The sequence below is a fragment of the Rutidosis leptorrhynchoides genome, chromosome 1 (genome assembly GCF_046630445.1).
Source record: "Rutidosis leptorrhynchoides isolate AG116_Rl617_1_P2 chromosome 1, CSIRO_AGI_Rlap_v1, whole genome shotgun sequence".
In the NCBI taxonomy this organism is placed as follows: domain Eukaryota; kingdom Viridiplantae; phylum Streptophyta; class Magnoliopsida; order Asterales; family Asteraceae; genus Rutidosis; species Rutidosis leptorrhynchoides.
In genome coordinates this window covers 289,338,024-289,482,202 of record NC_092333.1, presented here as the reverse complement: position 1 = coordinate 289,482,202, position 144,179 = coordinate 289,338,024, and the positions used below count along the sequence as shown (strand labels likewise).

At 32.6% G+C, this 144,179-nt stretch overlaps 1 protein-coding gene across 1 annotated transcript; it reads right to left on the bottom strand.

The window, feature by feature from the left end:
* Positions 1-23,327: 23,327 nt before the first annotated feature.
* Positions 23,328-24,011, bottom strand: LOC139898423 (uncharacterized). Its single transcript, XM_071881157.1, has one exon. It carries the CDS (start codon positions 24,009-24,011, stop codon positions 23,328-23,330), a length of 684 nt encoding a protein of 227 aa, XP_071737258.1.
* Positions 24,012-144,179: the final 120,168 nt, after the last annotated feature.

Here is a 144,179-nt window from a genome sequence, read left to right as displayed (position 1 = left end):
GTTAGGCCCAATAGATCTATCTTTAGGATTCGCGTCAATTAGGGTGTCTGTTCCCTAATTCTTAGATTACCAGACTTAATAAAAAAGGGCATATTCGATTTCGATAATTCAACCATAGAATGTAGTTTCACGTACTTGTGTCTATTTTGTAAATCATTTATAAAACCTGCATGTATTCTCATCCCAAAAATATTAGATTTTAAAAGTGGGACTATAACTCACTTTCACAGATTTTTACTTCGTCGGGAAGTAAGACTTGGCCACTGTTGATTCACGAACCTATAACAATATATACATATATATTAAAGTATGTTCAAAATATATTTACAACACTTTTAATATATTTTGATGTTTTAAGTTTATTAAGTCAGCTGTCCTCGTTAGTAACCTATAACTAGTTGTCCACAGTTAGATGTACAGAAATAAATCGATAAATATTATCTTAAATCAATCCACGACCCAGTGTATACGTATCTCAGTATTGATCACAACTCAAACTATATATATTTTGGAATCAACCTCAACCCTGTATAGCTAACTCCAACATTCACATATAGAGTGTCTATGGTTGTTCCGAAATATATATAGATGTGTCGACATGATAGGTCGAAACATTGTATACGTGTCTATGGTATCTCAAGATTACATAATATACAATACAAGTTGATTAAGTTATGGTTGGAATAGATTTGTTACCAATTTTCACGTAGCTAAAATGAGAAAAATTATCCAATCTTGTTTTACCCATAACTTCTTCATTTTAAATCCGTTTTGAGTGAATCAAATTGCTATGATTTCATATTGAACTATATTTTATGAATCTAAACAGAAAAAGTATAGGTTTATAGTCGGAAAAATAAGTTTCAAGTCGTTTTTGTAAAGGTAGTCATTTCAGTCGAAAGAACGACGTCTAGATGACCATTTTAGAAAACATACTTCCACTTTGAGTTTAACCATAATTTTTGGATATAGTTTCATGTTCATAATAAAAATCATTTTCTCAGAATAACAACTTTTAAATCAAAGTTTATCATAGTTTTTAATTAACTAACCCAAAACAGCCCGCGGTGTTACTACGACGGCGTAAATCCGGTTTTACGGTGTTTTTCGTGTTTCCAGGTTTTAAATCATTAAGTTAGCATATCATATAGATATAGAACATGTGTTTAGTTGATTTTAAAAGTCAAGTTAGAAGGATTAACTTTTGTTTGCGAACAAGTTTAGAATTAACTAAACTATGTTCTAGTGATTACAAGTTTAAACCTTCGAATAAGATAGCTTTATATGTATGAATCGAATGATGTTATGAACATCATTACTACCTTAATTTCCTTGGATAAACCTACTGGAAAAGATAAAAATGGATCTAGCTTCAATGGATCCTTGGATCGCTCGAAGTTCTTGAAGCAGAATCATGACACGAAAACAAGTTCAAGTAAGATCATCACTTGAAATAAGATTGTTATAGTTATAGAAATTGAACCAAAGTTTGAATATGATTATTACCTTGTATTAGAATGATAACCTACTGTAAGAAACAAAGATTTCTTGAGGTTGGATGATCACCTTACAAGATTGGAAGTGAGTTAGCAAACTTGAAAGTATTCTTGATTTTATGAAACTAGAACTTTTGGAATTTATGAAGAACACTTAGAACTTGAAGATAGAACTTGAGAGAGATCAATTAGATGAAGAAAATTGAAGAATGAAAGTGTTTGTAGGTGTTTTTGGTTGTTGGTGTATGGATTAGATATAAAGGATATGTAATTTTGTTTTCATGTAAATAAGTCATGAATGATTACTCATATTTTTGTAATTTTATGAGATATTTCATGCTAGTTGCCAAATGATGGTTCCCACATGTGTTAGGTGACTCACATGGGCTGCTAAGAGCTGATCATTGGAGTGTATATACCAATAGTACATACATCTAAAAGCTGTGTATTGTACGAGTACGAATACGGGTGCATACGAGTAGAATTGTTGTTGAAACTGAACGAGGATGTAATTGTAAGCATTTTTGTTAAGTAGAAGTATTTTGATAAGTGTATTGAAGTCTTTCAAAAGTGTATAAATACATATTAAAACACTACATGTATATACATTTTAACTGAGTCGTTAAGTCATCGTTAGTCGTTACATGTAAGTGTTGTTTTGAAACCTTTAGGTTAACGATCTTGTTAAATGTTGTTAACCCAATGTTTATAATATCAAATGAGATTTTAAATTATTATATTATCATGATATTATCATGTATGAATATCTCTTAATATGATATATATACATTAAATGTCTTTACAACGATAATCGTTACATATATGTCTCGTTTAAAAATCATTAAGTTAGTAGTCTTGTTTTTACATATGTAGTTCATTGTTAATATACTTTATGATATGTTTTCTTATCATAGTATTGTTAACTATATATATATATCCATATATATGTCATCATATAGTTTTTACAAGTTTTAACGTTCGTGAATCACCGATCAACTTGGGTGGTCAATTGTCTATATGAAACATATTTCAATTAATCAAGTCTTAACAAGTTTGATTGCTTAACATGTTGGAAACATTTAATCATGTAAATATCAATCTCAATTAATATATATAAACATGGAAAAGTTCGGGTCACTACAGTACCTACCCGTTAAATAAATTTCGTCCCAAAATTTTAAGCTGTTGAAGGTGTTGACGAATCTTCTGGAAATAGATGCGGGTATTTCTTCTTCATCTAATCTTCACGCTCCCAGGTGAACTCGGGTCCTCTACGAGCATTCCATCGAACCTTAACAATTGGTATCTTGTTTTGCTTAAGTCTTTTAACATCACGATCCATTATTTCGACGGGTTCTTCGATGAATTGAAGTTTTTCGTTGATTTGGATTTCATCTAACGGAATAGTGAGATCTTTTTTAGCAAAACATTTCTTTAAATTCGAGACGTGGAAAGTGTTATGTACAGCCGCGAGTTGTTGAGGTAACTCTAGTCGGTAAGCTACTGGTCCGACACGATCAATAATCTTGAATGGTCCAATATACCTTGGATTTAATTTCCCTCGTTTACCAAATCGAACAACGCCTTTCCAAGGTGCAACTTTAAGCATGACCATCTCTCCAATTTCAAATTCTATATCTTTTCTTTTAATGTCAGCGTAGCTCTTTTGTCGACTTTGGGCGGTTTTCAACCGTTGTTGAATTTGGATGATCTTCTCGGTAGTTTCTTGTATAATCTCCGGACCCGTAATCTGTCTATCCCCCACTTCACTCCAAAAAATTGGAGACCTGCACTTTCTACCATAAAGTGCTTCAAACGGTGCCATCTCAATGCTTGAATGGTAGCTGTTGTTGTAGGAAAATTCTGCTAACGGTAGATGTCGATCCCAACTGTTTCCGAAATCAATAACACATGCTCGTAGCATGTCTTCAAGCGTTTGTATCGTCCTTTCGCTCTGCCCATCAGTTTGTGGATGATAGGCAGTACTCATGTCTAGACGAGTTCCTAATGCTTGCTGTAATGTCTGCCAAAATCTTGAAATAAATCTGCCATCCCTATCAGAGATAATAGAGATTGGTATTCCATGTCTGGAGACGACTTCCTTCAAATACAGTCGTGCTAACTTTTCCATCTTGTCATCTTCTCTTATTGGTAGGAAGTGTGCTGATTTGGTGAGACGATCAACTATTACCCAAATAGTATCAAAACCACTTGCAGTCCTTGGCAATTTAGTGATAAAATCCATGGTAATGTTTTCCCATTTCCATTCTGGGATTTCGGGTTGTTGAAGTAGACCTGATGGTTTCTGATGCTCAGCTTTGACCTTAGAACACGTCAAACATTCTCCTACGTATTTAGCAACATTGGCTTTCATACCCGGCCACCAAAAATGTTTCTTGAGATCCTTGTACATCTTCCCCGTTCCAGGATGTATTGAGTATCTGGTTTTATGAGCTTCTCTAAGTACCATTTCTCTCATATCTCCAAATTTTGGTACCCAAATCCTTTCAGCCCTATACCGGGTTCCGTCTTCCCGAATATTAAGATGCTTCTCCGATCCTTTGGGTATTTCATCCTTTAAATTTCCCTCTTTTAAAACTCCTTGTTGCGCCTCCTTTATTTGAGTAGTAAGGTTATTATGAATCATTATATTCATAGATTTTACTCGAATGGGTTCTCTGTCCTTCCTGCTCAAGGCATCGGCTACCACATTTGCCTTCCCTGGGTGGTAACGAATCTCAAAGTCGTAATCATTCAATAATTCAATCCACCTACGCTGCCTCATATTCAGTTGTTTCTGATTAAATATGTGTTGAAGACTTTTGTGGTCGGTATATATAATACTTTTGACCCCATATAAGTAGTGCCTCCAAGTCTTTAATGCAAAAACAACCGCGCCTAATTCCAAATCATGCGTCGTATAATTTTGTTCGTGAATCTTCAATTGTCTAGACACATAAGCAATCACCTTCGTTCGTTGCATTAATACACAACCGAGACCTTGCTTTGATGCGTCACAATAAATCACAAAATCATCATTCCCTTCAGGCAATGACAATATAGGTGCCGTAGTTAGCTTTTTCTTCAATAACTGAAACGCTTTCTCTTGTTCATCATTCCATTCAAATTTCTTTCCTTTATGCGTTAATGCAGTCAAGGGGTTTGCTATTCTGGAAAAGTCTTGGATGAATCTTCTGTAGTAACCAGCTAGTCCTAAAAACTGGCGTATGTGTTTCGGAGTTTTCGGGGTTTCCCACTTTTCAACAGTTTCTATATTTGCCGGATCCACCTTAATACCTTCTTTGTTCACTATGTGACCGAGGAATTGAACTTCTTCCAACCAAAATGCACACTTTGAAAACTTAGCGTACAATTCTTCCTTCCTCAATACTTCTAACACCTTTCTCAAATGTTCACCGTGTTCTTGGTCATTCTTTGAGTAAATAAGTATGTCATCAATGAAAACAATGACAAACTTGTCAATGTATGGTCCACACACTCGGTTCATAAGGTCCATGAACACAGCTGGTGCATTAGTTAAACCAAACGGCATGACCATAAACTCGTAATGACCGTAACGTGTTCTGAAAGCAGTCTTTGGAATATCATCTTCTTTCACCCGCATTTGATGATACCCGGAACGTAAGTCAATCTTTGAATAAACAGACGAGCCTTGTAGTTGATCAAATAAGTCGTCAATTCTCGGTATTGGGTAGCGGTTCTTGATGGTAAGTTTGTTCAACTCTCGGTAGTCGATACACAACCTGAATGTACCATCTTTCTTCTTGACAAACAAAACAGGAGCTCCCCACGGTGATGTGCTTGGTCGAATGAAACCACGCTCTAAAAGTTCTTGTAATTGGCTTTGCAGTTCTTTCATCTCGCTGGGTGTGAGTCTGTAAGGAGCATGAGCTATTGGTGCAGCTCCTGGTACAAGATCTATTTGAAATTCAACGGATCGATGTGGGGGTAATCCCGGTAATTCTTTCGGAAATACATCGGGAAATTCTTTTGCAATGGGAACATCATTGATGCTCTTTTCTTCAGTTTGTACTTTCTCGACGTGTGCTAGAACAGCATAGCAACCTTTTCTTATTAGTTTTTGTGCCTTCAAATTACTAATAAGATGTAGCTTCGTGTTGCCCTTTTCTCCGTACACCATTAAGGGTTTTCCTTTTTCTCGTATAATGCGAATTGCATTTTTGTAACAAACGATCTCCGCTTTCACTTCTTTCAACCAGTCCATACCGATTATCACATCAAAACTCCCTAACTCTACTGGTATCAAATCAATCTTAAATGTTTCGCTAACCAGTTTAATTTCTCGATTCCGACATATATTATCTGCTGAAATTAATTTACCATTTGCTAATTCGAGTAAAAATTTACTATCCAAAGGCGTCAATGGACAACTTAATTTAGCACAAAAATCTCTACTCATATAGCTTCTATCCGCACCCGAATCAAATAAAACGTAAGCAGATTTATTGTCAATAAGAAACGTACCCGTAACAAGCTCCGGGTCTTCCTGTGCCTCTACCGCATTAATATTGAAAACTCTTCCACGGCCTTGTCCATTCGTGTTCTCCTGGTTCGGGCAATTTCTAATAATGTGGCCTGGTTTTCCACATTTATAACAAACTACATTGGCATAACTTGCTCCGACACTACTTGCTCCGCCATTACTCGTTCCGACACCATTTGTTCCTTTCGTTCTATTAACCCCTGGTCCGTAGACCTCACACTTCGCCGCGCTATGACCATTTCTTTTACACTTGTTGCAAAATTTGGTGCAGAACCCCGAGTGATTCTTTTCACACCTTTGGCATAGCTGCTTCTGATTGTTGTTGTTGTTGCAGTTATTATTGTTGTTGGGATGATTGTTGTAGTTGCTGTTGTTGTTGTTGTTGTTGTTGTTGTTGTTGGGCCGTTTGTTGTAGTTGCGATTGATGTTGCGATTGTTGGGATAATTGTTGCGATTATTGTTGTAATTGCTGTTGTTGTTGTATTGGTGATTCTTATCACCGTTTTCCTCCCACTTTCTTTTGACTTGCTTCACATTGGCCTCTTCAGCAGTCTGTTCTTTAATTCTTTCTTCAATCTGGTTCACTAGTTTGTGAGCCATTCTACATGCCTGTTGTATGGAGGCGGGCTCGTGTGAACTTATATCTTCTTGGATTCTTTCCGGTAATCCTTTCACAAACGCGTCGATCTTCTCTTCCTCATCTTCGAATGCTCCCGGACACAATAGGCACAATTCTGTGAATCGTCTTTCGTATGTGGTAATATCAAATCCTTGGGTTCGTAACCCTCTAAGTTCTGTCTTGAGCTTATTGACCTCGGTTCTGGGACGGTACTTCTCGTTCATCAAGTGCTTGAATGCTGACCACGGTAGTGCGTACGCATCATCTTGTCCCACTTGCTCTAGATAGGTATTCCACCATGTTAACGCAGAACCTGTGAAGGTATGCATAGCGTACTTCACTTTGTCCTCTTCAGTACACTTACTTATGGCAAACACCGATTCAACCTTCTCGGTCCACCGTTTCAATCCGATCGGTCCTTCGGTTCCATCAAATTCCAAAGGTTTGCAGGCAGTGAATTCTTTGTAGGTGCATCCTACATGATTTCCTGTACTGCTAGATCCAAGGTTATTGTTGGTATGTAGCGCAGCCTGTACTGCAGCTATGTTTGAAGCTAGAAAAGTACGGAATTCCTCTTCATTCATATTCACGGTGTGTCGAGTAGTCGGTGCCATTTCCTTCAAAATAGTTAAATGGAACAAGTTAATCATACAGAATATTAAGAGTAGTTAATAGTATTTCGTAGCATAATATGAACTCATTTATAAAAGCTTTTTCTTCATATTAGCGTTTTATAAGTTTAAATTCGGGTAGTACCTACCCGTTAAGTTCATACTTAGTAGCTAATATACAATTCAACTACTACAATTCTATATGAAAAACTGATTGTAATAATATTTCGCGTTCAAACTTTTATACAATATTTTACAAACTTACAATACCGCTTATTTTACATAAAGCATGAAATATAGCACACAATAACTTTGATACAAGATAGTTGTGAAGACAATTCTAGCTAGTACACAAGTCGTTCGGCAAAGGCAATAAAGACACGTAATTCATACGTCCAGAAACAAATCATGCATTCTGGTTTTACTAGGACTACTTCCCATCCTTGGTCTTGTGCAACATAACCGTTATGGCCGTTGATAAGACAGCGTGTTGTAACGTCATCAAAGGGACGAGGGTTACGTAATGTCCAACAGTCCCGTAATAATCTAAAAACCTCATTTCTTACCCCAATTACCGACTCCGTCACTTGTGGAAATGTTTTGTTTAATAGTTGTAGCCCGATGTTCTTGTTCTCACTTTGGTAAGAAGCGAACATTACCAATCCGTAAGCATAACATGCTTCTTTATGTTGCATGTTAGCCGCTTTTTCTAAATCACGAAGTCCAATATTCGGATATATTGAGTCAAAATAATTTCTTAACCCGTTGCGTAAAATAGCATTTGGGTTCCCCGCAATATATGCGTCAAAGTAAACACATCGTAACTTATGGGTTTCCCAATGTGATATCCCCCATCTTTCAAACGAAAGTCTCTTATAAACCAAGAAATTCTTGGAACGTTCTTCGAATGTCTTACAAACTGATCTCGCTTTAAATAGTTGTGCCGAAGAATTCTGGCCGACTCTAGACAAGATTTCATCAATCATGTCTCCGGGTAGGTCTCTTAAAATATTGGGTTGTCTATCCATTTTGTGTTTTTAAACTGTAAAATAGACAAGAGTTAGTTTCATAAAAAAATACTTATTAATACAAGCAATTTTTACATATATCATAAAGCATAAGAACACTATATTACATATATTACACCACACGAATACAACTATCTTATTCCGACTCGCTCGTTTCTTCTTCTTCAGTTTTGGTTCGTTTTGCCAAGTTTCTAGGGATATATGATGTTCCCCTAATACGAGCCGTCGTTGTCCACATTGGTTTAGAAAAACCTGGTGGTTTAGAGGTTCCCGGGTCATTGTTACAACTTAAGGACTTCGGGGGTTGACGATACATATAAAGTTCATCGGGGTTGGAATTAGATTTCTCTATTTTTATGCCCTTTCCCTTATTATTTTCTTTTGCCTTTTTAAATTCAGTTGGGGTAATTTCTATAACATCATCGGAATTCTCGTCGGAATCCGATTCATCGGAGAATTGGTAATCCTCCCAATATTTTGCTTCCTTGGCGGAAACACCATTGACCATAATTAACTTTGGTCGGTTGGTTGAGGATTTTCTTTTACTTAACCGTTTTATTATTTCCCCCACCGGTTCTATTTCTTCATCCGGTTCCGATTCTTCTTCCGGTTCCGATTCTTCTTCCGGTTCCGACTCTTCTTCCGGTTCCTCTTCGGGAACTTGTGAATCAGTCCACAAATCATTCCAATTTACATTTGACTCTTCATTATTATTAGGTGAGTCAATGGGACTTGTTCTAGAGGTAGACATCTATCACATAATATCAAACACGTTAAGAGATTAATATATCACATAATATTCATATGTTAAAAATATATAGTTTCCAACAAAAATGTTAAGCAATCATTTTTAAAGAAAACACGGTCGAAGTCCAGACTCACTAATGCATCCTAAAAAACTCGATAAGACACACTAATGCAAATTTTCTGGTTCTCTAAGACCAACGCTCTGATACCAACTGAAATGTCCCGTTCTTATTGATTAAAAACGTTCCATATTAATTGATTTCGTTGCGAGGTTTTGACCTCTATATGAGACGTTTTTCAAAGACTGCATTCATTTTTAAAACAAACCATAACCTTTATTTCATAAATAAAGGTTTAAAAAGCTTTACGTAGATTATCAAATAATGATAATCTAAAATATCCTGTTTACACACGACCATTACATAATGGTTTACAATACAAATATGTTACATCGAAATCAGTTTCTTGAATGCAGTTTTTACACAATATCATACAAACATGGACTCCAAATCTTGTCCTTATTTTAGTATGCAACAGCGGAAGCTCTTAATATTCACCTGAGAATAAACATGCTTTAAACGTCAACAAAAATGTTGGTGAGTTATAGGTTTAACCTATATATATCAAATCGTAACAATAGACCACAAGATTTCATATTTCAATACACATCCCATACATAGAGATAAAAATCATTCATATGGTGAACACCTGGTAACCGACAATAACAAGATGCATATATAAGAATATCCCCATCATTCCGGGACACCCTTCGGATATGATATAAATTTCGAAGTACTAAAGCATCCGGTACTTTGGATGGGGTTTGTTAGGCCCAATAGATCTATCTTTAGGATTCGCGTCAATTAGGGTGTCTGTTCCCTAATTCTTAGATTACCAGACTTAATAAAAAAGGGCATATTCGATTTCGATAATTCAACCATAGAATGTAGTTTCACGTACTTGTGTCTATTTTGTAAATCATTTATAAAACCTGCATGTATTCTCATCCCAAAAATATTAGATTTTAAAAGTGGGACTATAACTCACTTTCACATATTTTTACTTCGTCGGGAAGTAAGACTTGGCCACTGTTGATTCACGAACCTATAACAATATATACATATATATTAAAGTATGTTCAAAATATATTTACAACACTTTTAATATATTTTGATGTTTTAAGTTTATTAAATCAGATGTCCTCGTTAGTAACCTATAACTAGTTGTCCACAGTTAGATGTACAGAAATAAATCGATAAATATTATCTTGAATCAATCCACGACCCAGTGTATACGTATCTCAGTATTTATCACAACTCAAACTATATATATTTTGGAATCAACCTCAACCCTGTATAGCTAACTCCAACATTCACATATAGAGTGTCTATGGTTGTTCCGAAATATATATAGATGTGTCGACATGATAGGTCGAAACATTGTATACGTGTCTATGGTATCTCAAGATTACATAATATACAATACAAGTTGATTAAGTTATGGTTGGAATAGATTTGTTACCAATTTTCACGTAGCAAAAATGAGAAAAATTATCCAATCTTGTTTTACCCAAAACTTCTTCATTTTAAATCCGTTTTGAGTGAATCAAATTGCTATGATTTCATATTGAACTCTATTTTATGAATCTAAACAGAAAAAGTATAGGTTTATAGTCGGAAAAATAAGTTACAAGTCGTTTTTGTAAAGGTAGTCATTTCAGTCGAAAGAACGACGTCTAGATGACCATTTTAGAAAACATACTTCCACTTTGAGTTTAACCATAATTTTTGGATATAGTTTCATGTTCATAATAAAAATCATTTTCTCAGAATAACAACTTTTAAATCAAAGTTTATCATAGTTTTTAATTAACTAACCCAAAACAGCCCGCGGTGTTACTACGACGGTGTAAATCCGGTTTTACGGTGTTTTTCGTGTTTCCAGGTTTTAAATCATTAAGTTAGCATATCATATAGATATAGAACATGTGTTTAGTTGATTTTAAAAGTCAAGTTAGAAGGATTAACTTTTGTTTGCGAACAAGTTTAGAATTAACTAAACTATGTTCTAGTGATTACAAGTTTAAACCTTCGAATAAGATAGCTTTATATGTATGAATCGAATGATGTTATGAACATCATTACTACCTTAATTTCCTTGGATAAACCTACTGGAAAAGAGAAAAATGGATCTAGCTTCAATGGATCCTTGGATGGCTCGAAGTTCTTGAAGCAGAATCATGACACGAAAACAAGTTCAAGTAAGATCATCACTTGAAATAAGATTGTTATAGTTATAGAAATTGAACCAAAGTTTGAATATGATTATTACCTTGTATTAGAAGGATAACCTACTGTAAGAAACAAAGATTTCTTGAGGTTGGATGATCACCTTACAAGATTGGAAGTGAGCTAGCAAACTTGAAAGTATTCTTGATTTTATGAAACTAGAACTTTTGGAATTTATGAAGAACACTTAGAACTTGAAGATAGAACTTGAGAGAGATCAATTAGATGAAGAAAATTGAAGAATGAAAGTGTTTGTAGGTGTTTTTGGTCGTTGGTGTATGGATTAGATATAAAGGATATGTAATTTTGTTTTCATGTAAATAAGTCATGAATGATTACTCATATTTTTGTAATTTTATGAGATATTTCATGCTAGTTGCCAAATGATGGTTCCCACATGTGTTAGGTGACTCACATGGGCTGCTAAGAGCTGATTATTGGAGTGTATATACCAATAGTACATACATCTAAAAGCTGTGTATTGTACGAGTACGAATACGGGTGCATACGAGTAGAATTGTTGATGAAACTGAACGAGGATGTAATTGTAAGCATTTTTGTTAAGTAGAAGTATTTTGATAAGTGTATTGAAGTCTTTCAAAAGTGTATAAATACATATTAAAACACTACATGTATATACATTTTAACTGAGTCGTTAAGTCATCGTTAGTCGTTACATGTAAGTGTTGTTTTGAAAACTTTAGGTTAACGATCTTGTTAAATGTTGTTAACCCAATGTTTATAATATCAAATGAGATTTTAAATTATTATATTATCATGATATTATCATGTATGAATATCTCTTAATATGATATATATACATTAAATGTCTTTACAACGATAATCGTTACATATATGTCTCGTTTAAAAATCATTAAGTTAGTAGTCTTGTTTTTACATATGTAGTTCATTGTTAATATACTTTATGATATGTTTTCTTATCATAGTATCATGTTAACTATATATATATATCCATATATATGTCATCATATAGTTTTTACAAGTTTTAACGTTCGTGAATCACCGATCAACTTGGGTGGTCAATTGTCTATATGAAACATATTTCAATTAATCAAGTCTTAACAAGTTTGATTGCTTAACATGTTGGAAACATTTAATCATGTAAATATCAATCTCAATTAATATATATAAACATGGAAAAGTTCGGGTCACTACATCTGTTCCCTAATTCTTAGATTACCAGACTAAAAAGGGGCATATTCAGTTTCGATCATTCAACCATAGAACGTAATTTCGATTACTTGTGTCTATTTCGTAAAACAGTTATAAAAAAAACGCATGTATTCTCAGTCCCAAAAATATATATTACAAAAAGCATTTAAAAAGGGATTAATGAAACTCACCTAATGTATTTTGTAGTAAAAATACATATGACTATATTGAACAACTGAACAATGCAGGGTTGGCCTCGGATTCACGAACCTATATCATTTGTATTTATATTAATATACATAATTGTAATCGAAAAAAATATATATATGTAATTATTATTATTATTAATATAGTTCTTGTTAGAAGTCTATATGTATCATTTTATATATATATATATATATATATATATATATATATATATATATATATATATATATATATATATATATATATATATATATATATATATATATATATATATATATATATATAAAGTAAATAACCACATCTGTATAGTTAAGTTTTGTATTAAATATGTACGTGTATATATATTTATTTATTTTATAAATATCTTTTGTTTGTTAACTTAATGATAATACTAATAACAATAATACTAATAATAATAATGATAACATTGATAATAATTTTTAATTATATAAAAAAAATGATACTTCTGCAGCTATTAATAGTTAGATTAATAGTTTTAATAGTTATGTAGTATCTCGGTTAACATAATAATCACGATAATAATAATAGTAATACTAATATTAATCATATTTGTAACTAAGGTTATGATAATAATAAATAATAATGGGTAACTAATACTCATGTTAGTAATAATAATAATAATAATAATAATAATAATAATAATAATAATAATAATAATAATAATAATAATAATAATAATAATAATAATAATAATAATAATAATAATAATAATATTAATACTAATAACTAATGTTCGTAATACGTAATATTAACACTAATAATAATTATAATTCTAATACTTAATGATAATAATAATCATAATCATAATATTCATAACTTTTAATGATAATAATAATAACATTTGTAATGCTTGTAATGCTAACAATAATTATAAATAAAAATAATTAATAATAACAATATTAATAATAATAATGCTAATAAAGTTAATAATAATAATAATGAAAGGATTTACTACCTCAATTTATTTGATAAAAAGAAAAGCCCCCATTCAGACTCGAACCCATGACCCCCTCTTTCCCACACAAACACACCAACCAACTGATCCGTCCAACATTTCTGTAATTAAGCTTAGTTCAATTTTTATAAACCGTATTTTATAACAGTTTCCATCTTCTTCTTGCTTCATAGCTTAATCGACCAATACGTTCCAATCATCAAAAATAATAATTTGTATATTTCCAGATAATAATAACTAATTAATATCAAGAGTTTATATTGAATGGAAACACAAAAAAAAAAAAAAATTAAAACAGCTCTTTTGTTGTTCCTCCTGTTCGCCGCAGAATTTAAAAAAAAAATTTGATTTTCGCTTTTGATTACATATTAGGCTATGGTTATAACATGGAACAAGTTTTAAATTGTTTATGTAAACTATACGAATCATTAATTTTACTTGAAATATCAAAACAATTTCGAATTTTCACCAAGAACAAAAGGTTTGACTTTTACAAATTAAAGTTTGACTCCAAAATTCGAGTTTGATAATAAGAATTGAAATACGAAATTGTGCAGAAAGATTAACTAACTAAATCCTAACCTTACTGCATTGTTAGATTTTTAAAATGGATTCGATTTCGAGTTATGAGCAAAAGAGTTATACGACAGAGGAAAAAAAATAAATAAATAAATAAAAATTTATCAATCGCCTGTACCAAAAAGGAGTAGCGGTATTTGATTTGTGATGAAGAATGATTTTTTTATAGATCGATTGTTAAGGAAAAGGAAAAAAAAAATAGATTGATTTACTGACTCCCTTGGTCGACCATATATCACAAGCATACAGCAAATTGAGAAAAAAAAACAAACAGATTAGGACAAAAGAATATATTACGCATAACAAGCTGTATATATGCTTAACTTAATTTAATTAATAAGTGTATTTATAATTATAATACTAATTAATAATTATGTTAATAAAATCTGTTAGTAAAATATTAATAATAATAATAATAGGATTAATAATAATATTAATAATAGCAATATCAAATAATATTAATAATAATCCTTCTATTAATAATACAAGATGGTAATACTGAATTTTATTATCACTAAAAATATAATAATATTATAATTAATAATCATTATCCTGATAATAATAATATTTATCATAATATATAATAATGACAAAACTTAATAGTATTACTAGTAATAACAAGTTACATATTTAAATTTATATAATGCTTTTTTTTATTATTAATAATGCAAATATTAATACTAACAATAACAATGAGAGTAATACTTATAATATTGATATAATAATTTATGCTTATCAAATCTCATATTTATATATTATATATTAAATAATAATAATAACTATTAATAATACAACAATCAACATTAATAATGAAAGTTATTATTTTAACTATATTCTTAACTTGTATTTACATTTAATATATACAACTTATTTACTTTATATCTTATTGTACTTATTTAATTTTTAATGTTTAAATGTATCATATTTCATATCTATATATTATTTAAATTTATATTTCAAATTATTATATATATATATTTATATATAATTAATTTTTTATATTTAAATATATATGTACCTATTTACAAATAGTCGTTCGTGAATCATCGGGAACAATTAAAGGTTAAATGAATTTATGAAACAGTTCAAAAAATTTTTGAGACTCAACTTTACATACTTTTCTTATCGTGTCGGAATCATATAAAGATTAAAGTTTAAATTTGATCGGAAATTTCCGGGTCATCACAGTAGGTCCACCTGGTTTAGACACAGATGGAACAGAGTGTTCCATCTCATCATCAGAGAACCCAGCAACATGGATTGGTGAGGGATTTGCTGCTGGTTCTTCTTCATCATCTAGAGCTTGCTGAGTTGGCTCTTCAAACCCTATATGCCTTTGACATGTTGGAATATCTAAGAAATGTACCTTCATCAGCCTTAGCATCAAATTTTCCTAGCTGATCCCTATTGTTTAGAATGAAACAAGGAGTGTCAAATACATAAAGAAATGAAATTGAGGGTCTTCTGCCTTTGAGAACCTCATAAGCAGTTTTTTGATGTCTTTTCACTATTAAAGATCTATTCTGGGTAAAACAAGCAGTGTTCACAGCTTCTGTCCAGTATGAATTTTTCAGCCCAGACTCAGCTAATATAGATCTTGCTGCTTCAATGAGAGTTCTGTTTCTTCTTTCTGCAACACCATTCTGTTGAGGTGTTCTCACAGCAAAAAAGTTCTGTAAAATACCTTTGTCAGCACAAAATTCTTCCAATGTAGCATTTCTGAACTATGTACCATGATCACTTCTAAGCTGCTTCACCAGTTGCCCATTCAGTAGTTCCATTCTTTTGATAAAACTGAAAAAATTTCATCAGCAGCTTCACTCTTTTACTCCAAGAAGAATACCCAAGTGTATCTGGAATATTCATCAACAATCACCAGTGTATACTTCTTCCCACTACAGCTGGCTATATTAACAGGACCAAAAAGATCCATATGAAGTAGGTGAAATGGTTTCTCAACAGATGAAATCTGCTTTGACTTGAATGAGGCATGGTGATGCTTCCCTTTTTCACATCCAGGACACAATCTGTCCTTCACATAAGACATTGTGGGTAGCCTAGACACCAAACTTTTACTAGATAATTTGTGAATATCTTTAAAGTTGAGATGTCAGAGTCTCTTATGCCATAACCACTTGAGGTTATCTGTTGCCTTTGAATAAAAACAAGTATCAGTTGTTGTGACTGCTGTGTTCATGTCAATTTGATACAGGTTCTCATGTCCTTTAGCTGTCAGCAGTGGCTTCCCTGTCTTATCAAAAATAGTGCCAATTTTCCTTCTGAATTGAACTATCTTACTTTTGCTTGTTAGTTGGCTTATGCTGAGTAAATTGTGTTTAAGCCCAATGACATATGCTACATTTGAAATGTAACATTCCCATTTGTTAAAGTACCAAAACCCTTTGTGTAACCCAATGAATTATCTCCATATGAAACAACTGGACCATCCTTTTCTTGATAGTCCATTAGCAGGGACTTACTTTCGGTCATATGTCTTGAACATCCACTATCGAGATACCAGATTTGCTTGTTTTGAATGCCCTACACAGTAGCTAAGAGATTAGTTCTTTTTGGGAACCCATCCAAGGATGGGTTCTGGAAGGGTCATCTTTGATGATCTCTTCCTGTCTGCTGGGTTGCTTGAAGAGGCAGCAGCAGATAGGTTAGGGTTAGAGTACACCGGTTAGCTAAGTGAAACTTGCTGCCACACTTGTAGCATTTTCTCACATTTGGTATCGGTGACTGGTCATACACTGAGTAAATGGGGGCAGTAAGATCAGGTCTGCTTTCAGATATGGCAGCTATGAGCTGGTCAAGCTTGACAGTCATTATCTCAGTGATAGATGACCCAACACATGATTCCACAATTTGGTCCACTTTAGCTTTTCCCTTAAGGGCAGCTTTCTTCTTAGAACCAGTACCATAATCATGATATACTACTTTGCCTTTGTTATTCGACAAGCCAGTGTGGGAAGTTATTGACCCATCAGCTGATACCGGTCGACTAGTATGAATCTTGATTGCTGCCTTTGAATTGCCATTATTGTGTTTTGCTGGCTTGTCAGCAGCTACTGGTTGACCAGTACAATTTTCATTAGCTGGCTCAGCATTGGTGGAATTTGAACATGAAGGGGAATCAATTGATTTCGACTTTCTTTGATTTGTTTTAGTGATTTCCCTTTTAATGCGTCTTTCGTTTGGAGTCATATAGTAAATGCTTGAGGGATCAGTAGTTTCATCAATTGAAATACTGGTTTCCTTGACTTTTACTTCACTCTCCAAAATTTCTTTCATGGAAGGTGGTGGGGTCTCTGTAGGTCTGACAAATTTATTTGTTAAGACCTTTTTATCCTTAACTATCTTAGCAAAAGTATTTGGCAAGACAGCTTCAGGATCAGTTTTAAGAATGGGGTCCATAAAAGTAACTTCTGCAAGAGCAGCAGCAGCATAGTCACCAGCAAAGAAGGCTTCAACTTGGGCAGACACCTGCTCATTTACACATTTAGCTGTGTGTTGAGCGGATGTACACCATGAAGCAACAACCTTTTTGAGGTCGTTTAGCTGTTTCTTAACATCTGCTGCCTCAACGTGAAGGGACTTTATAGCAAAATTTTGTTTTTCAAGTTTTGAAATTTCATCCTTCAAGATTTTAATTTCATCAGTTTTTCTTTTAAGTTTTTCATTTAAATATTTGTTATCATTTTTCAAAACTTCTTCACGTTTACTGCCTCTACATAGATCAACTCTTAGGTAGTCAAACATTTCAACTTTTTCATCATCAGTATAAGTTCGAAAATTATCAACCTTATACAGCATTTCATTTTTTTATTCACGTGAATCCTTTTTCAGGTCAGCTTCCCTCATGTCAGATATAAATGTACTACCATTATCATCCTCATCAGACTCCTCGACCTCCTTGACCATCAAACACAGCTTTTTACCAGAAGCATAACCAGCATCATCTTCATCAGTATCACTGTCAGAAGATGAAGAAGAGCTGGTTTCATCCCAGTCATGATGCTCACTAACTAGAACCTTTTCTGGTTTCTTTCAATTCTTATCAGTCTTTGCACTCTCCTTCATCTGAGATTTCATAGCTTTGTACTTGTTCTTTTACTTATCAGCTTTTGAGAAAGAGTTAGCATGTGAGATTGAAGGTTTCCTGGACATGCATTCAGCAGCAAAATGTCCAACCTTCCCACAATTGTAACACTCAGATTTAGGACCTTTGACTGATTTGCTATTATACCTAGCACTCGGCTTCTTCCTCCCTTTGTATGACTTACTGGTTCTAGTACGATTGAACCTTTTAAACTGCCTAGCCAGTAATGCCATACCTTCAGCAAACCCTTCCACATTATTTTCATCATCACTGCTCTCTTCAGACCCAGTACCACTCTCCACATCATCTTCAGCTGACTATTCTTCTGCTGTCAACTTTTAAACCAGTAAAGCCTTTTGTGCTTTCTTTTTAGTAGTAGCAATAAGGGCAGTATTATCAGTTTTAGAAGATTTTGAAGTGGTGGGGGCAGACTTAAAGTTTTCTTTCAAGTTCAGTTCAAGTTTAGATTCTGTCTTCTCAAGGTTCCAAAGTGTACCATAGAGAGAACACATGTTAAAGTTCTTTAAAGTCTGGGTGGTTCTTAGAGGGTCAGTCACAGGTTTCCATTTAGTAGACAGTGAGTCAATGAATTTGTTTACTTGTTCAAAATCAGTATATGTGATTTTCAAAGTAAGCAGGTCAGCAACTAAGGAGTTAAACCTAATGAAGATTTGCTTAAGGGTCTCGTTCTTATAGGCAAAGATCATTTCATACTTTCTTTTTAAAGCAATAATCTTGTTCTGCCTAACCTCATCCATGCCTTCATAAGTTACATCTAGATAGTCTAACATAAGCTTAGCATCCAGTTTTCCCTTAATCAGTTTGAATAGGTGGTTAGGTAACGTTATAGCTAACAGAGTTCTGATCTTAGGGTCAAGTCCAACACGACGTTTGTCCTCTGCATCCCATTTTGCTGGAGTGAGAACAACCTCTCTGCCAGGAATGGCAGGAGTGTCAATAGTAGCTGGAATACTATCAATAGTTTCAGTTGAGATAAATGGACCATCTGTGACAATACCAGGCATGAGTGGGTCAATAGACTCCAGGTGAAGCATGAACCTTGCCTTCCAAGTTTCATACTCATCTTCATCAAATTTGGGTGATCTATTGAATGAGTCATTTTCAAGGTAAGCTGTATTTGAATATGCAGTCATGAGAGAATTCAGATCCAAGATATTAAATTATCAAGACTGATGCTCTGATACCAGTTGTTGGTCCCTTGATAAACAACAGGAGTATTGTAGAGGGGGTGAATACAATTCTTTTAATTAACTTAATAGTTAAGACACAGTTTAGTATTCAAGCAACTAAATTAAATAGAGTCAAAGGTAATTTTTCAACGGTTTATTCTTTATTGATTAAATCACAAAGAATTACAACTATCCTCGGCGGAATGATAGTTGGTTGATACAGATTTACTAAGTATAGCTACAGAGGGTGTTCTAAGCTATTACACGTTTTGGACTCTAAATAAACAAAACCCACACCACTAGTTGTTACAATAGTGGATACATTAATTTATAGTAGTCCTATTGACCGTGTAATTGTTCTATTATCCACTAGTACATAGGATATCTGTACTTGTGGAGATAACTACATTAGAGAGCGTGCTCTCCTCTTTCCTCTTTAATAGCTATTTGCAGGAACACCACAATTCAGTTTGGCACCGCTATTTGATTAAACAAATAGAATGTTGTGTTCCCTAGGTGTTGACAAAGGATAACACATATCTGCAAATGCGTTAAATTCTGCATTCCCACGTGGTCTTGTAAGGTCATTTGTCAGCCGCTGACACGTGCCCTTTTTTGTTCAACTTTGTTTTTGACTTCTGTTGAATAGTACAATTGATGTAGACCACTCAGGAAACCGCTATGCTTATAATGGAGCATAGCTGTCTTGTGTAGTAAGCTGCATTCCAGCTATGCTAGTTCTTCATTGCTGAGTCACTTGATATTCTTGAATTGCTGGGTACACATCATGTGCTAATTGAAGAATACTGTATACCTTGTGCTGGTATACTAGGCAGCATACTAAACACTTGACACAGCAAAATCTGCTGTCTATACATAAACAAACTTGTACTGGCTGCACATAACATTTTAGTGCAAATAAATTCTATTTTGTCATAATTAAATCCTTAATTATTTTGGGGACTCAACAATTTTTAAAAAACATTTAATAGTATCAATTGGGATTTCTTGATGGAAATTATGGAATTAATGGGTTTCGGGGTAAGGTGGAGAACTTGGATTAAAGCATGTCTTTCCTCGGCTTCTATCTCAATTTTAAATAATAGGTCTCCTACCAAGGAATTTCATCTATAAAGGGGTGTGAGACAAGGAGACCCGCTTTCGCCATATCTTTTTATAATGGTGGCTGAGGGCCTTAACCACCTCACTAAAGCTGCGGTCTCCTCCAATCGCTTTCCTGGCTTATCAATCGGGGGGGGGGGGGGGATAATGTTCGTCTTACTCACCTCCAATATGCGGATGACACGTTATTCTTTTGTACATGGAATGGGAGGAATGCGAGGAACTTGATGAAAATCCTTAAATGCTTTGAGGCAACTTCGGGTCTAAAAATTAATTTTCACAAAAGTTGTCTGTATTGGCTTGGTGTCTCGAAAGATGACACGGTATCTATGGCCGAATGCATTGGGTGTACTATGGGCACATTAGCTATTTCTTACCTTAGGTTACCAATTGGTTCTTCTATGAATAATGAAAAAGCTTGGGAACCGGTGTTCGAAAAATTCGGGAAGAGGCTTGCGGATTGAAAGGCCAAATTGCTATCATACGGCAAAAGACTCACTCTAATTAAATCGGTATTATCTAGTATACCCCTTAACTTCTTTTCACTTTATAGGGCCCTATCGTGTGTAATTAATAAATTAGAGGGTTTGAGACGTCGCTTCTTTTTTGGGGGGGCGGGGGGGCTCACGTGATGTCTCAAAAATGGCCTGGATTAAATGGGACTTATGTTCACTACCTTATGAAAACGGGGGGCTTAATATTGGTTCGTTAGCAATTAAAAATCGAGCACTACTCGGTAAATGGTGGTATCATTTTAAAACTGATAATAACTCCATTTGGGTGCAAATAATCAAAAGCATTTATGGGGTTGACGGGGGCATTACCGAGGCATACTCCCCCCCCCCCCCCGGCAGGCCGTACATCCTCCACATGGTCGAACATTCTAAGGGTTGGTAATAGCTATTCGAACCTTGATTCTTTGTTTTTATTCTCTTTTAAAAAAAAGAGTAGTGGATGGAAGCCACACTAGATTTTGGGATGAACTTTGGCTTGGGGACTTTTTTGCTTAAAAATAAATTCAACATGTTATATCGTCTCGAGTCAAATCAAAATACCTCCATTTCTGCCCGAGTGCGTTGGGTTGATAATTGCGCTATCACTAATTTTCTTTGGTCCCGTAGTATCTCGGGAGATTACTAGGGGACACCGCTAATCTTACTAACATTTTCTAGTTTTGTACCTTGCAGCTCTGGACGCGAAGGTTGGATTTGGACCTTAAGCCCTAACGGATCATTCTTGGTTAATCTGCTCTCGCGTCTACTACGCCGTGTAAGCTCGGGCAACCTTAACCTTATTATTCGAACCATCCATAACAACCTTGTTCCATTAAAGGTTGAGATCTTCATTTGGCGGGCAAGGCGTAATCGCCTCCCCACTAGGGTCGAACTTAATAAGCGTGGACTTGACTTAGGGACGATCCGTTGCCCGATCTGTGACGAGGATCTAGAAACGGTTGAGCACTCAATTATTCTCTGTAAAGTGGCAAAATAAATATGGATGAAGGTTTTCGACTGGTGGAACATTTCCCCCCATCGTACGCTTGGCTTAAATGCTTCGTTTCTCGGAAACGGACATTCGTTCGATTCGTCTTTTGGTAGGAACCTTTGGCAAGCAATTGAATGGGTCACCGAGTATTTGATTTGGAAGAACTGGAATAACATCACTTTCTCCAACAAGAAATCATCATGTGAATGGATTTTCAAAGAAATTCAACTTAAATCCTTCGAATGGTGCTCAAATAGGTATTAAACGGCTGTATTTGATTGTAACCAATGGATCTCGACCCCGTTATTCTTCGATTCAAATGTTTTCAGGAAATCCGGGATAGGCTAGTGGTTTCAGGAAATCTGTGAATTCCAATCCGCGGGGTTATGACTCGATTGTTTTTCCATCTAGGAGTTCCGATATTGGCTAATAGATATACCTTCCTTGTAGGTTTTTTGCCTCACTCCCGGAGTAGTCGTTTTGGAGGGGAGAAATTGGGGTGGTTCGCGGTACTTTGTCGTTGAATTGCCAACACCGTGCTTCGTTCCATCTAAGCTTGTTTTCTCACGTAAAATCTTCTTCTTAATGATAATGAACGGATCACGGCGTTTTCCTACGACAACGGGGGCTTATTTCTTTCGTTAGATAGTTGTAACTTTCTCGTTTCATCGTTTTCCTAGATGTAATTTTCTCGTTTTGATAGAACATTGTGATTGTAAATGTTATTCTTTTCATAAATAATAAAGTTTACTTTGCTGTTAAAAAAATAAAAGGTTAAGAAAAAACAAAAATTAATAACAAGCAAAAGATGCAAAAGAGGCAAGGATAAAAGGAAGGATATGGTTGGCTGATTCAATAAACGGTGGTTATATATTGCCGTCGGCTGGGAGGTTAGTAGGGTAGGATGATTTGAAAAGGATTTTAGGTTTTGACTTTAATACCATGTTAAATATGAATGTAAAATTAAACGATAATTGCATTGATATGATTATTTGATGATGAGTACAATACCATCTACCACATATATATAGCTAAACAATATAACATAATGGACAATAGATAAATATAAGCCCTTATATGATGGGCTACAATCCAATGACTAAATCCGTCTAACAATTAGCATCTCAACAACCACTTAGACTAAGTAATATATATTAATGGATTATGTAACCAATTATATCACTCGATATTCTTCAATTTGCATCTTTTCGCGATCCACTCGAAGCTTTTAACTCGGATCTCACTAATTGCAACTGGAATGTTCCAACACTTGTTTTTTAAAACATTGTCATTACGATTTTTCCACATTAGATATCCACTCGTCCATAAAACCCCTTTCCAAATACTCTTTCCCAAGTCCGATAGATATTTCCCTGTACTTGAAACATTACCCATGTGCCACCACTCAAAGGTTTTTTCCCATATATCCTTTGATAGCTTGCATGAGAGTAAGGAATGGTCCAAAGTTTCGATATCGTCATCACATATTGGACAACGTACCGAGTTCAAATCAATCCCTTTTTTATCAAGCTCGGGTAGCATTGGAATTCTACCTTTTCTTGCTCTCCATACAAATAATTCTACCTTTTTGGGGACATAATTATTCCGTAACGTACCTGCTATTGAGTCGTTAGTTTGCAAAACCTTTGCGTTTATTAAGTAAGTCAGCATCTTTGTTTTGAATATGCCTTGGCTCCCCGGAATCCAAGCCCAATAATCAGCAGATTGTGAGCTGATAGAAACCGAAACCAGCAACCCATTTAACTCTTGCAGCTCGCCTCTAACAAGTCCAGTAACATCTCGAATCCAATTCCAATTCCCAACCCAATTTGACCTGTCCCATATAATTTTGTCGCGCACCATCACATAAGTATCTGTTTCCAAATGAAATATGCCCCTTGAACCTGTTTTTCAAAGACATAGAACCAAGTCAAACATCATTCCAAAAAAATGTAGAGGCTCCATCACCAATATGCTTGACAAAGGAGCTTCTAAATTCCACACCAAGTTAGTCGATATGATTTCATGCTTTAAAAATATTGGACCACACTGAATTATATGAAAAGTTTCAAATGGACTCTTCAACACACAGACCACCCGAATGACCATATATACTCGAAATGACCTTGACCCACAAGGAGACGGTTTCGATTTTGAATTTCCACCACCACTTGCCAATCAAAGCCAAATTTTTACTATAATGAACCAAGATTTAACCCTCCTTTCTCGAAAGAAAGAAGGGTCCCATTTTACCCATGCAATTTTATGTTTATTTCTCTACCCACAAAAAAAAAAAAAAAAATTTAACGTCTTACACACTCAAACTATTTAAGTTTATCGTTGTTAGTAGTTATAAATTTTAATTTGATTATGCATAAACCACAAGGACTAAATAAAAAGAATTCAATTTGTTCAATAGAAAGATTCAGACTGAATTAATATGAAGGATTTCCGTGATTGAATAGGGAAATGGATCTTCATCACTTTCAATCGCTGGATTGTTAATTCGTAAATGATTAAAGTTTTTTTTGTTTCACGGTAATGGATTAAATACTGGATGCAATTTAGGGTTTCCTTATGTAATCTCGAAATTTGAAACGCGTAGAAGATGCGTTCCCTATGAGGGCATTAAGGGAATAAGAAAATTGAAGGATTAGTTATTGTTCTATCAGTATTTAGTCTTAGTATTTTGTCTGTCTTAGATCTAAACCATTGAATTTATGGGTGATGTATGTAATTTTTTTAATCTAATAATTATTGCTATATTAAGATTCTTTTAATATATGCTATAGGATAGGAATAGGGATAGGGATTGTAAATAATAATATACGTAAATTAGAACAGGTATTTACATCCCTTACGCCAACATTTGTTTGGGGATGATTCTAACACACCATTTTTTGATCCTCACACACCTATTTTAACCTTTTACTCTTATAATAATACTCCATTTCTTTAAATTGGTGTGTGAGGATCAAAAAAGTGAGTGTGAGAATCATCCCCTTATTTAAGATGTTAAACGCTTTAAACTTGAAAAAAAATGTCACGTGACTTGATCAAATAAAAAGTTAATGTCACTATAATAATAGTACTCCGTAATAGATAGATAATTGAAATTGAATAAAAGATAATATATGATAGTCAGCTAAACCTATTTGACTGATAGAAGTATAAAACAACAATATGAAGTTGATTAAATTAAATTGGAAACAATGTTACTAGTTATCGCTATCACTCTATCAGTATCATTCAATAACGAACAAATGTATCAATTGGATCGATATTTCCTCAAGTAAACAACTAAATATGTTTTTTTTTTTTTTTTTTTCTTTTCCCTATTTGACTTTAGTTGCTTCACGTTTGCAATGTCGGCAAACGGCAGGTGGCAAAAGTACCGCATTTTTCGTTCTCCCGGTAGCTATGGGCGGCGACTAACTTTTGTAGTCTCACTCCACCACTAGGTTACTACCATATCACTAATCTTTTTGATTTATTCATTTTTCACCTTCTAACATATTTGAACAACTTAATATGTACCACTTGCATCGCTAACTACCATTATATATTATAGTATGAGTTTTTAGCGGCGGAACTTAATTTTTTATCTTGGGAGGAGGGATGAGGATATATGAATATATGATCTAACAAAAATAACTCATTATATATTTTTGTAACTTAACAAATCATAAATAAGAAGAATTAAAAAAAAATTCGACCGCGCGTTGTTGCGGTTCTATTCTTACGAACACAACGGAACTAACTACGCGTAAAACGGACATTATTAAAAAAACACTAAATATTTCGGGCTATATTTCATATCGCTCGGTGGGAGTTAAATTTTTTCGAAATCATCGTTCAACTCGAAAAAATCTAACGAACACAACGGGACTAACAACGCGCGAAACAGACATCGTTAAAAAAACACTAAACATTTCGGGTTGTATTTCATACATATACATACACGTTCAACAAACAACTCAACTTATTAGATATATTAGGTACCAAACAACATATATCCAAATTCGACCGCGCGTTGCTGCGGTTGTATTCAACGCACGGTCGAATTTGAATATATGTTGTTTGGTACCTAATATATATCTAATGGATTGAGTTGTTTGTTGAACGTGTAGTATATGTATGAAATACAACCCGAAATGTTTAGTGTTTTTTTAACGATGTCTGTTTCGCGCGTAGTTAGTCCCGTTGTGTTCGTTAGATTTTTTCGAGTTGAACGATGATTTCGAAAAAATTTAACTCGCACCGAGCGATATGAAATATAGCCCGAAATATTTAGTGTTTTTTTAACGATGTCCATTTCGCGCGTAGTTAGTCTCGTTGTGTTCGTGAGTTTTTTTCGAGTTGAATGGTGGTCTCGAAAAAATTTAACTCGAACCGAGCGAGAAGATAAGGCCCGTTAAAAATTCGGGTGAAATTAGTTTCTTTTACTTTAATAAAATTATATATTTACGCTTTTTACCCCTGAAAAAGTGTAAACTCGAGGGGTCTTTGTGTAAATTAAGTCGAAGTTGAGGGACCAGTTGTAGTGTGAACGCAAACTCAAAACGACAATCCGATATAACTGAAACGACGGAATCCGCCATGCCACTTAGTGGTTTAGTATATAGGTATAATATAATATAATATAATTAGGTCGGATGCGCTACACCGTGTCACAATTGTAGAGCCAAACCTCCAACTGGGCTTACGTCTTCTTGTGGGCCTAACCTTAGCGATGGACCTAATTCTTTACAACATAAGGTTAAGGATTTGGGCCATGAATCTCGTAGCAAACCTAAATCTTGTAACAACCCAACCCAATATCCAAACGAAATACGCGAAAAGTTTTTTTTTTTTTTTTTATATACAGAACAGTGCGCGGCGCGCACAGGCCATTCCAGCTTCTGTCCGGTTAGGTCATTTTTCAAATAAAGAACTCTCACTTCCCGACGTATTTAGACGAAACGCTTTTCACAACATGTTCAAATATGTAAAACTAACACATTTCAATGATAAAACAAGTTTTACGAACCTGGGCCCACATATGGCCGAAATACGAGTTTCGTACAAAATATATAAGTTTCAACCGAATTAGTTTAAATTCGAAACGACACTATGAGCATGGTATTTGGGGGTTAAACTACCCAAATCTCGGTCAAACTCCAAAAGCTATATGTCCAAAAGCGTCCCCTATCAAAACAAAACGGGATCACTAATCCAAACGAACGCCCTTACCCTTGTCCACGCCGGAGCCTATAAAAAGATAAACAACGAGAGGGTAAGCTATGAAAGCTTAGTGAGTATAAACATACTATATACATACATATGCATAAAATGAATACGCATCGCCAACACACAAATAGTAAACACATACCGCAATCCGAGCATAACTAAGCAGAGTTATACCTAACGTGTCACCAAGCCAAATCCGCAATATTAGCTACAACATACAATAAGTATATATGTACGCCTACATAAATTATAACCGAAACAACAAGGTTAACTCTTTAACCTTATACATATGAAGGTTGGTCGTACTACACAACCCTAAGTAAATCTGTACTCCACGAGATCTACTACCTTCCAACAAACTACGATCGAGGATGGCAGAACTTCACATGCCTTATGAATCTGAACTCCACGAGATGCATACCTCAACTAAAAGACTAAAGGGTTGGCGGAACTACACACGCCCGAGTGGATCTGGACTACACAAGATGCATACCCTAAGTCATAACAATACAACTAGGGATGTCGGAACTACACACGACACCGTGAATCTGTATTCCACAAGATTCATCATGTAAAAGGGAATGTCGGTACTCCACGCGACACCGTGAATCCGTACTTCACAAGATTCAATATCCTTACCCCTCACCATACATTCTCAACATCGACGGGGTTGGCCAAAAGTGCCAATGTGAATCCTTAACTCCAAGGATTCACTACCCCCAAGGGTGTACCCCAAAACGCATAAGCGTACGACATGGACCCGATCAACTCTCGGAGACCATTATCCCAAACATATGTCGAGTGAATCCGAGCACGGACCACTCTACCAACCCACACCCATCCTATTCATACATACGCATATAATATATTTACACTCACCTAGTCGTCTTGATAAATGCTTCCGAATAATCCGCAACACGTCAATGGAAAGTACCTATTCCATTATCACAAGACAAGCAACACAATTAGGGTGGATTTACAAACCAACCCAATTCGACACTTAGTGCAATTTCGACCAATTGCACTTCCAAGCACAAACCGCGCCCAAACTAACCAATAATCACTAACACAAGTGAAAATGGTCCTAATACGCCAATTAAACCCAAACACAAGTATTAAACACTTATCATTCTCAAAATCACCCATAAACCCTAATTTTGACTCATTTCAAATTAGTCTTTCAAATACACTAAAGTGGGTTCCAACACTTCCATAATCACTAAACTTAGTGATTAAACTCAATTACAAGTCTTAATCATGACCAAGTTGGTTTCCAACCCAAAACCCACCAACAACAACAATAAACCCGATTACTAGCATCAAAGAACTCATTTCAAGAGTTTAAATGGGTTTCTCAACAATTCAAGTTCAAACCCTAACTTTGAATATCAAATCAAACAATGAAATTTGGAGTTAGAACTTACCACAACAACCAAAATGTAGCTAGGAACGAGGTGAACAACTTTAACACTCGAGCTTTTGATCAATTCGAGCTTCTTCTTCTCCAAAACCCCAACTCTCTCTCTAGAACTCTCTCGCTCTAAGATAGTTGAGATTTTGTTGTGGATGTGAAAGTGATCCAAAATTGGATCCAATCCAGCTGATATGGAATGAGATCCGTCCTCAAGTGAAAAGACCAAAAAGCCCCTCATTTAATTCTAATTAAAACGAAACAGGAAAATTGTCCCAGGTGGGGTGCGCGGTTCGCACCCTTGACCTTGCGCGGCGCGCACAGAGTCAGCACAGTTTTAAAGCTTTACTTTTACACCACAGTTCACACACCTTATGTACATCATATATACACTATGTACAATAAATATTTGGGTCTTACAACTCTCCCCCACTTAGATTGGATCGCGTCCTCGTGATCCGCACTAAATGCTAGAAGTTACGCACTTCCCCCGTGAACATTTCCGCCTCCAATGTGGAGTTACACATGTAGTAATCACCCATCCAAGTTCTTGCTTCATACACTAACGCATCACATTACAATGAAAAAAGGGTAATCATCCCACGAGACAAAACAACCGCAATCGTTTGCTCCTACACCGAGTATCCAACTCGTACAATACATTTCACAATTCATTCCATGGTACAACTTGGAACTTTTTCGAAGACCAACAACGTCTTCTTGCCCAAATTAAACATCCCACGTTCGCCTGACAGGCGAATATCGACTCTTCTATCACACGCGTTGCCATTATCATCACACATGCTACTCACCAAAAATGAAATCCAACCCCCGAGTCAACGTTTTCACCATTGAGAACACTCTTAAATGGAACAAATTTTCCAACGACCCGCTCGATCACGTCTAGTAGACCGAGGCAATACCGTACCCTATGGGTACATACTCCCCCACTTAGAGCTTTAACCTCATACTTTCACCGCCAAGATGATAACATCTTGTGGAATTTCACATTCCATAACGCACATGACCTTTCTCGACGTTGGTCATACTCCACAGTCCTTCTAAGGACTTACTATACGGTGTTCGAACCTCGACAATTCAAATAAGTTAAGTGTTAATGCAGCCAAAACACCACAATATACCCTAGTTGTGTCTTCAGGATTTCTCACCGGTACCCAAATACAAAGCAATCACACCATCGGAGTGGAGCATCTCACTAGCAGGTATAAGGAGGCACCTGACGCAGTGTTATGCAACTCCCACCGCTACCACCTAGTCTCAAGGGCTCGACCCTTAAGGGGTCTACTCTCGGTGTCACACGTCTTCTGACTATTCTAAGTCATGCAATTTCGAAGAACCTTACGGACCAATGCCCACAACTTTCTAGCGACACCCGCTAGTCACAATTTATCTAGGTCGCACAGCTAGCCTATTAACCTTTCAACTAATAACTAAGGAGGTGCTTGGAAACACCAAGGTTATACTTTCCAAACACCGTCATAATCAGTAACCCGGTTACCTACATACATCAAAGATAGTCGACGACCATGACTCTACTCGTACACGAACGTGGTTAACGGAAATGCCTCCCGAACGGAATACCACCCATACACCCAATATTATAGGAGAAATGAGTTGCCGTCATGAGCGTACAACACTCGCCACCCATCACAAAGCCGACAACGAAACCGAACTAACAATTAGCATGTATACATCGTCAAACGTACAACTACACTCTGGTTACGCCCTAATCAGTTTTACCATAATGCTCAACATAACAACGGGGCTACGCCCTACCTGGTCTCACCACTATACGCTTGGTTAACCTCTCGCGGTTACACCAATCAACACTAGGCACTCTCGATAAGATGATTACACGTCCCGTACACTCACACGGTGATATAACACCCGGCACACACTAACCCAAATGACACGCGCATACTAGCAATTAATTGGTATACTCATACACGAGCAACAATGCACAACACAATAGAAACGCTAAGGGTCTCACTCGAACGAGCTTAACGACCCGATACCCACCAAAAGCCTAAGCACCCAAAGACTCGCACAATGGAGTCAAGATACATCACACGTCTTATACACTCTACCGAGTGCAACCCGAAACCATAAATGAAACATCTCAAAAACCGTTTAATTAAAATCGGAAAATTTTTATTTTTTTTATAAAGACAGGAGCGACGCACCACGCCTAGGTGCGGCGCTTTTATAGAACCAAGAGCGGCGCTTTTGAAGCCCAAAAGCGGTGCTTCTACTACCTGTTGAAAAACTACACTGAAATCTGACCAGGAGCGGCGCTTTCACTACAAGAGAGGCGCTCCTGTACCTGGGGAAAACTGTTTCAATTTTGATAAGTATCATCCCAATCCAAATGCCCAAAACGCAAGTGCAAAAGCCACCAAAATGCATTCAATTATATATTAAAAGTGTTTATACAACAAAACGGGCTCAACGACCCTCAGGACTCCATCGACATGTTAAATACATTAAAGTAGCGATTTCGACCCAAATAGTTTAATTTCCAAACATTTGACGAGCATGGTGTTTGGGACTAAACTACCCCACACTTAGGCCAAATTCCAAAAGTGTCCACTAACATAACGAAAGTGGGATATCTCTAGTCCAAACGAATACCCTTGCCTTTGTCCACGCCGGAGCCTAAAAAGGTAAACAACGAGAGGGTAAGCTAACGCTTAGTGAATGAAATAATTATATCCATATATATATATAATATACCTAATTGCAATCACTTACACATATACCACATACACGCTAGCAATACAATTAGCATACCATCACATGTACAAAGTTAATAATCTCCAATAACCGCATCTAACGTAATCAATAACATATAATCGACATAATACAATATGCTACAAAAAAAACACAACCATGGTTAACCATTCTCGCGTCATGGTGCTACCGGCTCTTTGGTTCACACCATACGCATCGGTTATGATGCTACCGGCTCTTTGGTTCACATCACAACCCAAGTCATACTCGCGTTAAAGTGCTACCGGCTCTTTGGTTCACACTCTAACAACTCGTGCCGTAGTGCTACCGGCTCTTTGGTTCACACTACAACACACGTACTATGACGCTACCGGCTCTTTGGTTCACATCATAGCACAATCGCACATACTATGGCACTACCGGCTCTTTGGTTCATACCATAACATACAAATAAATACATTATATACATACGCATATAATCATTCCACTCACCTTATCGATTTAGTAACGATTTTATACCTCCACAAGCTTCAAAGCAAGATACCTAATATAATAAGTGCTCGATTAATATAATAAGTGGTCGATTAACACACAAGCTAGTTGGACTTAATACTAACAACCCACGCATGTGCATTTAATGACTTAATGCATTAAACCACCCATTTACTCCAAAGGGTGCGATGTCCCGCTATGCCCGCCGCCGCTAGCTCGGGACACTAAAAGTACCTGAACGTCTTCCCGCTACACCCGCTGCCGCTAGCTCGGGACACTCCGCCTTAAGATGTCCTTCTTTTCGGCAATAGAAACACACGACGTCGCTGAAATGTCCCGTTCTTATTGATTAAAAACGTTCCATATTAATTGATTTCGTTGCGAGGTTTTGACCTCTATATGAGACGTTTTTCAAAGACTGCATTCATTTTAAAACAAACCATAACCTTTATTTCATCAATAAAGGTTTAAAAAGCTTTATGTAGATTATCAAATAATGATAATCTAAAATATCCCGTTTACACACGACCATTACATAATGGTTTACAATACAAATATGTTACAACAAAATAAGTTTCTTGAATGCAGTTTTTACACAATATCATACAAGCATGGACTCCAAATCTCGTCCTTATTTAAGTATGCGACAGCGGAAGCTCTTAATAATCACCTGGGAATAAACATACTTAAAACGTCAACAAAAATGTTGGTGAGTTATAGGTTTAACCTATATATATCAAATCATAATAATAGACCACAAGATTTCATATTTCAATACACATCCCATACATAGAGATAAAAATCATTCATATGGTGAACACCTGGTAACCGACATTAACAAGATGCATATATAAGAATATCCCCATCATTCCGGGACACCCTTCGGATATGATATAAATTTCGAAGTACTAAAGCATCCGGTACTTTGGATGGGGTTTGTTAGGCCCAATAGATCTATCTTTAGGATTCGCGTCAATTAGGGTGTCTGTTCCCTAATTCTTAGATTACCAGACTTAATAAAAAGGGGCATATTCGATTTCGATAATTCAACCATAGAATGTAGTTTCACGTACTTGTGTCTATTTTGTAAATCATTTATAAAACCTGCATGTATTCTCATCCCAAAAATATTAGATTTTAAAAGTGGGACTATAACTCACTTTCACAGATTTTTACTTCGTCGAGAAGTAAGACTTGGCCACTGGTTGATTCACGAACCTATAACAATATATACATATATATCAAAGTATGTTCAAAATATATTTACAACACTTTTAATATATTTTGATGTTTTAAGTTTATTAAGTCAGCTGTCCTCGTTAGTAACCTACAACTAGTTGTCCACAGTTAGATGTACAGAAATAAATCGATAAATATTATCTTGAATCAATCCACGACCCAGTGTATACGTATCTCAGTATTGATCACAACTCAAACTATATATATTTTGGAATCAACCTCAACCCTGTATAGCTAACTCCAACATTCACATATAGAGTGTCTATGGTTGTTCCGAAATATATATAGATGTGTCAACATGATAGGTCGAAACATTGTATACGTGTCTATGGTATCTCAAGATTACATAATGTACAATACAAGTTGATTAAGTTATGGTTGGAATAGATTTGTTACCAATTTTCACGTAGCTAAAATGAGAAAAATTATCCAATCTTGTTTTACCCATAACTTCTTCATTTTAAATCCGTTTTGAGTGAATCAAATTGCTATGGTTTTATATTGAACTCTATTTTATGAATCTAAACAGAAAAAGTATAGGTTTATAGTCGGAAAAATAAGTTACAAGTCGTTTTTGTAAAGGTAGTCATTTCAGTCGAAAGAACGACGTCTAGATGACCATTTTAGAAAACATACTTCCACTTTGAGTTTAACTATAATTTTTGGATATAGTTTCATGTTCATAATAAAAATCATTTTCTTAGAATAACAACTTTTAAATCAAAGTTTATCATAGTTTTTAATTAACTAACCCAAAACAGCCCGCGGTGTTACTACGACGGCGTAAATCCGGTTTTACGGTGTTTTTCGTGTCTCCAGGTTTTAAATCATTAAGTTAGCATATAATATAGATATAGAACATGTGTTTAGTTGATTTTAAAAGTCAAGTTAGAAGGATTAACTTTTGTTTGCGAACAAGTTTAGAATTAACTAAACTATGTTCTAGTGATTACAAGTTTAAACCTTCGAATAAGATAGCTTTATATGTATGAATCGAATGATGTTATGAACATCATTACTACCTTAAGTTCCTTGGATAAACCTACTGAAAAAGAGAAAAATGGATCTAGCTTCAACGGATCCTTGGATGGCTCGAAGTTCTTGAAGCAGAATCATGACACGAAAACAAGTTCAAGTAAGATCATCACTTGAAATTAGATTGTTATAGTTATAGAAATTGAACCAAAGTTTGAATATGATTATTACCTTGTATTAGAATGATAACCTACTGTAAGAAACAAAGATTTCTTGAGGTTGGATGATCACCTTACAAGATTGGAAGTGAGCTAGCAAACTTGAAAGTATTCTTGATTTTATGTAACTAGAACTTGTAGAATATATGAAGAACACTTAGAACTTGAAGATAGAACTTGAGAGAGATCAATTAGATGAAGAAAATTGAAGAATTAAAGTGTTTGTAGGTGTTTTTGGTCATTGGTGTATGGATTAGATATAAAGGATATGTAATTTTGTTTTCATGTAAATAAGTCATGAATGATTACTCATATTTTTGTAATTTTATGAGATATTTCATGCTAGTTTCCAAATGATGGTTCCCACATGTGTTAGGTGACTCACATGAGCTGCTAAGAGCTGATCATTGGAGTGTATATACCAATAGTACATACATCTAAAAGCTGTGTATTGTACGAGTACGAATACGGGTGCATACGAGTAGAATTGTTGATGAAACTGGACGAGGATGTAATTGTAAGCATTTTTGTTAAGTAGAAGTATTTTGATAAGTGTATTGAAGTCTTTCAAAAGTGTATAAATACATATTAAAACACTACATGTATATACATTTTAACTGAGTCGTTAAGTCATCGTTAGTCGTTACATGTAAGTGTTGTTTTGAAACCTTTAGGTTAACGATCTTGTTAAATATTGTTAACCCAATGTTTATAATATCAAATGAGATTTTAAATTATTATATTATCATGATATTATCATGTATGAATATCTCTTAATATGATATGTATACATTAAATGTCTTTATAACGATAATCGTTACATATATGTCTCGTTTAAAAATCATTAAGTTAGTAGTCTTGTTTTTACATATGTAGTTCATTGTTAATATACTTAATGATATGTTTACTTATCATAGTATCATGTTAACTATATATATATATCCATATATATGTCATCATATAGTTTTTACAAGTTTTAATGTTCGTGAATCACCGGTTAACTTGGGTGGTCAATTGTCTATATGAAACATATTTCAATTAATCAAGTCTTAACAAATTTGATTGCTTAACATGTTGGAAACATTTAATCATGTAAATATCAATCTCAATTAATATATATAAACATGGAAAAGTTCGGGTCACTACAATACCTACCCGTTAAATAAATTTCGTCCCGAAATTTTAAGCTGTTGAAGGTGTTGACGAATCTTCTGGAAATAGATGCGGGTATTTCTTCTTCATCTGATCTTCACGCTCCCAGGTGAACTCGGGTCCTCTACGAGCATTCCATCGAACCTTAACAATTGGTATCTTGTTTTGCTTAAGTCTTTTAACCTCACGATCCATTATTTCGACGGGTTCTTCGATGAATTGAAGTTTTTCGTTGATTTGGATTTCATCTAACGGAATAGTTAGATCTTCTTTAGCAAAACATTTCTTCAAATTCGAGACGTGGAAAGTGTTATGTACAGCCGCGAGTTGTTGAGGTAACTCAAGTCGGTAAGCTACTGGTCCGACACGATCAATAATCTTGAATGGTCCAATATACCTTGGATTTAATTTCCCTCGTTTACCAAATCGAACAACGCCTTTCCAAGGTGCAACTTTAAGCATGACCATCTCTCCAATTTCAAATTCTATATCTTTTCTTTTAATGTCAGCGTAGCTCTTTTGTTGACTTTGGGCGGTTTTCAACCGTTGTTGAATTTGGATGATCTTCTCGGTAGTTTCTTGTATAATCTCCGGACCCGTAATCTGTCTATCTCCCACTTCACTCCAACAAATTGGAGACCTGCACTTTCTACCATAAAGTGCTTCAAACGGCGCCATCTCAATGCTTGAATGGTAGCTGTTGTTGTAGGAAAATTCTGCTAACGGTAGATGTCGATCCCAACTGTTTCCGAAATCAATAACACATGCTCGTAGCATGTCTTCAAGAATTTGTATCGTCCTTTCGCTCTTCCCATCAGTTTGTGGATGATAGGCAGTACTCATGTCTAGACGAGTTCCTAATGCTTGCTGTAATGTCTTCCAGAATCTTGAAATAAATCTACCATCCCTATCAGAGATAATAGAGATTTGCATTCCATGTCTGGAGACGACTTCCTTCAAATACAGTCGTGCTAACTTCTCCATCTTGTCATCTTCTCTTATTGGTAGGAAGTGTGCTGATTTGGTGAGACGATCAACTATTACCCAAATAGTATCAAAACCACTTGCAGTCCTTGGCAATTTAGTGATGAAATCCATGGTAATGTTTTCCCATTTCCATTCCGGGATTTCAGGTTGTTGAAGTAGACCCGATGGTTTCTGATGCTCAGCTTTGACCTTAGAACATGTCAAACATTCTCCTACATATTTAGCAACATCGGCTTTCATACCCGGCCACCAAAAATGTTTCTTGAGATCCTTGTACATCTTCCCCGTTCCAGGATGTATTGAGTATCTGGTTTTATGAGCTTCTCTAAGTACCATTTCTCTCATATCTCCAAATTTTGGTACCCAAATCCTTTCAGCCCTATACCGGGTTCCGTCTTCCCGAATATTAAGATGCTTCTCCGATCCTTTGGGTATTTCATCCTTTAAATTTCCCTCTTTTAAAACTCCTTGTTGCGCCTCCTTTATTTTGAGTAGTAAGGTTATTATGAATCATTATATTCATAGATTTTACTCGAATGGGTTCTCTGTCCTTCCTGCTCAAGGCATCGGCTACCACATTTGCCTTCCCCGGGTGGTAACGAATCTCAAAGTCGTAATCATTCAATAATTCAATCCACCTACGCTGCCTCATATTCAGTTGTTTCTGATTAAATATGTGTTGAAGACTTTTGTGGTCGGTATATATAATACTTTTGACCCCATATAAGTAGTGCCTCCAAGTCTTTAATGCAAAAACAACCGCGCCTAATTCCAAATCATGCGTCGTATAATTTTGTTCGTGAATCTTCAATTATCTAGACGCATAAGCAATCACCTTCGTTCGTTGTATTAATACACAACCGAGACCTTGCTTTGATGCGTCGCAATAAATCACAAAATCATCATTTCCTTCAGGCAATGACAATATAGGTGCCGTAGTTAGCTTTTTCTTCAATAACTGAAATGCTTTCTCTTGTTCATCATTCCATTCAAATTTCTTCCCTTTATGCGTTAATGCAGTCAAGGGTTTTGCTATTCTGGAAAAGTCTTGGATGAACCTTCTGTATTAACCAGCTAGTCCTAAAAACTGGCGTATGTGTTTCGGAGTTTTCAGGGTTTCCCACTTTTCAACAGTTTCTATCTTTGCCGAATCCACCTTAATACCTTCTTTGTTCACTATGTGACCGAGGAATTGAACTTCTTCCAACCAAAATGCACACTTTGAAAACTTAGCGTACAATTCTTCCTTCCTCAATACTTTTAACACCTTTCTCAAATGTTCACCGTGTTCTTGGTCATTCTTTGAGTAAATAAGTATGTCATCAATGAAAACAATGACAAACTTATCAAGGTATGGTCCACACACTCGGTTCATAAGGTCCATGAACACAGCTGGTGCATTAGTTAAACCAAACGGCATGACCATAAACTCGTAATGACCGTAACGTGTTCTGAAAGCAGTCTTTGGAATATCATCTTCTTTCACCCGCATTTGATGATACCCGGAACGTAAGTCAATCTTTGAATAAACAGACGAGCCTTGTAGTTGATCAAATAAGTCATCGATTCTCGGTAGTGGGTAGCGGTTCTTGATGGTAAGTTTGTTCAACTCTCGGTAGTCGATACACAACCTGAATGTACCATCTTTCTTTTTGACAAACAAAACAGGAGCTCCCCACGGTGATGTGCTTGGTCGAATGAAACCACGCTCTAAAAGTTCTTGTAATTGGCTTTGCAGTTCTTTCATCTCGCTGGGTGCGAGTCTGTAAGGAGCACGAGCTATTGGTGTAGCTCCTGGTATAAGATCTATTTGAAATTCAACGGATCGATGTGGGGGTAATCCCGGTAATTCTTTCGGAAATACATCGGGAAATTCTTTTGCAATGGGAACATCATTGATGCTCTTTTCTTCACTTTGTACTTTCTCGACGTGTGCTAGAACAGCATAGCAACCTTTTCTTATTAGTTTTTGTGCCTTCAAATTACTAATAAGATGTAGCTTCGTGTTGCCCTTTTCTCCGTACACCATTAAGGGTTTTCCTTTTTCTCGTATAATGCGAATTGCATTTTTGTAACAAACGATCTCTGCTTTCACTTCTTTCAACCAGTCCATACCGATTATCACATCAAAACTCCCTAACTCTACTGGTATTAAATCAATCTTAAATGTTTTGCTAACCAGTTTAATTTCTCGATTCCGACATATATTATCTGCTGAAATTAATTTACCATTTGCTAATTCGAGTAAAAATTTACTCTCCAAAGGCGTCAATGGACAACTTAATTTAGCACAAAAATCTCTACTCATATAGCTTCTATCCGCACCCGAATCAAATAATACGTAAGCAGATTTATTGTCAATAAGAAACGTACCCGTAACAAGCTCCGGGTCTTCCTGTGCCTCTGCCGCATTAATATTGAAAACTCTTCCGCGGCCTTGTCCATTCGTGTTCTCCTGGTTCGGGAAATTTCTAATAATGTGGCCCGGTTTTCCACATTTATAACAAACTACATTGGCATAACTTGCTCCGATACTACTTGCTCCACCATTACTCGTTCCGACACCATTTGTTCCTTTCGTTCTATTAACCCCTGGTCCGTAGACCTCACACTTCGCCGCGCTATGACCATTTCTTTTACACTTGTTGCAAAATTTGGTGCAGAACCCCGAGTGATACTTTTCACACCTTTGGCATAGCTGCTTCTGATTGTTGTTGTTGTTGCAGTTATTATTGTTGTTGGGATGATTGTTGTAGTTGCTGTTGTTGTTGTTGTTGTTGTTGTTGGGCCGTTTGTTGTAGTTGCGATTGATGTTGCGATTGTTGGGATAATTGTTGCGATTATTGTTGTAATTGCTGTTGTTGTTGTATTGGTGATTCTTATCACCGTTTTCCTCCCACTTTCTTTTGACTTGCTTCACATTGGCCTCTTCAGCAGTCTGTTCTTTAATTCTTTCTTCAATCTGGTTCACTAGTTTGTGAGCCATTCTACATGCCTGTTGTATGGAGGCGGGCTCGTGTGAACTTATATCTTCTTGGATTCTTTCCGGTAATCCTTTCACAAATGCGTCGATCTTCTCTTCCTCATCTTCGAATGCTCCCGGACACAATAGGCACAATTCTGTGAATCGTCTTTCGTACGTGGTAATATCAAATCCTTGGGTTCGTAACCCTCTAAGTTCTGTCTTGAGCTTATTGACCTCTGTTCTGGGACGGTATTTCTCGTTCATCAAGTGCTTGAATGCTGACCACGGTAGTGCGTACGCATCGTCTTGTCCCACTTGCTCTAGATAGGTATTCCACCATGTTAACGCAGAACCTGTGAAGGTATGCGTAGCGTACTTCACTTTGTCCTCTTCAGTACACTTACTTATGGCAAACACCGATTCGACCTTTTCGGTCCACCGTTTCAATCCGATCGGTCCTTCGGTTCCATCAAATTCCAAAGGTTTGCAGGCAGTGAATTCTTTGTAGGTGCATCCTACACGATTTCCTGTACTGCTAGATCCAAGGTTATTGTTGGTATGTAGTGCAGCCTGTACTGCGGCTATGTTTGAAGCTAGAAAAGTACGGAATTCCTCTTCATTCATATTCACGGTGTGTCGAGTAGTCGGTGCCATTTCCTTCAAAATAGTCAAATGGAACAAGTTAATCATACATAATATTAAGAGTAGTTAATAGTATTTCGTAGCATAATATGAACTCATTTATAAAAGCTTTTTCTTCATATTAGCTTTTTATAAGTTTAAATTCGGGTAGTACCTACCCGTTAAGTTCATACTTAGTAGCTATAATACAATTCAACTACTACAATTCTATATAAAAAACTGATTATAATAATATTTCGCGTTCAAACTTTTACACAATATTTTACATACTTACAATACCGCTTATTTTACATATAGCATGAAATATAGCACACAATAAATTTGATACAAGATGGTTGTGAAGATAATTCTAGCTAGTACACAAGTCATTCAGCAAAGGAAATAAAGACACGTAATTCATACGTCCAGAAACAAGTCATGCATTCTGGTTTTACTAGGATTACTTCCCATCCTTGGTCTTGTGGAACATAACCGTTATGGCCGTTGATAAGACATCATGTTGTAACGTCGTCAAAGGGACGAGGGTTACGTAATGTCCAACAGTCCCGTAACAATCTAAAAACCTCATTTCTTACCCCAATTACCGACTCCGTCACTTGTGGGAATGTTTTGTTTAATAGTTGTAGCCTGATGTTCTTGTTCTCACTTTGGTGAGAAGCGAACATTACTAATCCGTAAGCATAACATGCTTCTTTATGTTGCATGTAAGCCGCTTTTTCTAAATCACGAAGTCCAATATTCGGATATATTGAGTCAAAATAATTTCTTAACCCATTGCGTAAAATAGCATTTGGGTTCCCCGCAATATATGCGTCAAAGTAAACACATCGTAACTTATGGATTTCCCAATGTGATATCCCCCATCTTTCGAACGAAAGCCTTTTATAAACCAAGGCATTCTTGGAACGTTCTTCAAATGTCTTACAAACTGATCTCGCCTTAAGTAGTTGTGCCGAAGAATTCTGACCGACTCTAGACAAGATTTCATCAATCATGTCTCCGGGTAGGTCGCTTAAAATATTGGGTTGTCTATCCATTTTGTGTTTTTATACTGTAAAATAGACAAGAGTTAGATTCATAAAAAAAATACTTATTAATACAAGCAATTTTTACATATATCATAAAGCATAAGCACACTATATTACATATATTACACCACACGAATACAACTATCTTATTCCGACTCGCTTGTTTCTTCTTCTTCGGTTTTGGTTCGTTTTGCCAAGTTTCTAGGGATATATGATGTTCCCCTAATACGAGCCGTCATTTTCCACATTGGTTTAGAAAAACCTGGTGGTTTAGAGGTTCCCGGGTCATTGTTACAACTTAAGGACTTCGGGGGTTGACGATACATATAAAGTTCATCGGGGTTGGAATTAGATTTCTCTATTTTTATGCCCTTTCCCTTATTATTTTCTTTTGCCTTTTTAAATTCAGTTGGGGTAATTTCTATAACATCATCGGAATTCTCGTCGGAATCCGATTCATCGGAGAATTGGTAATCCTCCCAATATTTTGATTCCTTGGCGGAAACACCATTGACCATAATTAACCTTGGTCGGTTGTTTGAGGATTTTCTTTTACTTAACCATTTTATTATTTCCCTCACCGGTTCTATTTCTTCATCCGGTTCCGATTCTTCTTCTGGTTCCGACTCTTCTTCCGGTTCCGACTCTTCTTCCGGTTCCTCTTCGGGAACTTGTGAATCAGTCCACAAATCATTCCAATTTACATTTGACTCTTCATTATTATTAGGTGAGTCAATGGGACTTGTTCTAGAGGTAGACATCTATCACATAATATCAAACGCGTTAAGAGATTAATATATCACATAATATTCACATGTTAAAAATATATAGTTTTCAACAAAATTTGTTAAGCAATCATTTTTCAAGTAAACACGGTCGAAGTCCAGACTCACAAATGCATCCTAACAAACTCGATAAGACACACTAATGCAAAATTCTGGTTCTCTAAGACCAACGCTCAGATACCAACTGAAATGTCCCGTTCTTATTGATTAAAAACGTTCCATATTAATTGATTTCGTTGCGAGGTTTTGACCTCTATATGAGACGTTTTTCAAAGACTGCATTCATTTTAAAACAAACCATAACCTTTATTTCATCAATAAAGGTTTAAAAAGCTTTACGTAGATTATCAAATAATGATAATCTAAAATATCCCGTTTACACATGACCATTACATAATGGTTTACAATACAAATATGTTACAACAAAATAAGTTTCTTGAATGCAGTTTTTACACAATATCATACAAGCATGGACTCCAAATCTCGTCCTTATTTAAGTATGCGACAGCGGAAGCTCTTAATAATCACCTGAGAATAAACATGCTTAAAACGTCAACAAAAATGTTGGTGAGTTATAGGTTTAACCTATATATATCAAATCATAATAATAGACCACAAGATTTCATATTTCAATACACATCCCATACATAGAGATAAAAATCATTCATATGGTGAACACCTGGTAACCGACATTAACAAGATGCATATATAAGAATATCCCCATCATTCCGGGACACCCTTCGGATATGATATAAATTTCGAAGTACTAAAGCATCCGGTACTTTGGATGGGGTTTGTTAGGCCCAATAGATCTATCTTTAGGATTCGCGTCAATTAGGGTGTCTGTTCCCTAATTCTTAGATTACCAGACTTAATAAAAAGGGGCATATTCGATTTCAATAATTCAACCATAGAATGTAGTTTCACGTACTTGTGTCTATTTTGTAAATCATTTATAAAACCTGCATGTATTCTCATCCCAAAAATATTAGATTTTAAAAGTGGGACTATAACTCACTTTCACAGATTTTTACTTCGTCGAGAAGTAAGACTTGGCCACTGGTTGATTCACGAACCTATAACAATATATACATATATATCAAAGTATGTTCAAAATATATTTACAACACTTTTAATATATTTTGATGTTTTAAGTTTATTAAGTCAGCTGTCCTCGTTAGTAACCTACAACTAGTTGTCCACAGTTAGATGTACAGAAATAAATCGATAAATATTATCTTGAATCAATCCACGACCCAGTGTATACGTATCTCAGTATTGATCACAACTCAAACTATATATATTTTGGAATCAACCTCAACCCTGTATAGCTAACTCCAACATTCACATATAGAGTGTCTATGGTTGTTCCGAAATATATATAGATGTGTCAACATGATAGGTCGAAACATTGTATACGTGTCTATGGTATCTCAAGATTACATAATATACAATACAAGTTGATTAAGTTATGGTTGGAATAGATTTGTTACCAATTTTCACGTAGCTAAAATGAGAAAAATTATCCAATCTTGTTTTACCCATAACTTCTTCATTTTAAATCCGTTTTGAGTGAATCAAATTGCTATGGTTTCATATTGAACTCTATTTTATGAATCTAAACAGAAAATGTATAGGTTTATAGTCGGAAAAATAAGTTACAAGTCGTTTTTGTAAAGGTAGTCATTTCAGTCGAAAGAACGACGTCTAGATGACCATTTTAGAAAACATACTTCCACTTTGAGTTTAACTATAATTTTTGGATATAGTTTCATGTTCATAATAAAAATCATTTTCTCAGAATAACAACTTTTAAATCAAAGTTTATCATAGTTTTTAATTAACTAACCCAAAACAGCCCGCGGTGTTACTACGACGGCGTAAATCCGGTTTTACGGTGTTTTTCGTGTCTCCAGGTTTTAAATCATTAAGTTAGCATATCATATAGATATAGAACATGTGTTTAGTTGATTTTAAAAGTCAAGTTAGAAGGATTAACTTTTGTTTGCGAACAAGTTTAGAATTAACTAAACTATGTTCTAGTGATTACAAGTTTAAACCTTCGAATAAGATAGCTTTATATGTATGAATCGAATGATGTTATGAACATCATTACTACCTTAAGTTCCTTGGATAAACCTACTGGAAAAGAGAAAAATGGATCTAGCTTCAACGGATCCTTGGATGGCTCGAAGTTCTTGAAGCAGAATCATGACACGAAAACAAGTTCAAGTAAGATCATCACTTGAAATAAGATTGTTATAGTTATAGAAATTGAACCAAAGTTTGAATATGATTATTACCTTGTATTAGAATGATAACCTACTGTAAGAAACAAAGATTTCTTGAGGTTGGATGATCACCTTACAAGATTGGAAGTGAGCTAGCAAACTTGAAAGTATTCTTGATTTTATGTAACTAGAACTTGTAGAATATATGAAGAACACTTAGAACTTGAAGATAGAACTTTGAGAGAGATCAATTAGATGAAGAAAATTGAAGAATGAAAGTGTTTGTAGGTGTTTTTGGTCGTTGGTGTATGGATTAGATATAAAGGATATGTAATTTTGTTTTCATGTAAATAAGTCATGAATGATTACTCATATTTTTGTAATTTTATGAGATATTTCATGCTAATTGCCAAATGATGGTTCCCACATGTGTTAGGTGACTCACATGGGCTGCTAAGAGCTGATCATTGGAGTGTATATACCAATAGTACATACATCTAAAAGCTGTGTATTGTACGAGTACGAATACGGGTGCATACGAGTAGATTTGTTGATGAAACTGAACGAGGATGTAATTGTAAGAATTTTTGTTAAGTAGAAGTATTTTGATAAGTGTATTGAAGTCTTTAAAAAGTGTATAAATACATATTAAAATACTACATGTATATACATTTTAACTGAGTCGTTAAGTCATCGTTAGTCGTTACATGTAAGTGTTGTTTTGAAACCTTTAGGTTAACGATCTTGTTAAATGTTGTTAACCCAATGTTTATAATATCAAATGAGATTTTAAATTATTATATTATCATGATATTATCATGTATGAATATCTCTTAATATGATATATATACATTAAATGTCTTTATAACGATAATCGTTACATATATGTCTCGTTTAAAAATCATTAAGTTAGTAGTCTTGTTTTTACATATGTAGTTCATTGTTAATATACTTAATGATATGTTTACTTATCATAGTATCATGTTAACTATATATATATCCATATATATGTCATCATATAGTTTTTACAAGTTTTAATGTTCGTGAATCACCGGTTAACTTGGGTGGTCAATTGTCTATATGAAACATATTTCAATTAATCAAGTCTTAACAAATTTGATTGCTTAACATGTTAGAAACATTTAATCATGTAAATATCAATCTCAATTAATATATATAAACATGGAAAAGTTCGGGTCACTACAGTCGCCACTCCTCGATACCGGGCACTCTCAAAACTTGTGTCCCCTTTCACCACAATTAAACATCTAGACGTACAAGAACCCGTTACACCCTCCCTTATGCTTCCGTCACCACGGAAGTACTCTTACTCTTCTTGTTCGAAATCATCGTAGCATCGAACTTTCGCTTACTAACATCGGAAACACTTGTCTTCGGGGCCTCCGGTTCGAAACCCCGAGCCAACTCAACTAATTCTTCAAAAGACTTAGCCATTCCCCGACTAATCTTACGTTTTAAATCATAGCTTAAAGTACGATAGAAATCTAGCATCAACATTCGGTCATCACCCACATACTCCGGACAAAAACGAGTCTTTGATAAGAAGGTCGACTTGAGAGTAACCAAGTCCATCGAACCTTGTCGCAAATCTCGCAACTCGTCCAAGATTTTATTAAGATCAGATTGAGTTCGGTATTCCTTAAAGAATTCTTTCTTAAACTCTTCCCACGTTAAGCTCATACATTGCTCTTCACCATACAAATGGATTTTATCATCCCACCACATCTTAGCCTCTTCACGTAACATCCTAGCACCGTACCTCGTTTTCTTCTCGGGAGGACATTCCGCGGTACGGAGAGCCCCCTCGATGTCGGAGATCCAACATGTACTTTTCACCGGGTCTCTCACCCCATTAAACATAGGAGGTTGAGCATCCTTGAAGTTCTTGTAATGGAAGTCTCGCCTTCCATATCCACCGTTACCATCACCTCCTTCACCACGAGGATAAATGTTTCTAGCTTCGAATGACTTTTCGATCGCGACATCCATTCGCTCGTTGATTAACACGGTTACTTTCCCATCAACCGATTCTTGGAAAACCTTTCTAAAATCCTCGAGAAACTCCTCTTTTTGACGTTTAAGGATGGCCTCAACTTTAGCCGTGAATTCGGCGTCTTCACTCGTACCTCCTTCGTTGGTATCGTGCCCATTTCTCATCTTCATTCTATAAAACGAGATAAATTAAACAACGGAACAAACGAGAATGACATACGCACACCACACCACCCCATCTTACTCAATACTCGTCGTACATTGCTTGTTTGACACGATTTGCACCCGTAACAATGGTAGCTAGTCATTGTTACGCGAGCACGTCGCATTAACTTGCTAGTACAACGCCTATCTCGCTTGATGATTGCAAACGTAACACAAAACAATTAGCGCAAGGTTAGTCCACATAATCCTATGCACTAACCAATCCCGGTCCGACCCAAAATCCTACAAATCCCGCATAAAGTTCACACACAATAAAGTCTAAGCCTAGGCACCTTTCTCAAGTCGCCTAAATCCCTTAGACCATGCTCTGATACCACTTGTAACAACCCAACCCAATATCCAAACGAAATACGCAAAAAGTTTATATATATATATATATATATATATATATATATATATATATATATATATATATATATATATATATATATATATATATATATATATATATATAGAACAGTGCGCGGCGCGCATCACCCAAGGGTGCGCTGCGCGCACAGGCCATTCCAGCTTCTGTCCGGTTTGGTCATTTTTCAAATAAAGATCTCTCACTTCCTGACGTATTTAGACGAAACGCTTTTCACAACATGTTCAAATATGTAAAACTAAACATTTCAATGATAAAATAAGTTTTACGAACCCAGGCCCACATATGGCCGAAATACGAGTTTCGTACAAAATATATAAGTTTCAACCGAATTAGTTTAAATTCCAAACGACGCTATGAGCATGGTGTTTGGGGGTTAAACTACCCAAATCTCGGTCAAACTCCAAAAGCTATATGTCCAAAAGCGTCCCCTATCAAAACAAAGCGGGATCACTAATCCAAACGAACGCCCTTACCCTTATCCATGCCGGAGCCTAAAAAAAGATAAACAATGAGAGGGTAAGCTATGAAAGCTTGGTGAGTATAAACATACTATATACATACATATGCCTAAAATGAATACGCATCGCCAACACACAAATAGTAAACACATACCGCAATCCGAGCATAATTAAACAGAGTTATACCTAACGTGTCACCAAGCCAAATCCGCAATATTAGCTACAACATACAATAAGTATATATGTACGCCTACATAAATTATAACCGAAACAACAAGGTTAACTCTTTAACCTTATACATATGAAAGTTGGTCGTACTATATAACCCTAAGTAAATCTGTACTCCACGAGATTTAATACCTTCCAACAAACTACGATCGAGGATGGCAGAACTTCACATGCCTTATGAATCTGAACTCCACGAGATTCATAACTCAACTCAAAGACTAAAGGGTTGGCGAAACTACACGCGCCCGAGTGGATCGGGACTACACAAGATGCATACCCTAAGTCATAACAATACAACTAGGGATGTCGGAACTACACATGACACCGTGGATCTGTACTCCACAAGATTCATCATTTAAAAGGGAATGTCGGTACTCCATACGACACCGTGAATCCGAACTTCACAAGATTCAATATCCCTACACCTCACCATACATTCTCAACATCGACGGGGTTGGCCAAAAGTGCCAATGTGAATCCTTAACTCCAAGGATTCACTACCCCCAAGGGTGTACCCGAAAACATATAAGCGTACGACATGGACCCGATCAACCCCCGAAGACCATTATCCCAAACATATGTAGAGTGAATCCGAGCTCGGACCACTCTACTAACCCGCACCCATCCTATGCATACATACGCATATAATATATTTACACTTACCTAGTCATCTTGATGAATGCTTCCGAATAATCCGCAACACATCAATGGAAAGTACCTATTCCATTATCACAAGACAAGCAACACAATTAGGGTGGATTTACAACCAACCCAATTCGACACTTAGTGCAATTTCGACCAATTGCACTTTCAAGCACAAACCGCGCCCAAACTAACCAATAATCACTAACACAAGTGAAAATGGTCCTAATACGCCAATTAAACCCAAACACAAGTGTTAAACACTTATCATTCTCAAAATCACCCGTAAACCCTAATTTTGACTCATTTCAAATTAGTCTTTCAAATACACTAAAGTGGGTTCCAACACTTCCATAATCACTAAACCTAGTGATTAAACTCAATTACAAGCCTTAATCACAACCAAGTCGGTTTCCAATCCAAAACCCACTAACAACAATAATAAACCCGATTACTAGCATCAAAGAACTCACTTCAAAAGTTTAAATGGGTTTCTCAATAATTCAAGTTCAAACCCTAACTTTGAATATCAAATCAAATAATGAAATTCGGAGTTAGAACTTACTACAATAACCAAAACGTAGCTAGGAATGAGGTGAACAACTTTAACACTCGAGCTTTTGATCAATTCGAGCTTCTTCTTCTCCAAAACCCCAACTCTCTCTAGAACTCTATCTAGAACTCTCTCTTTCTCTCTAAGATAGTTGAGAGTGTTTGTGGATATGAAAGTGATCCAAAATTGGATCCAATCCAGCTGATATGGAATGAGATCTGTCCTCAAGTGAAAAGACCAAAAAGCCCCTCATTTAATTCTAATTAAAACGAAACAGGAAAACTGTCCCAGGTGGGGTGTGAGGCGCACACCCTTGACCTTGCGCGGCGCGCATAGAGGTCAGCACAGTTTCCAAGCTTTACTTTTACACCACAGTTCACACACCTTACGTACATCATATATACACTATGTACAATGAATATTTGGGTCTTACAAATCTGGTGTTAGGGATAATTCATTTTCGAGAAACAGTAATAGTGTTGATATTCAGAAAAAGGGTTGATCCTCTTCTTCTCCACACAATGCTACAAGACGTTCCAGAGGATCAATTGACATCTCTAACTGTAGCGAGGGTTACTGGAAACTAATGAGCAATTTTAAGGCTTCTTCAAGAATTACTAGGTTCAAGACTATGGCCAGGTGTGTTCAGTACCTCGATAAATTTATCTCTTACTGCTGCAAGTCTTGTGGAAGGAAATCTAAAATAAAACCTAGGAATTTTGCGGATGGTGCTAAAACTTCGCAAAAAATCTATGTTAACAAAGGGGTGTCTTTTAATAGTGATGAATTGAAGGAATACGACAAAAAAATCGGTTTGAGGTGGCTTACCTCAAGCCTGATGTAAGTCTCTTTCTGTTCCTTTCTCTCGTTTAATTTTGTTTCTATATGAAGATTTTATCATTAAACATTCGTGGTTTTACGGTTGAGGAAAAATTTGGTTGGGTTAAATCCATTTGCGCTTCCAAAATACCATTTATCACAGCCTTTCAAGAAACTAATTTCCAATCGATAAGTGATTCGTGGGTGGAAAGTCTTTGGGCAAACACTAATTATGGGTATATTCAAAAAGAAGTTGTCGGGAACTCGGGTGGGTTATTACTTATATGGGATACGGGTTGTTTTGAAGCTAGTGATGCCGTGGGTAATGAATTCTTCCTGGCCATTCGGGGTAAATGGAAATCTATCGCTCAAGAATCTTTTATCGTTAATGTTTATGGGCCTCAAGATGATTGCGGGAAGAAATTATGTCGGATGCTTTAGAAAACTTATTAATTAATAATGATTCGGCTTGGTTACTTTGTGGAGATTTTAATGAAGTTCGCGAAAAAACCGATCGCTTAAATTGTCAATCCTGTCAATATTATGCAAACCGATTCAATAAATTCATTAACAATAATAAATTGATTGAGATACTAATTAGTGGCAAGAAATTTACGCGGATTAGTGATGATGGGGTCAAATTTAGTAAACTTGATAGTTTTTGGTGATGGATAAATTCTTAAATCTTTGGGATGACCTTTCAATTGTCGCCTTGGATCGGAAATTACCGGATCATTGTCCTTTAATTATCTGAGACAAAATGATTGACTATGTTCTGAAGCCTTTTAAAGTTTTTGATGAATGGTTTAATAAGGAAGATGTCGGTAGTGTTATTTTGGAAGCTTGGGTTGTTCCAGTTCGGGGGAAAAGAAAGGATTGTGTCTTTAGAGATAAACTTAAAAATGTGAAAGGGGCATTAGAATCATGGAGTATCAATTCTTTTGGGTCACTTAATTTGGAAATTAATTCTTTAAAAATAGAAGCAAGAGAATGGGAAGCAAAAGCCGAAACAAATTCTATCACCGAAAATGAGCAATCAATTTGGCTCGAGTGTCGAAGGAAATGGATTGAAAAAGAGAAAATTAAGTCGAACATGATGAGACAAAAGGCTCGAATTAAATGGGTTCTTGAGGGTGACGAAAACATAAAATATTTTCACTCTACTATCCATCGCAAGTATAACAAGAACAATATACGTGGTTTATTTTTTAATGGAGTTTGGTGCAATAATCCATCCGAAGTAATAAATATAATCTTTAATCACTTCAGAAATATTTTCAGTAAGCGCGATTCATTCAAGCCTTAATTACTGGGCCAAGCAGTCTCAATGTTGGGCCTAAACAACCATGCCCGTGGCCCACTCAGCAACTATGCTGACCCACATCTTTTTGGGCCTTCAGCTGGCTCCGATTCTGGGCTTGTTACCGAAACAGATTATGGGCCTGCTCATTTTAGGCTTAGCTTGGATGATGCATCTTCATTAGAAGCAGTTTTTACAGATTCTGAAATTTGGGATGTGGTAAGGGATTGTGCTAGTACAAAGGCACCGGGGCCCGACGGTTTTAACTTGCATTTTTATAAAAAATATTGGAGTATTATTCGGGCGGACCTTACGGATGCAATTAAATTCTTTTGGGATAAAGGAGAGATATCACACGGTTGTAACGCTTCTTTCGTAACTTTAATCCCAAAAAACCTCGACCCGACAAATCTCAACGAGTACCGCCGAATAAGCTTAATTAGGATTTTTTATAAGATTGTCTCAAAATTACTTTTAAACCGGCCTCGGAGGGTTGTACCGAATCTTGTTGGGTCAGAATAAAGTGCGTTTATAAAAGGAAGAAACATATTGGATGGGGCTTTAATTGCAAACGAGACACTTGATTACTTGAAGTGTAAAAACCTCAAAAGTCTTGTTTTCAAAGTTGACTTTGAGAAGGCTTTTGATTGCTTGAGTTGGGAATTTCATATGGAGGTAATGAAGATTATGAGATTTGGGGAAAAATGGTGGAAATGAATTCTCTCGTGTCTCAATTCGGCTTCAATTTCCATCTTGGTAAACGGTTCACTAGCTTGAAAGAGGGGTGCATCAAGGTGACCCGCTTTCGTCTTTTCTTTTCATTTTTGAGGTGGAGGGTTTAAATTGGCTCATTAAGGCGGCCGTTCGTGCAAACCTTTTTGAAGGTGTCGACATTAGAAGCGGAAATATTCTGATTTCGTACCTCCAACATGCGGATGATACTATATTTTTCGGGAAATGAAGTAGAAATTTTTTTGAAAATCTTGTATAGTTGTTGAAGTGTTTCGAGTTATCTTCGGGTTTGAAAATTAAATATCAAAAAAGCAATCTTTTTGGTGTTGGAGTTGAAGAAAGTGAAGTTGAGGAATTGGCACATTTATTTGGGTGTAATGTCAGGTCCTTCCCTTTTACCTATCTTGGTTTACCCGTTGGTGTGAATATGAAAAACTCAAAAGCTGAAAACCCGTGTTGAAGAAATTTGATAAACACTTGTTAGATTGGAAAGCTCGTTCGTTGTCATTTGGTAGACGTTTAACGCTCATAAATTCGCTTCTCAATAGTTTTCCATTGTATTACATCTCGCTCTTCAGCGCCCCGCCTTCCGTGCTAAAAAAACTTGAGTGTGTAAGACGTAAATTTTTTTAGGGCGGGTCGGGAAACTCTTCTAAAATTTCTTGGGTTAATTGGGATACCGTCCTTCTTCCTCACGAGGAAGGCGGTCTAAATGTGGGATCCTTAAAAGCAAAAAATTTAGCTTTAATTGGCAAGTGGTGGTAGAGGTTTAAAACCGAACCCACCGCGTTGGGGTTATAATCATTAAAAAGTATTCATGGGTTTTTCGGGGCTCTTGATTCCGTTGGGGTTTTATCGTCTCCTTACAATTCTATTTGGAGTTATATTGTCAATACAAGTTATTTCATTGATGAGATTGGAGTCAACTTTTCATGATCTTTCAAGAATAAAATAGGGAATGGAAGCAACACTTCCTTTTGAAATGATACTTGGCTATGTTATAAACCGCTATCTTTGAGGTTTAATCGACTTTTTCGTGCCGAATCATTTTCAAGTGTTGCTGTATTCGGTCGCATTAGCTGGAATGGGTCTGAATTGTAACATCCTCAGACAGGGCTTAGATGTAAGATGGCTATTTTGCCCTTAGACATAATTATGTGATTATTTATGCTTTTATTTTATTTAAATATGTAATTTCATTTTATTATTTGGTTAAGACCAGTTTGTGACAAGGGTACAGAACATGTTTGTTTATTTAATTTGAACTCCGTTAGGGCAGTCAAATTAAGTACGAAAGTTATCAGATAACTGGTAAATACCCGTGTGTGATGGGGTATTGTGTTTAACACTAATATATAAGCTAAGTACCAGCTTTTCCTCTTAGTTTCTTGAAACTTCCAAACACTCCGTACCTAAACTCACTCTCACACTTGAAACCCTAATTGCCTCAATCTTGTTTTTGGAATTGAAATTGTGTTACAAAGCTTGTTCTTACTGATTTTGTGATTATCTCAATGTAACAATCAATGATTTTAGATTCAAAATGATGGATTTATGTGTTTTTAAGTTAGGTTTTGTCAAAGTTGAATTTTGAGTCAAATCTAGCCAAATTGGTGTTGTTGAAGCATAAAACTAGAGGGTTTAAGTCCCTAAATGTTTTACTAACATGTTGCGTGTGGATTTTGGGTCAAAAACATGTCTGGAAGCGAGATTGAGTGATTTTAGTTCGAAAACCCGTCATTTCTGCTACTGCTGCTCGATGAACACAACCGTACGGTTGCAGCTTTCAACCGCACGGGTACACTATGCAACCGTACGGGTGCATGTGCAACCGTACGGATGCAGTGGTGTGGGTACAACCAGGTAGTGGGTGTGCAACCGTACGGGTGTACGATGCAACAGTACGGATGGACTTGCAACTGTACGGATGCATGTGCAACCGTACGGATGTAGATCAGAATAGTAGTTGTTGTTTAATTTAGCTGTTTTCTAGTCGTTATGCTGTCTGCATGACTTATGATAATCAGGATGTAAATTCTGAAAATGCAAAAGTGTTAAATAGACTTTTTAGCGGCGCTTTTTGATAGTGATTTGCTGCACTATGATGTTTTGTGTTAACAGAAAGAAACTAACTTGATTTGCCTTATGTTCAGGTGATAAGGATAAGGAAGCCGCTCAGTGATAGATTATCTGAGCTAGTTGCTGGTATTCAGTGAGTGGGTCTATCTCCGGATAGAGTATTAAGTAGCTGACACACTACTTGTTTAGACTCTTTATACTTATGTTTATATCTAGTTTGAATACCATGTGTAGTTAGATATTGCCATGCTAGTTAGGACAATTTCATGACTAATTATCTGTGATCTTATATGCGCACTGTTAGTTGGACACCAACCGAGGCGGCAAGGTTGGGAACCTATCGAGGCGGCAAGGTAGGGTTGATGTGAGGTCGACCGTGGTAGCCTGGTCGGGTCATGGTGTTACTGATTATTCAGTATAGCATAGAAGAACGCATGTGTTGCATCTGGACGGTTATGAAGTGGAGTCAGTAATGCAGACTATCGGTAGACTGTAGCCTGATAAGCTTAGTCGTGTGCTCGTACAAGCTGCCGATTCTCATATTATCAGTTGTTGTTATATGCTTGTTCAGGACGTTAGCATAGTTGTGACCCTTGCATGTTCAGTTGCTTATGCTTGGTGTGTTAGATAGTATCCATTCACTTAGCAGTTGTGCTAATTCCCCCACATTTTCACTCCTTGCAGGTTTAGGTACTGGTGATTAGGATGGGTGTTATGGACGAATTAGAAGTCATGTTTGACTATGAGTTGACTCTGATGTTTTCTGGTTTTGTAATGTTTTAATGTAACACCGATGTTTTGGAATATTGTAATAATGTTAACTAAGTTGATTTCTTAACTATGGTTTGTAAATGTTAACCAGGATTATTTTGGTAATAATATGTACTTCTGTTGTGATTAAAAAAATAATAAAAAAATTAGGGTGTTACAAGTTAGTATCAGAGCGTGGTTTAGCAGCAAGTACGTGCGCGTATTTGTTTCTAAACTCTGAGTTAAGTCAAACATGTCCGTGGGATGGGGGATAAGTGAATGTAGGATGTTTATGCATGTTAGTGTTTAGTAAACTAACAGTTATCCACTAAGCTTTTGTGCGAGTGTTTTGTAGCACAGATGTCAAATAACAGGGATGAGAACTGATCATATATATAGGCATATATATGTATATTTCAAGCGAAAAAGGCAATTTAAATGCAAGTACAAATAGAACCACGGATATGAGTTAGCAGTTACGCGGTGCGCCTAAAACATTACGGAAGCCCGCAGAAAGGAAGTGTGAGAAGATGTCCCGCACAAAAATTGTGGATATGTTGGTGCTGCGCAATCATTGGTTCCGTGGATATTCCAAACCTATAAATAGGGAGTTTGGCCTCTTATTTTAGGTTTTTGATTCTGTGCAATTGCCAAGGTTTTATGGTTCGCTTGTGAATATGCCCAAACCTCAATCATAATCAAGCCAAGGTAATGCTATTAAGACTGGGACATGGTGATTGATCACTTGAACCTAAGTGAAAGGCGATCATAAGGTCCCAAAAACATAATCAACACCACCATCCACCCCTCATTGCACTCAATTCCTAAATTAGATCTTAACATCTAATTTAGGATTGATCAATTGGCGCCATCCGTTGGACATGAGTTAAAAATTGAATTCGATAAATCTATTCTGTATAATTGAATGATTTAATTGTGAATTCAATTGTGTTCATGTTCTTGTTCGATGATTTGCAGGTTTCTACATCCAATTGAAGGCGTTAATCTAATATGACAACACACAATAAAAAAAAGAATAGTAACATGGCTGATATCTGTGATTTTCGAATTACAACGTCATTTGATTTTCAGGCAAGTCCTGAGATCAGTAAGCAAACAAAAGAGTTTCTTGCTAAAACATCAGGAAATGCTAACGCTAACGAAGGAACGCAACAAAATGTTGTAATTGAAAAGTGTGACGACCCGAAAATTTCCGACCAAATTTAAACTTAATCTTTATATGTTTTCGACACGATAAGCAAAGTCTGTATTGTTGAAATCTCAAAAACTTTGAACTGTGTTCAGGTATTCATTTACCCTTCGACTGCTCTCGACGATTCACGAACAATTATGTGTAAATAGATATATATATATATATATATATATATATATATATATATATATATATATATATATATATATATATATATATATATATATATATATATATATATATATATATATATATATATGTATGTGTGTGTATGTGTGTGTGTGTGTGTGTGAATATTAAATTGAGAAATATTAATAAAACATTTAACGGTTTGGTTGATATGAAAATAAGTTATGAAATTTATTATATGACTTGAAAACGTTAACAAAGTATTAAACGTATAACGTTATACATATTCATTTTAAATAAACATCTACGTAATAAAACGTGTTAGGTGAAACGTGTGTTTGTGTATATATATATATATATATATATATATATATATATATATATATATATATATATATATATATATATATATATATATATATAGATAAAGTATATTAACATATATATAAGCGGTTTCGAATACAATTAATAGATATAGTAACACTTGATTGTTATTAAACAAGTTAATACAAACTTATAATGATTTATAATAAACATAAGTTCTAGTAATAGATTATATGATTTGAAAATAATTAGTTCTAGGAAACTAAACTATATAATATTTATTTGATTTAGTTTCCAATGTACGAGAACGTTTTTTTTTTCAGTCTAAAAAGAACTTTGTTACTACAACGTTTTATAATGTAATTTGAATATGCGTATAAAACATAATTAAAGCTATATATTATAAATATAAAATGTACATATAATTATTGTTTCAAATATATAAAACATACTACGATATATTTCGAAAGATTTGTATATTTTACAACATGTCAAGAAGTAGATTATTAAAGTTTTTATCATTATCTTCTATTGTTATAAATTTTAGAAATTATATAAAATGATTTGAGTGTCACGTCTTCTTTAAACAGGAATATAACTTTATAAATATCCGGAACCACTTTTGACAAATTGTTACCGAGCCATTTTAATAAAGATAAAGGTTTTAACTTTATCTTAAAAGTTAGAATCTTCCTAGAAACCATTTGACAAGTTATAAATGATAACAGTCCGTGATTTAATTAAATATAAATATGTAAATAACTTGCAACGGATAATTAAAAGCGTGTTTATATATATTTTGAATTATTTAAATGATATTACTATTCAATTATTGAATCAATTGATATTTAGATAAGTTAACTTATGAGAATATGATGCATGAATAAATTATATCAATTATATGTTTTAAAATATAAACGTTATATGACATAATAATTTCTATTATTTAAACGATTCTAAAATGAACTTTGAAATATAATTAGTTTTAAAAAATTAAATATTATATTATTAAATAAATATTTTAATTACATATATATGTACAAATTATATTTTAAAATATATATATATATATATATATATATATTTTAAAATGTGATAAAATATAATATTAACTAGATACAAAACATTTTGATTTAAATTAATATTATCATATATATTTTAATAAATAACGAGGACATGATTTAAAGAAGCAAATGACCAAAACACTCGAACGGTTAGGTTACACTTCGAGTGATATTGTTTATCGTTGATTTAAGTCTAAATTTTGACAAGTGTACATGTCACGAAACATAATGTACAAGATTTTAAAGCGTACGAAAGGACGTTCGAAAAACTGGAACCGGGACATTAGTCAAGCGTCAATGTACAAGTCATCGAAACTAATGTTACAAATCACCCATGCTCGTAAATATAATATATATATATATATATATATATATATATATATATATATATATATATATATATATATATATATATATATATATAATAAAAAGTATCGGCAGAAGAAAGGATTGTGCATATGAGCTGTCAGAGGCGGCCATGCGATCGCATGGCAATTAGCCTTCCAGCCCATACGATCGCATGGGGTGTGGTTGGCCAAAACATGTATAAAGCTCGACGATTTCTGCTTCGAAACACACACATGTTTTACTTCCTCTGATATTCATATTATAATTATTTATATTATTATTATTATTATTATTATTATTATTATTATTATTATTATTATTATTAAGATTAATATTATTATTAATCTTATTATTATTAGTATTATTAGTATTATTATTATTTATACATAAAATACTACGACGAGGTTCTGCTCGCATGTATACAAAACGGGTTTCTCAAACGGGTTAGAGCTAAGAAAATTATGGGTTATAGCTATGGAGGTTATGAGTATTGTTCGGGGGTATTGCTGGTGAGGTCGAACTAGTGTTTATCATCTCCGTTGCGTCTACGTACTTTCCTGCAATATTGAATCACAATATTGATACGTGAGCATTCATGTCTTATCTTTTATATATTAATAGTGTATCCCTTACTAGTGCTCAAGTATATATGATTATGCATGCTTGTATGCTTAATTTCATTGTTAAATAGTTTATGATAAATCAAGAATTTGATACATATGCTTGAGATAAGGTATATGATATGCATGTCGTTGGAAAGCTGGCAAAAAATTAATAACTTTTCATGTAGAAATCGTGTGGTTTCGATGAACGGATTAAAAAATATAGTCAACTGAATTATCATTAATTCTAATATTATTATTATTATTATTATTATTATTATTATTATTATTATTATTATTATTATTATTATTATTATTATTATTATTATTATTATTATTATTATTATTATTATTATTATTATTACTATCGTCGTTATTGTTATCGTCATTACTATTATTATCTAATAATTATAATCATTATCGTTATAAATATAAGTATTATCATTAAAATTGTTATTTTTATTAACAGTATCATTAATATTAAAAGTATCATTTTTATTAAAATTATCATTTTTAATAGAAATATAATTGTTATTATAAAATATCATTATTATTATCATTTTATTATTATTATTATTAAAAATTATCATTTTGAATAGAATTATTATTTTTATATAAAATATTATTATTATTACAGTTAATATTAAAAGTATCGTTATCATGATTAGAATTATCATTTTATTATAATTAATATCATCATTAGTAAATATAAATATTTTTATTATTATTATTTTTAGTAGAATAATAATTATTATTATTATTACAAAATAATACAACTTTTACTCGTTATTATTATTATTATCAATATTATTTTATCAAATAAATATGTGATACAAAGATATTTTTACCACACGTAATATAATTACATTAATAATACATACCACTATATTTTTATGATTTTGAGTGAACTGTATAAATTTTATTACTTGAGATATACAAAAGTATATTTTTATCATATATAAATTTTAATATAAATTTTTATTTATTAATAAATGACTTGTATTATTTACTCTAATAAAATATGATAAATATATTTAAATATATAACGACTATATTTAAGTTATATAATAAACATGTAAAAATTTTGGAAATTATTTTGGGTCAAATTGACTTTTGTTGACTTTTGCATGTCGGTCTCGAGCATTAGGATTGTGATACACTACGACTTGACCTAAATTATTAGACAGATATTGACCAACATATAAATATATATACTTAATATAGGTTCGTGAATCCGAGGCCAACCTTGCACTTATTCAGTGCCGTCATATGCGTATTTACTACGAAATACAGTATTGTGAGTTTCATTTGCTCCCTTTTTTGTAAGACCCTGTTTCCTTTTCAGTTATATGGGACACCGTCCAATTTGGGGGACGCCGTCCAGTAGTGAAGCGTGGGACGCCGTCCAAATGGTCTGACGGGCCAGTTGTGTAGTTTTTAGATTTTAAAAGGGGTATGTTGGTCTTTTCACTTAGTGGCCGGTTTTAAGCCACAAATGGGCAAGATTGAGCTCATTCAACCTTATCTTCACTAACACAAACACTCTCAACCATATCTAGAGAGAGAGTAAGAGTTTAGAGAGAGAAAGAGAGAGCTTGATTTGGAGAAGAAGGAGACGGATTCTCACCAAAGCTCGGGTTCTAAAGTTGTTCATCTCGTTCTTGGCTACGTTGTGGTAGTATTGGTAAGTTCAAACTCCGAATTTCATTTGTTTGATTTGAGGTTGAATGTTAGGGTTTGAGCTTGATTAGTTGTGAAACCCTTTTAGATGATGAAGTGGGTTTATGGTGACTAGTTATTCTTGTCACTTGGCGGGTTTTGGGTTGGTTGATGTTTTGGCCATTTTAGGCTTTGATTTGGGTTTAATCACTAGGTTTAGTAATTATGGAAGTGTTGGAACCCTTTTGGGAGTATTTGGTTGACTAATTTTGAAATGGGTCAAAATTAGGGTTTGGTGTCAATTTGGGGAAGATAAGTGTTTGAAACTTATGGTTGGGTTTGATTGGTGTTTTAGGACCATTTTTACTTGTGTTAGTGATTATTGGTTAGTTTGGGCGCGGTTGGTGCTTGGAAGTGCATTTGGGTCGAATTTGCACTAAGTGTTAATTGGGTTGGTTTGTAAATCCACCCTAATTGTGTTGGTTGTTATGTGTTAAATGGAATAGGTACGTTCCATTGGTGAGTTACGAGATTGGACTACACTTCATGGAGGCGTTTAAGGTGAGTGTAAACTTAGTATATGTGTATGTATGCATAGGATGGGTGCGTATGTGTGGAGTGACCCTTGCTCGGGTTTGCTCTAGGTATGTGTGGGCGAATGGACTCCTCTTGTGCTTCGGGTTCATGTGATACGCTCATGCATTTTGGGTTACCACCCCTGATGTTGTGATTGGCTAGTGTATTGGATAACCCCTTTGGCGATGGGTTTTGCTAGCTTTTGTCGTGGTGAAGATTCGGGTAGTGAATCGCGCGATGTTCGGATTCACTAAGGCGCGTGAAGTTCGGCCAACCCTATTGTGACGTATGACTAAGGTATGAATCGCATGAAGTTCGGATTCATAAAGGCACGTGAAGTTCGGCCATCCTTAATAGTCAAATTGTTAAGATTCACTAAGGCGCGTGATGTTCGGCCAACCTTCATGTGGTTTAGGTTAAGGGGTTAACCTTGTCTATGTTGTTGAGTATGTTATTGTGTATGCACGTATATACTTATTGTTGTGTTGTAGCTAATCTTGTGGCGTTAGCTTAGATTTTTCGTAGCATGTAGCTACTTTGTGTATGTGCCTATTTATAGCTTGCTTGCTATGCGGTGGTGGTATGTGTTTACTCTTTGTGCTTGGTGATGTGTAGTCGTTTTATGCATATGTATGTGTATAGTATCTTTACATTCACTAAGCATTAGCTTACCCTCTCGTTGTTGATATTTTTATAGGTTCGCGTGTTGGCAACTCGGGTAAGCGTGGGGATTAGAAGATCTTGCTTTTGAATTTGATTAGGATTGGGTAGCGTATCCCCAATCACCATGCTCGGTCTTTAGTTTATGTTAAAACTCACGTGGTCGAAAACTCGTAATTTTGTACGAAAGTCGTAAAACGGCCGATGTGGGTCCGGTGTCGTAAAACTCGGTTTTATTTTGGAAAACTCTTAGTTTTAATTATTATAACATATTGTGAAAGTGTTTTCGTGTGAAAGTGTCGGGAAGCGGGTTTTCCGCTCGCGTAAAATTGTAATACAGATTAGAATCTTTTAGTTCATTTGGACACCGTCCAAAAGGCTTGGACGTCGTCCAATCATTCAGAACTGGACGCCGTCCAGATAGCTGGACGCCGTCCAGATGCACTGTCCCACAAAATTTTTTTAGGCGTATTTTCGGTTGGATAACGGGTTGGGTAGTTACATTTTTAAAGGCTTTTGCAATATATATTTTTGGGATTGACAATACATGCGATGATTTTATAAATGTTTGATGAAATGGACACAAGTACTTAAAACTTCATTCTACGGTTGGATTATTTGACCGAATATCACCCCTTTTAGCTTGGTAACCTAAGAATTAGGAAACAGATGAGAGGATTATGTTCCTAATTGACATGAATCCTAAAGGTAGATCTACGGGCACTAACTCCCCCCATACTGGAAAATGGTATGCTTTAGTACTTCGAGTTTATATTATACAGATGAGAGGATTCTGTTTTGGGGATATTCTATATGCATCTTGTTAAGGTCGGTTACCAGGTGTTCACCATATGAATGATTTTACCTTTATGCAGACGAGAGGATTCTGCTATGGGAATTATGTTTATAAATATGAAAATCTTGTGGTCTATTAAAATTATGAAAATGATTGATTATGACAAACTAATGAACTCATCAACTTTTTGATTGACACTTTTAAGCATGTTTATTCTCAGGTATTAAAGAAATCTTTCGCTGTGCATTTGCTCAATTTAAAGATAGTACTTGGAGTCATTCATGGCACATTTCAAAAGACGTTGCATTCAAATCATTTGAGTTCAAAAAGATTGTTGATAGATGAATGACAGATTAGTCCATTATATTTGGAAAACATGATAATATCCTTGGTATGCATATTTGTAAACACTCGTTGAGATGAAAGTTTGTCTTATAAAAAGAAATGCAATGTTTGTAAAATGTATCATATAGAGGTCAGAACCTCACAATGTAATCAACTATTGTGAATCGTTTATAATCGATATGAACGGGTCATTTTAGTTGGTATCAGAGCGGTGGTCTTAGTGAACCAGGTCTTGCATTAGTGTGTCTAACTGATAGTTGTTAGGATGCATTAGTGGGTCTGGACTTCGACCTTAGCTGCATGTCAAAAAGTTTTGCTTATCATTTCTTGTCTAAAATTTTCTGCTTATCATTCTTAAGTCTGGACGCGTCTTACTGCATTTATTGCGTAGATAGTGTATAGACAAATTTCGTATCTTAGCATATCTATTACTGTAGACACTGCCTAACATCTTCCGTAAAATCCTCCGTAACTAATGGGATTTTAGTATTATATATACATATGTAAATTATGTATTGAAGAATACTAATCTAAATCCTATAATCTATCGAAACTCATTTTCTTAATTGTACAAGATGGATCCCGCAACAAGTTCGAGTTCTTCGGATTCTGACAACTCTTCCGATATGGATTTCCACTCGAGCTCCGAAAGCAGTGTGACCAGAATGGATCAACCAATTAGCCATCATCTATTCTGGATGAATTAGGGATGGGTTTGTAGCTTACTTAATCATTGGAGACAAGAAGAAGGTGATTTCTTCCATACACCACATTTCCCTCTTGGCGAAGAACCTGAAGCACTTACCGGTGAACCTGTTCGAAACACCATTTTCTCTCTCATTTCCAGAGTATCTCGTCATGATTATATACTATCTCAAATTCTAAATCTTATTCATTCACTCGTCCGAACCGACAATGATCCCGGTGTAATAGAAAAAGTCAATGAGCTTCGCGCTCGGGTAGTGACTTTGGAGAATATGGTGCAAAGGTTACAAGCACCAGCAGCATCACCGACATCAACAGTACCACCATCATCAACACCAAGAGTACCATTACCACCACCAACAACAACATCCGCATCCCACACCTCGACATTACAAACTGTCCCACGGGCATCAACGGCATACGCACCATAGATACCAAGGAGTACCAACTACAATAACCAACGAACTATTAATTTATAACTTCATTAGAGAAACATTCTGTAGCGATTATGTAATCTCTAAAGTCTTAGAGATTATCTAATCTAGCCTTAATCATAAATTAGATGAGTGGACCGAAATGATAGAAGGAAAAGTAGAAACCCTGACAAGAATGGTGCATGATTTACAAGATAGACTTGTTGTACAAACGCCACCGGTGATGCCACCAGCATCACCATCAGTATCACCAACACCAGCAACACCTATAGCACTACATACTCCACCAGCTCCATAACCACCGATGTTATCGACACCACAATCACCAAGGAGTATAGAGTATATTAAAATAACGAGTTATGGGGTATTAACTCATTATTTCCAAAGAATTTATATATTATATATATAAATTTTGGAAACCCTAATATATCTTTTCGTACTAAGCTATTATGTATGAATTGAAAAAGGGTAGATACTACTCGGTTAATTCAAATTCATATTACTAATATGCTATGATGTACATCCTTCGTTAATAACTTAACCATCGTTAACTACAATCTCTGTTTCAATTCAATGAATTCCATTGTATAATAAACCAAGTGTATTATTCAATTATATGTTTGATTTTACACTTTCATCTTCGATGTACTTGAAACCTCCTAGAAAATATCATTCATATCTCGCAAAGTTCGCAAGAATTCCACGAGCACCAACATCATTCACCGAAGAAATATTAATAAAAATGAATATGTGACAACCCGGAAATTTCCGACCAAATTTAAACTTGATCTTTATATATTTCCGACACGATAAGCAAGGTTTGTTAAGTTAAATCTCAAAAATTTTAAACTGTGTTCACACATTTATTTAACCTTGACCAGATTCCAACGATTCACGAACCATTATATTGTTAGTTATGAATATGGATGTATATATATGTATATATATATATATATTATAACTCGAAAACGTTAAACTAGGTATTAAGTGTATAATACCTTACATGAATATATTTGTTTCAATATACGTTTAATATATTATGACGGAATTAGAAGATATATCAAAATGATTGAATTATCAGATGTAGGATAAGACTCCGTCGTGAGGTCCACTATGATTTAAGAAAATCTTTTCCTTTTAACGGTATTCGAAATAATTGGTGAAATAATTTACATGATTGGAATTAATGTGTCAATTAATGAGAGTTAGTCAAAAGTTAGTGAAGATTCCCGTTTAATTTTCAAAAGTATGCTTTACATTAATTGCCTCGTGTCCCTTGTTAAATTAACTATTTAGTTTTCATAATATTAAAAATATTATTTGATATAATAACTTTTATTATTTAAATGATTTTAATTTATATAAAACCGCTTTGAAATATTATTAGTTTTGAAAAAACAAATATTATATTATTACATAAATATTTCCATTACATACGATATGTACAAGTTTATATTTTTAAATGAAAATATATATATTTTACAACGTGATAAAATATAATATTAACTAGATACAAAATGTTTTGATTCAAATTAATATTATATATATATATATATATATATATATATATATATATATATATATATATATATATATATATATATATATATATATATATATATATATATATATATATATATATATATATATATATATTAATAAATGACGAGACTTTGAAATAAAGAAGCAAATGACCATAACACTTATACATTCAAGTTGCATTTTGGGTGATATAGTTTATTGATAACTTAAGTTTATATTTTGATAAAGGTACACGTCGCGAAACGTAAAACACAAGTTTTCTTAGCGTACGAAAATGCGTTCGAGAAACTGGAACTGGGACATAAGTCGAGTAACAACGTATGAGTTGGCCACAAGAGCCATGCGATCACATGGCTGTATAGCTGTGAACCCATGTGATCGCTTGGGGTTCGGATTCCACAAAAGTTGTTTAAATACTCGAGTGTTTGGACGAACTGAAAACACACACAATCCGCTCAATCTCTCTACTCCCTCTTCATATATATGTATATATATATATATGTATATATATATATGTATATATATATATATGTATATATATATATATATGTATATATATATATATATATATATATGTATATATATATATATGTATATATATCTATATGTATATATATGTATCTATATGTATATATATGTATATATATATATATATATATATATATATATATATATATATATATATATATTAGTATTATCATTATCCTTATTATTAAGATTAATATTATTATTATTAATCGTATTATCATTATTAGTAGTATTATACATAAAATACTACGACGAGGGTATGTTCGAGCTATTTCAAAACGTGTTTTGCGAGCGGGATATGGCTAAGGAAATTATGGGTTATAGCTATGGAGGTTATGGGTAATATTCGAGGGTATGCTCGTGAGGTCAAACTAGTGTTTATCATCTCCGTTGTGTCTACGTACTTTCCTGTAATATTGAATCAAAATATTGTTACGTGAGCACTCATATCCTATCTTTTGTATATTAATAGTGTATCCCTGACTAGTGCTCGAGTATATATGTTATTGCATGCTTGTATGCTTAGTTTCGTCATTAAATAGTTTATGAGAAATCACGAATATGATATATATGAGACTGAAATAAGGTATATGATATGCATGTCGTTGGAAAGCTGACGAAAAGCGTATAATTTCGATTAACGGATTAAAAGATATGACCAACTGAATTATCATTAATTTTCGTATTAGTATTAAAAATGATTATTATTATTATTATCGTCGTTATTACCGTCATTATTATTATTATCTAATTATTATTATTATTATTATTATTATTATTATTATTATTATTATTATTATTATTATTATCATTATCATTATTAGTATAAATATTATCATTAAAAATTGTTATTGTTATTATTATTACTATCGTTATTGTTAATAATATTATTATTATTATTATTATTATTATTATTATTATTATTATTATTATTATTATTATTATTATTATTATTATTATTATTATTATTATTATTATTATTATTATCGTAAGATATTGATTTAGATAAAATTATTGTTTTCGTTAATTTTATCATTCTTATTATCATTATTAAAAGTATCATTAATATTAAAACTATCATTTTTATTAAAATTATCATTTTAATAGAAATATCATTGTTATTATAAAATATCATTATTATTAACATTTTAGTATTATTAATAAAATTATTATTATTATTATTATTATCAATAATATTAAAAAGTATCGTAATTATTAAATTTTCATATTTGTTAGAAAATATATTCATTAAAATTATTATTTTATGAATATTAGTGTTATTAATAACAACAATATTATTATCACTATTATTATCATTAACATGATTATAATAATATTATTTGTTATTAAAATTATTATTATCATTAATAAACATAAATAATGTTATTATTATTATTATTATTATTATTATTATTATTGTTATTCTTATCATTATTAAAATAATTAATATTATTTTTATCAAATAAATATGTAATACAAAGATACTTTTACCACTCGTAATATAATTACATTAATAATACATACCACTATAGTTTTATGATATCAAGTGAACTTTATAAATTTTATTACCTAAGATATATAAAAGTATATTTTTATTATATATAAACTTTAATAAAAATTTTTAGTTATTAATAAATGATTTATATTATTTACTTTAATAAAAATTTGTTAAAAATATTTAAATATATAAAACGACTATATTTAAGTTATATAATAATCATGTATAGATTTTGGAAGTCATTTTGGATCAAGTTGACTTTTGTTGACTTTTACAAATTAGTCTCGAGCATTAGGATTGTGATACACTACGGTTTGACCTAAATTGTTAGACAGATATTGACCAACATATAAATATATATAATTAATATAGGTTCGTGAATCCGAGGCCAAGCTTGAAATTGTTCAATGACGTCATATGTATTTTTACTACGAAATACAGTATTGTGAGTTTCATTTGCTCCCTTTTAAATGCTTTTGCAATATATATTTTTGGGACTGAGAATACATGCGCTGCTTTTATAAATGTTTTACGAAATAGACACAAGTAATCGAAACTACATTCTATGGTTGGATTATCGAAATCGATTATGCCCCTTTTTAGCTTGATAGCCTAAGAATTAGGGAAATGACCCCTAATTGACGCGAATCCTAAAGATAGATCTATGGACCTTGACACGTCTCATTCGGGTTACGAATGCTTTATTACTTCGATTATCATATCCAATGAGAGTCCCGGAATGATGGGGATATTCTATATGCATCCTTTTAGTTTGATTATCAAGCGTTCACCATATGAATGATTTTTAATTCGCGGGTTACGCGTATTATTTTGTATTCGGGTTACGTGTACAATTAAATATCTGGAAATCTTGTGGTCTATTAAAATGATGAAAATGAATGATTATGATAAACTAATGAACTCACCAACCTTTTGGTTGACACTTGAAAGCATGTTTATTCTCAGGTATTAAAGAAATCTTCCGCTGTGCATTCACTCATTTTAAAGATATTACTTGGAGTCATTCATGGTATATTATAAAAGACGTTGCATTCAAGTCGTTGAGTTCAATAAAGATTATTATTAAGTAAATGACAGATTAGGTCATTCATAGTTTGGATATTATGAAATGGTATACATGCCTGTCAACTTTTGATGAAATGAAAGTTTGTCTTTTAAAACGAATGCAATGTTTGTAAAATGTATCATATAGAGGTCAAATTGTAGTGACCCGAACTTTTCCATGTTTATTTATATTAAATGAAATTGATATTTACATGATTAAGTGTTTCCAACATGTTAAGCAATCAAACTTGTTAAGACTTGATTAATTGAAATAGGTTTCATATAGACAATTGACCACCCAAGTTGACCGGCGATTCATGAACGTAAAACTTGTAAAAACTATATGATGACATATATATGGATATATATATATATATATATATATATATATATATATATATATATATATATATATATATATATATATATATATATATATATATATATATATATATATAGTTAACATGATATTATGATAAGTATGTATCTCATTAAGTATATTAACAATGAACTACATATGTAAAAACAAGACTACTAACTTAAGGATTTCGAAACGAGACATATATGTAACGATTATCGTTGTACGACATTTAATTGTATATATATAATATTAAGATATATTAATACATCATAATACCATGATAATGTAATAATTTAACATCTCATTAGATATAATAAACAATGGGTTAACAACATTTAACAAGATCGTTAACTTAAAGGTTTCAAAACAACACTTACATGTAACGACTAACGATGACTTAACGACTCAGTTAAAATGTATGTACATGTAGTGTTTTAATATGTATTTATACACTTTTGAAAGACTTCAAGACACTTATTAAAGTACTTCTACTTAACAAAAATTCTTACAATTACATCCTCATTCACTTTCATCAACAATTCTACTCGTATGCACTCGTATTTGTACTCGTACAATACACAGCTTTCAAAGTTCACGTGAATGAGGGTGTACACAAACACTTTCATTTTGCAACATACATGCATCAAACTACTCTCTCTCAAGTTTTGTTCCATTGTTCTAAGTGTTCTTCATCATCTTCATCAAAATCTAGCTCAAGATAGTTCATAAATCCATACATAAACCAAGTTATAAAACAACTACTCAAGAACACACCAACAACACTTCCAAGTTTGCTAGCTTACTTCCAATCTTACAAATCCACTTTGAGTGATCATCCAACCTTAAGAAATCTTTCTTATTTACAGTAAGATATCTTTCTAATATAAGGTAATACTCATATTCAAACTTTGATTCAATTTCTATAACTTTAACAATCTTATTTCGAGTGGAAATCTTACTTGAACTTGTTTTCGTGTCATGATTTTACTCAAGAACTTTCAAGCCATCCAAGGACCCTTTGAAGCTAGATCTATTTTTCTCATTTCCAGTAGGTTTATCCACAAAACCTGAGGTAGTAATGATATTCATAACATCATTCAATTCATGTATATAAAACTACCTTATTCGAAGGTTTAAACTTGTAATCAATAGAACATAGTTTAGTTAATTCCAAACTTGTTCGCAAACAAAAGTTAATCCTTCTAACTTGACTTTTAAAATCAACTAAACACATGTTCTATATTTATATGATATGCTAACTTAATGATTTAAAACCTGAAAACACAAAAAATACCGTAAAACCGGATATACGCCGTCGTAGTAACACCGCGGGCTGTTTTGGGTTAGTTAATTAAAAACTATGATAAACTTTGATTTAAAAGTTTTTCTTCTGGGAAAATGATTTTTCTTATGAACATAAAACTATATCCAAAAATCATGGTTAAACTAAAAGTGGAAGTATGTTTTCCAAAATGGTCATCTAGACGTCGTTCTTTCGACTGAAATGACTACCTTTACAAAAATGACTTGTAACCTGTATTTCAGACTATAAACTTATACTTTTTCAGTTTAGATTCATAAACTTAAGTTCAATATGAAACCATAGCAACTTGAATCACTCAAAACGGATTTAAAACGAAGAAGTTATGGGTAAAACAAGATTGTATATTTTTGCTTGTTGTAACTACGTGAAAATTGGTAACAAATCTATATTAATAATATCCTAGCTAACTCATATTGTATTATACATGTATTCTAATATATTATGTAATCTTGGGATACCATAGATACGTATGCAAATGTTTGGACATATCATATCGACCCATGTATATATATTATTTGGAACAACCATAGACACTCTATATGCAGTAATGTTGGAGTTAGCTATACAGGGTTGAGGTTGATTCCAAAAATATATATACTTTGAATTGTGATCTAGCCTAAGACTTGAATACACTGGGTCGTGGATTGATTCAAGATAATATATATATCGATTTATTTCTGTTCATCTAACTGTGGACAACTAGTTGTAGGTTACTAACGAGGACAGCTGACTTAATAAACTTAAAATAGTAAAACGTATTAAAAATGTTGTAAATATATTTTGAACATACTTTGATATATATGTACATATTTGTTATAGGTTCGTGAATCGACCAGTGGCCAAGTCTTACTTCCCGACGAAGTAAAAATCTGTGAAACTGAGTTATAGTCCCACTTTTAAAATCTAATATTTTTGGGATGAGAATACATGCAGTTTTATAAATGTTTTACGAAATAGACACAAATAATTTAAACTACATTATATGGGTGAATGATCGAAGCCGAATATGCCCCTTTTGCTTGGTAACCTAAGAATTAGTAAACCGATCTACTAATTGACGTGAATCTAATGACCCGTCCTAATCCATCTGGACGAATACATTACATTTGGTTACATCGCGAGGTACTTGACCTTTATATGATACATTTTACAAACATTGCATTCGTTCTTAAAAGACAAACTTTCTTTACATTGAAAGTTGACGACATGCATACCGTTTCATAATATGTCCCAACTATAATTGGCTTAATAATAATCTTGATGAACTCGACGACTCGAATGCAACGCCTTTTGAAATATGTCATGAATGACTCCAAGTAATTTCTCTAATATGAGCAAATGCACAGTGAAAGATTTCTTTCATACCTGAGAATAAACATGCTTTAAAGTGTCAACCAAAAGGTTGGTGAGTTCATTAGTTTAACATAAATAATCATTTTCATCATTTTAATAGACTACAAGAATTTCATTTCCAGTTCTCATAAATATACGTCCCATGCATAGAGACAAAAATATCATTCATATGGATTGAACACCTGGTAACCGAAATTAACAAGATGCATATAAGAATATCCCCTATCATTCCGGGAAATCCTTCGGACATGATAAAAATGAATTCGAAGTACTAAAGCATCCGGTACTTTGGATGGGGTTCGTTAGGCCCAATAGATCTATCTTTAGGATTCGCGTCAATTAGTAGATCGGTTTACTAATTCTTAGGTTACCAAGCAAAAGGGGCACATTCGGCTTCGATCATTCAACCATATAATGTAGTTTCGATTACTTGTGTCTATTTCGTAAAACATTTATAAAAATTGCGCATGTATTCTCAGCCCAAAAATATAAAGGGTAAAAAGGCAAATGAAACTCCCTATACTGTATTTTGTAGTAAAAATACATATGACGACATTGAAACAGCTGAACAATGCAGGGTTGGCCTCCGATTCACGAACCTATATCATTTGTTTATATATATTATATATATTTAATTTATATTTCTTATATATCTATTATTATCATTCATCATAACAAAAATTTATATCTAGATTATATATATATATATATATATATATATATATATATATATATATATATATATATATATATATATATATATATATATATATATATTAGTTTATATATTTTACGTATGACTTATTTATTATTATTTTAATAATAAAGATATAATGATATGTATTATTCATTATTTTTGTAAAAGAAATATCTATTTGTAATAATACTAATAATGATAAGAATGACATTAATAATGATAGTAATAATAGTAATAATAATAATGTTACTCTTAGTGCAAAATTTAGTTCTTAATAAAAATGTTACTTTGATAATTTTTATTATAATGATACTTTTAATAGAAGTGATAATAATAATAATATAGTTGTAAAAATAATGGTTTTAATAATAACAATTCTAATAATGATAATATCAGTAGTTTTTTTTATATAATGAATGATTTAATAATAATGATGATGATGATAAAGATAATAATTTTGATATTAATACTTACTATCTAATAATAATAATAATTATAACAACCTTATTACGAATGGTAATCTTAATAATAATACCTTTGTTAATAATAATAATAATACGTCTAAAATGATATTAATACTAATATTAATGATAATGATAATGGTTATAATGGTTATAATAATTATAATACTTATACTATATACTAATAATAACGATAATGATAATACTCTTAATGTGATCAATGAGAATGCTACTTAGATTAATAATAATAATAATCCTAATAACTAATAAATGTTACCAATAATAATCCTAGTCATGTTAAAAATAATAATACATTAATTAGTAATGGTATTAATAATAATAATCATAATACTTGTAATAACAATAATTAATAATAATAATAGTAATACTAACAATAATATAAATAAAAATAAAATATTTATACCCTTTAAAGTTTTGTGTAAAAAGAATTTCCCACAACGAGGCTCGAACCAGCGACCTCCCAAATACCCACTAACACCCCAAACCATCGAGCTGCTGCCCATTTTTCTGATTAATATCATAACCTGTTTTTATTTAACCCGACAATGTTTCTGTTTATCTTTCTCATCTTCTTTAGTTTCATAATCGACCAGGGTGTATATATATATATATCACACTCAGAATAACAAAATGCTAATTGTTTTAGAAAAAGTGAATGAATCCAGAAACGATTGGTAAAGAAAAGTTTTGATTAATCAGTCGGAAAAAGAAAGAAAAAAATAACATTTCTGTATCGTGAAAAACTCAAACAACTCCAACCTTGATTTTGATTTATAATATGTTTTAGGAAAATGTTATAACATAAATTATGTTGCAAATGACTCATATAAACTTTACGAATTACTAATTTCAACAGAAACAACAATTATAGCTTCAATTTAATCTTTGAACGTTCGTTTGACTTTTGTAAAATTACCTTTGACTTCAAAATTCGAATTGGTTATGAAAAATTGAGATTTGAAGCTTTCCAGATAGTTTAGACATATGAATTACAATAACACTGCACTTTTAACTTTTGAAATTCATTAAGTAATCGAGCTAATTGAAAAATGGAACCAAGAATAGGCTTCACGTCTGTTTCTTTGAGTTTCTCTGTAAAAAAATTAATCTATTAAAACATATAAAAATAACAATTGATAGTTGATAATGAAGATGGAAAATAGAACGGTTTTTATTCTTAACATCCAGCTTTATGCTCTGTTTAATAGCTAAATATAATTGACGGGATAAATAAATCAGAAAAAAAATAATAATTAAAATAAAAAGTGGATTGTGACCTTCAACTGATTTTGGTGGTTTCTGTGAATTGAAATCGAATTGTGATCCAGATTGGCCCCAAAAACAAAAACGAATTACAGTATCGATTGCAACTGGTAACAAATTGGTACGTACTTATTGATTTTAAATATTTAATATTAATAATTAATAATTATATAAATAATAATAATAATTATATTAATAATAATAAATAATAAAGATACTTTGAATAATAAAAATGATAATAATATTATTAAAAATGTATTATTTTCTAATATCAATAATAATGATAATAATAATTTATGATAATAATACTAATAATTGTTTATAATTATGATAATAATAATATCAAATAATAATACTAATATTATTCATAATACTAAAATTAAATTTTTTTATTATTAGTTATAATGATATTGACAATGATAATAATAATTTTAATATTATTATTAATTTTATTAATAACACTACTTATAATAATATGAATATTATTAATAAAAACTTATACATATCCTATTTCATTTATATTAAAATTAATAATACAAATAATAATACTAATGTTAATAGTAATACTAATAATGATCGTAATACTAATAATATTGATATAACAAATAATTCTTATCAAACCTCATATTTATATATTATGTATTAAATTAATAATAATATTAATAATACTGATATCGATATTAGTAATATTCATTAATATAATAACTATCTTGTATTTTATATATTTATATTACATATAATTAATTTTGTAAGATTCATATAACATAATCGAAAGTAGTACAATATACTTAGTATATTAATTGTGCACAAAAATTTTATATATATATATATATATATATATATATATATATATATATATATATATATATATATATATATATATATATATATATATATATATATATATATATATAGATTCATTCTATATACCAGTTTAATTATTTTGTATCATTCATTACGTATTTGATTCTAATGTTCCAATTATATTTTATAAATTTCAGATTTATATATATATATATATATATATATATATATATATATATATATATATATATATATATATATATATATATATATATATATATATATACAAATTTATGTACACACAATTGTTCGTGAATCGTCGGGAATAGTCAAAGGTCAAATGCATTCATGAAAAATTGTTCAAACATTTTGAGACTTGATTTAATAAACTTTGCTTATCGTGTCAGAATCATAATAAGATTTAAGTTTAAATTTGATCGGAAATTCCCGGGTCGTCACAGTACCTACCTGTTAAAGAAATTTCGTCCTGAAATTTGAGTGAGGTGGTCATGGCTAACAATAAAAAATGTTTTCATGATGAATATGAGTTGATAAATAGAGTTTTATCATCATTGAGTAATATGGATAAAACAATTTGATTATTCGAAGAGTACGAGTGAAGTTATTCACAAAAGAATGAAATGAGAAACAAAGATTTGTTTTTAACTTTTGACGCAGTCAGGTTTGAATTCCGAAATTCAAGGATTTAAAGAAAATCTATGATATCTATAAGATCTGATTCTTCGGTAAATGAGGAAATTAAGATCTCTATAATTAAATACGGTCATCTGCCTCGATTACTCTGTCTGATATTTCCATTATAAATTAAACTCCTCCGTTCCATTATTCTCACCATTCCTATACTTTCTTTCTTAGTTCATACATCCAAAAGATTGTGAAAATGCTTAGTCCAGTTCTATTCCCTAATATTTTCCTAATTATTATTTCTGTCATCCTTCTTTTCAATCTTTCACCAGAAAAAATCTATTTACTTTTAATATAACCTTAGAGTGATACTATTCTTAATTATGCCGTGTTTTTATATTGATATTCCTATTAATATTCACGATTTGTAATCTCCGTGTTGTAATTGGGCTTTATATTTTCTCTTATATTTTGGAGCTCTTTTGTCTTTTTATTCTCTTCACGACCTCTAGTAAAGCGATTAATGATCCAGAATTCGTAAGTATGGAGTTTCGAATGAATTTAATGTTCTAAACGAGAAAGAACGTAATAGCACGATTTGATTTGTCAAATTACCAGAATCACTGAGAATAGAACTATCAAGAATATATTTTTTCTTGATATGTTCAGCGGTTAATCAGAATGAAAGAGTTATGTAACATGACACATGATGACGGTATAATCTGTGAATCATCATGTTCCATTTAGAAACTCAGCATGACTTACTGTAATATAATCACGTTGATCAAGTGTCATTATATTATACTAATTCATGCATCAGTTCTCAACATTACTTCAATAACATTCATATTTTAAGCTCGAATGTTTACAGAATATAGAAACTAACAGTTTTTATATGATGTAACACTGATAATACGAAGAGATTAATGATTTCAGATAAGAATAGTTATAAAAATATCTTCAGAAATATAGAGGATATTTATAATGAAAGATACGATGATATCTTGGAATTTCTAATATCGAAGGACGGTGAAGAAAATTTGTCCGCAAGAGTTTGGAGTCAGAAGCAAGGTATTCGCTAAAGATTTCATCAGAAACAGAATCATCAGGATTCTTAATGTACAAGTTTAGTCCATGTGATTTGTTCAGAGACTCCTTTGTAGTTTGCTCAATCAGTTTTTCAGTACCAAATTTTCTATCGAGCGTTCCCAACATTCCACTCTTTATTATCAAACTTTTGGCCGTTTAGACCATCTAAGATTTTGCTGTTTCCTCTGCATTTAATGCTACCATATCTGAATCATTAGTTATCAATTCGAGGTGGTTTTAAGAGAATTGTGTTTTTTAGATGATTAAACGCCGATGGTAATATGGTGGAATATAAAAGGTTCTCCGGTAACAATAAAAGATCACATATATATCAAAGTTATAATAAGGTTGTTTCGAACGAAAAGTCGAAGTTGACTTGCTGGTGCTGTGACAAAATTGGCTATTTCGATCAGGAGTTGCAAAGTTATTTTCAGTAATAATAACACTAAAGGAATTAGCACAGCTATGTGTTAAATGTTTACTCAGATTCTGAGTATTTGCAAGTGCATAACTATATGCATCAATCTCTTTTTACGTAGATGAAGTGCGGTTGGTTCATCCTCTCGATTAAAGTGTTTTCAAGAATTATAAAAGGTTTGAACACAGATTGTAATCGGTAAGATACAAATGAGGTTTAAGATGAAATCAAGTGGCAAACTTGAAGAGATGTTTCGTTTCATATGTCATAATCAATATTTTAATTCATTTTAATTGTCTAATGTTATTAGTCCACAGTCGATAGTCCACAGTTAACAGTCCAATAATTCATATATAGTTTAATATATAATATTCGAATTAATTAATACGTATCGTGACCCGTGTACATGTCTCAGACTCGATCACAACTCAAACTATATATATTATTGTAGAATCAACCTCAACCCTGTATAGCTAACTCCAGCATTACTGCATATAGAGTGTCTATGGTTATTCCAAATAATATATATAGATGCGTCGATATGATATGTTAAAACCTTGTATACGTGTCCCGATATTTAAAGTGCGTAAAATAAATACAGAAATTAAATGACGATAAATAAAATGCGTAAAGTAAATAACAGAAATTAAATGACGATAAATAAAATTGAGATAATTAAATTGCGATAAATAAACTGCGATAAATAAAATGTAATCAGTTAGCTAGGAAGAGTTAGCTAGGATTTTGTTAGCGTGGATTCTTAACAAAAATTTTCATAGTTAATTTGTTTTTTTCTAATAAATTTTATTTTGTCCAACATTTTCTTCATTATGCCACTTGTTGGATTCTGATAAGTCAAAATCCAAATATGAAATTGAATGAAAATGGTTATGCTGTGGTGAACAGATTCGTATATCTGTGGATGTAAGTAAGATAGTAAATGGCTTTTGAATCAGATTCGAAGAATGTACAGTGTAACTTATTAATGTGAAATCTAAATATTCCTCGGGTATTACCTACCCGTTAAAATATTTTTACCATTAACAGTTTGTACGAAAGAATTTTTTAATTACAATCTTTGTGAAAATATATACTTACATATATATTTTATTCAAATGTAATTATGGATTTAATGAGTTAATATAGTATTAAACTCATTTGATTTATCGTCAAAACTAGAATACATAATCTCTATAACATTAGAGATTACATAATCGCCATGAAGTACGAAGATATTTGATGTAGAATGATACGTAGAACGATGATTATACTCGAGGTACAGAATGAGATGTTGAGGCATGGATTGTTGATGGTGCTGGTGCTGTTACTGATGATACTGTTGGTGCCGATGATGTTGCTGAAGCTGGTAAATTTTGCACCATATTCTCCGAATTTATTTCTCGAGCGCGAAGTTTGTTGACTTCTTCTACTATTCCGGGATGATTGTCGGTCGGAACGAGCGAATGAATAAGGTTTAGAATCTAAGTTATGATATATTCGTGGCGAGATATTCGGGAAATGAGGATGAAGATGGTGTTACGAACAGGTTCGCCGGTAAGTGCTTCAGGTTCTTCATCAAGAGGTGAATTCGATTAGTGGAAGGGATCACCTTCTGCGCGTCTCCATTGATTAAGTCGACTACGAACCCATCCGATGAATTGTGGATGGATGATTGGTTGATTCATTCTGGTGACACTACTTTCGGAGCTTAGGTGAAACTCCATATCGAAATAGCTGTCAAAATCCGAGGAATTCAAACTGGTTGAGGGATTCAGCTCGTACGATCAGATGAAGGATTTTCGATAAGAAATAGATTATAAGATGTAAATTAGTACCCTGCAATACATAATTTACATATGCATATATAATACTAAAATCCCATAAGTTACGGAGGAATCTACGAGAGCTGTCAGGCAAAGGTAACAATAACAGATACGCTAAGATATGAATTTATCTATACACTGTCTATGCAATAGAGGCAGTAAGACATGTCTAGACTAAGAATGATAAGCAGGTAATTTTCTAAGGATGATAAGCAGATGATTTTTGACTATAAATGATAGGCAAAACTTTTGACATGCAGACACGGTCAAAGTCCAGGCTCACTAACGCATCTAAACAACTATCAGTTAGACACACTAATGCAAGACCTGGTTCGCTAAGACCACTGCTCTGATACCAACTCTAATACAGTTGGGGACAACCACCATCCCACCCAGTGCCTTCCCAGCTAACCGCCTGGTGAACACTGAGTGTACCTCATATACTGATTTTAGGGCCTGCCAATCGGCTACTGCAAACCTTCGTAAGGGATCGCAAGGAGTAAGAGCCAATGCTTCGTCACAGGTAACACTGTGAGAACCTTCTTTAGAACTAACCCGCCACATATGGACGGCGTTATACCAGCTCTGATGCCAAATCTAATGACCCGTCCTAACCCATCTTGACGAATACATTACATTTGGTTACATCGCGAGGTACTTGACCTCTATATGATACATTTTACAAACATTGCATTCGTTCTTAAAAGACAAACTTTCTTTACATTGAAAGTTGACAACATGCATACCGTTTCATAATATGTCCCAACTATAATTGACTTAATAATAATCTTGATGAACTCGACGACTCGAATGCAACGTCTTTTGAAATATGTCATGAATGACTCCAAGTAATTTCTATAATATGAGCAAATGCACAGCGGAAGATTTCTTTCATACCTGAGAATAAACATGCTTTAAAGTGTCAACCAAAAGGTTGGTGAGTTCATTAGTTTAACATAACTAATCATTTTCATCATTTTAATAGACCACAAGAATTTCATTTCCAGTTCTCATAAATATACGTCTCATGCATGGAGACAAAAATATCATTCATATGGATTGAACACCTAGTAATCGACATTAACAAGATGCATATAAGAATATCCCCTATCATTCCGGGAAATCCTTCGGACATGATAAAAACGAATTCGAAATACTAAAGCATCCGGTACTTTGGATGGGGTTCGTTAGGCCCAATAGATCTATCTTTAGGATTCTCGTCAATTAGTAGATCGGTTTACTAATTCTTAGGTTACTAAGCAAAAGGGACATATTCGGCTTCGATCATTCAACCATATAATGTAGTTTCGATTACTTGTGTCTATTTCGTAAAACATTTATAAAAATTGCGCATGTATTCTCAGCCCAAAAATATAAAGGGTAAAAAGGCAAATGAAACTCACTATACTGTTTTTTGTAGTAAAAATATATTTGACGACATTGAAACCACTGAACAATGCAGGGTTGGCCTCCGATTCACGAACCTATATCATTTTTATATATATATATATATATTAAAACATATAATAGTAATGAACAAGATTTATTCATTATTTCCTAATTTATATATTATATATATTTAATTTATATTTCTTATATATCTATTATTATCATTCATCATAACAAAAATTTATATCTAGATTTATGTAATATATATATATATATATATGTATATATATATATATATATATATATATATATATATATATATATATATATATATATATATATATATATATATATATATATATATATATTAGTTTATATATTTTACAAATGACTTATTTATTATCATTTTAATAATAAAGATATAATGATATGTATTATTCGTTATTTTTGTAAGAGAAATATCTATTTGTAATAATACTAATAATGATAAGAATGACATTAATAATGATAGTAATAATAGTAATAATAATAATGTTACTCTTAGTGCAAAATTTAGTTCTTAATAAAAATGTTACTTTGATAATTATAGTTGTAAAAATAATGGTTTTAATAATAACAATACTAAAAATGATAATATCAGTAGTTTTTTATTAATATAATGAATGATTTAATAATAATGATGATAAATATAATAATTTTGATATTAATACTTACTATCTAATAATAATAATAATTATAACAACCTTATTACGGATGGTAATCTTAATAATAATACTTTTGTTAATAATAATAATAATAATAATACATCTAAAATGATATTAATACTAATATTAATGATAATGATAATGGTTATAATGGTTATAATAATTATAATACTTATACTAATAATAACGATAATGATAATACTCTTAATGTGATCAATGATAACGCTACTTAGATTAATAATAATAATAATCCTAATAACTAATAAATGTTACCAATAATAATCCTAGTCATGTTAAAAATAATAATACATTCATTAGTAATGGTATTAATAATAATAATAATCATAATACTTGTAATAACAATAATTAATAATAATAATAGTAATACTAACAATAATAGAAATAAAAATAAAAGATTTATACCCTTTAAAGTTTTGTGTAAAAAGAATGTCCCACAACGAGGCTCGAACCGGCGACCTCCCAAATACCCACTAACACCCCAAACCATCGAGCTGCTGCCCATTTTTCTGATTAATATCATAACCTATTTTTATTTAACCCGACAATGTTTCTATTTATCTTTCTCATCTTCTTTAGTTTCATAATCGACCAGAGTATATATATATATATATATATATATATATATATATATATATATATATATATATATATATATATATATATATATATATATATATATATATATATATATATATATATATATATATATATATATATATATATCACACTCAGAATAACAAAATGCTAATTGTTTTAGAAAAAAGTGAATGAATCCAGAAACGATTGGTAAAGAAAAGTTTTGATTAATCAGTCGGAAAAAGAAAGAAAAAAAATAACATTTCTGTATCGTGAAAAACTCAAACAACTCCAACCTTGATTTTGATTTATAATCTGTTTTAGGAAAATGTTATAACATAAATTATGTTGCAAATGACTCATATAAACTTTACGAATTACTAATTTCAACAGAAACAACAATTATAGCTTCAATTTAATCTTTGAACGTTCGTTTAACTTTTGTAAAATTACCTTTGACTTCAAAATTCGAATTGGTTATGAAAAATTGAGATTTGAAGCTTTCCAGATAGTTTAGACATATGAATTACAATAACACTGCACTTTTAACTTTTGAAATTCATTAAGTAATCGAGCTAATTGAAAAATGGAACCAAGAATAGGGTTCACGTCTGTTTCTTTGAGTTTCTCTGTAAAAAAATTAATCTATTAAAACATATAAAAATAACAATTGATAGTTGATAATGAAGATGGAAAATAGAACGGTTTTTATTCTTAACATCCAGCTTTATGCTCTGTTTAATAGCTAAATATAATTGACGGGATAAATAAATCAGAAAAAAAATAATAATTAAAATAAAAAGTGGATTGTGACCTTCAACTGATTTTGGTGGTTTCTGTGAATTGAAATCGAATTGTGATCCAGATTGGCCCCAAAAACAAAAACGAATTATAGTATCGATTGCAACTGGTAACAAATTGGTACGTACTTATTGATTTTAAATATTTAATATTAATAATTAATAATTATATAAATAATAATAATAATTATATTAATAATAATAATAAATAATAAAGATACTTTGAATAATAAAAATGATAATAATATTATTTAAAATGTATTATTTTCTAATATCAATAATAATGATAATAATAATTTATGATAATAACACTAATAATTGTTTATAATTATGATAATAATAATATCAAATAATAATACTAATATTATTCATAATACTAAAATTAAAATTTTTTATTATTAGTTATAATGATATTGACAATGATAATAATAATTTTATTATTATTATTAATTTTATTAATAACACTACTTATAATAATATGAATATTATTAATAAAAACTTATACATATCCTATTTCATTTATATTAAAATTAATAATACAAATAATAATACTAATGTTAATAGTAATACTAATAATGATCGTAATACTAATAATATTGATATAACAAATAATTCTTATCAAACCTCATATTTATATATTATGTATTAAACTAATAATAATATTAATAATACTGATATCGATATTAGTAATATTCATTAATATAATAACTATCTTGTATTTTATATATTTACATTACATATAATTAATTTTGTAAGATTCATATAACATAATCGAATAGTAGTACAATATACTTAGTATATTAATTGTGTACAAAAATTATATATATATATATATATATATATATATATTTACAAATTTATGTACACACAATTGTTCGTGAATCGTCGAGAATAGTCAAAGGTCAAATGCATTCATGAAAAATTGTTCAAACATTTTGAGACTTGATTTAATAAACTTTGCTTATTGTGTCAGAATCATAATAAGATTTATGTTTAAATTTGGTTGGAAATTCCCGGGTCATGCTTTTGAGTGAGGTGGTCATGGCTAATAATAAAAAATGTTTTCATGACGAATATGAGTTGATAAATAGAGTTTTATCATCATTGAGTAATATGGATAAAACAATTTGATTATTCGAAGAGTATGAGTGAAGTTATTCACAAAAGAATGAAATGAGAAACAAAGATTTGTTTTTAACTTTTGACGTAGTCAGGTTTGAATTCTGGAATTCAAGGGATTTAAAGAAATTCTATGAGATCTATAAGATCTGATTCTTCGGTAAATGAGAAAATTAAGATCTCTATAATTAAATACGGTCATCTGCCTCGATTACTCTGTCTGATATTTCCATTATAAATTAAACTCCTCCGTTCCATTATTCTCACCATTCCTATACTTTCTTTCTTAGTTCATACATCCAATAGATTGTGAAAATGCTTAGTCTAGTTCTAATCCCTAATATTTTCCTAATTATTATTTCTGTCATCCTTCTTTTCAATCTTTCACCAGAAAAAATCTGTTTACTTTTAATATAACCTTAGGGTGATACTATTCTTAATTATGCCGTGTTTTTATATTGCTATTCCTATTAATATTCACGGTTTGTAATCTCCGTTTTGTAATTGGGCTTTATATTTTCTCTTATATTTTGGAGCTCTTTTGTCTTTTTATTCTCTTCACGACCTCTAGTAAAGCGATTAATGATCCAGAATTCGTAAGTATGGAGTTTCGAATGAATTTAATGTTCTAAACGAGAAAGAACGTAATAGCACGATTTAATTTTTCAGATTACCAGAATCACTGAGAATAGAACTATCAAGAATATATTTTTTCTTGATATGTTCAGCAGTTAATCACGTTGATCAAGTGTCATTATATTATACTAACTCATGCATCAGTTCCCAACATTACTTCAATAACATTCATATTTTAAGCTCGAAAGTTTACAGAATATAGAAACTAACAGTTTTTATATGATGTAACACTGATAGCACGAAGAGATTAATGATTTCAGATAAGAATAGTTATAAAAATATCTTCAGAAATATGGAGGATATTTATAATGAAAGATACGATGATATCTTGGAATTTCTAATATCGAAGGACGGTGAAGAAAATTTGTCCGCAAGAGTTTGGAGTCAGAAGCAAGGTATTCGCTAAAGATTTCATCAGAAACAGAATCATCAGGATTCTTAATGTACAAGTTTAGTCCATGTGATTTGTTCAGAGACTCCTTTGTAGTTTGCTCAATCAGTTTTTCAGTACCAAATTTTCTATCGAGCGTTCCCAACATTCCACTCTTTACTATAAAACTTTTGGCCGTTCAGACCATCTAAGATTTTGCTGTTTCCTCAGCATTTAATGCTACCATATCTGAATCATTGGTTATCAATTCGAGGTGGTTTTAAGAGAATTGTGTTTTTTAGATGATTAAACGCCGATGGTAATATGGTGGAATAAAAAAGGTTCTCCGGTAACAATAAAAGAGCACATATATATCAAAGTTATAATAAGGTTGTTTCGAACGAAAAGTCGAAGTTGACTTGCTGGTGCTGTGACAAAATTGGCTATTTCGATCAGGAGTTGCAAAGTTATTTTCAGTAATAATAACACTAAAGGAATTAGCACAGCTATGTGTTAAACGTTTACTCAGATTCTGAGTATTTTCAAGTGCATAACGATATGCATCAATCTCTTCTTACGTAGATGAAGTGCGGCTGGTTCATCCTCTCGATTAAGGTGTTTTCAAGAATTATAAAAGGTTTGAACGCAGATTGTAATCGGTAAGATACAAATGAGGTTTAAGATGAAATCAAGTGGCAAACTTGAAGAGATGTTTAGTTTCATATGTCATAATCAATATTTTAATTTATTTTAATTGTCTAATGTTATTAGTCCACAGTCGATAGTCTACAGTTAAAAGTCCAATAATTCATATATAGTTTAATATATAATATTCGAATTAATTAATACGTATCGTGACCGTGTACATGTCTCAGACTCGATCACAACTCAAACTATATATATTATTGTAGAATCAACCACAACCCTGTATAGCTAAAATGACGATAATGAAATTGCGATAAATAAAAATGCGATAAATAAAATGACGATAAATAAAATTGCGATAATTAAAAAGTACGATAATTAAAAGTTCATTTAAATAAAATGACAGTAAATAAAAGTGCGATAATTAAAAGTGCAATTAAATATGAAATAAAGGAATTATGCTTATTTAAACTTTCGTAATCATGATGTTTGACGTGTTGATTTTAGTTTATTACCATGGGTTAAGTGTCCTTTGTCCTGGATTATTCAATATGTCCGTCTGGTTTTTGTCCATAACAGTCCATCAGTCATAAATATAAAGTGCGAGTGTCCTCGTCAAATTATCCTTATATCCGAAGTCAAATATTTCAACTAATTGGGGACTTAAACTATAATTACACCAAGTGTCCTTGTATATAATTCACCCCTGTTTTAATAAGTCCATTAACTATTAATCCATTCCCGTGTTCGGTTAAATGAACGATTATTAGTACTTATAAATATCCCGCCCATCGTGTCCGATCGATTGTATATGGTTATTTATAGGTACGTCCAATTGTAAATCTTTATATTAAATTAACAAACTATCATTTAATTAAACAAATATAAAGCCCATTAATAGCCCATAGTCTAATTTTCACAAGTGTCTTTCTTTTGTCTAAACCCCAATTATGGTACAAAGCCCAATTACCCAATTTTAATATTTAGCCCAACATCACGATTACTTCGGCTTAAATAAGCATAATAATAACTTAGCTACGAGACATTAATTTAAAAAGGTTGAATATAACTTACAATGATTAATAATAGCGTAGCGTTACACGGACATAATTTTGACTTACACCTTACAACATTCGCTAACATACCCTTATTATTATTAAAATTAAAATTAAAATTATTATATACATATATATATATATATATATATATATATATATATATATATATATATATATATATATATATATATATATATATATACGTTGAGAGATGGAGAAAGAAAAAGATGTGTTTTTGTTCGACCAAAACTGCGAAATTTATCAATGTGGCCAGCATATTGGGGCCATGCGAACGCATGGATTTTCTTCTTCCTGGCCATGCGATCGCATGGCCAGCTGGGAGAGCTCACATGTTGTTGTTTTCTTCTTGCCGACGGTTTTATTAAATATATATAATATATAAATAATTTTAAGAATTATTTATATATTATATTATATTTATGTGCATAGTTGACTTTTAATTTTTGCTCCGTTGCGTCGCGCGTTGAAAGTTGACTTTGGTCCCGGTTCCGGATTTTCGAACGTCCTTGCGTATAATTTAATATCTTGTATTTTGCGTTTCTCGTCTTGTACTCTTGTAATTTTGAGACGTTTCTCATCAATAATTTGAACCACTTTGATTGTACTTTGTACTTTTGAGCTTTTAGGTCGTTTGCGTCTTCAATTCATCGAAACTGTCTTTTGTCTTCACCTTTTTTTTATTTAAACGAATATCACTTGTAAATAGAACAATTGCAATTAAAAGCTTGTTTTTCTTGAGGGATAATGCTATGAAATATATGTTCATTTTTAGCATTATCAAATATTCTCACACTTAAGGGTTGCTTGTCCTCAAGCAATATAGTCTTGAAATAAAAACATACTAGAATCACTTATTTATTCTTCACACTTTGTACATCAGTGATTTCTATACGGCGGTATGAAAAATGGTAGTAACGTTGTGGTTTACATTCCCACATGACTATGAATATTTAGATCCTTTAGGAAATTGGATCTTTATGAAAATATTTGATCTTTTGAAATTTCAATCTAGCTTTTACCCTAGATAAGTTTTCCGGAATAACCCTTCACCGGTGTTTGCAAATTGTTTTTGTGGGTTTGGTGGGTTTCAGATTTGAAAATTTTAGCTCAAAACTTATGATTTTGTGTCACCCACTTGCTATCCTTGTATTGGGAAAGCAACACGTCCAGTTTACTTGCTCCGTATATTACCTTTCGGTAAACTACCGTCCGGTTGTAAAGGAAAGCGTTGAATAAGCAACTATTAAGGCAATTTCCCGTGACATGCTTTTAATTATGGTCTATAACGTGTCGAATGCAATTACTATCCTTGGTATGAGCAATAGTAAAGATCACCCTATAGTTTTTCTGTCTGGCACAAGGTCCTGTCTTTGACCATGCTATGCAACCACCGTTCTTACGGTTGACACCCGATTTGGTTCAGGTGACCTAATGAATTCCAGGTGAATTCCTAGGATTTTACGTTCAATGTTAATGAACGCATTAAAAATGGGTTTTTCAGAAAACAAATCGGTTTGTAATTTTGATCAAAATATTTTCTCGTTCAAGCTCGAGTTTAGATATCATCGAATTCCATGAGTTTGTAATTCTCAATCTTTAAGGTCAATCTCAAGGATTGAGTAATATCAGGCTTAAAAGCTGATTTTTTTATCTTTAAGGAGATTATCTTTTCTAGGGATCTGATTCATTAGTCTTATCAAGCTAATTTGCACGGCGCCCTCCCCATTTTACGAGACAGATCCTCTCATGGTTAGGATAAGTCTGACCACTTGGCGACCCTGTTTGATGCTGAGGTCCATGGATTTCCAGCTGATTTTCGTGAAAACTTTTCAAGGTTTTTCGTAGACTCTACAACTGGTCTGAACGACAACTTCCTGACCTAAATCATGAAGCGCGTGTCTTTTTCGGCAGACTTTACATCCTTTTAATGATAGAATTGATTCATCGTGTAGATCCATCTTTCTTTCAAATATATTACAATTTACCGGGTAAAACGGTTAATTTTGTCCAAAACAAAAGTATCTTCAATTATTTGTACAAAAATATGTGATATATTTTTTAAATAACTTGGTAAATTTTTCCCACACTTGGCTTTTTATTTTCCTTTCTTTGCCTTTTTATTGTCCTCTATTCCATTTTAAATGAATTTTAACATTTTAGGTTGTTTCTCAATTTATGTCCTTTCTGAGGTTACAATAATTTCAGTGTCAACACCTAGTTTTATCGTTTATAAATATGTATAAACATGATTTTGAATTCATTTACTTGAAAATTTTGAAAAATTTTACTAGAATTGGGTAGTCAGTATATAAGACTAGGGTTGTTCTTTATTATTAGAGAGCACTAGATTCTAATACAATTACTGCGTTACTAGTATTTTTAATGGTAACCAAGTGTATAAGTTAAAATTTTAAAAATCCGAAAGAATTTAACCCCTTCCCACACTTAAGATCTTGCAATGCCCTCATTTGCAAGAAATCAGTAACAATTTAAATTATTGAGGGTGATTAGCGTAGAAAATGATTAAATTTTACCAAAGTTTCCAAACATATTGGCGTTTGTTTGTTGAATGATAAATGGTGCACATCATTTGTTCATTCCGTCTTGTTGTTACATCACATTTGTTTTTCGTTTTGTCGTCAAAATTAGTAGCTTTTGCTGAACTTAATGCCAGTCTTTGAAAATGCGCTGTTTTACCCTGTTGTGTATATGAAATAAAATACATACAATACAAATATAAACATGCATGGTAATTTGAAATGGGACTTAAAATCCCACTTTCAAATTAAATATGAAATATTAGTACAATATAATAAAAATATTAAACATTACAATAAAAGTATCACAATATCATAGGTTTAAACATAAATAAATAGAAATAATAAAAAAAATAAAAATCATAGAAATCACCAACGGGAACTATATCAATCTGGATAGGGGTTCCAGTTCATGTCGTCGGTCGGGTTCCATGGTTGGTGATAGGTGTACTGGTACGCCTGGTTAGGGTCGTAGAGAGTAAATGGTGGTCTCATCTCGGGCTGGTGTAGAGGATAGTAAGCAGGTCGGGTCGGTACGTAGTGATCCTGAGGTGATAGCCGACTCATGATCTGACGCTGATGATAGTCCCATCTATCATGCCGTCATTGCCTGGAATGCTCGTACTCATTCCGGGCTTGCCACTGCTCTAACCGACTAAATCTATCCTCGTTTGTCATTTCTACCTCATCTATACGCTGGTAGACGTCAGTCATAGCCTCCCTAATGACATCCCTAATGTCATCTGCTTCCTCCATTTCCTCATCTGAACCTCTCTCTACCTGTGGATGATTACCATCATAGGGTACTGCCTGGTTGCGTCTGCTCTTTAATACCTTAGCACCCTGATAGACCCTCAATCCTAAAGGCTCAACCTATTCCCTACATACCAAAAGTGGACCCCCTTGATCCCTATCTACACCCAAATACTCTCCAATGAGAGTAACAAAAATACCTCCTCCTATTACTCCCCCTTCCTGTATTCCTTCCACCATCTTAGACAAATAAAAACCAACACAGTAGAGGATATTAACAAAGCCTCTTGGGTCTCGAATACACTTAAGGTAGAATAAATCATGTAAGGTCATTTTCTCCTTGTTGTGACCTCTCTGTGTAATCGAGTTAGCCAGAAATCTATGAATTATACGAAGCTCGGCTCTGTTAATATGTAAGTAGGAGTGTGTTCCTGCCCGCCCAAAAACATTATAATTTGACATACGCCTCTAGACGGCGTTAGCATCAAAATTCCTATCTACCCTTTCACCATGATAAATCAAATTTGTACAATCGGGTAATAGTAATTCAGCGGGCGTATATATCTGTAAAGCCCTGGCCATGTCCAGCATGGACATCCTATACATCCTACGGCCAAGTATAAATCTAAGAAAACGTCTATCATCTAACCTAACTACATCCGCATTAAGTGAAATAGTACTCATAAGCTCAACGCACCATTCCTTATATACAGGCCTACGAATGGTGAATAAACGTTCCCAATCGGGAAAAGAAGAGCTGCCATACCTTTGGATCAAATGCTGTCTAACTGAGTTAGCTAGTTGGACCCTTTCCAAAGGCTTCCAATCAATTACCCTCGGTACTTCTATATTTTTAGTTACCAATTTGAATTTGTTACTTTGATATGTCGGGTAATCTCTCCAACTTCGATCAAATCTCAAATTGGGATGCAACTGTTCTTCATGAATCGTTTTGTGTTGTACTATCAGATGCATTAGAAATACTACGTAGGCATCAACATATTCTTGTTGCGGATCATAATAAGATACGTGTTGATCAGGTTGTTGTTGTTGTTCCTGTTGTTGCTCCTGTTCAGGTTCATATTGCATTTCTGGTTCAGGTTCTGGAGCAGGTTGTCTAGATGATGATGATGCACCATCAGTATTAGTAAATATCTTCAAAACACATTAAACACAAATTTTGGGCATCCAAATATGCATTAGTGTTAGCAAAATAACAACTTGAAACAATTACAATAACATGTTTAATCAAAATTAAACTTATACACATTTTCACAATTTTAACAATTCTACACTTTTTCAAATAAGCATATATGAAAATGTTTACAAATTTCATAAGCATTCAACTCAAATAACATGTTAAAACAACCATTACTAGCAATTAAACAAGTTTCAAATGGCATTTACATCAATTTAATCAAGTTCATGAATTTTATACGTAACAAGTCCACTTTAATTCTCAAAAATCATGTTTAGGATCAAAGTTTGGATCATTTAGCTACCTAAACATGTTACACTACATAATTTAGCAATAATTCATGAAAAAAATCGGCCATAACCTGTTTATATCAAAAGCCCCAAATTGCTCAAGAATACAAACCCTAGATTCCTAAACATTTTGAAGTTTTTGGCTTCAAATCATGTTAAATAGCATCAATCTAGGTTATACATGCGTAATATACTAACAATTTAACTCTAATTACACTAGAAATTAACAAAATTAAATTAGGAAAATTATAGCTCAAGAACAAATAAAAATCAAATTTAAAGCGGTTTAGGGGTGTAATTGTTACCCTTCTTGATAAACTTCTTATCAAATTCATGATTAGAGCGGATTATAGCCAGAAATCTGGTTGATTTTGGTGAAAAATTGATGAAAATGGAGAGGATTTGGGGAGTATGTTCGTATGTATGTGTGTGTTGGAGTGTTGAAGACAGACAGCTCGATGGACTTCGTTTCTGCCCAGTTTTCTCTATCCATGCGATCGCATGGATTTTAAGGGGAACACCATGTGATCGCACTGGGTCTGTTGTTTTTTTTTTTTAAATATAAAAACCTTATACTTTTGAAACATAAATTAATAAAATTTTAAAAATTTATTTCTTTTTAGGAGTGAAGGCGTTTCGGATCGTTGTCCTAGTCCGTCTCTCAACAAAGTTTTAAAATTTGTTACTTTTTAAGCGTCGTTTTAAAAGAAAAGATTTTTTAGTTTTTTAAATGTTTTTGGATTAGTTTAATTCAATAAGATTAAAAATAATGATAATAAAAGTTCTCGTCCCGCCCTCGGGTAAAGGAATTTCGGTTCAACGACATAGTTTTCAACTTACGACGAATTTTTAGAAATCACATTTTTAACTTAATGAAATAAAGTAAATTTTTGTTTTTAAATTCACACCAAACTTAAATTTAAAATGCATAAAATTAAAAATTCATATTATTAAAATTAAAAATTCACACCAAATTTATATTATATTTTTGTTTTTATACATACAAACTTATATTAAAAATATTATTTTTTTTAAATATTTACAAACTTAATTATATTGATTTTAAAAAGTTTACAATAATAATTTAATATTTATATATTAAATTTAAAAACATGGTAAAAAATAAAATTAAAAATCTTTTTGGTCTTTTATCCCACTTTAATCAATAAAATATTATCAAAAATATACGCCACTCTTTTCGGTAAAGTAATTTTGGCTATATTACCTAGTTTTACTCCTGACGAATTTCTGAAATATTTTGGGTTGATTGATTAAAGATATTTATACCTTAAGAATAAACGGTAAATTTCGCATTGGTGTAATAAATTTTTGTATGATATCAATAATTTCGGTTATGCATACCTAATTTTATTGAATACCAATTTGATACTTTATAGCGAACGATTCAGCGTTTATTATCAAAAGGTTAAAAGCAATAAAAATAAAAATAAAAACTGTACATACTTACCTGTGAGATAGAATTCTCAGAGACCTGCTTTAGCCGACTCATAGGAGAGTCGTGTGATTTGGTTCTCCATAGCTACATAAGCATAACCTCGATTCTTCAATATCTTTTCTTCTAAACATATGAACGGTCCTTCTCTGCATAGAGTAACAAATTCGTTATTTGAATATGTTTGATTATTTGAACATTTACCTTCGTGTGACCATTTTTCGCATTTATAACATCTTTCAAGGTGTCGTGCTCTTCTCTTTGTTGCGGATTTTGATTTTCCTTTACCAAAATGTATCTTATGATGATCTTTTCTGAGTTCTTTTCTTACTTCTTCCATTTTGCCTCTTATGAATGATACCAATTCACTCGAAAGTGTGTCATTATTACGTTTAGTAATCATAGCATGTAGCATTAGACCATGTTTCAGATCAAAGGAATTCTTCATCTCGTAAAACCTAAAAAAAATAAAAATTCAGAATGGGGGGAGAAGACTAGTTCTTTAGGGTCTGCTAGGGAAAGACCATTCGGATTCCATTCTCGGAAACTACACGAAAACAGAATATCTAACTCTAACAGAAATACAAATTACCCTAAAAAGATTCGAACCTTCCCACACTTAGTTAGCTGTGGTGTCAAAATTATGATTAACTTCATCTTCAACTTCCATTAGATTATCTATGTAATGTTTAACTCTGTGACCAGTAACTTTAAATTCAATCCCATTGAATTTATTAATTCTACTGTTCCGTACGGGAAAACTCTCTTAACTATGAATGGTCCAGACCATCTTGATTTCAATTTTCCAGGAAATAACTTGAATCGTGAATTGAAAAGAAGAACTCTGTCTCCTTCTTTAAATTCTTTTGAACTTCTGATTCTTTTATCATGCCATTTATTTGTTCTTTCCTTATAGATTAACGAATTTTCTTATGCTTCATGTCTTAATTCTTCTAATTCGTTTAGTTGGCTTAACCGTAGACGTCCAGCTTCATGTAAATCAAGATTACATATCTTCAAAGTCCAAAATGCTTTGTGTTCAATTTCTACTAGAAAATGACATGCTTTTACATAAACGAGTCTGAAAAGTTTGGTTCCAATTGGAGTTTTGTAGGCTGTTCTAAAAGCCCAGAGTGCATCCTCCAATTTCATGGACCATTCCTTCAGATTTGATCCTATGGTTTTCTCTAGAATACGTTTTAAAGCTCGGTTGGTATTTTCAACTTGTCCACTTGTTTGTGGATGATAAGCGGTTGAGATTTTATGAGTTACTCCATATCTTTTGAGAACTTTCTCAAGTTGATTATTACAAAAATGAGTACCCCGATCACTTATTAAAGCTTTCGGTGTTTCAAACCTTGCAAAAAGACGTTTTAAGAAGTTGACTACAACTCGTGCATCGTTAGTTGGGAGAGCTTGTGCTTCCACCCATTTAGATACATAATCAATGGCAACGAGAATGTAGAGATTATTATGAGATTTTGGAAATGGACCCATAGAGTCAATACCCCAAATGTTAAATACTTCACATACTTGATTGACATTTTGTGGCATTTCATCATGTTGACTTATTTTTCTGGCCCTTTGACAAGCATCACAGGATTTGCAAAGAAGGTGTGCGTCTTTGAAAATTATAGGCCAATAGAATCCAGCATCGTAAACTTCTCTTGCTGTGAGTTGAGGCCCATAATGCCCTCCTGTTGGTCCTGTGTGACAATGGTTTAAGATTTGACTAGCTTCATCTCCGAATACACATCGGCGTATTATTCCATCGGGAGAACTTTTAAACAAATGTGGATCTTCCCAGAAATAGTGTTTTATATCACTAAAGAATTTCTTTCGTTTTTGGTACGACAACCCTTTTTCAAGGAATCCACATACTAAGTAGTTTGCATAGTCTGCAAACCATGGAATTTCACTATAATCTATCTTTAATAGATATTCATCAGGAAAGTTATCTTGTATGGCCGATTCATTTAGAACTTCTAATTCAGGATTTTCAAGACGAGAAAGATGATCAGCGGCGAGATTTTCTGCTCCCTTTTTGTCTCTGATTTCAATATCGAACTCTTGTAAGAGTAAGATCCAACGGATTAATCGTGGTTTAGCATCTTGTTTCGAAAATAGGTATCTAAGAGCAGAATGGTCGGTATAGACCACCGTTTTAGCTAGAACGAGATATGAACGAAATTTGTCAAAAGCAAAGACAATAGCAAGGAGTTCTTTTTCAGTAGTTGTGTAGTTTGTTTGTGCTCCTTGTAACGTCTTACTAACATAATAAATAGGTTGAAATCATTTTTCAATCCTTTGTCCTAAAACGGCTCCTATTGCAAAATCACTTGCATCGCACATTAGTTCAAACGGTAGATTCCAATTTGGAGTTATCATGATTGGCACATTAGTGAGTTTTTCTTTAAGAATATTAAAAGATTTGATGCATTCATCTGAAAAGATGAATGGAGCATCCTTTTCTAGGAGTTTATTCATAGGAGTGGCAATTTTAGAAAAATCTTTTATAAAATGTCGGTAAAAACCGGCATGCCCTAGAAAACTCCTAACTCCTCTAACATTGGCGGGATGTGGAAGTTTAGCAATTACATCTACTTTAGCTCTATCCACTTCAATTCCTTCCTTTGAAATTTTATGACCAAGAACGATGCCTTCTTTAACCATGAAATGGCATTTCTCCCAATTAAGTACTAGATTTGATTGTTCGCATCTAATAAGCATTCGTTCAAGATTAACTAGACATGATTCAAATGTATTACCAAAAACTGAAAAGTCATCCATGAAAACTTCCATGCATTCTTCTATCATGTCGTGAAAAATCGCCATCATGCACCTTTGAAAGGTTGCAAGGGCGTTGCAAAGTCCAAATGGCATGCGTTTATAAGCAAAAGTACCATAAGGGCACATGAACGTGGTTTTTTCTTGGTCCTCGGGTGCTATTGGAATTTGAAAGTATCCGAAAAAACCATCAAGAAAGCAATAGTAACTATTTCCTGCTAATCTTTCCAACATTTGATCAATGAAAGGTAAGGGAAAGTGATCTTTTCTGGTGGCGTCATTTAATTTTCTATAATCAATACAAACACGCCATCCTGTTACAGTCCTAGTAGGAATAAGCTCATTTTTCTCATTTGTGATGACAGTCATGCCACCCTTCTTAGGTACGCATTGAACTGGGCTTACCCATGGACTATCAGAGATTGGATAAATTACACATGCATCTAGCAGTTTAATAATTTCATTCTTAACAACATCTTGCATATTAGGATTTATTCTTCTTTGGCGTTGCACATACGTTTTATGACCCTCTTCCATAAGGATTTTATGTGTGCAATATGAAGGACTTATTCCTTTAATGTCATGAATCTTCCATGCAATAGCTGGTTTATGAGCTCTTAGCACAGAAATGAGTTGAGATTTTTCATTTTCAGTAAGAGAAGACGATATTATTACAGGTAATTCAGATTCACCATGTAAATAAGCATATTCCAAATGGTTTGGAAGTGGCTTTAACTCTAATGTCGGTGGTTCTTCTATCGATGATTTGTATCGATATCTGTCTTCCTCTTTTAGCATTTGAATTTCTTCTGTTGTTAGTTCATATCCATTAGCCATAAGTGTAGCTAACATTTCAGTTTCATCAATTGGTTCAGTTCCTTCTCCTAAAGAACATTCTCCTGTTCCTTGTAATTCTGGAAATTTTCTAACAATTATGCATGTGAATCTATAGTTTGAATATAATAACATGTATCATCTGCAGATTGGGGTTTTTGCATAGCTCTATCAATAGAAAAGGTAACACTCTCGTCCTCTATACTTAGGGTCAGTTTCTTACCAAACAAGTCTATTATTGCTTTAGCCGTGTTTAAGAATGGTCTTCCTAATATGAGAGGAACTCGAGAATCTTCTTCCATGTCCAGAATAACAAAATCTACTGGAAATACTAAAGTACCAACTTTAACTAGCATGTTTTCCATTATCCCTCTAGGATAATTTTTACTGATCGATCGGCTAGTTGTATACTTATTCGTGTTGGTTTCAATTCTCCATGGTCTAGTTTAGCGTATAGTGAATATGGCATTAAATTTATACTAGCACCTAAGTCTGCCAATGCTTCTATTGAACTAAGACTACTCAGAAAACATGGAATTGTGAAACTTCCTGGATCTGATAATTTTTCTGGTATCGTATTCAACAGTACTGCAGAACAATTAGCATTCATAGTAACAGCCGAGAGTTCTTCCATTTTCTTTCTATTTGTGATTAGATCTTTCAAGAATTTAGCATATCTAGGCATTCCAGAAATCACATCAATGAAAGGAAGATTTACATTTATTTGTTTAAACATATCCAAGAATTTGGATTGCTCGGCTTCAAGTCTCTCTTTTCTCATTTTACTCGGGTAAGGAAGTGGTGGTTGGTATGGTTTAACATAAGGTTTAGCCTTAACTATGTTATCTTCATTAACCTTTTCAACTACCGGTTTTGTTTCCTTATCTTTCTCAGGTTGTGGTTCTTGTGGAGTAGGAATAGAATCATCAGAAATTACAGGTATTTCAGGTGGTTTAAGTGTAATACCACTTCTTGTGGTAATGACTTTAGCTGTTTCATTCCGGGGGTTAGCATTTGTATCACTAGGTAGACTTCCCGGTTTTCTTTCACCTATCAACCTTGCTAGGTTACTTACTTCTTGTTCCAAATTTTGAATAGAAGCTTGTTGATTTCTAAATGCTTGAGCATTTTGTTCATTGGTTTGTTTCTAAGATGTGAAAAACTGCGTTTGAGATTCAACTAGCTTCGACATCATATCTTCTAAATTTGGCTTTTTATCATCGATTTGTGGTGGTTTGTTTTGAAAAATAGGTCTTTGCTGATTGTAAGTATTATTGGATACTTGTTGATTGCTAGGACCTTGTTGGTTGTTGTATGGAACATTTCGGTTATAATTCTGGTTTTGATTGTAGATTGGTCTTGGCGGTTGATAATTATTTTGATAATTATTTCCAGGCCTTTAGTTTATATATGAAACATTCTCTCTTTGTTCCATTGTTTGTTCAATACTGAGACAATCTTTTGTCAAATGTGGTCCTCCACACTGCTCACAACTAATTCGTATTGAGTGGATATCTTTAGTCATCTTTTCCATTCGTCTCTCGACAGCATCTATCTTTGCAGAAATGGAATCAAAGTCATAGCTAGAAACGGCTCTAGCTGCTTTAGATGATCTAACGATATCTTTTTCTTGATGCCACTCATGTGAGTGGTAAGCAGTGTTATCAATAATTTTGTAAGCGTCAGTTGCGGTTTTCTTCATAATGGAACCACCAGCTGCTATATCGATGTCTTTTCGTGTAGTGATGTCGCATCCTTGGTAGAATATTTGTACTATTTGATAAGTGTCTAAACCATGTTGCGGACATCCTCTCAACAACTTTCCAAATCTTGTCCACGCCTCATATAGAGTTTCATTTGGATTTTGTGTGAACGTAACAATTTCTCCTTGAAGTCTTACTGCTTTAGATGCAGGAAAGAATTGTTTAAGAAATTTTTCAACTAAAACATCCCATGTATCAATCGCCCCTTCAGGTAATGATTCTAACCAATCTTTGGCTTCTCCCTTTAAAGTCCAGGGAAATAACATGAGATATATCTGTTCATCCTCCACTTCTCTTATTTTAAATAGAGTACAGATCCTATTAAAGGTACGAAGATGTTCATTTGGATCTTCCTTTGGCGCACCACTAAATTGGCATTGATTAGTTACCATGTGTAGGATTTGTCCTTTGATTTCATAATATGGCGCATTAATGTCTGGTTGAGTAATTGCGTGACCTTGGTTGAATTTGTTGAATCTGAATCACTAGAGGATTCTGATTTAATGGGTTGTTCTTCGACAATCTCCGTTTAAATGAATGGTGGTTCCGAAGGAAAGATTAGTGGTTCAGGATCTCGGAATTGTCCCTGAATATCCTTCGGATTCTCAATTGTAAGGTCTGGTTCAAAAAATGGATTATCAAAAATTTGAATTGGAGTACTTGGTCGACTAGATGAAGATTCTAAAGAAAAATCAACGGCGACAATATTGGCTAGATGTCTTGATCGAGTTACAGGTGGTGAACGTATAAAAGGTGGTGAACGTTTTGCTCGGTGCATTCACTGAATATCCTATTAGTTATAAAAAAATAAGAATTATATAAGTTATCAAATTAATAGACTTTTCTAATTTTGCCCACGTTTCGAATAGCCAATAGATGCAGCAGGTAGCCAGAACCCTTTAAATCGGAAGCCCACAACTCGCCACTAACAAATCCAACTATTACTACGAATCAGAAAATTTTGAATGTCTATCAATTTAACCACTTAAAATAATTTTTCGTTGAAATTTAAAGAAATTTTAGAGGAGAAATATAAAATTCTATGTCCTAAAAAGAGTGCGTCGAAAAATACGTCGAAAAATAAAAGGTCGAAAAATAATAAAAAGAACGTAGCGCGTCGAAACTTTAAAAGTCTAAAAACTAAGAATTAAAAGTTGCGTCCAAAGGTATTAAAGCTTAGCGAAATTCTATATCTAAAACGGTAATAACTTAAAAAAATACTAAAATCTTAAAACGGCATCGCAAAATTCTAAAACACCTAAATCTTAGTCTAAATAAAAAGTACTTAAGGGATTTTACAGCAAAGCCTAAGAGTCTAGAAATAAAAATAACTACGACAAAAACTATGACTTAAAACTAAATACGAACGAAAAATACAAATATTACGCTAAAACAAATAAAAAGATACAAAATATAAAAATAAACTTAAAGTTGTAAAAAGTACAATTTTTATAAAAATATTATTTTTATATTATTTATTTTATAAAAGTATCAATTTTATAATTTATTAAAACTAATTAAAACTAAAAATACAAATTAAATAAATAAAACTAAAACTAAATAATTAAATAAACTAACCCTAATTAGGGTTTTAATTAATAATAATAATTAATACACCGTAATTATTGCTGTTGGAAGTCAAACCTGGCGTGTCAGAAAGGTTCATGCGATCGCATGGATTTCCCGTTAAATTTTCATGCGGTCGCATGGGCTAGGGTTCCAGGCCTGAATATGGGTTGCTACAGTACCAGGCCAAGTGATTTTACTTTTATATTTTTTTTGTTTTTTTGTTTTTAATATATGAAATATAATTTATAATACAACCTTATATTTAAAAAAAATACTTATTAGTTTTTATAACTTTTCACAATAAAAAAAATATAAACTTTTTAATTTAACTAAACTTAAAAATATAGATATATATATATATATATATATATATATATATATATATATATATATATATATATATATATATATATATATATATATATATATATATATATATATATATATATATATATATATATATTTTATATATATATAGCGTTTCACTTCCAGCGTTTAAACAGTCCCCGGCAGCGGCGCCAAACATACTTGATGTTGAAGCGAAGGGGTACAAAATAGTATTCTTTTTACTACAAAATACTATTAAATACGATACAATTTTACACAAGTTATTTATTTATTTATAGAGTGGATATACCTAAACCTTGCTACAACACTTATAGGCAGTGTACCTAATCTTACAGTAGTGTAGTTTTTAGTAAGTCCGGTTCGTTCCACAGGGATCTTAGCCAAGTTTAACGCTATATTTTTAAAAACTATATTTGTAAAAATATAAATATATATAAGTAGTATTATTATTATAAAAAGGGGGTTTTTACCGTTTAATGACCGGTTTGTCGATTTTAAAACTTAAGTCGCAGTTAAAACCTAATGTAAAATATTAAAAATAAATATAACTTAACTTTAAGCGTAAATTAAATAGCGATAATGAAATTATGATAAATAAAAATGCGATAAATAAAATGACGATAAATAAAATTGCGATAATTAAAAAGTACGATAATTAAAAGTGCATTTAAATAAAATGACAGTAAATAAAAGTGCGATAATTAAAAGTGCAATTAAATATGAAATAAAGGAATTATGCTTATTTAAACTTTCGTAATCATGATGTTTGACGTGTTGATTTTAGTTTATTACCATGGGTTAATTGTCCTTTGTCCTGGATTATTCAATATGTCCGTCTGGTTTTTGTCCATAACAGTTCATCAGTCATAAATATAAAGTGCGAGTGTCCTCGTCAAATTATCCTTATATCCGAAGTCAAATATTTCAACTAATTGGGGACTTAAACTATAATTACACCAAGTGTCCTTGTATATAATTCACCCCTGTTTTAATAAGTCCATTAACTATTAATCCATTCCCGTGTCTAGTTAAATGAACGATTATTAGTACTTATAAATATCCCGCCCATCGTGTCCGATCTAGTGTATATGGTTATTTATAGGTACGTCCAATTGTAAATCTTTATATTAAATTAACAAACTATCATTTAATTAAACAAATATAAAGCCCATTAATAGCCCATAGTCTAATTTCCACAAGTGTCGTTCTTTTGTCTAAACCCCAATTATGGTACAAAGCCCAATTACCCAATTTTAATATTTAGCCCAACATCACGATTACTTCAGCTTAAATAAGCATAATAATAACTTAGCTACGAGACATTAATTTAAAAAGGTTGAACATAACTTACAATGATTAATAATAGCGTAGCGTTACACGGACAGAATTTCGACTTACACCCTTACAACATTCGCTAACATAACCTTATTATTATTAAAATTAAAATTAAAATTAAAATTAAAATTATAATATATATATATATATATATATATATATATATATATATATATATATATATATATATATATATATATATATATATATATATATATATATATATATATATATATATATATATATATATATAAATACGTTGAGAGATGAAGAAAGAAAAAGATGTGTTTTTGTTCGACCAAAACTGCGAAATTTATAGATGTGGCCAGCATATTGGGGCCATGCGATAGCATGGATTTTCTTCTTCCTGGCCATGCAATCACATGTCCAGCTGGGAGAGCTCACATGTTGTTGTTTTCTTCTTTTCGACGGTTTTATTAAATATATATAATATATAAATAATTTTAAGAATTATTTATATATTATATTATATTTATGTGCATAGTTGACTTGTAATTTTTGCTCCGTTGCGTCGCGCGTTGAAAGTTGACTTTGGTCCCGGTTCTGGATTTTCGAACGTCCTTGCGTATAATTTAATATCTTGTATTTTGCGTTTAGCGTCTTGTACTCTTGTAATTTTGAGACGTTTCTCATCAAAAATTTGAACCACTTTGATTGTACCTTGTACTTTTGAGCTTTTTGGTCGTTTGCGTCTTTAATTCGTCGAAACTGTCTTTTTTCTTCACCTTTTTTTATTTAAACGAATATCACTTGTAAATAGAACAATTGCAACTAAAAGCTTGTTTTTCTTGAGGGATAATGCTATGAAATATATGTTCATTTTTAGCATTATCATGGCTCGAACAGGCGACCTCCTAAATACCCGCTAACACACCAAACCATCGAGCTGCTACCCATTTTTCTGATTAATATCATAACCTGTTTTTATTTAACCCGACAATGTTTCTGTTTATCTTTCTCATCTTCTTCAGTTTCATAATCGACCAGGGTATATATATATATATATCACACTCAGAATAACAAAATGCTAATTGTTTTAGAAAAAGTGAATGAATCCATAAACGATTGGTAAAGAAAAGTTTTGATTAATCAGTCAAAAAAGAAAGAAAAAAAATAACATTTCTGTATCGTGAAAAACTCAAACAACTCCAACCTTGATTTTGATTTATAATCTATTTTAGGAAAATGTTATAACATAAATTATGTTTCAAATGACTCATATAAACTTTACGAATTACTAATTTCAACAGAAACAACAATTATAGCTTCAATTTAATCTTTGAACGTTCGTTTGACTTTTGTAAAATTACCTTTGACTTCAAAATTGGAATTGGTTATGAAAAATTGAGATTTGAAGCGTTCCAGATAGTTTAGACATATGAATTACAACAACACTACACTTTTAACTTTTGAAATTCATTAAGTAATCGAGCTAATTGAAAAATGGAACCAAGAACAGGGTTCACGTCTATTTCTTTGAGTTTCACTGTAAAAAAATTAATCTATTAAAATAGATAAAAATAACAATTGATAGTTGATAATGAAGAATGAAAATAGAACGGTTTTTATTCTTAACATCCAGCTTTATGCTCTATTTAATAGCTAAATATAATTGACGGGATAAATAAATCAGAAAAAAATAATAATTAAAATAAAAAGTGGATTGTGACCTTCAACTAATTTTGGTGGTTTCTGTGAATTGAAATCAAATTGTGAACCAGATTGGGGACAAAAACAAAAACGAATTACAGAATCGATTGCAACTGGTAACAAATTGGTACGTACTTATTGATTTTAAATATTTAATATTTAATATTAATAATTAATAATTATATAAATAATAATAATTATTATATTAATAATAATAATAAATAATAAAGATACTTCTAATAATAAAAATGATAATAATATTATTAAAAATGTATTATTTTCTAATATCAATAATAATGATAATAATAATTTATGATAATAATACTAATAATTGTTTATAATTATGATAATAATAATATCTAATAATAATACTAATATTATTCATAATACTAAAATTATTTTTTTTTATTATTAGTTATACTGATATTGACAATGATAATAATAATTTTATTATTATTATTAATTTTATTAATACCATAACTTATAATAATATGAATATTATTAATAACAACTTATACATATCCTATTTCATTTATATTAAAATTAATAATACAAATAATAATACTAATGTTAATAGTAATACTAATAATGATAGTAATACTAATAATATTGATATAACAAATAATGCTTATCAAACCTCATATTTATATATTATGTATTAAATTAATAATAATATTAATAATACTGATATCGATATTAGTAATATTCATTAATATAATAACTATCTTGTATTTTATATATTTACATTACATATAATTAATTATGTAAGATTCATATAATATAATCGAATAGTAATACAATATACTTAGTATATTAATTGTGTACAAAAATTATATATATATATATATATATATATACATACATACACATAGATTCATTCTATATATCAGTTTAATTATTTTGTATCATTCATTACGTATTTGATTCTAATGTTCCAATTATATTTTATAAATTTCAGATTGTTATATATTCTTATATATATATATATATATATATATATATATATATATATATATATATATATATATATATATATATATATATATATATATATATATATATATATATATATATATATATATATACACAAATTTATGTACACACAATTGTTCGTGAATCGTCGGGAATAGTCAAAGGTCAAATGCATTCATGAAAAATTGTTCAAACATTTTGAGACTTGATTTAATAAACTTTGCTTATCGTGTCAGAATCATAATAAGATTTAAGTTTAAATTTGGTCGGAAATTCCCGGGTCGTCACAGCGAATCCTAAAGATAGATCTATTCGGCCTAACGAACCCCATCCATTGTTGCGGATGCTTTATTACTTAGATGTTGTTTTATCATGTTCGATGGATGTCCCGGAATGATAGGGGATATTATTATATGCATCTTGTTAATGTCGGTTACTAGGAGTTCACCATATGAATGATTTTTATGCATGCATGCTGTTTACAAGAAATGGAAATATGAAATCTTGTGGTCTATTAATACGAATTGATAAATATATAGGCTAAACCTATAACTCACCAACATTTTTTGTTGGCGTTTTAAGCATGTTTATTCTCAGGTAATTGTTAAGAGCTTCCGCTGTTGCATACTAAATTAAGGACAAGATTTGGAGTCCATGCTTGTATAATATTGTTTGAAAACTGCATTCGAAGACATATGTTGTTATGTAATATTATTGTAAACCATTATGTAATGGTCGTGTGAATATGATATACTTTTGATTATCATTTTTAAACCTTTAACGATAAATTAAAGGTTATGCTTTGTTTTAAAATCGAATGCAGTCTTTGAAAAACGTCTCATATAGAGGTCAAAACCTCGCAATGAAATCAATTAATATGGAATGTTTATATTCAATATGAACGGGACATTTCAGTTGGTATCCGAGCGTTGGTCTTAGAGAACCAGAAATTTGCATTCGTGTGTCTTATCGAGTTTGTTAGGATACATTAGTGAGTCTGGACTTCGACCATGCTTTCTTTAAAAACGATTGCTTAACACTTTTGTTGGAAACTATATATTATTAACATGTAAATATTATGTGATATATTAACCTCTTAATGTGTTTGATATTGTGTGATAGATGTCTACTACTAGTAAAAATCCCATCGACTCACCTAATCATAATAATGAAGAGTCGAATATATTTTGGGAAGATTCATAAATTCTCGAAGAGGAACCGGAAGAGGAGGAACCGGAAGAGGAGGAACCGGAAGAAGAACAGGTTCTGGAGGAAGAAATATTGATACCTACTGTAAATCGATTAAATAAAAGAAAATCCTCAACCAACGGACCAAAGTCAATAATGGTCAATGGTGTTTCCGCCGAGGAAGCAAAGTATTGGGAAGATTACCAATTTTCTGATGAATTGGTTCCCGATGAGGATTCCGATGATGTTATAGAAATTACCTCGACCTAATTTAATAAAGCAAAAGAAAATAATAGGGGAAAAGGTATAAAAATAGAGAAACCTAATTCCAACCCCGATGAACTTTATATGTATCGGCAACATCCGTATTTCCTAAAATGTAACAATAACCCGGGAACCTCTAAACCACCAGATTTTTCTAAACTATTGTGGAAAATGACGGCTCGTATTAGAGGAACACTACATATCCCTAGAAAATTAGGAAAACGAACCAATTCCGAAGAAGAAGAAACCAGTGATTCAGATTAGAGGGTTATAATCATGTTGTGTATTGTATGTATTGTAGTGTGCTGGTACTTTTATGTTCTATGTAAAAATTTCTTGTATTGTTTGTTAATTATCTTTTACGAATCTAATCCTTGTCTATTTTACAGTATAAAAATACAAAATGGACATTAAGGGTAGATAACCGAATATTTTAGAAGACCTACCAGACGATATGATTGAGAAAATCTTGTTTAGAGTCGGTCAGAATTAATCAGCACATTTAGTTATGTCGAAATTAACTTGTCAAACATTTGAAAGACTTTCCAAAAATGCCTTAGTTTATAAAAGGTTTTCCTTTGATAGGTGGGGTATATCACATTGGGGAGATCGTAAGTTACACCGTGTTTTCTTTAAAGCGCTAAATACGGGGTACCCAAATGCAATTTTACGCTACGGGTTAAGAACCTATTTTGACTCAACATATCCCAACATAGGATTTCGTGAGTTAGAAAGAGCTTCTAACATGCAACATAAAGAAGCATGTTATATGTGACGTCCTCCAGATAAGGCCCGGAAGAATGACGTCACTAAATATATCAAATCACAATTGTATAAACGAGAACGACTCTATATGAGACGTTTTATTAAGTTTTGCAGCGGAAGATAAATAGATTACATTGTATTTAATGAAAAATGCATTAAATGTCTTTAATTGTTATGATATGAAATGCATGACTCCAAGCATGGTAAGCAATCATCATCAAAGCAGCAGATATACAGCGGAAGCAATACTTAAGTACCTGAGAATAAACATGCTTAAAAAGTCAACACTAGGTTGAGTGAGTTCATAGTTTGTCATAAATAATGATTTCAGTAATAGTGTTAGACCACAAGATTTTTGTTCATAAGCTTGGTCTCGCAGGGACCAACTAGTAGATCACACAGATCCAAAAGTTGTTCATAAAGTTGGTCTCGCAGGGACTGATAATGCTAAAAATGAACATATATTTCATAGCATTATTCCTCAAGAAAGACAAGCTTTTAGTTGCAATTGTCCTATTTACAAGTAATATTCGTTTAAATAATAAAAGGTGAAGACAAAATACAGATTCGACGAATTGAAGACGCAAACGACCAAAAAGCTCAAAAGTACAAAATACAATGCTCGACGCAACGGACTAAAAATTACAAGTCAACTATGCACATAAATATAATATAATATTTAAATAATTCTTATAATTATTTATATATTATATAATATATTATAAACCGTCGGCAAGCTAGGAGCCAAGGCTGTGTGAGCTGGAAATACGAACTCCGCGAGTTGCGGAGTTTGAAGGCCAAAAATGCCGCGAGTTGCGGAGCTTCCCTGGACGAAAATTCCTGTAAAAGGCAACGCATTTTGATCGTAAAAATATCCATAATCTATCTCTCTCTCAATATATACGTAAGTATATATATATAATTTATATTTTAATTTTAATTTTAATTTTAATTTCTAATAATAAGGGTATGTTAGCGAATGTTGTAAGGGTGTAAGTCGAAATTCTGTCCGTGTAACGCTACGCTATTTTTAATCATTGTAAGTTATGTTTATATTATTTTCATTAATGTCTCGTAGCTAAGTTATTATTATGCTTATTTAATACCAAAGTAATCATGATGTTGGGCTAAAAATATTAAAATTGGGTAATTGGGCTTTGTACCATAATTGGGGTTTGGATAAAAGAACGACACTTGTGGAAATTAGACTATGGGCTATTAATGGGTTTTATATTAACTAAACAATACCTTGTTAATTTAATATACAAACTTATAATTTGACGTATTTATATATAACCACATACGCTTGACTGGGTACGGTGGGCGGGATATCTATAAATACCAATAATTATTCATTTTACCGGATACGGAACTGGATTAATAGTTAATAGACTTGTTGAAACAGGGGTGAATTACATTCAAGGGTAATTGGTGCAATTGTTAACAAAGTAGTAAAACCTTGGTTTACACGCAGTCGATAACATGGTGTATTCATTAAACAAAGTATTAAAACATTGTTACAATTCGAATCCCCAATTAGTTAGAATATTTGACTTCGGGAATAAGAATAATTTGACGAAGGCTTTCGCTCTTTATATTTATGACTGATGGACTATTATGGATAAATCCGTATGGACATATTAAATAATCCAGGACAAAGAACAATTAACCCATGGGAATAAACTAAAATCAACACGTCAAACATCATGAATACGGAAGTTTAAATAAGCATAATTCCTTTATTTTTATATTTAATTGCACTTCTAATTATCGCACTTTTATTTATCGTTATTGTATTTAATTGCACTTTTAATTATCGTACTCTTTAATTATCGCAAGTTTATTTTATCGCACTTTTATTTATCGCAATTTCCTTATCGTTATTTGTTTTACGCTTTAAATTAAGTTGTATTTATTTTTAATATTTTACATTAGGTTTTAACTACGACTAAAGTTTTTAAAATCGACAAACCGGTCATTAAACGGTAAAAACCCCCCTTTATAATAATAATATTACTTATATATATATTTGTATTTTTATAAATTAAAACTAATATAGCGTTAAGCTTTGTTTAAAAGATTCCCTGTGGACGAACCGGACTTACTAAAAACTACACTACTGTATGATTAGGTACACTGCTTATAAGTGTTGTAGCAAGGTTTAAGTATATCCATTCTATAAATAAATAAATATCTTGTGTAAAATTGTACCGTATTTAATAGTATTTCCTAGTAAAATTTAATAGTATTTTATACCCCTTAGCTTTAACATAAAGTATTTTTGGCGCCGCTGCCGGGGAACTTAAAATCTAGCTTAAAAGCCGGAAGCGCAACGCTATATAAAAAAAAAGAGATTTTTATTTTTAGTTTACTTTTATAAAAATACGCTTTTGTAAAAATACGTTTTAAATATTCAAAAATATAAAAAGAAAAACAAAAATATAAATATTTTTAAGAGTTTGTTAAATATTTAAGTTTGATAAAGTTTCTTTATTTTTATTTTATAAAAATATAAGTTTTATTTAAATATTTTGTGTTTATTTAAAACATATAAAAAAAACCGAAAAAAATAAATATATATAAATCTATTTTTTTTTAGATTTTTATTTATAAAATTATAAAGTATTTTATTTCTATCTTAGTTTTTAAAGATAAGTTTTATTTAAATTATATAAATATATTAATTAAATTAAAAACAGAAAAATAAAAAAATATATATATATAAATAAATAAAAAACCGAAACCTGTCGAAACCAGCCTGCACCTAATCTGAAATAACAAACCCCGCGACTCGCGGAGTTTGTTGCCCGGTGTACCGCAACTCGCGGAGCCGTCTGACACGGGCACACAGGAAGCCCTAATCAGGCATTAATTACGTATAATTATTATTATTATTATTATTATTATTTATTATTAAATTTAAAACCCTAAATAGGTTTTAATTATTTATTATTTAGTTTAGTTTATTTATTATTTTATATATTTAGTTTAATTAGTTTATAAAATTAATAGTTTTAATAAATAAATAATATAAAAATAATATTTTTATAAAAAATTGTACTTTTTACAACTTTTAGTATATTTTTTTATTTTGTCCCTTTTTATTCGTTTTAGCATAATTTTTTGTATTTTTCGCCCATATTTAGTTTTAAGCCATAGTTTTTGCCATAGTTATTTTTATTACTAGATTTTTAGGCTTTGCCGTAAAATCCCTTAAGTGCTTTCTCTTTAGACTAAGATTTAGGTGCTTTAAAATTTTGCGACGCCTTTTTAATTTTAGTTCCTTTTTAAGTTATTTTCATTTGGGATATAGTTTTACTTGTAAGCCTTAATATTTTTAGACGCAACTTTTAATTTTCAGTTTTTAGTTCCTTTTTAAGTTTCAACGCGCTACTTTCTTATTTTTATTTTTCGACGCCTTTTACCTATGTATCAATTATCACTCCAATTAGTAATCTCAATTTGCAATTTTAATTTTAAGTTAGTGATAGTAATAAGGTTGGGTTAGTCGAGTGTTTTAAAGTTTCATAGTCACTCTTTTTCTTTCTTATTTTTTCGACGCCTTTTATTTTTCAATCCTTTTCTTTTTCGACCTTTTTCGACGCGCTCTTTTTCTTTCTTATTTCTCGCCATCCTAGTTTTAGGACATAGATTTTTATTCTACTTCTTATCTAAATTTCTTAAAATTACGAAAATTTATTTTAAGTGGTTAAATTGATAGACATAAAAATTTTCTGTTTCGTAGTAATAGTTGGATTTGTACGTGGACTGGGTTATTGGAGCCAAACAGTACTCAATTATATTGAGACCAAATGAATCCTGCCCCTCTGCTGCATCTTTTGGCTATTCGAAACGTGGGCAAAATCAGAAAAGTCTATTAGTTGGATAACTTATATAATTTTTCTTTCCTTTTAAAAACTAATAGGATATTCAGTGAATGCATCGAGCAAGACGTTCACCACCTGTAACTAGATCAAGACATCTAGCAAATATTGTCGCCGTTGATTTTTCTTTAGAATCGTCATCCAGTCGACCAAGTACTCCAATTCAAATTTCCGATAATCCATTTTTTGAACCCGACCTCACAATTGAGAATCCGGAGAATATTCAGGGACAATTCATAGATCCTGAACCATTATTTTTTTCTCCGGAACCACCAATCATTCAAACGGAGATTGTCGAGGAACCAACCATTAAATCAGAATCCTCTAGTGATTCAGATTCAACAAATTCAATCATGGAGAATCTGGAACCTCTAAGTATGGAAGACCGAATGAGAGCTAAACGCACTGGCCAAGGTCACGCAATTACTCATCCAGACATTAATGCGCCAGATTATGAAATCAAAGGACAAATTCTACACATGGTGACTAATCAATGCCAATTTAGTGGTGCGCCGAAGGAAGATCCAAATGAACATCTTCGTACCTTTAATAGGATCTGCACACTATTTAAAATAAGAGAAGTTGAAGATGAACAGATATATCTCATGTTATTTCCCTGGACTTTAAAGGGAGAAGCCAAAGATTGGTTGGAATCGTTACCTGAAGGGGCGATTGATACATGGGACGTTTTAGTTGAAAATTTTCTTAAACAATTATTTCCAGCATCTAAAGTCGTAAGACTTCAAGGAGAAATTGTTACGTTCAAACAGAAACCGAATGAAACTCTATATGAGGTGTGTACTAGATTTGGAAAGTTATTAAGAGGATGTCCGAAACATGGTTTAGACACTTGTCAAATAGTACAAATATTCTACTAAGGATGCGACATCACTACAAGAAAAGACATAGATATAGCAGCTGGTGGTTCTATTATGAAGAAAACCGAAACTGATGCTTACAAAATTATTGATAACACTGCTTCCCACTCACATGAGTGGCACCAAGAAAAAGATATCGTTAGCTCATCTAAAGCAGCTAGAGCCGATTCTAGCCGTGACTTAGATTCCATTTCAGCAAAGATAGATGCTGTCGAGAGACGAATGGAAAAGATGAATAAAGATATTCACTCAATACGAATTAGTTGTGAGCAGTGTGGAGGACCACATTTGACAAAAGATTGTCTCAGTATTGAACTAACAATGGAACAAAGAGAGAATATTTCATACATAAACCAAAGGCCTGGAAATAATTATCAGAATAATTATCAACTGCCAAGACCAATCTACAATCAAAACCAGAATTATAACCGAAATGTTCCATACAACAACCAACAAGGTCCTAGCAATCAACAAGTATCCAATAATACTTACAATCAGCAAAGACCTAATTTTCAAAACAAACCACCACAAACCGATGATAAAAACCAAATTTAGAAGATATGATGACGAAGCTAGTTGAAACTCAAACGCAGTTTTTCACATCTCAAAAATAAACCAATGAATAAAATGCTCAAGCATTTAGAAATCAACAAGCTTCTATTCAAAATCTGGAACAAGAAGTAAGTAACCTAGCAAGGTTAATAGGTGAAAGAAAACCGGGAAGTCTACCTAGTGATACAAATGCTAACCCCCGGAATGAAACAGCTAAAGCCATTACCACAAGAAGTGGTACAATACTTAAACCACCTGAAATACCTGTAATTTTTGATGAAGCTATTCATACTCCACAAGAACCACAACTTGAACAAGATAAGGAAAAAGAACCGGTAGTTGAAAAAGTTAATGAAGATAACACAGTTAAAGCTAAACCTTATGTTAAACCATATCAACCACCACTTTCTTACCCGAGTAAAATGAAAAAAAGAGAAAATTGAAGCCGAGCAATCCAAATTCTTGGATATGTTTAAAAAGATAAATGTAAATCTTCCTTTCATTGATGTAATTTCAGGAATGCCTAGATATGCAAAATTTCTGAAAGATCTAATCACAAATAGAAAGAAAATGGAAGAACTCTCGGCCATTACTATGAATGCTAATTGTTCTGCAGTGCTGTTGAATAAGATACCAGAAAAACTATCTGATCCAGGAAGTTTCACAATTCCATGTTTTCTGGGTAGTCTTAGTTCAATAGAAGCATTGGCAGACTTAGGTGCTAGTATAAATTTAATGTTGTATTCACTATACGCTAAACTAGACCTTGGAGAATTGAAACCAACAAGAATAAGTATACAACTAGCCGATAGATCAATAAAATATCCTAGAGGGATAATGGAGAACATGCTAGTTAAAGTTGGTACTTTAGTATTTCCAGAAGATTTTGTTATTCTGGACATGGAAGAAGATTCTCAAGTTCCTCTCATATTAGGAAGACCATTCTTAAACACGGCTAAAGCAATGATAGACGTGTTTGGTAAGAAACTGACCCTAAGTATAGAGGACGAGAGTGTTATCTTTTCAGTTGATAGAGCAATGCAACAACCGCAATCTGCAGATGACACATGTTATTATATTCAAACTATAGATTCACATGCAGAATTGTTAGAAGAATTTTCAGAATTACAAGGAACAGGAGAATGTTCTTTAGGAGAAGGAACTGAACCAATTGATGAAACTGAAATGTTAGCTACACTAATAGCTAATGGATATGAACCAACAACAGAAGAAATTCAAATGCTAAAAGAAGAAGACAGATATCGATACAAATCATCGATAGAAGAACCACCGACATTAGAGTTAAAGCCACTTCCAAACCATTTGGAATACGCTTATTTACATGGTGAATCTGAATTACCTCTAATAATATCTTCTTCTCTTACTGAAAATGAGAAATCTCAACTCATTTCTGTGTTGAAAGCTCATAAACCAGCCATTGCATGGAAGATTCATGATATTAAAGGAATAAGTCCTTCGTATTGCACAAATAAAATCCTTATGGAAGAAGATCATAAAACGTATGTGCAACGCCAACGAATACTAAATCCTAATATGCAAGATGTAGTTAAGAAAGAAATTATTAAACTGCTTGATGCAGGTTTAATTTATCCAATTTCTGATAGTATATGGGTAAGCCCAGTTCAATGCGTACCTAAGAAGGGTGGCATGACTGTCATCACAAATGAGAAAAATGAGCTTATTCCTACTAGGACTGTAACAGGATGGCGTGTATGTATTGATTATAGAAAATTAAATGACGCCACCAGAAAAGATCACTTTCCCTTACCTTTTATCGATCAAATGTTGGAAAGATTAGCCGGAAACAGTTACTATTGTTTTCTTGATGGTTTTTTCGGATATTTTCAAATTCCAATAGCACCCGAGGACCAAGAAAAAACCACATTCACGTGCCCTTATGGTACTTTTGCTTACAAACGCATGCCATTTCGACTTTGCAACGCCCCTGCAACCTTTCAAAGGTGCATGGTGGCGATTTTTCATGACATGATAGAAGAATGCATGGAAGTTTTCATGGATGACTTTTCAGTCTTCGGTGATACATTTGAATCATGTCTTGCTAATCTTGAACGAATGCTTATTAGATTCGAACAATCAAATCTAGTACTTAATTGGGAGAAATGCCATTTCATGGAAGGCATCGTTCTTGGACATAAAATTTCAAAGGAAGGAATTGAAGTGGATAGAGCTAAAGTAGATGCAATTGCTAAACTTCCACATCCCACCAATGTTAGAGGAGTTAGGAGTTTTCTAGGGCATGCCGGTTTTTACCGACGTTTCATAAAAGATTTTTCTAAAATTGCCACTCCTATGAATAAACTCCTAGAAAAGGATGCTCCATTCATCTTTTCAGATGAATGTATCAAATCTTTTAATATTCTTAAAGAGAAACTCACTAATGCGTCGATCATGATAGCACCAAATTGGAATCTACCGTTTGAACTTATGTGCGATGCAAGTGATTTTGCAATGGGAGCCGTTTTAGGACAAAGGATTGAAAAACGATTTCAACCTATATATTATGTTAGTAAGACGTTACAAGGAGCACAAACGAATTACACAACTACTGAAAAAGAACTCCTTGCTATTGTCTTTGCTTTTGACAAATTTCGTTCATATCTCGTTCTAGCTAAAACGGTGGTCTATACTGACCATTCTACTCTTAGATACCTATTTTCAAAACAAGATGCTAAACCACGATTAATCCGTTGGATCTTACTCTTACAAGAGTTCGATATTGAAATCCGAGATAAAAGAGGAGCAGAAAATCTCGCCGCTGATCATCTTTCTCGTCTTGAAAATTCTGATTTAGAAGTTCTAAATGAATCGGCCATATAAGACAACTTTCCTGATGAATATCTATTGAAGATAGATTATAATGAAATTCCATGGTTTGCAGACTATGCAAACTACTTAGTATGTGGATTTCTTGAAAAAGGATTATCGTACCAAAAACGAAAGAAATTCTTTAGTGATATAAAACACTATTTCTGGGAAGATCCACATCTGTTTAAAAGTTGTCCAGATGGAATAATACGCCGATGTGTATTCGGAGATGAAGCTAGTAAAATCTTAAACCATTGTCACACAGGACCAATAGGTGGGCATTATGGGCCTCAACTAACAGCAAGAAAAGTTTATGATGCTGGATTCTATTGGCCTACAATTTACAAAGACGCACACCTTCTTTGCAAATCCTGTGATGCATGTCAAAGGGCCGGAAAAATAAGTCAACGTGATGAAATGCCACAAAATGTCATTAAAGTATGTGAAGTATTTGACATTTGGGGTATTGACTTTATGGGTCCATTTCCAAAATCTCATAATAATCTCTACATTCTCGTTTCCATTGATTATGTATCTAAATGGATGGAAGCACAAGCTCTCCCAACTAACGATGCACGAGTTGTAGTCAACTTTTTAAAACGTCTTTTTACAAGGTTTGGAACACCGAAAGCTTTAATAAGTGATCGGGGAACTCATTTCTGTAATAATCAACTTGAGAAAGTTCTTAAAAGATATGGAGTAACTCATAAAATCTCCACTGCATATCATCCACAAACAAGTGGACAAGTTGAAAATACCAACCGAGCTTTAAAACGTATTCTAGAAAAAACCGTAGGATCAAATCCGAAGGAATGGTCCATAAAATTGGAGGATGCACTCTGGGCTTTTAGAACAGCCTACAAAACTCCAATTGGAACCACACCTTTTAGACTCGTTTACGGAAAAGCATGTCATCGTCCAGTAGAAATTGAACATAAAGCATTTTGGGCTTTGAAGACATGTAATCTTGATTTACATGAAGCTGGACATCTACGGTTAAGTCAATTAAGCGAATTAGAAGAATTAAGACAAGAAGCATACGAAAATTCGTTAATCTATAAGGAAAGAACGAAGAAATGACATGATAAAAGAATCAGAAGTTCAAAAGAATTCAAAGAAGGAGACAGAGTTCTTCTTTTCAATTCACGATTCAAGCTATTTCCAGGAAAATTAAAATCAAGATGGTCTGGACCATTCATAGTCAAAAGAGTTTTCCCATACAGAACAGTAGAATTAATAAATTCAAATGGGATTGAATTTAAAGTTAATGGTCACAGAGTTAAACATTACATACATGGTCCGATGGAAGTTGACAATGAAGTTAATCACAATTTCGATACCACAGCTAACTAAGTGTGGGGAGAATCAAGTCTTTTAAAGGATAATATGTATTTCTGTTAGAGTTAGATTTTCTGTTTTCGTGTAGTTCTCGATAATGGAACCCGAATGGTCTTTCCCTAGCAGACCCTAAAGAACTAGTCTTCTGCCCCCATTCTGAATTTTTATTTTTTTTTAGGTTTTTACGAAATGAAGACTTCCTGTGAACTAAACCATGGTCTAATGCTACACGCTTTGATCACTAAACGTAATAATGACACACTTCCGAGTGAAATAGTATCATTAATCAGAGGTAAATTGGACGGAGTAAGAAAAGAATCCAGATGCGAAGATAATAAGTTACAATTTGGTAAAGGAAAATTAAAATCCGCAGCGAAAAGGAGAGCACGACACCTTGAAAAATGTCACAAATGCGGAAAATGGTCACACGAAGGTAAATGTTCAAATAATCAAACCTATTCAAATACCAAATTTGTTACTCTATGCAGAGATGGACCATTCATATGTTTAGAAGAAAAAACATTAAATGCTCGAGGATACGCCTATGTAGCCATGGAAAATCAATTAGTCCGACTATCTTATGAGTGGGCTAGAGCATATCACTAAGAATTATATTTCACAGGTAAGTTTGTACAGTTTTTATTTTTATTTTTATTTTTATTTTTAACCTTTTGATAATAAATGCTAATTTGTTCGCTATAAAGTATTAAATTGGTATTCGATGAAATTAGGTCTTGCGACCGAAATTATTGATATCATTTAAAAATTTATTACATCACTGCGAAATTTAACGTTTATTCTTAAGGTATAAATATCTTTAATCAATCAACCAAAAATATTTCAAAAATTCGTCATGAGTTAAATTAGGTCATGAAACCAAAATTACTTTACCGAAAAGAGGGGCGTATATTTTTGATAATATTTGATTGTTTAAAGTGGGATAAAAGCCAAAAAGATTTTTAATTTTATTTTTACCATATTTTTAAAATTAATATATAAATATTAAATTAATATTGTAAACTTTTTTTAAAATTGTAAATATTTGAAAAAATTAATCTTGTATGTATAAAAACAAAAATATAATATAAATTTGGTGTGAATTTATAATATGAATTTTTAATTAAGTTTGGTGTGAATTTTTAATTTTATGCATTTTTTATTTAAGTTTGGTGTGATTTTAAAAACAAAAATTTACTTTATTTCGCTAAGTTAAAAATATGATTTTTAAAATTCGTCGTGAGTTGAAGACTAGGTCGTTGAACCGAAATTGCTTTACCCGAGGGAGGGACGAGAACTTTTATTATCATTATTTTTAATCTTATTGAATTAAAGTATGCCAAAAACATTAAAAAACCCAAAAATCTTTGCTTTTAAAACCGCGCTTTAAATTGACAAATTTTAAAATTTTGTCGAGGGACGGACTAGGACATCGATCCGAAATGACCTCGTCCTAAATAACAAGGGAAACAAAATTTTAAAATTAATTAATTAATTGTTTTATAAGTTAAGGTTTTTATATATAAAAAAAAAATTACAAACACCGCGAGTTGCGGAGATTAAAAGGGCCAAACGCCGCGACTCGCGGAGGGTCTAAAATCCAGAAAAAAATAAAAGGACCGAACAGATCAGTCCCAAACCACACTCTTCACAAAACTGCGAAATAAACCGAAAAACACTCCCAAAATCGAAATTTTTCACCAAAAATCATCACATTTTTTACTAAAATCATATTGAGAAGGATGCTATCAAGGAATTACTCAAGGAAAACGGTAAATTTCTACACCTAAACACCATTTAATCCGAAAATTAGTGTTCTTGAGCAATTTTATACCCAATTCAATTTTGACGCTTTTTAGTGTAATTATGCTTAAATTGCTTATGTATTATGCTTTTATAACCTAGATTGATGCTATTTAACATGATTAGAAGCCTTAAACTTCAAATTTTGAGTAATCTAGGGTTTGTGTTCTTGAGCAAATTTAGGGCTTTTTGATATAAACAGGTTATGGCCGATATTTGTCATGAATTATTGCTAAATTAAGTAGTGTAACATGTTTAGGTAGTTAAATGATCCAAACTTTGAGCCTAAACATGATTTTTGAGAATTAAAGTGGACTTTTTCAAGTCTAAAATTTATGAACTTGATTTTTGAGAGATAATGCCATTTGAAACTTGTTTAATTGCTAATAATGATTATTTTGACATGTTATTTGAGTTGAATGCTTATGAACTTGGCGAACATTTTCGTATATGCTTATTTGAAAAAGTGTAGATTTGATAAAAATATGAAAATGAGCATAAAATTGATATAAATTGAACATGTCATTGTAATTATTTTGATTGATGATTTTGCTGACACTAATGCATATTTGGATGCACAAAAATTGTGTTTGATGTGTTTTGCAGACTGAAAGGGGTGAATCTTCATCCCAAGCTCGCATTGCTCCTCCTGAGAATGTGGAACAATAGGATGTTGATAACTATTACAAACAAGATATACCTCATCCAGTTATGACATTTTCAGATATGCACGTGGAAAATTTGCACCCGAACTTGAGATTAGACAGACGTTGGAAAGATTATCCAAAATACCAAAGGGGCTTGCACACTCTTCATTCTAAATCTGTTGAAGTATCTAGGGTAATAGAATGGGAACCGTTAGAAGTCGTAGAATTGGCCGAGCCAATTAGGGAATTACTTACACAGAGGTATGGTAATTCTACTTTTAATGATTGGGTACGATTATTCAACATGCGTAGACCTGTATATAAAGTATGGTGTGAAGAATTGTTGTGTAGTATAGAAATAAATGATCGGGTAGCTAGTTTAACCGATCGAAGTTTTATTAGATTTTTGTTAGGAGGTTCGATGCGCCACATGTCTCTACTAGAGATGGCTCAGGCCTTACGTATATATACGCCTGAGGAGCTAGCATCTGCCGATTGTCGAGGGTGGATATTAAATGGTAGGAGGATAGACGAAAGTTTTGATACGCATGGTGTATAGAGTCAAATGACTAGCCATCACCGATTTAAAGGGGAAAATTACTCTTATTTGGATATAGATAGAGCTGAGTTAAGAGTAATTCACAGGTTTCTAGCGAACTCGATTACACAGCGAGGTAAAAATAAGGAAAAGGTAAATGAGCAAGATTTATTTTACAACATGTGTATTCGAGACCCACAAAGCACCGTAAGTATACCTTATTGTGTGGGTTATTATTTATCAGCTATGGTTAGGGGGATGAGACCGCACAGTATAATAGGAGGTGGTATATTTATTACATTAATTGCTGAGTATCTCAATGTAGATATAAGTCGAGGGGGATTATTAATCGAAGAACCAGAACCCCACGATACAATTGGTTTAAATGTATATCATGGTGCTAAGGTTTTGAAGAGGCGAAATAACGCCGCAGTAAGATATAATAGAAGACATCCACAGGTTGAGAGAAATCAATAGCCAGGTAATGTGGGAGGGGGAAATGAAATGACAGAAATGCAAAGGTTTATAGCTTCACAAGAGTATGAAAATGCTAGACATCAAGCATTTGAAGATTGGCAAGTTCATCAAAACCAAATCATAGCTCATTGCCAACATGTAGGTAGAAACTATATTCCGACTCCAACGCCCATATTTCCTCCCTGGTCTATAGAGATGCAACCACCGTATCCTACTTATAACCCAGCTGAAGCATTCTATAACACATACCGTTATGCATGGAACCCCTACTGGTATCAGTAATAACCCTAGTTTTTTTTTTTTAGTTTTATTTATTTTATTTTTGTAATGTTACTACATTATACACTCATGTTGATATTGTAATAGTTTTTTATAATTTTCTAACTTTTATTATTAGATTTTAATAATTTTTGAATGTGGGGTAATATACCAAACTTCAAAAATATGTATATATGTTTTGCAGTTTATCTTATGTACACAACAGGGTAAAACAACGCATTTTCAAAGACTGGCATTAAGTTTAGCAAAAGCAACTAATTTTGACGACAAGATGCAAAATATATGTGATGTAACAACAAGACAGAATGAACAAATGATATGCACCATTTATCATTCAGAAAACAAATGCCAATATGTTTGGAAACTTTGGTAAAATTTAATCATTTTTCTACGCTAATCACCCTCAATAATTTAAATTGTTACTGATTTCTTGCAAATGAGGGTATTGCAAAATCTTAAGTGTGGGAAGGGGTTAAATTCTTTCGGAATTTTAAAATTTTTACTTTATACACTTGGTTACCATTAAAAATACTAGTAAAGCAGTAGTTGTATTAGAATCTGGTGCTCTCTAATAATAAAGAACAGCCCTAGTCTTATATACTGACTACTCAATTCTAGTAAAATTTTTCAAAATTTTCAATTAAATGAACTCAAAATCATGTTTATACATATTTATGAATGATAAAACTAGGTGTTAACACCGAAATTATTGTTACCTCGGAAAGGACATAAATTGAGAAACAACCCAAAATGTTAGAATTCATTTAAAATGGAATAGAGGACAATAAAAAGGAAAATAAAAGCCAAGTGTGGGAAAATTTACCAAGTTATTTTAAACATATGTCACATATTTCTGTAACAAATAACTGAAAATACTTTTGCTTTGGACTAAACTAAAAATTTTTACCCGATTTACTGTAAGGAAGATAAATCTACACGATGAATCAATTTCATCATTAAAAGGAAGTAAAGTCTTCCGAAAAAGAAACGCGCTTCTTGATTTAGGTCATGAAGTTGTCGTTCAGACAAGTAGTAGGTTGACGAAAAATCTAGAAAAGTCATCACTAAAATCAGCAGGAAATCCACGGACCTCAACATAAAACAGGGTCGCCAAGTGGTCAGACTTATCTTAACCATGAGAGGATCTGTCTCGTAAAATGGGAAGGACGCCGTGCAAATTAGCTGGATAAGACTAATGAATCAGACCCCCAGAAAGGATAATCTCCTTAAAGATTAAAAATCAGCTTTTAAGCCTGATATTACTCAATCCTTAAGATTGACTTTAAAGATTGAGAATTACAAACTCATGGAATTCGATGATATCTAAACTCGAGCTTGAACGAGAAAATATTTGGATCAAAATTTCAAACCGATTTGTTTTCTAAAAACCCATTTTCAATGCGTTCATTACCATTGAACGTAAAATCCTAGGAATTCATTAGGTCATCTGAACCAAATCGGGTGTCAACCGTAAGAACGGTGGTTGCATAGCATGGTCAAAGACAGGACCTTCTGCCAGACCGAAAAATTATAAGGGTGAGCCTTACTATTGCTCCTACCAAGGATAGTAATTGCGTCCGACACGTTATAGACCATAATTAAAAGCATGTCAGGGGACATTGCCTTAACAATTGCTTGTTCAACGCTTTCCTTTACAACCGGACGGTAGTTTATCGAAAGGAAATATTCGGAGCGAGTATACTGGACGTGTTGCTTTCCCAATACAAGGTTAGCAAGTGGGTGACACAAAATCGCAAGTTCTGAGCTAAAATTTTCAAATCTGAAACCCACCAAACCCACAAAAACAATTTGCAAACACCGGTGAAGGGTTTTTCCGGAAAACTTATCTAGGGTAAAAACTAGATTGAATTTTCGAATAGATCAAATGTTTTCATAAAGATCCAATTTCCTTAAAGGATCTAAATTTTATAGTCATGTGGGACTGTAAACCACATCGTTACTATCATTGTTCATACCGCCGTAAAGAAATCACTGATGTACAAAGTGTGAAGAATAAAGAAGTGATTCTAGTATTTCAAGACTATATTGTTTGAGGACAAGCAACGCTCAAGTGTGGGAATATTTGATAATGCTAAAAACGAACATATATTTCATAGCATTATTCCTCAAGAAAGACAAGCTTTTAGTTGCAATTGTCCTATTTACAAGTAATATTCGTTTAAATAATAAAAGGTGAAGACAAAAGACAGATTCGACGAATTGAAGACGCAAATGACCAAAAAGCTCAAAAGTATAAAATACAATCAAAGAGGTTCCAATTATTGATAAGAAACGTCTCGAAATTACAAGAGTACAAGATTCAAAACGCAAAGTACAAGATATTAAATTGTATGCAAGGACGTTCGAAAATCCGGAACCGGGACCAGAGTCAACTCTCAACGCTCGATGCAACGGACTAAAAATTACAAGTCAACTATGCACATAAATTTAATATAATATTTAAATAATTCTTATAATTATTTATATATTATATAATATATTATAAACCGTTGGCAAGCTAGGAGCCAAGGCTGTGTGAGCTGGAAATACGAACTCCGCGAGTTACGGAGTTTGAAGACCAAAAATGTCGCGAGTTGCAAAGCTTCCCTGGACGAAAATTCCTGTAAAAGGCAACACATTTTGATCATAAAAATATCCATAATCTATCTCTCTCTCAATATATACGTAAGTATATATATATAATTTATATTTTAATTTTAATTTTAATTTTAATTTCTAATAATAAGGGTATGTTAGCGAATGTTGTAAGGGTGTAAGTCAAAATTCTGTCCGTGTAACGCTACGCTATTTTTAATCATTGTAAGTTATGTTTATATTATTTTCATTAATGTCTCGTAGCTAAGTTATTATTATGCTTATTTAATACCAAAGTAATCATGATGTTGGGCTAAAAATATTAAAATTGGGTAATTGGGCTTTGTACCATAATTGGGGTTTGGATAAAAGAACGACACTTGTGGAAATTAGACTATGGGCTATTAATGGGTTTTATATTAACTAAACAATACCTTGTTAATTTAATATACAAACTTATAATTTGACGTATTTATATATAACCACATACGCTTAACTGGGTACGGTGGGCGGGATTTCTATAAATACCAATAATTATTCATTTTACCGGACACGGAACTGGATTAATAGTTAATAGACTTGTTGAAACAGGGGTGAATTACATTCAAGGGTAATTGGTGTAATTGTTAACAAAGTAGTAAAACCTTGGTTTACACGCAGTCGATAACCTGGTGTATTCATTAAACAAAGTATTAAAACCTTGTTACAATTCGAATCCTCAATTAGTTGGAATATTTGACTTCGGGAATAAGAATAATTTGACGAAGGCTTTCGCTCTTTATATTTATAACTGATGGACTATTATGGACAAATCCGTATGGACATATTAAATAATCCAGGACAAAGAACAATTAACCCATGGGAATAAACTAAAATCAACACGTCAAACATCATGGATACGGAAGTTTAAATAAGCATAATTCCTTTATTTTTATATTTAATTGCACTTCTAATTATCGCACTTTTATTTATTGTTGTTGTATTTAATTGCACTTTTAATTATCGTACTCTTTAATTATCGCAAGTTTATTTTATCGCACTTTTATTTATCACAATTTCCTTATCGTTATTTATTTTACGCTTTAAATTAAGTTGTATTTATTTTTAATATTTTACATTAGGTTTTAACTGCGACTAAAGTTTTTAAAATCGAAAAACCGGTCATTAAACGGTAAAAACCCCCCTTTATAATAATAATATTACTTATATATATATTTGTATTTTTATAAATTAAAACTAATATAGCGTTAAGCTTTGTTTAAAAGATTCTCTGTGGAAGAACCGGACTTACTAAAAACTACACTACTGTACGATTAGGTACACTGCCTATAAGTGTTGTAGCAAGGTTTAAGTATATCCATTCTATAAATAAATAAATATCTTGTGTAAAATTGTATCGTATTTAATAGTATTTCCTAGTAAAATTTAATAGTATTTTATACCCCTTAGCTTTAACATCAGAGACCAAAAAGTAGATCACGCAGATCCAAAAGTTATTCATAAGCTTGGTCTCACATGGACCAATTAGTAGATCATGCAGATCTAAAAGTTATTCATAAGCTTGGTCTCAGATGGACCAATTAGTAGATCACGTAGATCCAAAAGTTGTTCATAAGCTTGGTCTCACAAAGACCAATTAGTAGATCACGCAGATCCAAAAGTTGTTCATAAACTCGGTCTCGCAGGGACCAATTAGTAGATCACGTACATCCAAAAATTGTTCATAGTTTGCCCCAAAGACAAGTTGTGTTTATACTTGTCGGTTAGGGACTTAGTCGAACATAGCTGGGTATTGCATAGTTTAAAGTTGGTACTTGTGTCTAGCGTGTAAAACAGTTATAAAAGTTGTGCATGTATTCTCAGCCCAAAAATGTAAAGAGTAAAAGGGATCTATAAACTCATAAAAAATCAGTTTTAGTATTTGTATTCATTTCATAAAAACAGTTATAAAAGTAGCGCATGTATTCTCAGCCCAAAAATATAGATAAAAAGGGAACTATGAAAACTCACAAAAAATCAGTTTTAGTATTTGTATTCATTTCATAAAAACAGTTATAAAAGTAGCGCATGTATTCTCAGCCCAAAAATATAGATAAAAAGGGAACTATGAAAACTCACCTTAAATAGTAGTTGAAGTGTTCCTTGAAAGGAATGAAATGAATGGAAATAAGTGACCGGGATCTCAAGCTAGAGATAGAATGTACGATCAGATGTTGTCTAATAGACATAAGTATGGTAACTATACCAATGATAATGGTTTTCTGAAAGAAATTCCATTTTCGGAAAGGTTACTAACTATGGAAAGTTTCCACTTTTAGTAAGTTTCCATGTTTAGAAAGTTAGTGTTGCATACTAGTGAGTTGTTCTTAATAAGTCCACTACTTATTAAGTGTGTAATTGACTAAGTGTTGTTCACTTAATGAGTGTATAATTACCATAGTCGGGTTTGATATTGTGCACCATACCCAAACATCTATGCCACCGCCGAGTCACTTGAATGATCTATTTTTACCGGTTGGCCCATAATTTCTCGACCAAAATCTAAGTTTGGCATTCGAAATCCACAAGCGTCCCATAGTGGTAGCAACGATCACCCTAGGCCTTAAGTAGCGTTGAGGTTCATATATAATGCACGTTATCTTGATTATAACTTTGGTGATAATAACGATAGTAATAATAATAATAATTGAAAATGGAAACAACACTCACGTATCAATATTGTGACTCAATATTTCAGGAAAAAGTACGCAGATGTAACGGACATTACAAATGCTAGGTTGACCTCACGAACAATACCCATAACCTCCATAGCTATAACCATACTTTCCTTAGCTCTATCCCGCTCATAAAACCCGTTTTGAAATGACCCGCTCATGACTTCGTCGTAGTATTTTATGTATAAATAATAATATGTTATAATTCAGTAGGCTTATAACTACCTTTAGTGGTTTGATTATGTTATAATTCAGTAGGCTTATAACTACCTATAGTGGTTTGATTATGTTATAATTCAGTAGACTTATAACTACCTTTAGTGGTTTGATTCTTGATTAAGAATACTAATAATGAAGTGTAAGAACAAAGATGATAATGGAGAGAAATAAAGAAACACTTTGTAAGTGTGAGAAATGGTGCAAGTTTAATGCTTGCATTCATGAGTATTTATAGCCTAAAATTTCAATATAAAAATACATACTTTATGTACTAAAATTGACTATATGTATACTAGTTTATAATTTTATTTTTAGTCAACATAAGGATGTACTAGTTTATACTCTTTTATTTATTTTTAGTCAACATAAGGATGTATTTGTTTAGGATTCTTTTTAGTCTCATTATTATTATTATTATTATTATTATTATTATTATTATTATTATTATTATTATTATTATTATTATTATTATTATTATTATTATTATTATTATTATTATTATTATTATTATTATTATTATTATTATTATTATTATTATTATTACTATTATTATTATTATTATTATTATTATTATTATTATTACTATTATTATTATTATTATTATTATTATTATTATTATTATTATTATTATTATTATTATTATTATTACATTTACTACATGATAAGTATTATTTTCTTTTTACTAATTCATTACATTGAAAATTATATATATATATACATATATATATATATATATATATATATATATATATATATATATTCATTTCGAAATATATATTTGAAATATTTATTTAATATTTAGTTTTTTTTTTCAAAATTAATTATATTTTAAAGTTTATTTTAAAATCGTTTAAATAATAGAAATTATTATAACACGTAACGTTTTTAATTAATATATATATATATATATATATATATATATATATATACATATATATACATATATATATATATATTTACCTAAAATTGTTCGTGAATCATCGGAATCATATAAAAGTTAGGTTTAAATTTAGTCGGAAATTTCCGAGTTGTCATAATACCTACCCGTTAAAAGAAATTTCGTCCCGAAATTTAGTTGCTGCCATCAATCGGCGTTGTTTGTAAACAGGTGAGGATATTTTTGTTTTATTTGGTCTTCACGTTCCCAGGTATGCTCGGAGCCTTTCGTGAATTCCAACGGATAGAATATTGTTCTGTTTCAAGAGTTTAAATCATACGAACCATAATTTTTACAGGTTCTTCTACGAAGTGCATTTTATCATTAATGCGGAGATCATTCAAAATGATGATGTTTTACAAGTCATATCAGTAAATTAGATACATGAAATGTGTTATGAATAATATTGAGCTCATTTAAAACCATGAGCGTTTATGCCACAATATTAGGGCAGACAAACAGAGAGGAGTTCGTGAAAATCACGGTCATGAAATTTGATAGAGATCGTCATTTTTTATATCAAGAATATTGTAATGATGAATATGAGTTGAAAAATAGAGTTTTATTACCTTTGAATAATATGGATAAAATAATTCGATTACTCGAAGAGTACGAGTGAAGCTATCACAAAAGAGTGAAATGAGGTAATAAAGTTTTATATTAACTTTTGACGTAGTCGTAGTTGACTTCCGGAATTTAAGGGATTTAAAGAAATCTTCGTAAATCTTTATAATATTTGATTCTCAGGTAATTAAGGAAATTAGGATTTTCTTTAATTAAATGCGGTGAATTGCTCCGATTGTTGTGCTTAGAATTTTGTTATAAATTAACTTCCGCCATTTCATTATTTTCACCACTTCTATACTTTCTTCCTCAAATTTATACTTCCAAAGATTGTGAAAATGCTCCATCCAGTTCTTATCCTGGATATTTTTCTGATTATCGTTTCAGTCATTCTTCTTTTTCATCTACCACAGGAGGAATTTATTTTCTTCTACTATTACCTTGGGGTTATAGTATTTTTAATTTTCCCGTGTCTTTATGTTGCTATACGCATTGATATACACGGTTTGTAATTTCCGTGTTGTTATCGGTCTTTATATTTTCCCTTATATGTCGGAGCTCTATGCTATTGTTTTCTCTTCTCGACTTTAAGTCAAGCGAATAATGGTCCAGAATTCGTAGGTATGGAGTTTCGAATGATCATAATATATAAAGTAGAAAGGAAAGGTAATAGCACGATTTGATTTGTCAAATTACCAGAGTATCCGGAAAAGACCGAATCATCAAGAAAAATATCTTCTTGATATGTTTAGAGGTTAAATAGAATGTAAGAGTCGTGTAACATGGCAAATAATGATTATAAAGTCTATGAATCATCATCTTCCATTAAAAATTTAGCATGACTTACTATAATATAATCACGTTGGCCTGACGTCATTATATTATACTAACTCATGCTTCAATTCCCAACACTTCTTCAAAACATTTATAATTTAAACTTGAATTTTACAGAATATAGAAACTAAAACAGTTTCCTTTATGATGTGATAAAGATATCGCAAAGAGATAATTAATTGCGGACAAGAATCGTTATGAAGATATCTTCAGAAATATAGAGGATATTTATAACGAAAGATACGATAATATCTTAGAATTTCTAATATCGAAGGACGATAAAGAAGATTTGTCCGTAAACATTTAGTGTCAGGAGCAAGGTATTCGTTAATGACTTCAGCAGATATTGAATCATTTGGATTCTTTGTAGGCAGGTTTAGTCTTTATGATTTATCCACAACCTCCTTCATAGTTTGCTCAATCCGTTTTCCAGTTCCAAATCTAAGCTTTTTCAATGCGTCATTCTTTATCATCAAACTTTTGGCCATTAAGACCATCTATAGCTTTTGCTGATTCGTCAGCATTCTCAAGGTTAACGAATCTGAATCATTAATTATCAATCCGAGGTGTTTCAAGAAATTTTATTTTTAGATGATTAAACGCTGATTGTAATCGTCAACGGGTCTAATGGTTGATGAATAGGCGTTGTTGATTTCAAAAGTAATGAATGATAATTTCGGTGGTTTGATGTGATAATTCATCATAGAATACGAATGAATATAATTCATGAATGTAGTGATCTTTAGGAAGATAACACTTGCTAAAGCTTTACTTATATTCTGATATGTCAAAATCAGAATGTAATTGAAAATGGTTGTTCTTTAGTGAACGGTTATATATGTGGATGTAAGTAGTATAGTTACTGATTATTGAATCAGAATTGAAGAATGTACAATGTAACATATTAATGTGAGATATAAATATTTCTCGGGTTTTACCTACCCGTTAAAATATTTTCACAATTAACAGTTTGTTCAAAAGAATTTTTAATTACAATCTTTATGAAGATATACGTTCATATATGTATTCTTTAGATATAATATAGATTTAATGAGTTAATATAATATTAAACTCATTTGATTTGCGGTTGAAACGAGAATAACTAATCTCCAAAACCTTAGAGATTTCATAATTGTCGCGAAATATTTCGCTAATGAAGTTATGAATCAATACTTCATCGTTCATTGTTATTGATATACCTCGGTATATGATGTTGGTGCTCGTGGAATTCTTGTGAAAATCACAAGGCACAAATGATGTTTTCTAGAAAGTTTCGAGTATATCGAAAATGGAAATGTAAAATCAAACATGTATTCGAATAATACACTTGGTTTATTATGAAATGAAGTTTATTGTGCTGAAGCAGTGATTAATGATTGTTAAGTCATTAACGAAGGGTGTACATCATAGCATATTAGTGATATGAATTAACTAAGTAGTACATACTAGTTAAGATTCACACTTAATAGCTTAGTATGAAAAGATTTATTATTGTTTCAAACCATATATATATGTAAAGTATACATATATAATTATTCAGGAAGAATGAGTCAATACATCTTAACTCATTATTATTAATATTTCTTGGTATCTATGGGGCGTATGTTGTTGATATCCGAGGTACCGAGTGTGATGTTGAGGTGTGGAATGCGGATGTTGTTATTGAAGCTGATGCTATTGGTGGTGATGCTGATGGTACTGGTGTTGCTGGTTATGATGCTGGTGCTGCTGATGCTTGTAGATATTGCACCATATTCTCCAGAGCCACCACTCGAGCGCGAAGCTCGTTAACTTCTTCTATTATACTGGGATGATTGGCGGTTCGGACAAGGGGACGAATAAGATCTAGAATTCTAGATATTATATAATCGTGGCGAGCTGTTCTGGAAATGAGGGTGAAAATAATGTTTCGGATCGGTTCGCCGGTAAGTGCTTCAGGTTCTTCGCCAATAGGGCAATGTGATGGGTGAAAAGGATCACCTTCTTCACTTCTCCATTGATTAAGTCGACTACGGACCCACCCCCAATTCATCCAAAATAGATGATGGCTAATTGGTTCGTTTGTTCCGGTTACATTGCCATTGGAGCTCGAGGAATCAAGTGAGCAATCAATATTATGTGATTGGAATTAGGGTTTCGATATGAGATGAGTTGTTGAATACTGAATGATATATTTGTCTCCTTGAATATGTATATCTAGTAAAAAGATTTTCGTGATTTAAGGAGAAAATTTAGGAAAAGTGTCAGACAAAGTCTATTGGGATAGATATGATAAGATATAATAAGATATGATTTGTCTATACTCCAATAATGGCAGTATGACGTGTCGAGATCATAAAATGATAAGTATGTAATCTAATAATCTTTCGATTAAAGACTTTCAATTCGTATACTGTGATGACCCAATGACATTTTTTCGGTTCGCAAACTGATGCATAAAGGCATAAGGCATATAGGTACGTGACAGGGAGTTATATACATTTGAGTATGAATAGTAACAATTATAGGAGTTTCAAAAATCATGGATAATGTTTCATATAATACATATGTAATACACAAAACCATGATAAATGAAATAGAAATGTCAAGAATTTCTGAAATCATGGTGTTGCATTTAAATACGGTCGCGGAATTGGATAATACTTACGAAAGTTCTTAGATTGGCTCGACATTCTAAGATAAGTAAAGTTTCTAAAGTATAGTGTAGCTTTTAATAGTTAAAGGCAACAATTAAAGGCACTATGGTCAAGGAAAGTTGTAGTCCTACATTGCTAAGGTACCTAATTATGTAAGGCACACATAAAATTCAATCCTGGTTCTCTACAACAACCTGCTCTGATACCAATCTGTGACGTCCTCCAGATAGGGCCTGAAAGAATAACGTCACTAAATATATCAAATCACAATTGTATAAACGAGAACGACTCTATATGAGACGTTTTATTGAGTTTTGTAGCGAAATATAAATAGATTACATTGTATTTAATGAACAATGCATTAAATATCTTTAATTGATATGATATGAAATGTATGACTCCAAGCATGGCAAGCAATCATCATCAAAGCAGCAGATATACAGCTGAAGCAATACTTAAGTACCTGAGAATAAACATGCTTAAAAAGTCAACACTAGGTTGAGTGAGTTCATAGGTTTGTCGTAAATAATGATTTCAGTAATAGTGTTAGACCACAAGATTTTTGTTCATAAGCTTGGTCTTGCAGGGACCAAGTAGTAGATCACGCAGATCTAAAAGTTGTTCATAAAGTTGGTCTCGCAGGGACCAAAAAGTAGATCACGCAGATCCAAAAGTTATTCATAAGCTTGGTCTCACATGGACCAATTAGTAGATCACGCAGATCCAAAAGTTATTCATAAGCTTGGTCTCACATGGACCAATTAGTAGATCACGCAGATCCAAAAGTTATTCATAAGCTTGGTCTCACGTGGACCAATTAGTAGATCACGTAGATCCAAAAGTTGTTCAAAAGCTTGGTCTCACAAGGACCAATTAATAGATCACGCAGATGCAAAAGTTGTTCATAAACTTGGTCTTGCAGGGACCAATTAGTAGATCACGTAGATCCAAAAGTTGTTCATAGTTTGCCCCAAAGACAAGTTGTGTTTATACTTTTCGGTTAGGGACTTAGTCGGACATAGCCGGGTATAGCATAGTTTAAAGTTGGTACATGTGTCTAGCGTGTAAAACAGTTATAAAAGTTGTGCATGTATTCTCAGCTCAAAAATGTAAAGAGTAAAAGGGATCTATAAACTCACGAAAAATCAGTTTTAGTATTTGTATTCATTTCATAAAAACAGTTATAAAAGTAGCGCATGTATTCTCAGCCCACAAATATAGATAAAAAGGGAACTATGAAAACTCACAAAAAATCAGTTTTAGTATTTGTATTCATTTCATAAAAACAATTATAAAAGTAGTGCATGTATTCTCAGCCCAAAAATATAGATAAAAAGGGAACTATGAAAACTCACCTTAAATAGCAGTTGAAGTATTCCTTGAAAGGAATGAAATGAATGGAAATAAATGACCGGGATCTCAAGCTAGAGATAGAATGTACGATCAGATGTTGTCTAATAGACATAAGTATGGTAACTATACCAATGATAATGGTTTTCTGAAAGAAATTCCATTTTCGGAAAGGTTACTATCTATGGAAAGTTTCCACTTTTAATAAGTTTCCATGTTTAGTAAGTTAGTGTTGAATACTAGTGAGTTGTTCTTAATAAGTCCACTACTTATTAAGTGTGTTAGTGACTAAGTGTTGTTCACTTAGTAAGTGTATGATTACTATAGTCGGGTTTGATATTGTGTACCATACCCAAACATCTATGCCACCACCGAGTCAATTGAATGATCTATTTTTACCGGTTGGCCCAGGATTTCTCGATCAAAATCTAAGTTTGGCATTCGAAATCCACAAGCGTCCCATAATGGTACCAACGATCACCCTAGGCCTTAAGTAGCATTGAGGTTCATATATAGTACACGTTATCTTGATTATAACCTTGGTGATAATAACAATAGTAATAATAATAATAATAATAATAATTGAAAATGGAAACATCACTCACGTATCAATATTGTGACTCAATATTATAGGAAAAAGTACGCAGATGTAACGGACATTACAAATGCTAGGTTGACCTCACGAACAATACCTATAACCTCCATAGCTATAACCCATACTTTCATTAACTCTATCCCGCTCATAAAACCCATTTTAAAATGACCCGCTCATGACTTCGTCGTAGTATTTTATGTATAAATAATAATATGTTATAATTCAATAGGCTTATAACTACCTTTTGTGGTTTGATTATGTTATAATTCAGTAGCCTTATAACTACCTTTAGTGGTTTGATTATGGTATAATTCAGTAGGCTTATAACTACCTTTAGTGGTTTGATTCTTGATTAAGAATACTAATAATGAAGTGTAAGAACAAAGATGATAATGGAGAGAAAGAAAGAAACACTTTGTAAGTGTGAGAAATGGTGCAAGTTTAATGCTTGCATTCATGAGTATTTATAGCCTAAAATTTTAATATAAAAATACATACTTTATGTACTAAAATTGACTATATGTATACTAGTTTATAATTTTATTTTTAGTCAACATAAGGATGTACTAGTTTATACTCTTTTATTTATTTTTAGTCAACATAAGAAAGTATTTGTTTAGGATTCTTTTTAGTCTCATTATTATTATTATTATTATTATTATTATTATTATTATTATTATTATTATTATTATTATTATTATTATTATTATTATTATTATTATTATTATTATTATTATTATTACATTTACTATATGATAAGTATTATTTTCTTTTTACTAATTCATTACATTGAAATATATATATATATATATATATATATATATATATATATATATATATATATATATATATATATATATATATATATATATATATATATATATATATTCATTTCGAAATATATATTTGAAATATTTATTTAATATTTAGTTTTTTTTTCAAAATCAATTATATTTTAAAGTTTATTTTAAAATCGTCTAAATAATAGAAATTATTATAACACGTAACGTTTTTAATTATTATATATATATACATAAAATTGTTCGTGAATCATCGAAATCATATAAAAGTTAGGTTTAAATTTAGTCGGAAATTTCCGGGTTGTCATATTATACTTACGGGTTAGTGATGTTCGCTTCTTACCAAAGTGAGAAAAGAACATCGGATTACAACTATTAAATGAAACATTCCCACAAGTGACGGATTCAGTAGTTGGGGTGAGAAACAAGGTTTTTAGATTATTACAGGGCTGTTGGACATTATGAAACCCTCGTCCTTTTGACGACATTACAACATGCTGCCTAGCCAATGGTCATAACGATTACTTTCCACAAGACCAAGGATGGGAAGTCGTCTTAGTAAAACCAGAATGCATGACTTGTTTCTGGACTTATGAATTACGTGTCTTTATTTCTTTTGCTGAACAACTTGTGTATTAACTAGAATTGCCTTTATAGCTGCCGAGTAGCAAAGTTATTATGTGCTATATATCATCCTATATGTATAATAGCGGTATTGTAAGTTTGTAAAATATTGTATAAAATTTGAACGTGAAATATTATTATAATCAGTTTTTTCATATAGAATTATAGTAGCTGAATTGTATATTAGCTACTAAGTATGAACTTAACGGGTAGGTACTACTCGAATTAAAACTATAAAATGCTAATATGAAGAAAAAGCTTTTATAAATGAGTTCATACTATTGACTACTCTTAAAATTTTATATGATTAACTTAATTCTTTTGGGCTATTTTTGAAGGAAATGGTACCGACGACTCGTCAGAATTTGAACATGAGCGAGGAAGACTTCTGAAATGTCCCGTTCATATTGATTATAAACGTTCCATATTAATTGATTTCGTTGCGAGGTTTTGACCTCTATATGAGACGTTTTTCAAAGACTGCATTCATTTTTAAAACAACCATAACCTTTATTTTATCAACAAAGGTTTCAAAAGCATTACGTAGATTATCAAATAATGATAATCTAAAATATACTGTTTACACAGACCATTACATAATAGTTTACAATATAAATATATTACATCGACATATGTTTCTTGAATGCAGTTTTTACACAATATCATACAAACATGGACTCCAAATCTTGTCCTTATTTTAGTATGCAACAGCGGAAGCTCTTAGTATTCACCTGAGAATAAACATGCTTTAAACGTCAACAAAAATGTTGGTTAGTTATAGGTTTAACCTATATATATCAAATCGTAACAATAGACCACAAGATTTCATATTTGAATATACATCCCATACATAGAGATAAAAATCATTCATATGGTGAACACCTGGTAACCAACATTAACAAGATGCATATATAAGAATATCCCCATCATTCCGGGACACCCTTCGGATATGATATAAGTTTCGAAGTACTAAAGCATCCGGTACTTTGGATGGGGTTTGTTAGGCCCAATATATCTATCTTTAGGATTCACGTCAATTAGGGTGTCTGTTCCCTAATTCTTAGATTACCAGACTTAATAAAAAGGGGCATATTCGATTTCAATAACTCAACCATAGAATGTAGTTTCACATACTTGTGTCTATTTTGTAAATCATTTATAAAACCTACATGTATTCTCATCCCAAAAATATTAGATTTTAAAAGTGGGACTATAACTCACTTTCACAGATTTACTTCGTCGGGAAGTAAGACTTGGCCACTGGTCAATTCACGAACCTATAACAAATATGTACATATATATCAAAGTATGTTCAAAATATATTTACAACATTTTTTAATACGTTTTACTGTTTTAAGTTTATTAAGTCAGCTGTCCTCGTTAGTAACCTACAACTAGTTGTCCACAGTTAGATGTACATAAATAAATTGATATATATTATCTTGAATCAATCTACGACCCAGTGTATACACTTCTCAGGCTAGATCACAACTCAAAGTATATATATTTTTGGAATCAACCTCAACCCTGTATAGCTAACTCTAACATTACTTCATATAGAGTGTCTATGGTTGTTCCAAATAATATATATACATGGGTCGATATGATATGTCAAAACATTTGCATACGTGTCTATGGCATCCCAAGATTACTTAATATATTAGAATACATGCATAATACAATATAAGTTAGCTAGGATATGATTTGTATAGATTTGTTAAACATTTCCCGTAGCTAAAAAGATCAAAAATATCCAATCTTGTTTTACCCATAACTTCTTCATTTTAAATCCGTTTTGAGTGAATCAAATTGCTATGATTTCATATTGAACTCTAATTTAAGAATCCAAACAGAAAAAGTATAGGTTTATAGTCGGAAATTTAAGTTACATGTCAATTACTAAAGAGCTAGTCATTTCCGTCGAAAGAACGACATCTTGATGACCATTTTGAAAAACATACTTTCACTTTGAGTTTAACCAAGATTTTTGGATATAGTTTCATGTTCATATGAAAAGTCATTTTCCCAGAAGAACAACTTTCAAATCAAAGTTTATCATAGTTTTTAATTATCCAAACCAAAACAGCCCCCGGTTTCACTACGACGGCGTATATCCGATTTTATGGTGTTCATCGTGTTTCCGGGTTTTAAATCATTAAGTTAGCATATCATATAGATATAGAACATGTGTTTAGTTGATTTTAAAAGTCAAGTTAGAAGGATTAACTTTTGTTTGTGAACAAGTTTAGAATTAACTAAACTATGTTCTAGTGATTACAAGTTTAAACCTTCGAATAAGATAGCTTTATGTGTATGAATCGAATGATGTTATGAACATCATTACTACCTCAAGTTTTCTGGATAAAACTACTAGAAATGAGAAAAATGGATCTAGCTTCAAAGGATCCTTGGATGGCTTGAAAGTTCTTGAAGTAGAATCATGACACGAAAACAGTTCAATTAAGATTTTCACTCGAAATAAGTTTGTTATGGTTGTAGAAATTGAATATGAATATTACCTTGAATTAGAAAGATAACCTACTATAAATAACAAAGGTTCCTTGATCTTAGATGATTACTTGGAATGGATTAGAATGCTTGGAAGTAAACTTGCAAACTTGGTAGTATTCTTGATTTTTATGAAACTATACTTATAGAATTTATGAAGAACACTTAGAACTTGAAGATAGAACTTGAGAGAGATCACTTAGATGAAGAAAATTGAAGAATGAAAGTGTTTGTAGGTGTTTTTGGTCGTTGGTATATGGATTAGATATAAAGGATGTGTAATTTTGTTTTCATGTAAATAAGTCATGAATGATTACTCATATTTTTGTAATTTTATGAGATATTTCATGCTAGTTTCCAAATGATGGTTCCCACATGTGTTAGGTGACTCACATGGGCTTCCAAAAGCTGACCATTGGAGTGTATATACCAATAGTACATACATCTAAAAGATGTGTATTGTACGAGTACGAATACGTGTGCATACGAGTAGAATTGTTGATGAAACTGAACGAGGATGTAATTTTAAGCATTTTTGTTAAGTAGAAGTATTTTGATAAGTATATTGAATTCTCTCAAAAGTGTATGAATACATAATAAAACACTACATGTATATACATTTTAACTGAGTCGTTAAGTCATCGTTAGTCGTGAGATGTAAATGTTGTTTTGAAACCTTTAGGTTAACGATCTTGTTAAATATTGTTAACCCATTGTTTATTATATCTAAAGAGATGTTAAATTATTACATTATCATGATATTATGATATATTAATATATCTTAGTATGATATATATACAGTTAAATGTTGTTACAACGATAATCGTTACATATATGTCTCGTTTCGAAATTCTTAAGTTAGTAGTCATGTTTTACATATGTAGTTCATTGTTAATATACATAATGACATGTTTACTTATCATTTATCATGATTAAACATAGTGTAACAATATCTTAATATGATACATATGTATTTAGTAGACGTTATCATAACGATAATCGTTATATATATCATTTCGAGTTTCTTAACTTAGTAATCTCATTTCTTATGTATATCACACATTGTTAATATATTTAGTAAGATACTTACTCATCATAATCTTATGTAAACCATATATATGTCTATATATACCACAACATGTAGTTTTTACAATTTTGTAACGTTCGTGAATCGCCGGTCAACTTGGGTGATCAATTGTCTATATGAAACTTATTTCAATTAATCAAGTCTTAACAAGTTTGATTGCTTAACATGTTGGAAACATATAATCATGTAAATATCAAATTCATTTAATATATATAAACATGGAAAAGTTCGGGTCACTACAGTACTTACCCGTTAAATAAATTTCGTCCCGAAATTTTAAGCAGTTGGAGGTGTTGACGTATCTTCTGGAAATAAGTGCGGGTATTTCTTATTCTTCTGATCTTCTCGTTCCCAGGTGAACTCGGGTCCTCTACTAGCATTCCATCGAACCTTAACAATTGGTATCTTGTTTTGTTTAAGTCTTTTAACCTCACGATCCATTATTTCAATGGGTTCTTCGATGAATTGAAGTTTTTCGTTGATTTGGATTTCGTCTAACGGAATAGTGAGATCTTCTTTAGCAAAACATTTCTTCAAATTCAAGACGTGGAAAGTGTTATGTACAGCCGCGAGTTGTTGAGGTAACTCAAGTCGGTAAGCTACTGGTCCGACACGATCAATAATCTTGAATGGTCCAATATACCTTGGATTTAATTTCCCTCGTTTACCAAATCGAACAACGCCTTTCCAAGGTGCAACCTTAAGCATGACCATCTCTCCAATTTCATATTCTATATCTTTTCTTTTGATGTCGGCGTAGCTCTTTTATCGACTTTGGGCGGTTTTCAACCGTTGTTGAATTTGGATGATCTTCTAGTTTCTTGTATTATCTTCGGACCCGTAATCTGTCTATCCCCCACTTCATTCCAACAAATAGGAGACCTGCACTTTCTACCATAAAGTGCCTCAAACGGCGCCATCTCAATACTAGAATGATAACTGTTCTTGTAGGAACATTCTGCTAACAGTAGGTGTCGATCCCAACTGTTTTCGAAATCAATAACACATGCTCGTAGCATGTTTTCAAGCGTTTGTATCGTCCTTTCGCTCTGCCCATCAGTTTGTGGATGATAGGCAGTACTCATGTCTAGACGAGTCCCCAATGCTTATTGCAACGTCTGCCAAAACCTTGAAACAAATCTACCATCCCTATCAGAGATAATAGAGACGGGTATTCCATGTCTGGAGACAACCTCCTTCAAATACAATCGCGCCAACTTCTCCATTTTGTTATCTTCTCTCATTGGCAGGAAGTGTGCTGACTTGGTGAGACGATCAACTATTACCCAAATAGTATCATAACCACTTGCAGTCCTTGGCAATTTAGTAATGAAATCCATGGTAATGTTTTCCCATTTCCATTCCGGAATTTCAGGTTGTTGTAGTAGACCTGATGGTTTCTGATGTTCAGCTTTGACCTTAGAACACGTCAAACATTCTCCTACAAATTTAACAATATCGGCTTTCATACCCGGCCACCAAAAGTGTTTCTTGAGATCTTTATACATCTTCCCCGTTCAGGGATGTATTGAATATCTGGTTTTATGTGCTTCGTTAAGTACCATTTCTCTCACATCTCCAAACCTTGGTACCCAAATTCTATCAGCCCTATATCGGGTTCCGTCTTCCCGAATATTAAGATGTTTCTCTGATCCTTTGGGTATCTCATTCTTCAACTTTCCTTCTTTTACAACCCCCTGTTGCACCTCCTTTATTTGAGTAGTAAGGTTAGTACGAATAATTATATTCATAGCTTTTACCCGTATAGGTTCTCTGTCCTTTCTACTCAAAGCGTCGGCTACCACATTCGCCTTCCCCGGGTGGTATCGAATCTCAAAATCATAATCATTCAACAGTTCAATCCACCTGCATTGTCTCATATTTAGTTGCTTCTGATTAAATATATGTTGGAGACTTTTATGGTCGGTATATATAATACTTTTGACCCCATATAAATAATGCCTCCAAGTCTTTAATGCAAAAACAATAGCACCCAATTCCAAATCGTGAGTTGTATAATTTTGCTCTTGAATCTTCAATTGTCTAGACGCATAAGCAATCACCTTCGTTCGTTGCATTAATACACAACTGAGACCTTGCTTTGATGCGTCACAATAAATCACAAAATCATCATTCCCTTCAGGCAATGACAATATTGGTGCCGTAGTTAGCTTTTTCTTCAATAACTGAAACGCCTTCTCTTGTTCATCCTTCCATTCAAATTTCTTCCCTTTATGCGTTAATGCAGTCAAGGGTTTTGCTATTTTGGAGAAATCTTGGATGAATCTTCTGTAGTAACCAGCCAATCCTAAAAATTAACGTATATGCTTCGGAGTTTTTGGGGTTTCCCACTTTTCAACGGTTTCGATCTTTGCCGGGTCCACCTGGATACCTTCTTTGTTCACTATGCGACCAAGGAATTGAACTTCTTCCAACCAAAATGCACACTTTGAAAACTTAACATACAGTTTTTCTTTCCTCAATACTTCTAGCACATTTCTCAAATGTTCTTCGTGCTCTTGATCATTCTTTGAGTAAATAAGTATGTCATCGATGAAAACAATGACAAACTTGTCAAGATATGGCCCACACACTCGGTTCATAAGGTCCATGAACACAGCTGGTGTGTTAGTCAATCCAAACGGCATAACCATAAACTCGTAATGACCATAACGCGTCCTAAAAGCAGTTTTTGGAATATCATCCTCCTTTACTCGCATTTGATGATATCCAGAATGTAAATCGATTTTCGAATAAACCGACGAGCCTTGTAGTTGATCAAATAAGTCGTCAATTCTCGGCAGTGGATAACGGTTTTTGATGGTAAGTTTATTCAACTCTCTGTAGTCAATACACAACCTAAATGTACCATCCTTCTTCTTGACAAACAAAACAGGAGCTCCCCATGGTAATGTGCTTGGTTGAATGAAACCACGTTCTAATAGTTCTTGCAGTTGGCTTTACAGTTCTTTCATCTCGCTGGGTGCGAGTCTGTAAGGAGCACGAGCTATTGGTACAGCTCCTGGTACAAGATCTATTTGAAATTCAACAGATCGATGTGGAGGTAGTCCCGGTAATTCTTTCGGAAATACACCGGGAAATTCTTTTGCGACGGGAATATCATTGATGCTCTTTTCTTCAGTTTGTACTTTCTCGACGTGTGCTAGAACAGCATAGCAACCTTTTTTTATTAGTTTTTGTACCTTCAAATTACTAATAAGATGTAGCTTCATGTTGCCCTTTTCTCCGTACACCATTAAGAGTTCTCCTTCTTCTCGTACAATGCGAATTTCATTTTTGTAATATACGATCTCTGCTTTCATCTTCTTCAGCCAGTCCATGCCAACTATTACATCAAAACTCCCTAACTCTACTGGTATCAAATTAATCATAAATATATCGCTACCCAGTTTAATTTCTCGATTCTGGCATATATAATCTGCTGAAATTAATTTACCGTTTGCTAATTCGAGTAAAAATTTACTATCCAACGGCGTCAATGGACAACTTAATTTAGCACAAAAATCTCTACTCATATAGCTTCTATCCGCACCCGAATCAAATAAAACGTAAGTAGATTTATTGTCAATAAGAAACGTACCCGTAACAAGCTCCGAGTCTTCCTGTGCCTCTGCTGCATTAATATTGAAAACTCTTTCGCGGCCTTGTCTATTCGTGTTCTCCTGGTTCGGACAATTTCTAATAATGTGGCCTGGTTTTCCATATTTATAACAAACTACATTGGCATAACTTGCTCCGACACTACTTGCACCGCCATTACTCGTTCCGACACCATTTGTTCCTATCGTTCTGTTAACCCCTGGTCCATAGACCTCACACTTCATCGCGCTATGACCATTTCTTTTACACTTGTTGCAAAATTTGGTGCAGAACCCCGAGTGATACTTTTCACACCTTTGGCGTAGCTGCTTCTGATTGTTGTTGTTGTTGTTGTTGTTGTTGTTGTTGCAGTTGTTATTATTGTTGGGATGATTGTTGTAGTTGTTGTTGTTGTTGTGCCATTTGTTGTAGTTGTGATTGATGTTGCAATTGTTGGGATAGTTGTTGTTGTTTTGGTGACTCTTATCACCGTTTTCCTCCCACTTTCTTTTGACTAACTTCACGTTGGCCTCTTCGGCCGCCTGTTCTTTAATTCTTCCCTCAATCTGGTTCACTAGTTTGTGAGCCATTCTATATGCTTTTTGTATGGAGGCAGGCTCGTGTGAACTTATATCTTCTTGGATTCTCTTCGGTAACCCTTTCACAAACGCGTTGATCTTCTCTTCCTCATCTTCGAATGCTCTCGGACACAATAGGCACAATTCTGTGAATCGTCTTTCGTACGAAGTAATATCGAATCCATGTGTTCGTAACCCTCTAAGTTCTGACTTGAGCTTATTGACCTCGGTTCTGGGACAGTACTTCTCGTTCATCAAGTGCTTGAATGCTAACCACGGTAGTGCGTAAGCAGCATCTTGTCCCACATGCTCTAGATAGGTATTCCACCATTTTAACGCAATACCTGTGAAGGTATGCGTAGCGTACTTCACTTTGTCTCCTTCAACACACTTACTTATGGCAAACACCGATTCAACTTTCTCGGTCCATCGTTTTAATCCGATTGGTCCTTCGGTCCCATCAAATTCTGAAGGTTTGCAGGCAGTGAATTCCTTGTAGGAGTATCCTACATGATTTCTTGTGCCGTTAGCTGTATTGCTAGATTCAGAGTTATTGTTGGTATGTAGCGCGGCCTGTACTGCGGCTATGTTTGAAGCAAGAAAGGCACGAAATTCCTCTTCGCTCATATTCAAGGTGTGTCGAGTAGTCAGTGCCATTTCCTTCAAAATAGTCAAATGAAACAATTTAATCATACAGAATATTAAGAGTAGTCAATAGTATCTCGTGGCGTAATATGAACTCATTTATAAAAGCTTTCTCTTCATATTAGTGTTTTATAAGTTTAAATTCGGGTACTACCTACCCGTTAAGTTCATACTTAGTAGCTAATATACAATTCAACTACTACAATTCCATATGAAAAACTGATTATAATAATATATCACATACAAATATTCTTCAAACTTACAACTTCGCTATATTACATATAACATGAAATATAGTACACTATGATACAGGACAGTTTTGAAGATAAATCTAGTTAATACGCAGGTTGTTCAGCAAAGGAAATAAAGACACGTAATTCATAAGTCCAGAAACAAGTCATGCATTCTGGTTTTACTAAGACGACTTCCTATCCTTGGTCTTGTAGAAAATAACCGTTATGACCATTAGCTAGGCAACATGTTGTAATGTCATCAAAAGGACGAGGGTTTCATAATGTCCAACAGCCCTGTAATAATCTAAAAACCTTGTTTCTCACCCCAACTACAGAATCCGTCACTTGTGGGAATGTTTTATTTAAAAGTTGCAATTCGATGTTCTTTTACTCACTTTGGTAAGAAGCGAACATCACTAACCCGTAAGCATAACATGCCTCTTTATGTTGCATGTTAGAAGCTCTTTCTAATTCACGAAATCCTATGTTGGGATATGTTGAGTCAAAATAGGTTCTTAACCCGTAGCGTAAAATTGCATTTGGGTTCCCCGCATTTAACGCTTTAAAGAAAACACGGCGTAACTTATGGTCCCCCCAATGTGATATACCCCACCTATCAAAGGAAAGCCTTTTATAAACTAAGGCATTTCTGGAAAGTCTTTCAAATATTTGACAAGTTAATTTCGCCATAACTAAAGGTGTTGATGAATTCTGACCGACTCTAGACAAGATTTCCTCAATCATATCCTCTGGTAGGTCTTCTAAAATATTTGGTTGTCTACCCTTAACGTCCTTTTTCTTTTTATAATGTAAAATAGACAAGGATTAGATTCGTAATAACAAACAATACAAGCAATTTTTAAATAGAACATAAAAGTACAAACACACTACAATACATTTATTACACAACATGCTCACACCCCTCTAATCTGAATCACTGGTTTCTTCTTCTTCGGACTTGGTTCTTTTTCCTAATCTTCTAGGGATATATGATGTTCCTCTAATACGAGTCGTCGTTTTCCACATTGGTTTAGAAAAACCTGGTGGTTTAGAGGTTCCCGGGTTATTGTCACGATATTGAAAATACGGGTGTTGATGGTACATATAAAGTTCATCGGAGTCGGAATCAGATTTCTCTATTTTGATGTCTTTTCCCTTATTATTTTCTTTTGCCTCATTAAATTGGGTCGGGGTAATTTCTATAACATCATTGAAATCCTCATCAGGATCCGATTCATCGGAAAATTGGTAATTTTCCCAATATTTTGCTTCCTTAGCGGAAACACCATTGACCATTATTAACTTTGGTCCATTGGTTGAGGATTTTCTTTTATTTGACCGGTTTTCTGTGGTTCCTACTATTCCTCCCTCCGGAACCTCTTCTTCTTCCGGTTCCTCTTCTTCTAGTTCCTCTTCTTCCGGTTCCTCTTCTTCCGATTCCGTTTTCTCTTCTTCCTGTTCTTCGGGAACTTGTGAATCTTGCCAATATATATTCGACTCTTCGTTATTATTAGGTGAGTCAATGGGATTTGTGCTAGAGGTAGACATCTATCACACAATATCAAACATGTTAAGAGATTAATATATCACATAATATTTACATGTTAATAATATATAGTTTCTAACAAAAATGTTAAACAATCATTTTTAAAGAAAACACGGTCGAAGTCCAGACTCACTAATGCATCCTAACAAACTCGATAAGACACACTAATGCAAATTTTCTGGTTCTCTAAGACCAACTCTCGAATACCAACTGAAATGTCCCGTTCATATAGATTATAAACGTTCTATATTAATTGATTTCGTTGCGAGGTTTTGACCTCTATATGAGAAGTTTTTCAAAGACTGCATTCATTTTTAAAACAACCATAACCTTTATTTTATCAATAAAGGTTTCAAAAGCATTACGTAGATTATCAAATAATGATAATCTAAAATATACTGTTTACACACGACCATTACATAATGGTTTACAATAGAAATATATTACATCGACATATGTTTCTTGAATGGAGTTTTTACACAATATCATACAAACATGGACTCTAAATCTTGTCCTTATTTTAGTATGTAACAACGGAAGCTCTTAGTATTCACCTGAGAATAAACATGCTTTAAACGTCAACAAAAATGTTGGTGAGTTATAGGTTTAACCTATATATATCAAATCATAACAATAGACCACAAGATTTCATATTTCAATATACATCCCATACATAGAGATAGAAATCATTCATATGGTAAACACCTGGTAACCGACATTAACAAGATGCATATATAAGAATATCCCCATCATTCCAGGACACCCTTCAGATATGATATAAGTTTCGAAGTACTAAAGCATCCAGTACTTTGGATGGGTTTTGTTAGGCCCACTAGATCTATCTTTAGGATTCGCGTCAATTAGGGTGTCTGTTCCCTAATTCTTAGATTACCAGACTTAATAAAAAGGGGTGTAACGACCCTGAATTTTCCATCTTTAATTAATAATGGTTATTATTAATACTTGTGATTAAACGAATGTATGTTATTACATTTACATGTTGCCATGATTGCCCGTACTTAACTTTAATTGCCCGAAACGTCTTTGTGACACATGAAACTTTCACGAATAATATTTTTAGAATATTATTTACATTCATGATTGATTTTATTAATCATTTTAATTAACTAAAGTTAATAGTTAATTACTTGGGCTTCGTTGGATTTAATTGTTAATTACTTGAACTTGGGCCTTTATTAGTGTTAATGGACTTTAAGAGCCCACCCTACATCTTATAAGGACTTACTAGCCCAACTCTTTCATGTAAGTATCATTTAATATGAAACTAGATGATTTATGTAGTAAGGAATCTTGTTACCACTTAGTTATATCATAATCCCCATGAAACCACCTCATTTATCCACCTTTTAAGCTTTAACATGAAAGAACCTCATGGACAAACTTCTTCCTCCCTTTCCTCTATTGTAGCCGTGGCCTTTGATGGCTTTAGAGGGGTTTTCATTTCATTTTTTTTATTACTTCTACTTGCATCCTCATTTCCCAAAACACACACATTACTTGCTCACTTTTTCTCTCATTTCTTTCTCTTATTCTCTCTAAATATTGTGAGTAACTTGAACTTCTTTTTCTCTTTTTCTTTCTTGCTAAAACCGTGACATAACTCCCCTAAATCATCATC

What these genes read in the sequence shown, in the direction of transcription:
- LOC139898423 (XM_071881157.1), bottom strand. Translation starts at nt 24,011, where the DNA reads ATGGTGCGCGACAAAATTATATGGGACAGGTCAAATTGGGTTGGGAAT.